At 32.4% G+C, this 144,179-nt stretch overlaps 7 protein-coding genes across 11 annotated transcripts; 5 read left to right on the forward strand and 2 right to left on the reverse strand.

Moving 5' to 3' along the window:
• Positions 1-5,227: 5,227 nt before the first annotated feature.
• On the forward strand, positions 5,228-21,094 carry LOC148627510 (uncharacterized). Of its 2 annotated transcripts, XM_088574170.1 has the most exons (9): positions 5,228-5,680; positions 7,375-7,475; positions 11,258-11,321; positions 14,856-14,989; positions 15,772-15,953; positions 17,798-19,252; positions 19,671-19,696; positions 20,197-20,291; positions 20,553-21,094. In XM_088574170.1, exons 1-9 carry the CDS (start codon positions 5,258-5,260, stop codon positions 20,773-20,775), a joined length of 2,703 nt encoding a protein of 900 aa, XP_088430296.1. In that variant the 5' UTR covers positions 5,228-5,257; the 3' UTR covers positions 20,776-21,094. The 2 variants fall into 2 exon arrangements, with proteins under 2 accessions (XP_088430296.1, XP_088430298.1); XM_088574172.1 differs by lacking the exon at positions 20,197-20,291 and having other exon boundaries at positions 20,553-20,716.
• Positions 21,095-21,798: 704 nt separating this feature from the next.
• Positions 21,799-53,275, reverse strand: LOC148627511 (protein tyrosine phosphatase domain-containing protein 1-like). 4 transcript variants are annotated; one of them, XM_088574186.1, is made up of 15 exons: positions 53,192-53,263; positions 49,647-49,969; positions 45,196-45,325; positions 43,374-43,539; positions 41,598-41,678; positions 40,439-40,554; positions 38,915-38,936; positions 37,580-37,686; positions 37,117-37,204; positions 33,502-33,591; positions 32,975-33,074; positions 31,770-32,222; positions 31,282-31,383; positions 29,742-29,822; positions 21,799-28,089 (listed from the first exon to the last, which is right to left on the reverse strand). In XM_088574186.1, exons 3-15 carry the CDS (start codon positions 45,272-45,274, stop codon positions 27,760-27,762), a joined length of 1,815 nt encoding a protein of 604 aa, XP_088430312.1. In that variant the 5' UTR covers positions 45,275-45,325; positions 49,647-49,969; positions 53,192-53,263; the 3' UTR covers positions 21,799-27,759. The 4 variants fall into 4 exon arrangements, with proteins under 4 accessions (XP_088430312.1, XP_088430305.1, XP_088430321.1 ...); XM_088574179.1 differs by lacking the exon at positions 49,647-49,969 and having other exon boundaries at positions 53,192-53,275; XM_088574195.1 differs by lacking the exons at positions 49,647-49,969; positions 53,192-53,263 and adding an exon at positions 52,983-53,170.
• Positions 53,276-53,535: 260 nt separating this feature from the next.
• On the forward strand, positions 53,536-67,524 carry LOC148627512 (uncharacterized). Its single transcript, XM_088574217.1, has 8 exons — positions 53,536-53,633; positions 54,731-55,459; positions 56,615-57,045; positions 57,522-58,259; positions 58,978-59,215; positions 61,483-61,735; positions 63,087-63,227; positions 64,711-67,524. Exons 2-8 carry the CDS (start codon positions 54,751-54,753, stop codon positions 64,793-64,795), a joined length of 2,595 nt encoding a protein of 864 aa, XP_088430343.1. The 5' UTR covers positions 53,536-53,633; positions 54,731-54,750; the 3' UTR covers positions 64,796-67,524.
• Positions 67,525-69,890: 2,366 nt separating this feature from the next.
• LOC148627513 (uncharacterized) lies at positions 69,891-79,979 on the forward strand. The gene is made up of 3 exons (XM_088574229.1): positions 69,891-70,268; positions 73,533-75,877; positions 77,791-79,979. The coding sequence occupies exons 2-3, from the start codon at positions 73,661-73,663 to the stop codon at positions 79,405-79,407; spliced, it is 3,834 nt and encodes a 1,277-aa protein (XP_088430355.1). The 5' UTR covers positions 69,891-70,268; positions 73,533-73,660; the 3' UTR covers positions 79,408-79,979.
• An 8,888-nt stretch (positions 79,980-88,867) lies between these two features.
• Positions 88,868-91,602, forward strand: LOC148627514 (uncharacterized). The gene is made up of 3 exons (XM_088574244.1): positions 88,868-89,018; positions 90,341-90,361; positions 90,782-91,602. The coding sequence occupies exons 1-3, from the start codon at positions 88,943-88,945 to the stop codon at positions 91,507-91,509; spliced, it is 825 nt and encodes a 274-aa protein (XP_088430370.1). The 5' UTR covers positions 88,868-88,942; the 3' UTR covers positions 91,510-91,602.
• A 6,884-nt stretch (positions 91,603-98,486) lies between these two features.
• LOC148627515 (tryptophan 2,3-dioxygenase B-like) lies at positions 98,487-117,823 on the reverse strand. The gene is made up of 13 exons (XM_088574269.1): positions 117,667-117,823; positions 109,431-109,512; positions 109,017-109,107; positions 108,075-108,154; positions 107,287-107,349; positions 106,979-107,040; positions 104,336-104,411; positions 101,925-102,038; positions 101,649-101,738; positions 100,797-100,833; positions 100,270-100,422; positions 99,553-99,643; positions 98,487-98,733 (listed from the first exon to the last, which is right to left on the reverse strand). The coding sequence occupies exons 2-13, from the start codon at positions 109,491-109,493 to the stop codon at positions 98,652-98,654; spliced, it is 1,002 nt and encodes a 333-aa protein (XP_088430395.1). The 5' UTR covers positions 109,494-109,512; positions 117,667-117,823; the 3' UTR covers positions 98,487-98,651.
• Positions 117,824-117,875: 52 nt separating this feature from the next.
• LOC148627516 (tryptophan--tRNA ligase, cytoplasmic-like) lies at positions 117,876-130,127 on the forward strand. Its single transcript, XM_088574257.1, has 9 exons — positions 117,876-117,985; positions 123,806-123,949; positions 125,144-125,252; positions 126,095-126,214; positions 126,388-126,573; positions 127,243-127,456; positions 127,822-127,995; positions 128,329-128,469; positions 129,645-130,127. Exons 2-9 carry the CDS (start codon positions 123,829-123,831, stop codon positions 129,801-129,803), a joined length of 1,224 nt encoding a protein of 407 aa, XP_088430383.1. The 5' UTR covers positions 117,876-117,985; positions 123,806-123,828; the 3' UTR covers positions 129,804-130,127.
• Positions 130,128-144,179: the final 14,052 nt, after the last annotated feature.

The following is a 144,179-nucleotide window of genomic DNA, read 5'->3' on the forward strand; positions in this document are numbered from 1 at the left end:
GCGTAACAAATTCTGAAAGTACTCAAAACAATGGGTAGGGCTTTACCAGTCATGCCTGTTTACACATAAAAAGTGGGAGGGATCCGATCTTCGGGCGCAGATATTTACACATAGAAGGGGGAAGGTTTACTTCGACACGTACTACGCCTTCCCATGTCTGGACAGTTTTGCACCCCAGAAAAATGGTGGATGTCGTTTAATTCATCAAAATAATGAAATCACAATACTCGTGTAATACATGTACACATAATCCGGGCAGTACATCGATTGAGCATGCGCGAACGGGTATTATAACACACGGACCAATGACGGTCTTCGAATTTGGACATTTTCCCGAAAATTCGCGTTTTCCGTAGAAAAAAGATTGTTTCAAAGACAAATTTAGGAAGTACACAACACTACATTTATACCCCATATTACAAATATATTGGACCTTTTATCGTTTAAGAGGAGTTGCGGCTCGAAGAAATCGGTCTTTTCCTTTAGTAGTATAGATAAATTTTATCTTTTCATTTCATCGCCTGTAAAAACGGTTTTTTAACGAGGCATTTCAGCCACCAATGGTGTAATATTGTTTTACTATGACTTTTTTATTTGTTGACATCCTTCAGGTAAGTAATGTGATTTTTGAATATCGACTGCTGTATTATCAAAACGAGAGAGCCTTATACAAAGATGCCAGTAACTCAATTCGCTGCTGCAACCAACCCCAAAGAAACACAAACTGCCAAGGAGCTTGTATTCCAAATATCGAGATAATCATGTAAGACCATGTGTTCGAAGTATAAATTGTTATACTTTAGAATGTACTCAAATCAATTTTAAAAATAACTTTACAAATATATTAATAAATTAATACTGCATATCTTGACCATTAGCCTCTAAATGTTGATATTATGACTATGAAAGAAATACAAAATTTTACAAGGAATTAAACGTAAATCAAGGAAAACCCAGTGATCTTCAAAGCTTTGATATATAACGTCGGAGACCTGCGAGGTGAAATGTCAAAATAGAATATCTAATAGGAACTCAGTAACTAACTATTACCACAACAAAAATAGGGATAAAATATATGGTAACCGATATATTCTTTACTAAAAAATCGTTTCAAGTTACTTAAATCCGGTCAGAGGTAATAGAGAGGAAATACACTATTACGAATGAAATGAATAACTATATCTTTGTATAGATTACCAAGCTAATTCAAACAACAACCATTTTAAATTTCAGAAGCACAAAAAATGGTGTGTATTACAACGGAACATACGATCGTATCTCCAACCAGAAATGGTTGACATTCCGATTAAATCCTCAACATGGCATTGCTCACGAAATTGCTGGTTGGAATGTAAGTGTTGTCAAATGGTCATTTTACTTATTAAATCAAAGAAAAAAAACATGGTTAAAACACAATGACCTCCATATACGAAGAATGGCAATAGCAAAATTACACAACCAGTAGTCAAAAGGAGAGTCCATACAACAAATGGCAAAATTTCAAATTCAATCGACATGTGGCGTCAATTTTTTTATATAGATTTGACCCCGGGCTGTTATGGATGCTTGTTTATCTATAACATGTATGTAGAAAATCTATTTTTGTTACTGAACATATTGTACTTTAGAGCTAAAAAGTTCAAGCATCGATATTGCCATAGAATCTGGCTGATTTTGTGAAAAAAAACTACGAAACAGAGGTAATACAAAAATTTACCAAACACAAAATCATAAATCGAAGGGAAATATCAAACGAAATACGAATTTGCAAAGTAGGGAATAAATCAGGAAATTGAAATTAGCCATTATGTTCCTGACTCGGTTCAGACATTTCAAAGTGAAATGGTATGTTAAACCAGGTTTTATGACTGTCCAAACCTCCCGTTTCCATAGTGGTCATAAGAGTTCCGGTGTAGGTTTGTGATCTGAACACACAAGTCAAAATTGGTAACGAAGTAGTAAACTCAGTGTTAAACATAAAGACTGCTATAGTGAAATTACCATCTGCAACTATTTGTTACGTCGTTACGGAATAATCTGCGATAATATAAGATCTTGAAATCTTCAACTAATATTTTTAAGAGATTGGACAAGGCGCATGTTCCTGTATCTCTAATAACAAGTCGAATAAAAAGATCAATATCGGATTTCTGAAAATTAACATAATTAGTGCATGCTCTAGTATATCTTATCAATTCTAATGTGTAAACCCTGTACACAGGAAGAGCTGGTAAACTGCTGTACATATGACAGTTAATTTGGAAATCAAAATCGTCTTTTTTATCATTAAGTCTTGTACTGAGATCACTAGTGGTGTCAAATTCAAGAAGTATGTGTAAAAATGAGGCGGAGAAAGATGTGCCCGTTGTCTCTTTAATTTCCAGCTCTGGGTGATATATTAACGGGATCCAGTCATCAAATTAGGATTACTGGTGGATTAAACATCTTCAATATATATATGTATGTGAAATTGAAAAACCTAGCTTCACAGTACTTTTTGTCTTTCGAACAACTCTGAAGGAACTCTAACTTGTAAGAGTACAAGAATAAATCAACTAGGGAGGACACAAAATTGATGCCCATTGGAATGCCAACAACATATTGGAAAAGTTTACCTCCAAACGATAAAAAAAATATTATCGATGAGTAACTCAGGGATACTGATTACCTCTTCCTTGGTGTCGCACGTTTTATCTTAAGTTCTATTATTGGAAAAAATATTCATGATTGCATCGAAGCGATTAAAGTTGCTTTTAATGTAATTACAGATTTTATGGATTTCAGGCGAATGTTCAATTTGTCATGTTGCAAAGTAGTGTATACATTAGAACAACCAAAGGGTTTGATGGACGTTACTTCAGATTTGATATTTTTAGAATTCATTCATACTTTAATTCCACTGTGCTAGTGAAAAAGGTTTCACAATATGTCTGTTGTTCCTCTTTTCTGCTGCTAGAATTTTGTCAAATGAAGTGACGATCTTTTTTTGTCGAACATGTTGATGATCCAGCAATGTTCCTCTGTTTGTATAGAGTTTTATGAAATTTAGGTATCCAATACAAATAAGGTAAGTCTTCTGACTAAGCATCCATTGGTATGTTTAACGTAGACAAAAAGGGCTTGCGGTGTGTTAGGATGTCATTGTGGTGAATGTAGTGCGTTTTTAAGTAGGATTATTGAACTCTTCATCACATAAAGCTCATTATTGTTGCTAGATTATTACCGAATTGTTCTCACTTGCAATATAACTTGTGCCACTGGCGGAGCAGAATATTCCTATCCTTCCGGAACTCACGGGTTTTTTCATGGGAGTTCACATTGCTTGCGCTTTAGATGTGTTATCTATTTTATGGTTCGCTACATTGTATAAGTAGATCGTCTTCGCTTCGCGTGTTCACGTTTAGGCCATGTTATTGATTTTAACTGCTGTCGCCTCTTAATTTTTTCCAAAATAGTTATGCCTAGTTCCTAAAAAAGATACTTATATGACTTGCACCCTTACACAATGTCGTTCGAAGTTTTGTCTACGTGAATGCCAAGAATGTAAAGAAGTAAGAAGAGCCGATGTTTTCTTTCTTGGTCTTCGAATACAGATTTAGATCGAATATTACCTTTAGTGGAATACTTTAATCTGCAAAGTCGACATTGTACCAAACACCGAAAGATCAATTAGTTTGACAAGGAGTCCAGATAAGGTGTTTGGTCCTATTCCCGTTTAATCCATGTTTAAGCATACTCCTCTAATGTTTCTGAGTTATGATTCCTTAAGATCTATTGTGGCTTTATTGATTTAGAGCAAGGAGGTATTAATTACTCCAAGAAATAACTCATGGTTAATAATATTTGAATCACCAGGGATTGCATGGCCCAAGGAACCATACTTGAAGGGAATGTGAAACAACAGATTACATATTATTTTAGTATGCAATCCTCAACATCTAGGTTCTGCAATTGATTGAAGTGAAATATTATATCGGCAATAGTGATGGTGTAACTTCAAGAAGCAGTGGGGACGGATTGGTTTTTGAAATGTACTGGTATTTCTGAATTTACTTATTACGATTCAGGATGTAATAAAATCAATTTTTTGATAGCAAATACAATAAACCTTCTATTATAAGCATTAGGAGGTGCTGATATTACAGGCCTATACAGACAAAAGAAAGCCACATCGCAAATGAAACTTGAGTACCCGTCTGTGGAGAAAAAAAATATCTGTACCCCTATTTTTCAAATCCAAAATGTCGAAATTCTATCAGCAATTCAAGGTGACAGGCAGTCAGATGTAGTAAGATGCTTATATGATATTGATATACATTTTTGTAGCCAACTCCATACATGTAAAACGTGTAAACTGTTCAAAAAAAATTCTAAGGATTACTAAAATCACTTCTGTTCAATTTGTATGTATTTGTTAATAATTAAAAACCCATCCTGAATGGTGTTGTTCAAGCGTCCCGAAAGCTTTAGTTCAGAAAATAAGATAATAAATATGTGGAAAAAGTAAAGCTTTTTAAAATACAATTTTCAAATTGTGATATGGTTTAAGAATGCTTTTTATTTGCATGTCATGTTTCCAAGAAAGATTTCATAATTAATATCAATATCAACAACTAAGGGAGGACTAAACTTTTGTTTATTATCTTACTTTTATTTTATTTTTTCGTGTTATGCTGTTGTTATCTTTAGAAATTAAAATCGTGTTTTAAAATATTTAATATTCTTAGTTGTAAGAAGTTATACAATCTTAGATTAATTCAGTGTAAATATTACTGTTTTTGACACCATCATTTTTAAAGCATTAAATACATCTGCACAAACTGTTTAATTGTAATATGAATTTTAGAAAAAATTCTCAAAAATTACTGTACGATTATATCAATGGAATAACAGAAGTAACATCTTACTGGAACATACCACCGCTAGGGATGTGGAACCGAGTAGTCCAGAGAATGGAATTATTACTCATACAGAAAATATTGACGACAAGGATACATCTGCAAAGTATGTATAGTGTAAATGCTTAATTGTTTATCTGTTAAATAATTAATTGGCATAAAAAGAAGAGAGAACGCAGAAGCTTACATCAAAAGGTCGAAAGGACATGTCAACTCCATGATGTTATTGGCATTTCTATAGTCTTAACAACTTAAGAATGTCGTTATCTGACACTATAAAATAATCTAATTATGTATGTTGTACTAAATTTAAACATTTATATTTTAGATTAATATTTTCCTGGATACTTTACAATAGTATGAGCGGAATACCGACTTGCAAGAACACTCCTAATGGCATTTGTAATTCGAATGGGTATTTGATCTGCAATGAAAATTACTATGGTCAAAATTGCAGTAAGTTTTGTAAAATTCTTGGTCACGGCAAATGTGATTACAAAGGATCTGTTCATTGTAAAGAAGGTTTTTACGGAATAAACTGTCTTAAGTATTGTGAAAATGTACCTCACGGTAGTTGCTCAGTTGCTGGTAAACTTCAGTGTCGTGATAGTTACTATGGTCCGGGATGCTCTTTGATGTGTAAAAATGGAACTGAAAAACACGGAATATATAACAATAGTGGTCTACACTGTAACAAACAATATTTTGGATTAGATTGTTCTGTTCTTTGCATTACTTTGAATGGAAGTAAAACGGGATGCTTTATTGAAGATCCAAATCACGTAAGTATCACATAAACTAATACAATAATTTGATGCAAAATCATTTTTATCGACCAAGATAAACGCCATTGTCTCAAAAATTGCAAAAACATATGTTAGAATACATAACCTTCCTTTTTTTTTTTTTTTTTTAAATTATCATAAATAATAACCCGAGAGTGTTTATCTGTATTTGAACATTTCATTCGACATGTGAAAGGATACCTTAGTATTTTTAGTCGGTATACCTATTTTACATATATGCAGTTGTTTGAGTTGAGTTTATCAAAATTATGTTTGCATCCAATTAAAATATCATTTTGGTATGAGACGTTTTGTGCATTAGGCATAACTTTCGATATTCGTTTGAAAACATATTCCAGATTGTATTAAATCCAGAACTCATAAGTCATATCAGAGTCAGCGGTAATTACGTGGATTTTTGTACCGCGCTAGACTTCTTAAAATTAAGCGTATGGACCAGAATTATGTTGTTACAAAATTAAAGACATCCCTACATAAGTTTTATGGTCGTCATCATGAACTCATGGATCATTATGGTGTATCCATCTGCACAGTAAGAAACGATTTGTTCGCCGTGTCATACTACTGTTTTCTGTTTCTTCTACCCCCACCCCCGGACATTTTATGGGTAACTCGACGGGTGTTTCTAAAAAAGCAGAAGACACTTACTCTATCGGTGAACCTGGTCCATGCTCCCAAGTTTTTAGTGGAGTCCGGTTGCTGGTGTATTTTTGTTTCTTTGTACGTGTTTTTTGTTACATGTGTCTATTTTGCACTGTCTTATCATCATCATTATTGAATACCGTTCGAATCCTAGTTCGCTATGTTAATGTTAATGTTAATGTTAATTTGTTTCCTGTAAACAGTAATAATATAATTAGGTGATTTATTTTCATAAAATTTAAACATATATTTGTCATCATGAACTCATTGATCATTATGGATGTATAATTTTAGTTACTTTATGTTCTTTGCCGTGTATGTATGTTTTCCATGTCTAGTTTTTGTCCCTGGATTACATTCGTTTGATTACCGCTATAACCTTGGTTCCCTTGATTATTCTTTCTCCCTTAACAACTTTACTTCCACATTTCGTCCACATGATAATAATGCATGGTTTTATTTACATATTTTCTTTGCTATACTAAACTGTTTTCTTTTAATAAGATTAGGCCACCCAAATAAAAAAAATCGTTTAATTTTCTCCCTATGGCTTAACATTTCCATTTTCCAGATCTAGATATCGTTTTCTCCGATTATTAATTCTTGTGAGGTTTATTTATCAAATAGTTGTTATAACAATTGTTATAGTTCTTTACTGGTGCCTGTCTACATTAACATTTGCAAATATATAAATATTAAAGGACAAGTGACAAGAAAATTTATAGCTCCCTCAACTCCAAAAGTTAAAACTAATATTTCTGATTATTCAGCTTATTAAAATAAATCTATTCATTTTTATATGAGATAACTGGTATACTATTTTGTTGTTATTCAAAAAATAACTGTTTCATCGCGAGTTGAAGACATTTTTGGACTACAAACTGTGTAATCCGAGTATGATTTCTTTCGAGAAAACTTTTTTTTCAAGACGTTTTACAATTACAAGAATAGCTACACATATGTAATTAATCTGATATTTGAAAAGACAATGTCAAATTATTGCTGATATTTTTCAATTTTATTTTCAGTCCGTTATTACAAACCAGTTTGTTACTATATTAGTTACTGCGGATAAGACGCTGTCACGACTACCTCAAGGATCACGGGATTTTTTCTTAATTAGAAATGCGTAGGTAGATTGCTAAAAATAGGACAGACTACTGGCCTCAGTCTTGATTTGTTAATGTTACAGTAGATTTGTCTTATTAGTGATTCTATATAATCTATGAATGACTACTTTCTTACTGACTGACAAGTTTTTATATAATACGAATATATATGATTTCTTTGTAATTCCTGAAACAAAAAGAAAATTCCTTTACCTTATCAACGACGAAAACAAAAGGACAAATATATGTTTACAATAAATGAAAATAAATCACCTAATTTTATTATTACTGTATACAGGAAACAAATTAACATAAACACTTGTGAAAGAGTAATCAAGGGAACCAAGGTTATAGCGGTAATCAAAAGAATGTAATCCAGGGACAAAGACCAGACATGGAAAACAGACATATACAACAAAGAACATAAAGTAACTAAAATCATACATACAAAGTAACAAAAGTAAATGAGCAACTGGGACTCAACTAAAAACTGGGAGCATGGACCAGGTGCACCGGTAGGGTAAGCGTCCTCTGCTTTTCTAGAAACACCCGCCGAGTTGCTCATAAAAAGTCAAGTCCGGGGTAGACAAACGAGGAAAGGAAAACTATGACCCGTTGAATAAATCAGTTTTCATGGTGCTGATGGATAAACCATAACGATTCACGAGACATGGAAAACAGACATACACAACAAAGAACATAAAGTAACTAAAATAATACATACAAAGTAACAAAAGTAAACGAGCAACTCCGACTCCACTAAAAATTGGGAGTATGGACCAGGTGTAACTGTCGGGTAGCTTCCTCTGTTTTCTAGAAACACCCGCCGAGTTGCTCATAAAAAGTCCGGGGTAGACAAAAGAGGAAAGGAAAACTATGACACTTTGAACAAATATGATTTCATCCAGTGAACCTGTGTTAAGATTGAATGCTTACCTACGCTAGAGAATTTCTGAACTATAAGAAGTCTTATTCCAGTTGAAATAGGATGTTTTATCGATTTTCGAAATCACAATGTGTCAAGTGGTTAAAATGCTAAAAAGTAATTTATTTAAAATATAAATTAAAATTTGTCGTTGTCGCAGGTGCTAATTATATGGTTGTAAGTATTTGCAAGGTGTAAACACATTTAAGTATGTTTAACGATTGTTGCTCTAAACATGGGAAGAATACTTTTGCGCTAATCACTTATGTTAGAGGTATCTCTTGCGCTACGTTCATTTTCTTCATTGTTTTAAATGCACCAGAATGGGAAACGCATACAAACCATTACAAACAACGCTACATTGCTGGATCTGTAACATGTACGACCAAACCGCTCTCAAAACCTTTAACTTCTATACTCACAGCTGTCAAAGATGATCTCTAGTCCTACCACGACACTTGTTACTCCCGTAGTGGTATTAATTCAATATGAATCCTGCAAAATTCGAAATATCTTCTGGAAACCCTAAATGCAAGATTACAATCAGAATACAATAGCATTAAAACCTATGATTTTTTTTTCAATTCTTTATACTTCTAAAAGAAGTAATAACGTTTAGCTAGATCATTTAGTCTCAGTTTCTGCTATGTAGATGACGTATTATCGTTAAACAATCCTAGCTTCGGGGATTTAAATGGGAAACGCATACAAACCATTACAAACAACGCTACATTGCTGGATCTGTAACATGTACGACCAAACCGCTCTCAAAACCTTTAACTTCTATACTCACAGCTGTCAAAGATGATCTCTAGTCCTACCACGACACTTGTTACTCCCGTAGTGGTATTAATTCAATATGAATCCTGCAAAATTCGAAATATCTTCTGGAAACCCTAAATGCAAGATTACAATCAGAATACAATAGCATTAAAACCTATGATTTTTTTTTTCAATTCTTTATACTTCTAAAAGAAGTAATAACGTTTAGCTAGATCATTTAGTCTCAGTTTCTGCTATGTAGATGACGTATTATCGTTAAACAATCCTAGCTTCGGGGATTTAAACATCAAATCTACCCTAAAAACTTAAGTCAAAAATTATTAAAGACACTGTGATGTCAGACTCATATCTTGACCTACACTTAGAGATCAATGGTATAGGAAAACTAATGACCAAACTTTATGACAAACGCGATGACTTTTCATTCCGTTTTGTCAACTTTCCTTTCATCTCTGGCAATATTCCTTCAGCACCTGCATATGGAGTTTTCATATTACAACTCATGCATTATGCCAGAGCATGCCGTACTTACGCACTTACTGACGTTTTGTGCCGCGCTAGGAGTCTAACAATTAGGCTTCTGGAATAGGGTTATGTTGCTACAAGATTGAAGTCATCACTACAGACGTTTTATGGTCGTCATCATGAAGTCGTGGATCGTTACAGTGTATCCATCTGCGCCAGGAAAACCGATTTGTTCAACGTGTCGTAGTTTTCCTTTCCTCTTTTGTCTATTCCGGACTTGACTTTTCATGAACAACCCGGCGGGTGTTTCTAGAAATGCAGAGGACGCTTACCCTACCGGAGCACCTGGTCCATTCTCCCAGTTTTTAATGGAGTCCGAGTTACTTTTGTTAATTTGTATGTATTAGTTTGGTTATTTTATGTTCTTTGTTGTATATTTCTGTTTTCTATGTCTGGACTTTGTCCCTGGATTTCATTAACCTTTTGATTTTTGCTATAATCTAGGTTCCCTTGACTGTTCTTTCTATAATTACTAGAGGTTCGACTAATTAACCTCTGCTCATACGATAGCCGATGTCATGTTCCGCTATTTTATTTTTGCATTTGGCGGGCAACAATGTGCAATATGAAAAAAACTTTCCCGGAATATGTAGAAAGTGAGAAATGGAGTGAAATATCGGCGTTTATTGCACATATTATTTCAATTGAATTGAATAGGCATACATTTATAAGTATGTAAAAACATAAGTTTATTATTACTAAATAATGGGAGTCGGGGGTAACAACAAATCGTCCCGCTACAGCACACACTGGTGAACGTTGTGTAACGCCTAACGGTACTAATATGATCTCAAGCACATTAGTCTAACGTACGGGAAAAAATGCGCAAAATCCTTAGAGTAGCATGTAAAAATTATTAGATTATTAGAGATCATTTGTTCTGGGTAATGCTGTTCAAATGGGCAAAAAGCGTAATTGTAGTTCTTCGTTGTTCAAAGATTTGTCATATTTTATTTCATGTTCACAAGTTTCTATTACTTTTCATTTCTTTTTATCGAAATAGCTCATTCGAATATTATTTATTATTTGAAAAAACGTGACCCAAACGTAAAACTGGCACAAAGAAGTTGTGGCGAAAAAAGGACGCAAAATTTGCGCAAATGGTTATCATCCTTAATATTGTCTAAACATGACTTATTGATAAATGTTATTCCACCAATAGCAAATCGGCCAACATGGATTCATTTAAGTGGTAATTAAATTATATGTAAATCAGCGATTAACAGAATATGGTTTTAAAATAATAAAAAAAAAATGATACATGTATTTTTAACTCTGACATTGCAAGTTTAATTGACTTCAAGTTATCTACATAGTAAAAAGTTCTTCAATATGTGAAATGCTTTTGTGCTTGTTCTTTCATTTGTATGCAAGGATATATATATATTAACTAAGTCTTTAAAATTAAAAAATCTAATATATAATCAAATTTTAAATCTTCCACAAAAACTATTCATTTTTTTTTATTTTACTGGTATGTCCTATTAGTTCATAGAATTTCATGAGGATCATACTTAATTATTCATGATAAATAGTTCTAAATGTTTGATTATTATTTTTCATTTACAGTAAAGGCCTCAATTCTAACAATGTCAGAAATGACACAAAAGTTGTCTACTTACAGAAATGGTCAGTAAGTATGTTTGTGTCACAAATCCGCTGAAATATGTTTACTCAAACATTGATGTATACTGCCTGTGGGATATAAATCGATACATTTTGCACAGGGTAACAACTGTAAATAATTGTAAAACAAATGTGTATCATACTTTTTTTTAATATTCCCTAAAATATGAGTGACGCCGACCATCAGCTGACTGTTCCTACACTTCGTTTAATTTTCGTTTTCGTGCTAACATATATACTCAATACTGTTAGACCCGGTTTAAACTCATATGTGCTATTTGTAATATATGACGGGCAGAGGGGTTTCTTAACGCCCTTGGCTGTGATTTGGGATCTCTCACACACGGTGTAAAGCATTGAAGCGTTTACACAGTCCCCGGGCATGTTCATACCCATGAATGTGGGTCATGGTGTATTCGGGGAAACTAGTTATCATGTGACCACGTTCATTCATTAAATGCATTATCATGTGTTTAAATATCAATCCGTGACCCAGTGATCCAATTCTTTGACCCAGCAACTTTTTGGGATAAAATCAACACTTCCAAGTGCATGTAAGACAGAAAGGTTGGTCAAGTTAATGGTACACGCCAGTCAATTGATGAGAAATCTTCAAGGCCGAAAAATAATGTTATGTTTCCGATCACTGTTCTAAAATTTTGTCGGGTCGGTAGATAAGGATTTATTTTTATTAAAATTTTTACAATGGAATAAGTCATAGTGACGCCAAATTTTGAATGCAACGAACCAAATATGCAAAAACTATTAGACTTAGTCCACAACCTAATCCGTTTTGGGATTCGGTGCTTGAGATATTTTTTGTTTTGACGGTGGTGGTCAAAACAACTAATATAAAATTCAAGTGCCGAATCCCAAAAGGTATTATCCACTACCAAGAGCACACTCACAGCATGTGTGTTAACAATCGAATCTAAATATAAAAAACCAATATTTCTCTTTGTTTTTCCATCTAGGACAGAAAAAAAACACTTATGGCTTTATTTTTTCCTTTTTTTTTTCTGAAAGACGATCGGCAAAATAACAAATAAACACTTTTGGATAAGGGGTATGAAGAAGGGTCAATAGGGTGACCGGAAACATAACATATTTTTAGGCTTAACAGGGTGGCCTATTTATTACTCCAGCGGTGCTAGAGATTATCTGGCAAGCTATTTTGTGGCAAAACACATGGCATTGAGGAATCTGTTGAGTTTAATTAGCTGCCCATTACTGTAACATGAAGTTTCGGGGGCTCTACATTATATATATATATATATATATATATATATATATTATGTACACGTAAAAGTACAGTGTACATGTAAGTACAATCCCGAGGAGCTCCAACGATTTTTTTAGTTTTGCTATATACTGACAACTCTTAGTATGATTTTTATTTAAACCAATTTTTGTTTATGACGTCATGTCAATAAAGTAAAGTTTGTACATGTACATAAAAATATAATTTTTGTCACATTCATACCTAAACATTTGTTAAAAGGGTGCGGATTTTTTATTAAGTATCAAGACATTAATACTACACACGTAAAAATAACTAATTTCTGTTTAATTGTGAAGATTTATATGATTAAATTAAATAATGAAAAAAAATAATGACAGTGTAGTGAAGTACTGAATGTACATTCACGTTCTGAAACAAGGAAACATTTTTCAAGTTATTTAGAAGTTGGTAAAATTGTCTGATACAAGATTTAGTTGAAATATTGCTTTTGAAGTGTTAACTGTGAGCCAGTATCGATGGATTTAGCCTTAAAGTCCTTCATATACAGGTACTGTAATTTATATTCAGAATTTTGAATGTTTTCTGTTGAGTACATGACTATTAGTGGGAATTAAACTTTACAGGTTTGCAATTTTATTCTCTTTTGATAGAGAACTGTTTAACTAGGGCTAATGTAAAAACAAAGACCTAGTATATGTAAAGAAAATTCGGTCGTACATTGGTATGGTGCTGACAGCGGTGTCATCGCCGGCGGCGTCGTCCATATTCCATATAAGCAGTCAAACAATTTCTATGTCATAGATGCTTCCAGATAGATTAAATAGCTTTTCAGAAAAAATATTTACTAGATGTTTTGTATATATTTGAGGCAAGATATACTGAACATAGAGAAATGATGTGCCACCCATTGCCTGATTCAAACACAGAACGATACTTAAAACAAAACTAAAAATCCCGTGATGTCTTTGTTAACGTCCTTTGGTATCACTTTAGGTTGTGAACGTAGGGCTCTTCTTTCGTATCATTGGAAACCGAAACTTCACAAATGTCTTTAAAAAAACAGAAGTGTATTGCTGGGTCTGCAGAGTGAACAAATAAATCCCTTCCATTCTAAACTACTTACTAATTAACTCACACAAGTGAAGAGTGGTTGGAAAGCATCCATATTTTTAATATGTTGTTTAAAATGCTTAAGTAAACAGAAAATAACGTGCAGATTTTCATAAGCCCTTGTTCATGATAGATATAAATTACACAGAACGCACTGTAGAATTAAAAATTATGGAAGATAACTCTGAAAATGACTATAAAATACAGTAGAAACCTTTGGATTTTCAATTTGAATTATCTTCTAAGAGCAGACAGATTGGAATGCACAATTATACAGTTCATCATATAGACCTATAAATCAACTTAATAACAAAAAAAAATGTGTAGTCTTTTTGGGGTGTATCACATATTACAGAATTTGCATATTCTTACATAGACTGATACTTGAAAACCTACCTGTTTGTCTCTCTTCTGGTAACCTTACCTTTTATAATAGTCGATACGCATAAACCCAAACTACCCCAGTTTTGATTACAAAAATAGATAATTTTTATATAGTTTAATGCAATAGTGCAGATATTTGTAATAGTTCTTCTGGAGCTTCAAAGGTTGCCTTTTAGTACTTTTCTTCAAAATAAATTATTTGCTGGTTTCCTGTAAAGAACTGTAAAAAAACCAACTATTCCAACAATGCAACCTCTTTCCATAATATCAAGAGATTGAAATATTTGAAGTTACTAATCGTTATGAAAATCAAATACCTCTTGATGTTGAAATTAAGGAACTTGAAGTTCTTGTAGATAAGCTTTTAAAACTCAACAAGTTACAATTTTTAAAAACTGTATGGGAAAAACATATCATGTCACCTTATATCGTTTAAAAACTCTTTCGAATATAAAGGAAAAATCATCCATAAGCACAGTTTCGTTTGTGAATAAAATTCTAAGTTGAATGTAGTTAGTTGAAAAAATTCAGATACATGTGTATTTATAGTGTTAAATATCAATAAAAATTGAGCTTTACGAAATGTGAAAAATGTTACTTTAAAATATTTACATAAAACTACATGAATGTTTTACAATGGACGATATGTGTTGATGTTTTTTTATTAACTTTTAGTATTTGTATAAGTTTATTTTATGTTATGAAAAAAATTATGAAACGTTGTACTCATTCATATAGTTACGTCACATATGTTATTCGATGATAAATATATCTGTATTTTCACATGTCATTGTTTTTGTTCAGGATCGTGATGCCTTAAATATTGTTGTCAGTTTCCAAAATAAGAGCACAAGATTAAACATTATACCTGACCATACAATCCCCGACGAAGACATGAGTACAGCGTTACCCTATATTAACGTTATGCCGTCATCGACGTAAGTACCTATGATAAGATATAACATTGATCATAACTTTTATGGTCGTTTAATTCTCCATGACGAATTATTTTTTAGGAACTAATTATAGATTATAGAGTATTGGGTGACAATGAACGTGTAGTGTCGGCATCCAGGCTTATTTTGTCCGAAATAAAATAAAAACATGTATTTAAATGTACAACAATTTAATGTGTCGCGTTTTATTTTCCAAAATATTGAACTACTCTATTCTTATTCTACAGAATTCAAACATCATTGCCAACTGCATGAAATGAAAAAAAATTGTTTGTAATATGTATGTTTCAATTGATGACCAATCATGTTAAAAAAATAATTGACAGAACAATGTGCGAATCTAAGAATTTAAGTTAGGTAGAACATAAATTATTGCTGATATACGGTAATCAGGTTTTCGTGACTTTTTAAAAACAAACTTTACGATTTTATTGAAATACCAGACCAAACATATAATTTTGGAGATTGTGTTTAAAAATCAAAATTCCATGCAAGGTAACCCCATGATTTTGCATTTAAAATAATAAATTTCACTTGTAAAAGTACTCCGTCTTTAAAAGAATCGTCCCTCTTAGTAATTGTTCGTAACGAATACACCAAAATATGTGACCTCTTTGAACACTTATACACTGAGCATAAAACACAAAATGAACCTTAACGATAAACCAACTATTACTTAATGATATGCCTGGGTCAGGTGTATTCCTATTCCTAACTAGTTTAGCAATTATGTTGTCTTTTTAAAACGTAGAATATGTATATAGATTGTTGTTCAAAGCCTGGATATACTATACACAAGTGGGAAATCATACATATGACACGATAAATGGAAAAAGAATATGTGATGACACCTACTATGGACAAAATTGTTCACTTAAATGTCCACCTTCTAGGGAGCAGCTTCACGGAAGATGCTTATCAACCATAGGATGGAGTTGTGATTTGGGTAAGTTAAGTCCATTCAATTCTACATCTGGATCAGATTTTTTTTATTAAGATGCAGTATATAACCCAAAATAGTTGGAATCAAATGTGTTTCCTAAAAGATGGTTATGTAGTTGACAGAAATGGATAGAATGGTTTAATACAAACTTGTGAGTAAGAAGATCTAGACAGAATCTGGGACATTTTCACTCGGATACTGACCATTGTAATCAAACCTGTAAATTGTTTAAGCTCTAAACTGAACATCTGTACTTGAAATGTTTATAGAGGCACCGCAGTGTATCGGTTTTCATAACCTGTTATTCAAGAAAAAAATAATCAACTTTGTGAATGCTTCGATACAAATGTTTAGTAAAAATGTTGCTTCAGCCACTAAAGAATCAGCAGCAGCAAGACTTTTCCCAATAACATTGTTATATACTTAGTCTAGTAGGCGGGATCGGTCTTGACAATACACGATTTTGTTTCGTTTTTTTTTTTTGTTATTCAATTTCTATGAAAGAATTTCAAGTTAAATTACAAGATATGGGAAATTATTAATAGGGAGATTATAGAAAAAAGTTTTGCTTAATATTAAAGGTTTTGTCGATTTTTGTATTACAATTGCACTTATTTTCACGAATTTCGCGGTCATGGAGCACTATTCGCCAATTTAAAAACACACGAGAGAGAAGTTCTACCATTATCCTTTACGCAAAAAAACTACGATTTCCGAGAAAATAAGTACCTGCGAATATATTCATAGACCAATACTGCAAGAATGAGTACAATTACAGTATTCATTTTTGATGTAGTCATTTACGAAAAAATAATGGACATGGAATACTGTCGTAAAATGCGCGTAGGGATATTTTCGGTTCATTAAAGTTGTAGCGTGAAGCCCATGTATGATAACGTTCTTCGTGGTCCTTCCGGTCTTGCATTACGGGAGATTTAAACATCATAGAAAACGAATCTCTCCGTATGTTGCTACAAGATTGAAGTCTTCACTACAAAAGTTTTATGGTCGTCATCATGAACTCGTGGATCGTTACAAACTAAGGTTTGACTTTTTTCAACAAAAACCGCAAATATCTTTTCGGCAGTATTACATTTCCCCTGAAATGTCTTCCGAAAGCAGAATTGTACCATTCCATATAAAACTGTGTGGTACATGAACAGAAGGTTTATTCCCTGATTTTGAGTAATTTTGTTTCCTTTCAGAATTTTGAGAGTTTTCTGATATTAGTACTTTTCCATCCGAGATATTTTTTAAAAATAATAATGCACTATGAATAGGGGAGATTTAAGCTATCGCCCGGGGTAAAATAATGTGGCATAAATGGTCAGCCCGTGGTAAAACATTGATAAGAATGAGGCTTCCTTGATTTATTTCTATTTTAATAGGACAAGAACGGTATTTTGTTTTACATTTTCGTGACCTTTTACGGTAACCGTAGGCCGGTCATATTTGTCCATATTTGGCTGTACACTTCACGCTAGCAATGTCATTTGAAATGGTCGCTGGTGAAACTTTGCTTTGTATTTTTTTATAATGAAGAAAAAGGTGAATTAAGTAGACATATGGCAATATGCAATATAATGCTTTATAAGGTCACGGTGTTCACACAAGGACAGGTGCAATGTTTTATTCATTGACGATTATTATTGTTTGGTTTTATACATGATGGCGCACGTGGCACGTGGCGATGAATAAACTGGTGAAAACATGGTTTGATTTTTTCTTACTTAAATGATAAGAACAAAGTAATGAAAATGTTAAAAATGCTTTAAACAGCATATGTAAGAACCGAAGATCATATGAGCAAAAAAAGGTTTCTATTAATTTTCATTATAATATTATAGGATGGACTGGTGAAAATTGTTACGAAAATGTAAATGAATGTAAGAACCAAACTTTAAGTTGTAAGAACGGCGACTGTGAAGACATATATGGTAGCTATTATTGCCGTTGTTTCACTGGTTGGTATGGTCGATATTGTGATTTGAATGTAAATGAATGTGAAAAAACAAATATTTGCAAGCATGGAAATTGCTCTGACACTATAGGTTCGTACACCTGCAACTGCGAAAAAGGGTGGAGTGGTAAAAACTGCGATCAAGCGGTTGATGTGAACGAATGTAATATCGTTAAAAATATTTGCGGACAGCATGGCACATGCAAAAACACAAATGGTTCGTTCGTGTGCTCGTGTCATCAAGGTTGGAATGGAAAGTATTGCAATGCCGATGTGAACAATTGCAAAATGAATCCTTGTATACATGGAAACTGTGTGAATACAAACGGTAGTTACTATTGTTCATGCTTTAATGGATGGATGGGCGAATATTGCGATCACGATGTTGATGAATGTTTAAATAAAACGTTGTGTGGAAATGGAATATGTTATAATAATAATGGTACTTATTCGTGTTCGTGTAACAAAGGATGGAAAGGAACAGACTGTTCAATGGACATTGACGAATGCAAAAATAGTACTTTTTGCGTTAATGGAATTTGTTCCAACAGTCAAGGTGGGTTTAATTGCACTTGTAACAGTGGGTGGAGGGGTACAAACTGTGAAATTGATGTTAACGAATGTTCGGCAATTCCATGCATTAACGGGAAATGTATTAACACAAATGGAAGTTTTCAATGTGCCTATTCATCGCCGTCAGTCATCACTTCTGGTTGTACCAAAAGCTCAGTTCAAATTAGTGTTGCAGGTGCTCACTTTCCAATAAGTGAAATTAGCACAATTATACAAAGTTCTGTTATTGAAATTTCTTCCAGTTCATTTACGGAGACTAACAGATTATCAGAACTTTCTTCAAGCTCATACACTGAGACTAACAGATTATCAGAATTTGCTTACAGCTCATATACGACGACTAGCAGATTATCAGCAAGTATAGCAAAACCAAACTCAGAAACATATGTTAAATTCACTGATTCTTTGCCATTATCAGTGAGTGAGATTATCACTTCATCATTGTCGATTGATATGCCATCAGTTACATCTTCGAACTTGAAACCCAGTAATGCTTCGACTATATCTGTAAAACATTTTGAAATTTATAATGTGTCACTCTCAAGCGACCGTACAAGTCATTCAATCAATGTTGTAACAGCTTCACAAACTTTCAAACCAACAGAACCATCGACAGAACATAAGTTATTCCATTCAACAAGAACGACAACTCCAACTTTGCCGAATGCTCATTTGTTACCTTCATCAGTAGATACCATCAAGATACCAGACACTACTTCCTCTAAAGTCAAACTTCTCCCCATGACGACTCCAACCGTCTTAATAAAGGGTATGGAAAACATATTGATATAGATCTAATCGTATTAAGAGTCGCCAATCATTCACCCTATAATCACTATCAAAATACTCTTATACATATTAAAGACATATAGAAACAAAAACATAACAAAAACAACCATTTAAAAAAAAAACAAAAAAAAAGATTATTTTTTATTTTAGAATACTACATAATGCTTTTACTTAAACGGTGGAGCAGGTCTTATTTTAACACCAAATCAAGCAAATCATCAGTATGACTATCCTAAGTTATTCAATAGTTGTTTGGCCTTTGTTATTCTTAAATTGGCTTTCTGTACTTGAACAATGCAACCGCTGTTCTGTACCAACTCTAAAAATACATTTAGGTGGAAAAGTCAAAGGTATTTGAAAAGTTGTATTAATACAGGATTTGGTTGGTTCTTTTTCAGTCAAGAGCGGAGAATCTGCATTTCAGGTAAATATTTAACGAACTTACATCAAATTTAATATCAAGTGCCGGTTAAGTTTATCTATAATATTTGGTCGGTGAAATTTGTTTGCTACAGTGACTATCAATCATGGAACAACTTGACGTGTTTCTAGAAAAGAAGAGGACGGTTACCCTACCGGTGCATCTGGTCCATGCTCCTAGTTTTTTGTAGAGTCCGGGTTTCTCATTTACTTTTGTTTCTTTGAACGAGTTGTTTTGGTCATTTCATATTCTTTGTCAGGTGTGTCTATTTTTTTCCTGTCCAGTCTTTATCCTTGGAATATATCATTATGATTTCCACATCATGGTTTCCTTGATTGCTCTTTGAAATAAATCCAAATCAGAATGCATATTGTAAGTTTCCAAATATACGTTGAAAATATGCAGCAAACCTACAACAGCTACTCATCTGATATTTACAGTCATATCTTCTTTAAAGACTTTCGATATGTTGATTTTGATATGCCGATATAAATAAATTGCAGTCCTGGATTAAAGAGAATATGATCTTGGTACTGGGTATATTTATTGGAGTAGCAGTGGTACTGGTTATTGTTGTACTTGTTCTTCTTTCTAGAAGGTAAGATATTCAATCCACTATTCTTACCTATTCCAAATGCTAAATATAGTTAGGCGTTGAAAAACATTTTGAAGTAAATGAGGTGCGTGACTCAATCATACAAACCTCGGATTTAATTTAGTTTGTGAATTAGTTGATTTAAGTTGGTCGGAAGAAGCAGTAAGAAGAAAAAAAAACCAATTTTACTTGGTATCCCTAATTGTTTACTTGGATATAAAAATTAATTTCCGATTTTTTATGTACATTTCGGATCATTTCTAGACGAAAGGCAAGGACAAAACCTAGTGTTGATCCTAACTATCACGACATACTTCAAGACAAGAGGAGACTGACTCTGATACTTAATTCCAATGATGAACTAATACCGATGGAAGAGGCTGGCATTCCTAAGAACAATCCACTGTATACAGAACAACAACCAAACAAATGCCACAACAACCTATTATATGGTGATTTTGTTGACACAGATTCACATGCCTGTTGAAATGTTCATCTTATTTTATCAATGTTAAATGTATTGAGGTACAAAAAAAAAGTCTTCCACTGAGTGCTAAAAAAAACTACTTCAATTTGAGAGGTCATTGACAGAAATTAATTTCAATTAATTCGAAACACTCATCTTACCCTTATTTATCACATTTACGATCTTTTTTCTTAATCTTTAAATTTGAAATTGTTTGACCTCAAAGAAAAAAACAAAATATAATAAAGAACACTTGAGCAGATACTAATAACACAAGTGATTTATTTTTCATTTTTGTATTAGTGTCGTTTTTTATTATTTAAAGACAATTACACATTGATTTTCATTTATACATAGGTATAAACTCATGTAACCTTTTTGTGAAAAGAAAAACAACAACAAAAACAGTACTTTCTCAAACATATGTACATATAAGATTAGTCCTATCCTCTCTGGGGAACTGTCTGAAGAGCCGGCCCTAGGACAGCTCTAACTATTCAGGGTGCTGTCAGAAGACCCGGCTCTAAAAGTGTCATCGAACAGTTCCAGAGCCAGCTCTTCAGACAGTTCTAGCAGTGGCAGCTCTACGAGAACAGTTCTACTAGTGGACCCGGCTCTACTCCTAGAAATTTAAGAACTTGCTACTAAATCTGTCATAGAGCTGTTCCTCTGGCAGTTCTAGGACAGTTTTGTGAGAGGTGAGAATTCACCTCATCTGTCATTTTGTCAGGTAAAGCAAAAAATCATAGCCATTTTGACAGTACGAATTAAAATCTATCAATTTCTTCCTAAAATCTGCACCTAACATGAAAGTTTTTTTTCTATTAAAAAAATAAATTGTTGTCCCAATTTTTACCTTAATATGGTGAGTGAAATACAGTTAAAGTTATATCTTTACACTTGTAATTCTCGAGACCTGCGCCAAACAGAATAAAAACTATTAATTTTGTGTAAGAAAAATAACTGATACTTGAAAATAGATTTGTCACGTTCTACATGCCTACAAGATGGGGTAACACTAACAATAATAATTCAAAAAGTCTGTTCTTACAATCACAGTTTATTTCTTCAATAATAAACAATAATACAATAAATTTCAGCAATCATTTTAGTACTGATTGTGTAAAAATACTTTGGACGGAAATTATTTCAATAGAAAAAAAAAACATTTGTCATGATGGTGTTTGGTAGTTAAAAAAATGATGACATATCTGGTGGAGACATTCCATAATTATATCAATATAATCGCAGGCACTTGATTCATAGTAAAGTTGCAAATCTTACTTTATGGAAACTATAGGATTTTCATTGTTAAGAGATATATTTCCTACCTTAATATATATCAAACAACACAATTTACAAAAATCAGTACCTGATGAGCAAATTATTATTTCACACTATATTGACTAATGCCTCTTTTTTTTACTGATACTGATAATTCTGTTAAAATTGAAAAGCATCAATTATCAATTGTATTGATTTTCATCAACAAATGTACAAGGATACATTTTTGTAGAATTATGAGCATGTGTAAAATTCTGCGATACCATAAGAAATTGTATAAATAAAATTTTGCATCCTTGATCTTTTGCCACTTTCTAATTTTACATCTTGAATGTGTTTGAATTGAAGAAGTCTACTACTGTACAATAAAGTGCACTATTAAAAACATAAACACAACTTTTTTCCTGCACAAATGAATTGCCAGCTACTGCAACCTCAGAAATGTGGTATTTATTTTAGCAAATAACACAATTAATGTAATTAGGCATTGAAGCAATAGCTAAATCATGTTTCTAAATAATATTACCAAAACAAATGTTTGAATTTCTCATTATAACAAACATGTAAAGCAAAATTTTGCAGAAATCTTTTAATCCACTTCAAATAATTCAAGTCTTTATTTGCCTTCAAAAACATAGGTCATCCCAACAGGGGTATTACTCCAATATAATTCAGTAAATCATTAATTCCTTCACAACTACATATCATGCCTTAACTACCTACAAAGTTTCGTGAAATTTGGAGCATTATTTTGCTAGAGAGTTACACTTACAAAGGTGTGATAGACATACAAGGAAAAACAATATGTCTCCCCACCAAAGAGGTGGAGGGACATAATTCCAGAACTAATAGTGAACATGCTACCCATTCAATACTTATAAAATAGTTTACAGTAACCGATAATTAACAACTTATTACTAAATTGAAACAAAGGCTGAGTTTGTACACTCATCTATTTAATGCAACAGAAATTCATTACTCTTGTCTTATATATACCTTTGAATGAATCTGATCATAAATCATCATGGCTGCAAAACAATAAAGTTTAACAGACCAATCTTTAAAATTTAAATACATGTAAATTAAAAAAAAAATCTTATTCTTTAATTTATGATAGCATTTAAATTGTGTCATATAGGTGAATTGAACTTTGATTTTGTAATAATGCTGATTAAACAGACTTTCACAAAATGTTATCATTGATGAAAAACTAAGTTTTAATACTAAGATGGCTATCCTATTTTTTCGAACATTTCATAGGTAACTTATTGCAAAATGTGAAAATAAAAGAGTGATAATAATCTACTGCATCATTTTCTTCATGAAAGCATGTACATGTATGTTAAAATCCAATGTATGGAATGAAACTGTACATACCAAAATTTATACAAATAAAAAAAAATGCTGCAAAGAAATGACAATTGAAAAAAAAAAACAAAAACAAAAACACACAACCAAACTTACTAAACATATCTATGTAACAAATCAAACGAATAGAAGACGACTGTATGTGATTCATGTTAATGGTATAAGGAGTAACTGAATCTCATTCTTGTGGTCGGAGTTTAAAAAACAAACTTATTTTTTTTTAAATTTTGGTATACACAGGAGTTATTTGCTTTTTACAAATAAAAAGTACGTCTTGAATCTGGAACCATAAAAACGTTACTTGGACTGATTTCCAAAAATCTCTGTAACATAAGCAAATCTAAGGCATATCAAGTGAAGATTGTTTAGTTTAAATTAAAGATTAAGTAAGTGCATAAACAGTTCAAGAAGGAAAAAAAAAAGAAACTATAGCTATTTTTTTTCTATAAGACTCTTTACATGTCTCTCATAACTAATATTTCTTACTTAGAAATAATCTTCAATTTCTATCAATGAAGGTTTTCAATTTTTTGGGCTTTTCAGTGTTGTAAAATTTTGATTTTATACGACATCAGCAACATGCATTAATATATTCACTTTAAGGAGATAGACCTAGGGTAAGGGATATAACTCTTGCAATTAGTGATATATTTGTATCATATTCAATTTCACCAAAGCCTTTCAAGTTTTCATTTGATACAGAATGAAATCAGTCCAAGTTTGTTTGATGCCTCCATGAAATTGATGTAAAATGGAGAATACAAACGTTCCAATGACTTGTAAGAGTTGTGTCCCTTACCCTGGGATATTACCTTAAAAAAGAAAAACATAATAAGCGAATTTTATTCTTTAAGAAACAAAACAGCACTTAAACAAAAGCTTGTATCTTATTACTATTTCCAGCAAATAGATTGAAAATGCACAGCCATGTAATGATGTAAACAAATTCTACTACGTGAAGCAAATTCTATTCTTTGATAAACAAAACATCACTTTAACAAAAGCTTGTATATTGTTACTATTTCCACCAAATAGATTGAAAATGCACAGCCATATAATGATGTACATAAATTGCCTGTAAAACCAAACCCTCTTTGGATTGTAGAAATTGTTTGCTTAAGACAATTTTTCTGTTTACCCAGGTGCAAAATACATTAAAACTGATATAATTCTAAAATTTTCTGATTAATACAGGTTTTACTGTAGTTAAAAATTTGCTAAATGATAATGCTAACTTATACTATGGTACAACTGATATCTTCTCATTCTTAAATTTATTGTATTTACAACAGTTTTCTTAAATCAAACTCGATGATTTAACTCCACAGAATCAATAGTTATTGTTCGATAGTAGCCATTTCTTGAAGTTCAGAATTCTAGTCCTACTACATTGCATATTCTAATGGTATCTGGATATGCATATACATATTAAATGTTGTTGGAACATTAAATGAATAATTAGATATCATTTTTAATAAAACCATATAGACGGTATTTTTCTTGACTGAAAGAGCTAATGTGAATTTACCATATATGTATATGATTCAAGAACAAAACGAAACTACATATCAAATGAAATAATGTCATATTTTCAAATGTAATGGAGTTATATGGCTGTACAGTGGATAATTCAATGGTGAAAGAATTTCTTAAATTTGGTACAACATAAATGACTTCCAAAAATTTGGACAGCTTTAACAAAGTTACCTTTGGTATGAAACAATAAAATTTGATTCTAAATGATGATTTGTGATCACTTCAATCTCAAATTTGTATGAAATCTCGTTTTTCTGTTAAAAAAATATTCTTAAGGCAAAGATATGTACAAGTGTAAACAAATTCTTCTAATTATAATCTACAACAAAATAATGAACATAAACAAAATAAAAAGAAAATGTATGTTGTTAAATTTGAGAAACAAAGGTCAAGAAGTAAATCCTAGAGGAATATATTTACATTGTGTAGTTGTAAATTACAATTGCTACATATGTAAACCTCTGCATGCAGGTGAATTTCCATATATAATGGCATAGCACTCCATACACAAGGTAACAGGAGTTTGATCCTTATCTTTTAAAGTGTATGTTTACAAAGATTTCTATGTGAGTTATGGCACAGTCAACTGCCCCTTCAGAAACCAAATCTGAACAACCTTATTGTCAAAGTTCTTGGTCTACATTGTGTGCATACACAGTTCTGTGAGAAAGAGATTCATTTGTGAATATATAAAACACATAAAAGTCAACATTGTGAAAGTACCATTGTTGGTGGGGTATCAATTTTCATGGTTCATGAACTTTGATTTCCAACGAAAAGGGAGATTTCCATTCATATGTATACTAAAAACCTCGAAACCAAGAATTAAAGAATTAACAAACTTGTGTTTCTTCCCCACTCCAGGAAAATTGGTATCCATGTATTAAATTAACTTCACAGAATGTGATACAATGTACAGTAAGGTAAGTGTCTAGGTAATTTCCCTTTGTGTATACTGAATATTAGTCTAAACCAAAGAAATCCTTACTTGCTTAAGCTGCTTATATCATACAGTTTGAACTGCATACAAATAGCATTCATGATAACAACTAAGTAAAAATTTAAATTAAAAACATAAACAACTATTAGCACTTACAGTTATAAAGGACATATATAAATGGCACTTAAAACATATCCAGTATATTTTAAATGGTAGAACCTATGAACAACACTACAACTGACTAGGGTGCAAGGTACATTTCTGGAAACCAAAATGAGTTGACATTCAAATAACATTATTGAATACATGTAAAAAAAGATAGCAAGTCATATATTCACAACCGCTAGAAAAAATGTACTCTTATTCACAGCAAACAAAGCAGTACATGTTTTGGTTTTAACCTTCATCAGTTACTTTAGAATACTAACATTTTGAGATTCATAAGAGACTATTTAGAACTAAATATTCAAGATACAATTTGTAGGTACTTAAAAATGAAATTATATTTGTGGACAAACTTCTGATTAGGCATTCGAAAAACATCTGCATGGAAAAGCCAGTTTTAAGCTATTCACACATAAGTAAAAGAAAAGTGTCCACAGACAGTCTCCAAAAACTTAAACCTGAAAGCATCTGAAACAGTTTACCATATTCTGCTCTCATTTACAAAGTATGATGTCCCAGAAAACAAAAAAAAAACATATGAACAAAAATTTAATTCAAATGTGTATCAAATCCAATATGTGTCCTCCTAAAAATGGTTCATGAGGATTGACTTTTATTGAACTTTTAAACACTTTTATTTTGGCTCAACAAAAAATAATTTAGCCCTTCTATTTGACTCAAACAATTAACTTAATTCTTTCCAATAAAGACAAACCAAAATTTATAATGAAATTAAATGAAATGTGATGTTCACTGAAAAGAGTTTGTTTCATCAATTTATACTTAGATGAACTTGAATAATGAAGATTTGAGAAAAATTACAAGGTATATCTCATTTATCAAAATGAACAAATAATTGTACATCATGTGAAAACGGATGGAGATGAAAATCTGAATGGAAGTCAAATTGTGTGAAAATAATTATCAATTGGAGCTCAGTTTAACGAGTTCTTTTGTTTTGTAAAATGAAAAATAACCTTTTTAAATGATATTTACTAAAGCCAGGTTCACACATATAGATATTATGCACTAAAACATTTCCAAAATGCTTGAACTTAAAAAAGGTTGGTGATGTGTTTTGAAAATTTGTCAGCTAAAACTAACTATTGGAAACAAATTTGATACAAGCTTGCTGAAAAGTTGAATGCTGGACAGAATTTTAGAAACCAGTTTTTATATAACAAAAAAACAGAATGAATGTAATAATGTGTTTCAAATGTATTAAATACTTTCATTTTGGTTCTTACATTTTCCAAAAACTTTCAAACTTAAACTTTGACCTAAAATGTATCAAAAAACTTAATAAGTGTGAACTTGGCCTAAATAGTTTTAACTCCACTTTAAAAACTTATATACTTCCTTTTGAAAGTTGCTTAATGAAAATAAAAACCAACTAAAAGAAGGAAAATAAAGTAAAAGCACAAGGATTGTTAAATTTTCTAAATTATGTGTACCTTAGCATAGAAAACTGCAGATATCTTCTACAAGTACAATAAAGTAGAAGATAACTGCAATGTCACAGCATGGCAAAAAAAGGAGGCCCATATCAAACCACTTAAATAGTCAAAGAGCCATTGTTAATCTCTCATATCATCAGAACAATAATCACTTTTCCAACATTAATGCTACGTGATTTTATAAAGACATCAAGACTAGAACTCCATCTTAAGAACATATAGGTGTGAACATTACCAGCTAAAAAAATATTTTCATCAATTCTCAGAATCTGTCTTCTTTTCAGCTAGGGCTGCTAGTTTTTTATCAATATTTTCTTGAAGCTGAATAAAGAAAGTGTGTAAAGAGAAAGCATGTGACTTCTTCATTTCACTCCAATGTTCTCTTGTCTCTGTTTCCACCATGCTATCTCTTGTCGACATTGACCAGCTTGATAATGACTGGTCCCCATTTAAGGGATCCAGTACAACCCACTGATGAGTAAGATATGACAGGAGTTTCTCGTAAATATTAGTCAAGGTTTCATCACTGAGAGGCTTCAATTTATAAATAATTTTCAGGAAGTACTCTACTGTATGTCTTGTTCCCTATAAAAGAAATACAAAAACAAAATGTAAAAATAAGCCGAAGTTAATTATACTGAGGTTCATATGGCAGCATATGGAATGGTATGTTATCCCATAGAAAAATAAATGGACTCAAGTGTAGCTGAGGTCTATATATTGTGAAAGTACTACTGTTCGTGGGTACCAATTTTCATGGTTTTCGTGAGTAGGTCAAACCACAAAATTTGGTTCCAAACCATAGGAGATTTCCATTGATGTGTATACTGAAAACCCCAAAACCAAGAATTCAAGATCCAATGAACGTGCGTTTCTTCCCCAATCTACGAAAATTGGTATCCACAAATTAAAGTACTTTCTCAGTCCATATACAACCACTTGACCTGAAGTACAATTTAATCTTTGCTATATCATACCTTTCAAAATGAAGCTATACATGATGCAACCAGCCTCCGAGACAACATGACCAAAATTAATGGTGCCACAATCTCCAAACTAAAATTTGGAACAAGGCTGGGCCATATAGCATTTCATGGAAAGGTATAACTTTAATACAAACATTGGAAATTAAATTCTTAAAAGTTCAATAAATATATCTAAATACCGTTATGCCTAAGAAACAAGCAAGATAGGGAAATAGTGATACACTTGAGAATATAAAATCCTTCCACATTTGGTGATACTTTAGCATTTGATGTATAATGAAAGTGTTTAAAAGGAAATATGTGTATGTTGTGTTATTTTCATTTTTTAAAAATGTGAAACTTTATGAAATCCTTTTCACATCATTGTTTTTCTTCACAAAGTCGCTTTTTTTTAAGGCACTTCTTTCACAGGATCACAGGTATTTTAATATTTTAGTGTGCTAGACATAGAATTTTATCATTTGTCTACCAAATATTAAAAAAAAGTTTGTAGCATTTTCAATCTAATCAGGGCTTCATATAGAGGGAGAAATAAGCAAAAACTTCTCCTTGTTTATGCTCACTTCTCCCATTTGTCTTTGACAGGGAGAAGTTTTTGTAATAGATAACATAGGCAAAAATTCAATACTTCATTTATTTTGAGGCTTTTACAGCCTGCTTTATGGTTTGGATTTTGTCCATCATTGAAGTCTGTGTGGTGTCCTGTAGAAATTTAATTGTTCTTTGCTATGCTTTTGGTGGTTCACTGTCTCATTGGCAATCATACCATGTCTCATGTATTTTATAATATTTTCATTTTTCAAACAGAACTTATTAAAACTTCTCCTTGTATTCATTATCTAGATTAGGCAATAAATTTTTCAAAAGTCAGTAAAATAATTTGAACTACACGTAAATCAAAATCTACATCTTTTCAATAGTGTTTAAGTCACAAATCATGTCAAGCTATGATGTCATTATCATTGTTTGAGGAAACCAAAAAACTTTCTCCAAAATTGCTTTTTTTCATGATAAAGTAAAAAAATCACAAAAAAGTAGTTTTGTCCCTTTGTAAAATAAATTATCTATGATTTTGTGACTTCACTGAAACATCAATTATATACATCAGCCTAAAAAACACAAGGATTACAACTTTTTTTTTTGTGGGGGGGGGGATAAACTAATCTGATGCAACATGAAAATACTATTGAAAGTTCATGAAGGCTAAAATGTCAAGCAACTTTTAATCAAGATTAACAAAAAGTGTTTTACCCTCTCTAATTTCTGAAGAACAGCATCAACATCTCTTGTTTTTATAATGACACTCAAATCCTGCGCTTTTAAAACAGGTTCCTGAAAGGGAAAAAAACATAAAATGTACTTGATAATATTCAAAGTTAACCATGATGAACTCTATATGCCAACACACATGGATGGAAAAAATATACATAATTATTTTATACAATTCTATAATGGTAGACAATAGACAACTACATGTTTGTTAATTATAAAGACAGACACAGTGACATCCTAGATATGTAAGGGGTCTGAAACATAAGTGGATCAAAATTCTGTTCAAAATGACATAATCTGGTCCCTGCTCCCAGTTTTTAGTGGAGTCCCAGTTGCTCATTTGCTTTTGTTATTTTGTATATATGATTTTAGTTACTCTATGCTCTTTGTTGTGTATGTCTGTTTTCCATGTCTGGTCTTTGTCCCTGGATTACATTCCTTTAATCTATAACCTTGGTTCCCTTGATTACTCTTGAACATGATTGTTTCCCCTTTTAACACAGGTGCAAAGCAACAAGGCAGCACATCTTCAACAAAGATGTTATTGAGTCACAAAATAATGCATAACCTTGTTTAAACAAGTTCAGGTGGCATGAATTATTTCGTAACTACAAATGGTGAACGAAATGTGTTTTAATTTACACACATAAGAATTTCAACTACCATACTCTTGAATGTTTGTACTTTTATTATGTGTATTACATGAGATTCACACAAAACAATCTGTCACTCATATATGAAGCCTAAAATCATATCACATCATGCCATTCAAATTCAAAATAATTGCATCAGTTGTTTTTTTTTTTATTTTCTCACTAAAAAAGAAAACAAAAAGCAACTTAATTAAAAATAATCAATACAGATTATAGGCAATTGTATTTTTATACCGGCTTTTTCATGGGATATCTAAGGTGAGCCATATCTTAGTAATTTATAAACTGTAACATGTCATTTTATCTTGTGTATGTAAAAAAAATTTTTTTTAAATTCAAAATTCTATCTTTTAAAAAGGAATATTTTTAAAGGGCCTATTTGCAGGATTTATCCAATAGCATTGTAGTACGGTTCATATGCTCCCAAAGTCATTCAACTTCACTATAAAGTACCAAATTTTCATAAGATGTTTAAGGAGCAGGTTCCCTATCATTTTTTTTTACGCATGTCTTGTAAACTGACCTGTTATTTATGATATCAGGGCCAGTCTGCTGTGACAGGCATTACCGATCTATTTACGTTATTTATACAAATGCTGCAAATTACAAATAATACAAAATATCCCAAAACTTTCAATATTTGTTTAAGTTATTTCTTATTTATATCAAATGAACTTGGAAACAAGCACTTTTAAGACCTTAGAAACTGGTTTAAATTGCAAATGTACTTTTTGCTACACTCTCATCTATCGAAGTTTGACATCTTTCTTAAAACAATTCTTTATAACTACACAAAATCCAAACAAAGATGAAGAGATATGTGTGAGAAGAGATATAATCCAATTCATTCCATAATATACTAGTACCTTCAAATGGTCTAACCAACTCCACATAATCTCAGCCAAGACATGGGGATTCTGCTCCATGGCTAACTCTTTCCATGCTGAATCTCTCTCATTCAGTTTTTGCTGATTAAAAATGTAATGTGATACAGACATGATAGTTGACAGTTCAGTTCAAAGGAGTGACAATGTTGTTGTATAGAAATAGGATGATTCATTGAAAAAAAAAACAAACATCACAGCTAACAAGCTTAAAAAACATGTTCTGAAGAGAACTTTGTTATACTCAGTTTTTTCCCTGAAATTTATACATTTTCAAATTTAAACTTTACAATAATTTAAAGCAGTTTAATTTTAAGTTTTGTCCTGTTTTTCATAAGTTCCACAATTTTGTTTTTCTACGACACTTTTTTTTATTTCATAAATTCAAGAACTTTTGTTATAGTCTAGCATTAAAGCTTTGTATAAATTTTTAATGAAGATGGATTTGATAACCATTGATAATTTTTTACTTGATATCTGTCTGCCTGTTCATAAACACTCTCCTCTATATATGTAGATCCAAGAGCTTCTGCTACATCATTGGTAGACAAATTTCCTAACTCACTAGAAACTGGATCGACCTCATCACTTTTCTGTGACAATAGATCTGTTGACGAATTAGTATCTGGATCAGACTTGGCACTTGAACAACTTTCTTGATGGTCTAGTTTCAACAGTTTATCATTTGGTAAATCTTCCATGCAAACACTTTGTTTCCTTTCTAATCTTTTGTTTTGACTTGTTTTAGGGGCTTCTAATGATATTTGAGAAGTAACTCTAGTTAAACCATTTTCTTGGGGAACATCCCCATTTTCACTTAGTTTTCTGTCCAATGTGACACCACTAGGAGTTTTTCTTATTTGAGACAGGGCTTGTCCTTTCTTAGCTAATTCTAATAATCTCTCACAAACTACATATATAATCTGAAGAAAAAAAAATATATGTGATTTTGAACCACGAAGTTTGACTGGATTAGTAAGCAACCCATTTACCATAATATAACTAAAGTAATTAAATGTATGTTATAAAAAATATGACATTTTTCATACTTAGTCTCAATGAGTTTCCAACATCCAAATTTTTGATAATTCAGTTCATATTTTCCGTATTCTTGCTTAAACCATTATTTTTCTGAAGCCATGTGAAACTGTCTGTTTACCTTCTTATCAAAACTTTTACTTGCATTTCAACCCGATCTTAATAAAACGTGTCAAAGACTGAAAGGCCAGGTTGCCGTAAACAGGAAACAGAAGTGTGACAGACCTGAAATGCCATCTCACAATATGGGACCCTGAAATTGTGTACCAAATATCTAGTCATTGTGAATTATTGCTACTGTGAAAAATGTTAAGAATAATATTTTCCCTGCCTGCCCCACAGACATTCACCATTCTATAAGCTGATTTGCACGAGTGCAACTAGGCCAAAAGGTCTGTCTTATCCCCATGTATGCTTTGAAATCCAAAGTAAATAAACAAATGCCAAATTAAAACAAAATCTTTAGGCCTAAGGAGGCTTTGTTCTTACAGGCTAATGTAATAGAGAAAATTGAATAGTTTCACCACCTATTTGAGTCTCCAGATTTCTGCAACAAGCTAAGTTGGTAGCTCATTGTATTAGAAACATGCCTAAGTGTACAATGTATTGTAACAAAAAATATATCCCAGCAAATTACCTTTGGCACATATTTAAGTCTCCTAGCTTCATATCCATGGAGAATGTGTTTCTGTCTGTTGAGAAACTGTTGTAGGCTAAACTCATGGCTATTGGTACCTCTGTGAAAAATTTTATTAGTCATAATTCTTAACAAAAGATGGTATAGATACACACTTTTATTATTTTACAACCCCAAAGAAGCCATTTTTAAGAGTAATTTAACAAATTATGTGTCTACCCTCTTATTGCATGCATTTCAACCTAATCTACATAAAATCAAACTTTCAATGTGGCCTCTTCTCATAATATAATGCCAAACTATTTATCAAAATAAAATGTGTTGACATTGAACGCATAAGTCAAATCAGCAATATCCTTTGGCAATTGATGTCAGTCATTAATTGTCTTATGCATGGTTCGAGAAGAATAATTATTAGCCTGGTGAAAATTTGGAAGGTTAGTGAGAATATACAATCAAAATAAATAATGTGATCTCTTCAAACAAGTTTAAACATGTGATATATTAAAGGTAATGGTTTGACATACTCAGTGGCAAATATAATTCTGAATGGCTTAAGATAGAGCTCAAATTCTCTGATGACCTCCATCTGACCTCTAGTCTGTATTGCACCATGTCTGAAAAGAAAGTAGAATATTTAAAAATAGTAATAAAACAATAAAAGACAAAAGAACTAGAATAAATTGTATACATGTTATTGTATAAATTGTATATTGTACATATTAGTGAGAATAGATTCTGATTATTTATCAGATAAGTTTACCTTCAATGTTGAAGTGAGGCAAGGAGACAACCTAAGCCCCACATTAATTAAATTTTTTATTAACAATTCAGTAAAGGTCTTCAATGAATCATGTAGCCCTGTTTGTCTTGAGAACTTAAAATTAAATTGCTTGATGTATGCTGATAACTTAGTATTTATGTCAGAGACATCTTATGGTCTTCAAAACAGACTAGATATTTTACATTAATATTGTGAGTGGGGCTTAAATATATGTATCATCATTCAGAAAACAAAGTCTCTAGTATTTAATAAAACATGAAGATTAGACAAGGACATTTTAAAATGAATAATATTCCTATAGAGAGAACCATGATTTATAAATACTTCAGAATGTTATTTCACATAAAGGGCAATTTTACAGATGCCAGCACTAATTTACATAACAAAGCTCTGAAGGCATACTTCCAACTGAATTAAAACTAAATGTGAAAACTATCTAAAATATATTTGATCATACTGTTTTACCAATTTTATTATATGGATGTGAATTTTGCCAAGGATTAAAAAAAAATAAAACAAATTCAATATTTTACAGAATGTAAATACCTAAAGCAAAACACCTAAATGTCAAATTCTGCAAATTAGCTTTGAGATGAGGTAAACGCTCTACCCATGTAGCTGTACAAGCTGAATTGGGAGAATATCCATTGCTAATGGGTATATAATTTACAGTTATAAAATACTTAAGTAGACTTGTAAATACAGATAACAGCTTAATATTAGAACCTTTTTCAGTGTCACAATCACTAAGCTCTAAAAAAAAAAAACCAGTTAGTATCATAACGTTACTAAGCTACTGAAATTTCTTGATATTGATCCAAAGGTAATAGAAAAATTTAAATCATGACTAAAAAGTATTGTGCTTGGAAAAGTTAAATGTAAGTATAATATATCATGACCTGAACTAAATGATAAAAGAGAGAATAAACAATATGGTAAGCTGAGAACATGTTGTAGTTTCAAAAAACAATATAATGCTTAAAAAATAATTATTGTTATTGAATTTAGAATTAGTCCACATAGATTGGAAATAGAGTAAGGGAGATATACAGGGAAAAGGGTTGAAGAACAAATGTGTAATCTATGTGAGAAGAATGTAGAAGATGAAATACTCCTTTTACTCCAGTGTACATTTCTGCAATAGAGAGACTGGAAATTCTCAATATTAATGAAATCAATAAGAACTTTAAAAAGTCCAAATGATAAATCTAAGCTTATAGGGGCTCATGTCATCTGAAAATAATGTTATTGTAAAGAAAACAAGCCCTCTGTTATTAGATTTGCATACTGAGAGAAATATATTATTGAAACAATTGTTATCACAGGTGGTATTATTATCATCATCATATACATATAGAAATATTTTGTATTAAACCAAAACCACAAAGCTTTTGTAAAACCATTCATTTGGAAGGGGTCAATCTAATTAAAAGCCAATCTCACAGCTCACACGTGACATAAAAGAAAACTGGGAGCTGCAAGATCGGCTTTTAATTAGATTGGGAAGGGGTGGTTTTTTATTTTAATCATTGTTATCATTACATTTGATGTGCTCATTTATATATATGTTAAATGTTCATTGAAATTATACTGTTCAACAATGATTATATTCTGATTAACATATAGAAGTATTCGAATTTGAATTTGGATATATACCCGAGTTGGATATTCTTCCAGGAATCCCAAAAAGAGAAGATTAAAACTATTGAGAATTCTTGATTTTTAAATGCCAAACTGGGTAATATGAGACAGGTGAAATCTGAACTACTTCCAACAACACATTAATCAATAATATCTACAGTTAGTTTCTGAGCTACATGGTCCAACTTTTCACACAATACATTGAGGTGTCATGATATTGCAGGAGTTGAATACATTTCATGTGGCCGAAAACACTTTTCAACAATCTTGCAGAATTTAATGTTGTCTATAGAATATCATATCCTTAATTTTGATTTTATCACTTTTGGACTTCACTACCACTCAGCTCCTTTTGGAAGCATTTAAATGATGAAAATGATGGTTTATTAAATTAACAAATACTTCAACAACATGCCTCTTGATGTACCTAAGTCACTCAATTCATAATTTGTATGATTTAAACTGGACAGGAAATTTAACATATTTTTGAAAAATGCATTTTTGTTAAGATATTAAGAACCTAACACCTGTATGAGTGCAAGATATGAAAATCTCAGACATCCGCAGGTAAGATTTAATCATTCTCTAACAAGGCTCCTCTGAGATAGAGAACTATTACATCTTACCCAAGGGTGTCTGAGATTTCCCAATCTAGCATGAGAAAAGTGGGTGTTTGATTCTTTTCCTTACTTCGTGTTAGTTTTCCAATAAAATGTTTTTAATAGAATAGGCCTGCATTTAACAGACAATCCCGACGTATTAGGCCAGGAGTAAAATTTAGGTCACTTAAAAACAGTAAAAACAAACTACAAATGATTAATCACCGGTTACTCTCAATAAAATTATTATTTTAAAAGAATTTTCCAACACATATGCCTTGTTGGTTGGATATGATCCGTCATTAATTTTGGCAATTTTATTTAAGGGAAAGTGCATGTGTTCTGTCTCAACCCTTGGGTGAGATGAGAAAATCTTGTACAGCTAAAGATAGGAATTATCTTGTCTCTTTAGTGAGAAAAACAATTTTTGTACCTGGCTTGATTTTTATATGCCTTATCTGTATAATAAAGACTAATGGCTGACTAATCACAAAACCAACATAGAAATGAAATTATCCATTAGCTACCATAATCAATATAGCAGAATAGAGACAGATGATTCTTAGGTGAAGCTCAAATTGTTTTTTATAATGGTCATCTCCACATCAGTTGCATTTGACAAATAAACTAAAATAATCTACATGATGACATTAGCATTATTAGCTAATTACAATAAAAATGACCATAACTTGGCAATAGATTGACAGGGTTCTATAATCAAGTGCTTGAATAATGAGGAACTGTGTGAATACAATACTGAAGACATAACCATGAATACATCATCAGAACAATATAATAGTCCATACTCTTAAATTTCTCAATGACAAGTACATGTATCAAATTTCATAATGTCTGACCTAACATTTATAGGAAAAAGTCTTCAACACAAAGCTCAGAAGTATGACTAATTAAAACCAAAACAGACAACCAAAAATATACTTCTAAAGTTCTAAGATGTAACTAGAAGTTGGGTGTTTATTTCTACTAATGAACTTGCTTTAGAAATCATGATACCAGTGTATATTTTTTCTCCTTCAACATTCAATGCATCACTTAACATACTGGAAAGCACATTTAACAAAATGAATTAGTTTGAAATGACTAGAAGAGCAACACACCTTTTTGACCTCACAAACTGTATTGCGTCATCTGCAGGTATTCTGTTAGTGAATACTAAGTAAGTCGCTATAATAACACCAGTTCTGCCTAGAATGAAATAAGAAGAAAATGTCTCTTCATGGATGACAAACATTGTTGAGAGTCCAGTCACACAATTTTCTATTCTTGTTTTGGTGGAATTATTATTAACAAAATCTTTATGGAATATTCTTTTTGAGTCTGCTAACAAACACAATTGTAAGTAAAGAAGAAATACCATTATTGGCAATTTGCATATGTTTCTGAGCATTATCCTTATTTTGATTGCTACCCAGTCTGAACATCAGCAATAATATCAGAATTTGTAGTTACATCCACAGCCTCATATTTTCCCATAGTCATAAACCTTATCTGTAATTCAGTTTTATGTCAAGTGAATGTACTATTATTGTCTACACAGTACCATCATTATTTCATACATACCAAGACCAGCATGGCAGTGGATTGCCACTTTCCCCTGTGATACACCAAACTGTATAACTTTAACCATATCTAGTATAGTACTCAATGAAGCTACACCGTAGTCATCCCTGTAATATAAACAATTGTCTTCACTGCCACATATAAATATTCAACAACAATTTAATTACATTTTAATTAGTCTTACTGACTAATATTCTATAGCAGATTACTGCTGTAAAAGAAAAAATTATCTGCAACCTCCATTGACAATTTTATAAATGATAAAACAACAGCAGTATTAAACATCTCATCTCACCTTCTTCTCTTACTATGATACTTCCTGTCTTATAATCAAGACAAGACAAGACTAGACAAGACAAATACTATATTTAGAACTGCTGTTTTCCTATATGTATAACTAGTAGTCTGTCAGAACTTATGTAGTACTCCATATGAGAATCATGCAAAATGTGGTTCATGGTTTCAAAGCATATATATTTTTTATTTTTGATAATTTGTTTAAAATGTTATAGTAAACAGAAATTAACATGTGGCTTTTCATATAACCCTTGTTCTTAGGACAAAAAAACTGTATAAAATGTACTGTAGAATTCCAAATTAAGGGACAACTCTGTAAATGACACTTAAATACAGTAGAAACTATTCAGTTTTCAATGTATATTATCTCCTAAGAGCAGACTGATTGTAATGAATAAATATAAATTTCATCATATAGACCTATAAAGCAACTTAACAAAAAAAAAAAGGAAAATGTGTAGCCTTTTTTAGAGTGTACAACATATTACAGAATTTGCATGATTCTTACAAAGACTACTTCTTATAAAAGAAAAAAGGACAAAACACCTACAAAATTGTCTGCTTAGCTACATATGACATGTACATGAATACTTACCAGTGTATAAAATCAGTAAATGTAACAGGAATGATTTTACGAGGTCATCAAACAAAGCGGAAATTGGTAAAATCGGAAATAAATATACAGTAAAAAAAAAAAGAATGGTAATGGTAAAATCTGAATTTCAATTAGCGGAATTCTGCTAAAAAGTGGAAAAAAATCATCCTTGATATTCATGTTTTGTGTTTGAGTTCACATAAGGTTTCAAATAAAACACTATTAAACACAAACATATTATAGGAATTTATTACAGAATCTACCACAAATGAAATTATGTTATTTACAAGGTATTTAAACACTTCAAAATTTACACCTATTCACTATAATTCAATAAAGGTGGTTTTATTTCTAAGTATGACATAAAATGGCTAAGAAATTTTCAGTTAAAAGCTGACCACTGATGAACCAAATTAAAGGCATCTTTCAAAACTATCACTTACCATCCAAAGTTGTAGAAGAATACTGAAAAATAAAATTATAGAATAGTCATTATACGGGCAACTAGAAGGATAAAACAATGAAAATTTTTACTATTTTAAAAGTGTCAGCTTCTCTAAGAATCATGCGTGGGTGAAACATGGTATGAAAAAAAAACCATCATTTTAATAGTGAAATTTGACTATTTGCACCATCAGAAACAAGGAAAACAGACAAGATTTTCCAGATCATGCTGGACCATTAAGATACAATTTTATTGAAGTGCAGTAAAAATGAACATTTCAAGGGCAGTTAACTCTATCAAAAACCTCATTTTTCTAAGATTCTATTGAAAAATTTTCTGAACAAATCCAGTGATGCAGAGACAAAATAATGGTCTTTTCAAATAGAGAATGCATCCTTAAGTGATATTTTATGCCAGATTGGTGGGGTTTTGACATGAATGTTTCCGATTTTTCCCATTTTGTCTGATTCTTACAAACACTTACACTCAATTCTAGTTTCATTAAATGTATATGTAATCAGATTTGTACTGTACATCAAGAAAACAGCACACATCACAAGGTCATTAACATTCACTTCTTGATTCCCAGGAGATTTTTCATGCAAAGCAAGGAGAGAGGGGACACTTTCCTTTTACCTTTTAATCCTCCCCTCAAATAAGTAATGAGGGTACTTTTTAATAGATATCAATAAAAATGGGGGTGTGTGTGAGAGCAAATACATCATTCTTAGTTGGCCTAAACTATTACACATGTAGGTTATCATAAAGTTTAGTGTACAATACAGGAAATATTGAAGAGTTCTATATTTTACTTAAAGCTTATATTTCTAAGTAGCAGTCTTCGTAAAAATTACACGAATTCTGTAAAATGTGATACACCATGAAAAAGGCTACACAGTTTTATTTTTGTTATTATGTTGCTTTGTAGGTCTATATGATGAAATGTGTAATTATTCAATCCAATCTGTCTGCTATTCCACATTGAAAATCTAATAGTTTCTACTGTATTTTAGTGTCATTTACAGAGTTATCTCCCTTAATTTAAATTCTACAGTGCATTCTATAAAAATTTTTATCTCTTAAGAACAAGGATTCTATGAAGAGCCATAATGTAATTTTTTGTTTACATAAGAATTCAAAATAAAATATCAAAAATATAAATATGTAGGCTTTCCAAACATGCATTACTTTTTGAATTAATCTTAGAGTGCCACTTCAAGTGCCAAATATATTGAATCCAATACAGGTACCTAAAATGGGCTTTCAGTGATGGACATGTACTATAATTCCTATTGTGTTAGGTAAAATGTACCGTATATAAAAATTTTCCATACAACTACAACAAACAACTAACAATTTGTATGGACTAAAAATTTTGTCAAATGAAACATGAACTCTGTATTTCCATATTTCAAATAAATTCCCAAATGACAAAACTACAAACAATAAACGTGCATTTGCACAATACACCTGTAAATGTGAAACAAAAACCAAAAATGTATAAGCCTAAACTATGACATACTTCCATTGTCCATAAACTGCTGAGGATCGTAAGTAAACCCACTTTTCTCCAGACCAAATCCACAGTCGGCATGTTCTTTAGGCTTCTGTACATTGATAACTGTTGTAATACCCTGTCTACAAAGACAGAAAGGAAGTTGTTACCAAAGTTACTAAATCTCAAATATACTGAGCAGAATGTTGTTATAGGGCTTATAAGTCTCATTCTTGGTTTATTTTATATCCCAAAATTCTAGTTTTGAAAGAATTTTGATTTCAGAGACAGATTTGTATTAAGTTTGCTACTTTTGAGTACATCTTGTGATAAAAAGTTATGAATTTTTTCTATTTTGTGTTATTACCAAACTTAACAAAGTGTAGAAATAGTAAGTGTCATGTTTTTATCTTCGTACATTTATTGAGGTTTTCATTGATAAAAATCATATTTCTATACTTATATTTATTCTTATAAGAAGTTTTTGTTGATAGGATTGAAGCTTTTTCTCTATAAACAACCACTTTCTATCATGTAGCTTTTAAATGGGAGTTTGGGATGAAAATTGATCAACACAGAAGCACCAATGACAATGTCTATTTTTACAAAATCTGTTTAGAATCAAACACATTCAAAGTCGTCAGCATGGATTTACACAGGGAAAATCCATATTTCGTCAACAGGACATGTACTTCTTGATCATGAAGCAGGGTTTATTTGAAATGAAAGAAACTGGTAATGATAATTCAAATATGCCTTACTAAGTAACCGTAAAAGTAATTATTTGGCAACAAAATGTCATAGAGTTGCATGATCACCTAAAATTTACTATTGGCTCAATATTATAGGTCAATAGGTCAATAGACTCAAAAAGAATATATACATATTACAGGCAAATCTAATTAGAGTCAAAGTACATGTAAATCAAAATTCTACATACCCATAAGTACTAAATGTATCTAAATTACATATTAATTTCTTAGTTATAACTCAACTCTTTTGCTATGAACTGTTATACATGTACTAATGTATTTGGTAGTTCCAAAATGCAAAAGCAAATGTTTCCTCTATAAATATCTGTTTCAATTCATATGAAACTTGTTCAAACCATGCACCTGTCTAAACCAAATCAACGTTCAGTCTCTAAGCAGTTCTGTTAGGTTTCCCTGTACAATATTTTACTTACTCTTTAAACTGGTCAAGAATTTTGAACTTCTGTATAGCAGTAGTAGATGGTCTAGCCATTGCCAATATATTATCTGTAACCCTGTAAAAAACAAGTATTCTGAATTGCATAGCAATAAAAAGTCTCCTCCCTTGACAAATCTGTCAATGACAACAGAATGCAAAGTGAGATTTTTTGCATCTATTTTCAAAGTCCAAGGGCAATGGCAATAACTCAGCAAGAAAATAACTTAACAGAAACAAATGTTTTGATCTGTAACATATCATGGCTAAGCAATGTACCAAATATCAAATAAATATATACAAGCATGACTAAACAAGAAGCTCCCAGGAGCCTGAATGGCTCACCTGGTTAAATATTTGCCTTTCAATGGCAATAACTTTAACAAGAAGTTGTCAGATGATTTTGACTCCATGAAGACTTTGGTAGGACTTATCATGAGGATCATTTCACCAATCAAAAGTTTCATTCTATCTATTATAGTTTTCAAGATATTGACTGAAAACTGTAAAAAAAATAATTTTTTGCCTTTCAAGGGCAATAACCCTTACAAGGAGTCTTCTGACAACTGTGATCCCTGAAGACTTTTGTAGGCCTTATAATAAGGATATTTCAACAATTGAAAGATATTGGCCAAATCTAACAGTTTTGGAGATATATGCAAAAAACTATGACCCCTAAATGTATGTTCCATTTTTAGTAAAGGCAGCAATGTTTTTTAACCGATCAAAAATCCAAACAGGCATTTTGTTAAGGATACCCTAAAAAACAAAAATACCAACTTTCATTGAATTTTGTATAGTAGTTTCTGAGGAGAAGATTTTTGAAAGTAATAACATCAAAAGCCGCAAAAAATGCCACAAAAAGGACAATAACACCAACATGGGTCAACAGATTTTCACCAAATTTGACCACAGATAGATCTCATCATGCTGAATACTTTAACCCTGTCAGAATTTGGCAAAAACTAACGATTTTGGAGATATATGCACAAATCTGCTGTCTGACCCATATGTTTTTTAAGTTTTTTATTTTAAGTAACGGTGGCCAAGTTTTTTTAACTGATCAAAAATCCAAATGGTCATTTTGTGCAGAATACTCTTCAGAGCAGTCATTTTAAGTTTCATGCAAATCTATTCAGTAATTTCAGAGGAGAAGATGTTTGAAGAAATTGTGAATGACGACAACATGGATGGACGACAAGTGATGGCAATAGCTCATATGGCCTACGGCCAGGTGAGCTATAAATGGGGAAAAATTGTTTGCCTGACTGATATACACACAGGCAGAGTCCAGATGTAAAGTCTCTTTTGGTGAAAGTTGTAGGTAGGGGACAAATAAACAAGTTACTACCCCAATCAATTCTAAGGCTAGATCAATTATTAATGAGCCTGGTCAGTGTTTTAATCCAGTAACTCCTACACAGACAAAAATTACAAGTATTTCCTTATAATGCTAAAAAACTGACAGTTCTTCAATAAGTTTAGTTCTTTAAATTTTGCATTTAGGTTTGCCATGATATGTTTTACCAAAGGTTTCCAATAAAACACCAATAAACACAAACATGTTATAGAATCTACTACAGAAGCTATAACAGATGAGATTATGTAATTGTTTAAGTATATGCATTTTCAGAGCTTGAATGAAAGAAACCCACCTACAAAAGCAATATTGATGTGCTGTCCAGGGGGGTCTATGTATTGATGGAACAGTTTCAAATTTGTATTGATTCTGAATCAGTAGACATTCAATAATCCTGATTGGATAAATACAAACCAGTTAGAATACAGTCCATCAATTTCCATTTTGTCCTTTTCCCAGTTCTCCCATGTACAATATTTACATTTTTTTCCTCCACAGAATAATGCACAGGCCTTCTCGTGTGAAATCATTGATCGAGCATGCTCAGAAAATTTATTGTACTTTCCCTTTGGTTTGGTTCCTACAAAATATTATAGAAGTTCAATGTATAAAAAACTTACTGTAATATTTACACACATTAATCTTTGCAGTCAAAAATTATTGCAGAAATGTCAAATGAAACTATTTGCAATTATTAATAATATACATGTGTTTGTGAGATTATTTAATTCACAACCTACTTTTACCCATACAAACGCATTGTTCAAGACTTATAACAACAAACACTCCATGGTTTCATGAAAAAAAAATAAGATGGTTCAGAAACACTTACTGTGGACACTTTTAGTTTTGGTTTTTTGTAGGCCTGAAAAAAAATGGACCTTAACAAATGACTTAAAGAGAAAAGTGTTAAAATAAGACAGATAGAAAAGATATAAGAAGCTAGAAAAACTGTGAGCAATGCTCACTTACTTGATACTCCCAACTCCCCCATTTGAGCAATGCTCACTTACTTGATACCCCCACTAACCCTTTTGAACAATGCTCACTTACTTGATATTCCCAAATCCCCCATTTGAGCAATGCTCACTTATCTGATACCCCCACTCCCCCATTTGAGCAATGCTCACTTACTTGATACTCCCAACTCCCCCATTTGAGCAATGCTCACTTACTTGATACCCCGAATCCCCCATTTGAGCAATGCTCACTTACTTGATACCCCGAATCCCCCATTTGAGCAATGCTCACTTACTTGATACCCCACTCCCCCATTTGAGCAATGCTCACTTACTTGATACTCCCAACTCCCCCATTTGAGCAATGCTCACTTACTTGATACCCCACTCCCCCATTTGAGCAATGCTCACTTACTTGATACCCCACTCCCCCATTTGAGCAATGCTCACTTACTTGATATCCCATTTCCCCATTTGAGCAATGCTCACTTACTTGATACTCCCAAATCCCCCATTTGAGCAATGCTCACTTACTTGATACCCCACTCCCCCATTTGAGCAATGCTCACTTACTTGATACCCAACTCCCCCATTTGAGCAATGCTCACTTATTTGATACCCCGAATCCCCATTTGAGCAATGCTCACTTACTTGATACCCCACTCCCCCATTTGAGCAATGCTCACTTACTTGATACCCCGACTCCCCCATTTGAGCAATGCTCACTTACTTGATACCCCACTCCCCCATTTGAGCAATGCTCACTTACTTGATACTCCCAACTCCCCCATTTGAGCAATGCTCACTTACTTGATACCCCACTCCCCCATTTGAGCAATGCTCACTTACTTGATACCCCACTCCCCCATTTGAGCAATGCTCACTTACTTGATACCCTTACTCCCCCATTTCATAACATGCACCTTTTGATTGATCTGGATCAAAGTCTATAAAATAGGAGCTGCATAATGGGGATATGTAATAAAGATTCTGTAAAAGTTACATTTAATTCCATTCAGTGTTTTAGTAGGAGTCACAGGTAAAAGATGGGTACCCCTCTTTGTAACAGAAGGAAGGAAGGAAGAACAGACAAAATGAAGGATGGACACCACTATCATTACATAATCTCAATTTTGAGGGGGAATAATAATGGAAGCCAGGGGCTTCTGGAGGTTAAATTACTGTATTACATCAAGTACACACCAATTTTGTTTGTAACCCCAAGTTAGAAAATGATCATCTTTATCTATCATGGTAGACCTACATAATGTATTCACCTTTCAGATCCTCAAATTCCCCAGGCCAGTTTAAGAATTCATCTCCAGGGTGGAAATGTTCGTCAGGGTGAGGTTCCATCTCTGGAAGACTATTGATTCTTTACCAATCTGTTATCAAGTTACTAAACACCTGAAATATCACAATCAAATCAATAATGAAGCTCAGACAGGTTGAAGGATGTTTTTTTTTTTACTTTCCTTCCAAGTTAATGGTTTTTTGCAAGCAATGTATTTCCCTAAGGATATAATTGGTGTTATATGATGGAATTACATGTACACAACTAGAAACTGGTGTTGATGGATTTATGTTTCATACTACCAAGCATTTAAGATTACCATATACATGTACATGTATATCTATAATTACATTAACTTTTGCCCAAGAAAAATACATTTACAGGAATAACACATGATTTTCTCTCTATAGTCAAGCACAAAATTCATGTGAAGTAAGTGTTTATCCATCCTTCACACCAATTACCACTTTATATTTATATGACAATTGACAAATTGTGAATATGTAAATATCTGATAGATGAAATTCAAGTTAAATGAAAAATAATAATTTCATATAAAGTCTGACTCTAATATCATGAATATATATTTTTGTTATTACATGTATATATCAATAAGAGTTTGGCCAGAGGTGGATGCAGAGATTCTCAAAACAGGGGGGGGGGGGTTGTCATGGTTCAGTAATTTCCTATTTAATCAACTTAATTTTTCCGACCTAAAATACAATTTTATGTCTTTTGCATATATAGTGTTTGGGTAAAAAAGCAGTCAGGCAAGTATATTTATGAGTGAAATGGGTCCTAAGACCTGAAGCAGAATATGAAAGTAGCTACTATACACACCATGTTTTGTCTTTATTTTATGGTTTGTTCTCTAAGGAATTTAGAAGTCATAATATGATATTTGGTAAATATCAACTAACCAAGAAAGGATAAATCTGTGACTTAGAGTGAGAGTTTGAGATGATTAAAAACCATCATCAGATAGACCTGGAATCCACCTTACTGTCACTGGCTGAGGGTGTTGTATGTCGGGTATTAAAAAGTGTCCAAGGTCTTTGACTTATCTTGTTGGAGAGAGAGTGAGATTCCTGACATTATCATCAACTACCATATAATTCATTATGTTTTGTAAAGGACTTAGAACAAATAACTGGCAATGGACACTTCATCTGATGAAGCCAATACTTGATACCCTGATTAATGCACAATACAACTATTACTACGACAAAGGCATTACAATCATTTCTATATAGCCTGTAATTATAACCATTATAACTTTCTTACCATTTAGGAGATAGAATAAAACACACAGCTAATACATGTACACTAGGTTTTACATTATCTTTTCCAATACAAAGATCAATAATCACAATAGATCATGAATGAATTATTGATAAATAAATCAAATGCTAGCAAATGTTAATCAAGTTAATCCAAGTAATTAATTGACAGATTATTTTATGTACAACATTATAAATCACAATGTCATTATCAGAAATTCTAATCAAAATCTTTATTGATCCCTAAATATACTTTATTAAACATACATGTAGATGATATTAAAATATTTTCTTAAGACATTACATTATGAAATCTTTTCAAATCATCAAATAATTTTCTGGCTAAAATTGTGTTTAAATGTACAGGGGTTTCTTTAAAAAAAAAATATACGTTTTCTATCATTCCCTAGTTTTACAGAGTCTTTGTTAATACGATAAATTAGTATCCACTGAACATTGGAAAATCAGCATAAACAACAAGAATAATGGTATGTACCCTAGTAACAAAGTAAAGTTTCACAGCTTATTCAATAAATGCAATTCAATTTGGAGGAGCTAGTGCACTTCTGTGTGAACTTAACTTTTGTTTCTCCAAAAGTATTGATAGATCGTGATTTCTTGAACATTAATTTTAGGGGATCATGAAATTTACGAAACAAGAGGCTTCCAGGAGCCTGATTCGCTCACCTTGTTGAATTTTGCATTTCAAAGGCAATAAATTAAACATGAAGTTGTCCAACAATTTTGACTCAAGAAGTCTTTGGTAGGACTTATCACAAGATCTTTTCAACAATTGAAAGTTTCTTTGAATCTATCATAGTTTTCAAGATATTGACTGAAAAATATTTAAAAAAAAAAGAAGTCAAGGGCAATAACTCTTACAAGGAGTCTGAAGACTTTTGTAGTCCTAATAATATGGATAATTTAAGCTATTGAAAGAATTTGGATAAACCTAACAGTTTAGGAGATATATGTGAAAAACTACTGTCTGACCCCTATGTTCTATTTTTAGTAATGGCGGCCATGTTTTTTGACGAATCAAAAGTCCCTAAATAGTTTTTGCAGGATACCCCAAGGAACATTCATACCAAGTTTGGTTTCAATTGGTCAAGTAGTGTCAGAGGAGAAGATTTTTGAAAGAAATAACATTAAAAATAGCAAAAATTGTTGAAAAAGGGCAATATCTCCAACATGGCTTAACGGATTAGAACCAAAATTTGACCAGTGATAGATCTCATCATGCTGAACACTTTCACCAGAATTCAGAATTCAGTCAAACCTAACGGTTTAGGAAATATATGTGAAAAACTACTGCCTGACCCCTATGTTCCATTTTTAGTCATGGCAGCCATGTTTTTTGACAAATCAAAAATCCCCACATCAGTTCTATGCAGGATACCCCAAGGAACATTCATATTAAGTTTGGTTCTAATTAGTCAAGTAGTTTCAGAGGAGAAGAGTTTTGTATAATTGTTAATGACGACGATGATGGAAGACGACGATTACGGACGCCAAGATTGAAGTGATGGCAATATCTCACTTGGCCTTCGGCCAGGTGAGCTAAAAAAAAATAAAATTGAATTTAGATTCTTGTAATAAGGCTTTTTTTAGGTACTTAAAACAATAGAGAGAAATATATTTCTCCTGCATAATCAAGGTGTTTGGGATCAATACACCTCTCATCTAAACAGACATAGAAAATCAATAATTATTTCACATGTAGTACTTTGGTCACAAAAACTTAGCTAAGAACAACATACATGTATTTTGATTTATGTCTCATCTACATTTTTTTATTCAAATGTACAAAATCTGATGTACATGTAGTTTAATTACACTGAATTAAAGAAAAACAGAATTTACATTGTAATGCATGCTATGCTTAACTTAGCATCATTTTGGAGGTGATTACATTTTAAGTATATTTCAATTTTGATTAGCATTTTACTATACCAGTATACTAGGTATATATTTATTAAGACTAAACACACTCTTTTTAACACAGTAGCTACAATTTAATTTTGATAGACTTGGGCTTTTTAACCTGTCTACATCTGCTTACATGTATTTAAGTGGACGATTATACATCATATGTCAGCACTTTATACACTGATTACACCTGATTAGAGAAAAAATATGTCTGTTTCCTGCTACCCTAGTTTTTTGTGCATACCCTAAACATTTTATGGCCATTTCGGCTAAAGCACTGTAAAAGTCTAGATTTTTTTCCCTTATGTTTTTGGAAAATAGAATAATGTCCCTATATACCTACCCTATATCTTTTCATGCTGGTAGCAAGAAACAAGAAATTATTTTTTTTTTGGCCTTCCTTTCAACAATTTTACAATGCATGAAACACAGAATGTACCAGATTACCTTTACATGTATCAATAATAGGTGTGTGGTACACAGATAACAGCTACAGAATTATTTGTACCAATAATTAGACACCTTTTCACCTACTAAATATTGGACAGTGTCACACAGATTACACCAGATTACCTGTAATATTAATTAGTGGCACACAACCAGAAGAGACCTGTTCCAATAATAATTCAGATTTAAAAAAAATATATGTATTACTGATTGATCTCATGTAACACATTTATGTATGTGTATGAGCGTATTTAATAAAATCTGAGGTATTATATAAGTCATGCTTAATAAAAACATTGTGCATCTAGTTTATATACATGTACATTTCTCAATAAATATTTCATGTGTAAGTAGAAATAAGTAAAACAGACGATCTGAAACATGACTTGTAACAGCTATTGGACACACATTTTATGTACATTGACTTAGGAAAGACAGTCTAAACAACAACAATACTTTTTATCCTGAAACTACTGAATTTTTAGCACCTAACAAGTAACTTAAAATGCTCACTCAAAAATCACATAACACTATTGTCAACATGAGTATTCATTTCTCCACTACATGGTAGGGACGGCGATGAATAGAGTATCTCTCCAGTGTTCTCCCTCAGGAAAAAATTGGAGAGGGTACTCATGTTCACGCTCCTCTATCCAACTATCTTAAATCAAAATTCAAAATTACCTAACAATGCTGATAGAAAACTGAAAATTGAACAAACTGTATAATTGGTATGACAACAAGAGAAAAATAACTATCAGGTTCTGTTGTATCTTACATTGAAACTGATCAGGAACTGGATAAGGTATAAAGGTGGCTAAAAAGAGCAAATCAACAAGTTGTTCTGTGAAGTAAAACAGACTGTTCTCTGTTAAAGACCTGCTTACTACCCCTGGAAGAAATAATTCACACAAGTGAAAAGGCTATGTTGATCTGTTCTGCATGTAAGTCAGTGTTCCCTGTACAGGTTGTACTGAATACTGTGTCACTGTGACTGTTCAGTTCAAAATTTGCAAAATATAGGATGGGTATTTTTAGTATTCGGTAGGACAGCAAACCTGGGTTGTAGTCAGTCATGTTGTAATTGTTAGTTGTAATCAGCTGTAATAGATTACATTTGTATATAATAATCAGTAATTATTAGAAATACATGTATGATTACTTGTAATTTAATTTAATTAATGGACAGTAACTGTGATTACTTTCTGTTTACTTTTGATTACTTTTATTTGATTACATTCTGAATACTATTTTGGCATCTGATCTAGTATTTCTCTGCTTATTCTATTAAACAAAGGATGCCATTTGGACCCTTTCCCTTTTTTTAATATGATTTAGTAAAGTTCCATCCTGAAGTTAATTCTTAATGTGTTAAAAATCCTTTATTGCAACCTTTATTTGATAATATATGCTGGCTGCATATAAATTAAATTATAATAAAATGTCATTTTCTTTACACTGTCAATCAAGTATTGAAAATAGGTGTAAAATTAAAACCATTTCAATTACATGTATTAAACATGGTAAAGTTAATATCTTAGCTCCATTCTCTTTTTATAAACAAATACAATCAAATGTTGTCACTGTTGATCAAGTTGAAATTAATCAAGTGAAAAGTAAGTGAGTTCTTGTCCAAACACACATGTAAACTTTATAAATGCTTGTCATTCTGTCATCAGATCATGGAAAAGACACCTCTTAGGTTTTTAAATTCCAGCTGGAATTGAAGGTCCAGTCAAAGCAAAATGCAAAATATGCACGACAATACATAAACCACAACCAAACATTGTTTTGTTGTACTTGTACTTACATGTACATGTATATTTTGAAAATGTGCTGATTTATTATCTCCCTCGAAAGTGCTCATATTTGTATAGAATGTTTCAATAATTATATTCAATTAAAGTTTGAATTTGTGGTATTAGTTACTATCTTTGAGAAAAAGGATAAAGTAATCCAAATTAATCTTAATTACAAACCATGTCTGGTTGTAGTAGGTAGTAGATTTAGATAGCCAGTTATTTGCCTCTGTTAAAGGATAATGTTTAAGCTGAAATGGTTTCTGACTGGCCTGTAACAGAGTGGTCTCTGGTTTGATCCTGGTGGTGATGGAATAATTATATTAAATTATGTTCTCCCATTACATTTTGTGACTAACAAAAAAACCCATGGAATTTGACAGCCATTCAGCTGGTAGTACTAAGAGTTGTTCATTGTATGAAGACACTTGTGGTGAAAAAAAATGTTGAGGCAGCCTATCCTGCCTTGTAGTACATGTACAAAAAATGTAGGTAGTGAGATATAAATAGCCAGGGGTATACAGTATTTTGTGAGATAAATCACTCACTCCAGTAACAACATCAAGGACAAACTGTCCGTTTCATAATTGTTGTTTGAAATACGGTAAAATTGTTTTGTTTTCCAAGGAGCCATAAAGATATTTTACTTCCCCTTCGTGTTGCTTTCTACATTTGCACATTGTATCATACATGTGCATATTACATAAACATGTACCTGTGTTAACAATAAGTTGTATTTACTTACTGTCTTCGTTTGATATATGAGTAGGCACTGAGAATATGCCAACACACTACTGCCAGTACTGGTAATACATGCAAGTAAAGGCAAATTTGATATAACTTCAGCGAAGACACATGCGTGTACAAGTCAACAATTAATGCAAGTTTTGTAGAGCTTTTTAACTGCCAGCGAGATTTACTACTGTTTGTTATATGAGCTTCTCACATGGTCGCTGACCTTATGGGGAGGCAAGCCTAGCACATGATAATCCAGGCTGGAAAATAAGTGAAACACTGTCTAGGGTAGGTGCCTGGAAACCTGGACACATAAAGGTTTCAAACCCACAGCAGTTTCATATTATGAAACATTCTTCCAAACCATTTCAGGACAGAAAATAGTCTTCCCATATTAAAAGCCTAGTTTGTTCCTGGAATGGCACTGTTTTGTATGCAAAAAAGCTTCTATCATGTTTGTCGCCAAATCTGTTTTTTAGCTCCTCACTAGTGCTAATTTTGCATGAATTTTGATATTTTACTCAGTCTTTTTATGCCTATACTTGGCGTCACATAAATAAGATACTGTTATAATATGAATGAATGTATTTTCTAAGACTTTATTGACACCTACCATCGTTTAATTTGTCTTAAATGACTTGTTCATTCATTTAGCCAAACGGCTTCTCCCTAAACATTGAATTTTTAAATTCCAGTGAGATTTTAATTCTCGGTCCCAATATTACATTGTCAAAAGTCAGCCATGCTTACAGTGATTGGGTTGCTAGGAGATGTTGTTTACGTTTAAATGGTTTGTTCAAAAACCGAAGAACCCAGAACGTGTTTTGGCGTTAGTTCGGATATCTCAGATTTATTCTACGTGAACAATGTACAATACTGAGAAGTTGATCAAGCAGACGATTGTCACAAGAGTTCAACAGGAACTCAAGACCTTCGTTTGTAAACAAATCGTCCCATAAAAGGTCTGAAAAATTCCCAACGATATTAGAACTGTCAAATTTGCGATGCAAATTTTTGGTTGTTCCCTCCGCGGGACTTGAACTTGTACCGCTGTGACATCTATGGCAACACCACCTGCACAGCACCCTAGACCACTCGGCCAGCTAGGCTATAAAATATAATAGCTTTCGCTGGCCAAGAACCTTATCATTTGCTTATGTGTGCCTTGGATAAATGTACAATCATCCACAGCATATGTGATTCAGCTTCTGAATCTGTGTTGATCTTGAACTTCGTGAGTTTTATGCTGAAGAAGAATATCAGTTATCCAAAATAATCAATGTAAATTTTACCATCTTTTGGTGATGTTAAACATATTTAGATGTTTATTTAATTTATTATGTTTCGCATCGTTTTTTTTTTTAAATCTAAATAAAGCTTTTGTATTTGTAGTATCAACTTCTTGACTTAATTACAAGTCAAGCGCCTTAACAACACAGCCACCCAGCCCTAGATTACTGCTGTCTCAAACTTTTTAAGATAGGATATTGTTCTGACCACACAATTAATTACCAATTGAAAATGGGGGCATGGAAGGTTACAAGTTCAAAGGAAATTTACTCGGTCAACATTTTACATACTTAGTTTCAGTTTCTCCGTTTCAGAAGAAGTATCGTCTGAATATAGCTGAAATATTGCTGCTCGGACGTTAAACCCCAACAATCAATTAACCGTTTCAGAAGACAAGGCTCAACACACAGAGAAAATTCAACTACGTTCTTCGGATAACCTTAAGTTTTCAGCATGCTATCCAATGTGAAAAAAGCACTGTGTCACATTATTAACTTACGGCTTACGGCAACAACTTGAATCTAGATGATGTACAGCTGGTATCGCCATGTTGTCGTCAATAAATAATTACAGTCGAAGGACCTCGAAACATTTCAACAAAATTAGTGGTAAAAATCCGAAGGCCGAATTTAACCGAAAGTGAGTCGCGTTCGACTAACATAAAAATGAAATTGGGAAAATATTTAAAAAAAATATTCATGTAATTATTTTTTTTTACTAAGATATATAAATTTCACTCCTTAATGACTTCATTCCATCTTACAGTTTGCAATGATCCATTTCCGAATGCTTGGAGATTTTGACAATTTTTTATGCACATTTCAAACGCGCCTTTCCTTGCTCGAGTTATTACCCCTGTTTCTAAAATGCAAGTCGGAAAATTTTGCTTGACATAAAGCTATGCTTAGTAGTTAAAATCTGCATCTAATTTGTTAAACCAGGTACATATATGTTGTATGATAGAATTTGTTTGTAGAATTTAAAAAAAAATACTTATATATGTTATGTTCTTAATTGTAATTGTTGTCCACTGTCCATGTAGTCCGAATTTCCTCTGACCCTGCAACCCTCCTCTTTTTTATTTGGATATTGATATGTCGGATCCAAATAAAAAAGAGGAGGGTTGCAGGTTCAGAGGAAATTCGGACGACTGTCCGTGCAACCCTCCAAATTTATTTTGATATATTGATGTAATGATGAGTAAGATTTAAGTAAAGCGTTTGTGAGCCAAAATAAGATACATTGTGCAAGGACACTTCAATTTCTAATGTTTTGTTCCTTTGGGGAGGTTGGTTGAGTCGTTCTGTGATGACTGACACCACTGTTGGGTCATGTGTCAAGGTTTCCAAGCACCTACCAAGACATACATGTATAATACACAGAGATAAGAAACTTGTTAATTAGCCTGTTTATTAATAAAATTATCATGTGGCCACATGAGATTCCCTGTCGCTTCCACTTATTTATTAAACTACTTTTTCCCCTCTCGATTAAATGATCTGAAATAATTGAAGTAGACACCCAGAAGACATAAAAATGAGAAATTGGAGATTTTATCTAATTATCTTTTGAAAAAAAAAGTTGTGATGGGTTAAAATGAAAATTTAATTTTTAATTATTTTCATTTTTCGTAAAAAATGGGGGTAGGTAACTTGTTTACAATTTTTCTTTTTTGTTTCTTTTGCCTTTTAGTGGAAAGAAAAAAATGTGTTAATTGATTAACATGAAGCTAAGATATTGTAGAATGGGAAACTGAAGATTTAATGTCAATATTGTCTCCAACACAAATCAGTCAAGAACTTCAAAAAAAAATTGCCAACCTACCGACCCTACTGTTCAAGAGTATGTTTTGTCTTGACCTCATGTTATTTGTGTGTTACTCTCCCCTATGAAATATATAAAAATCCTTGTCTAACTCCATATATATAATTTTACAAACTGATAATCTGGAAAAAATCAAAGGAAGCTGTGCATCATACCCCCTCCCCTAAAAGACATGCACAATTACAGAAATTGTATAATTTTTGTTTCATTTTAGGGGGCTAAAATTTTTCAACAATGAATCAAAAGGAGCTGGATGAAATTGCTGAGAAACTTGATGTTCAATACAGTGTCCTAGATAACCTAAAGGATGGGAAATTGACATACTCTGCAAAGATTGTTCTGACCAATAACAGCTCAATAACTTTGGATTATGAGAAAAAATGGGCTATTTATTTTTGTCATATACGTATGATTGAGCCTTCCATTCTTCCAGATGATGGGGAAGCACTTATGGTTGATGCAGGTGTTAAATTCAGACATATAAATGGATGCTTGTTTACTCTTGAGCCAATGAAGTCTTTCAAACCATTAGGTAAAAATGACTCTTTGGATATTTTGTTTAAAGCTCAGTATTATTCAATTGCTAGATCAGATTTAATGCCAAATTGGTACTTAACTTGTAATGACCTCAAACCAAAAATAATCAAGTCTACTAGTCATGAAGATTTAGAATATGTTCTACCATTTGATGAGGCAGAGAAATGGAAGAGGTTCTCATACAGACTAGAAAGTGGGACTTTGAGGCAGGATAGGTATGATCCATGGACACCCCAGGAAAGGTTTGCTAGAAATAAAGTTGAAGATCTTAGAAAGCCAGGAAAGGAATTTATTCCTACACCTTTGGAGATGGAATCGACCAAAGATAAATTCATTGACCTTTCTTCTTTGAAGTGGTCTATATTGGCTGACAAGGTTGTTTTGAAAGAAGCGAACATCTTAAAAGGTACATATATATATATTTTTTTGTAATTTTATACTTATTACATGTATACTGTACATATACATGTAAATCTCTATTTCTATATACTGTTATTCTAAACTGAAAAATACTGCCACTGAGACTTTAATATACATGTAACTACATTTGTACAACATTATTTAAAAAAAAAACAACACTGGTTAAAGTCAATGAGGTCAACTATTTTTACTATTCTTCTCTGTAAAAACGTCATAGTATGTATAAACTGTGTAACTAATAATTTCTTCATAGTACTGTGATATTGAGGGTTATAATTTCATATATACATGTATGTGAAATTACTTTTCTTTCTTGGACTTCGTCTAAATACTTTATTATCATGATTATAGCATGTGACATATATGTACAATGTACATGTACATGTACACCATTTACATGTATATTGTATTTGTCAAATGTCATGGATGTAGTTAGATTGGAATATCCATGCCGCATTTCAAACAAATGAGATATTTTCTTACAGTAGTAATAACACATTTAGAAACTCTACACTATAGTAATACATGTATAATTAACAGAATAATCAGTTTGAATTGGTGAATAATCTTTTTTTTTTCAAGCATTTATTGTATGATCACATATATGTGTGCCAAGAAGGCTAGTACATGTACACATGTAGGTTTAACTTTTTCATTTAATTGTTTTAGACCTGCATTAAAGTAATATGTTCTTGAGCACTAGAGATCATAATTTTTATACATTTCTTTCTAGATTGGATATATTGTGGTTTACTGTTGTCTGTCCCTTCATTCATCATTCACACTTTCCATAATAACTTGAAAATGCTTCCACCTGTCTCCATGCAACTTTTGATGAAATTCTTTTTATTGATTTGAGCTTCCTTGCAATTTTTATGAAATTCTGATTTTACGTTTTTGATTTATGAGACTTTTTTTTTTATCTTTTTCTATTTATAATCACTTTTTTACAAACTGGTAAACCAATACAAAACTTGGGATATTTTTTTTTTTAAATTTGAATATACATATATGATATCAGATGATACAATGTATAATATTTACAACCTGGTTTGCGATGTTTTAATATAGGTTCATTTGAATTGTACTTTAAATCCTTTGATCTTTAACTAATATTAATAATAAATTGTTCTGTCAACAGAAAGCTTATGTATAGAAGTTAGTGTGGAAGATTCAAACTTGAACGAAAGTGCAAAATGTGAAAATACAATACAGTTGAAAATTGGAAAAGTTTTTGATGGCAAGAATCCAGAGGCATATTCGGTGACAATCAATGATGATGTTCCATCAATAGAGATAATTGGCAATAAACCCTGTGGTGTGTTCTATGGTGTTCAGACTCTTCTAGCATTATTAAAAGACAATATAATTCCAGTGATGACTGTTCGTGATTCTCCTAGATATCCATACAGAGGCATGCAATTAGATGTTTCGAGGAACTTCCACAGTAAAGCCCAGGTGTTGAAGTTACTCGATGTTATGGCAATGTATAAGATGAACATGTTCCATTTCCATTTGACAGATGATGAGGGATGGAGATTAGAAATCCCTGGTCTTGAGGAACTAACAATGGTAAATTTAGTTATCTAAAAGATACATATTTAGCTACTTTTTTCTCTTAGATGTTTCTTTATTGATCTAAGTTTGGCTTTTGAGAATGTAAGAGCACTGTTTGTACTACAGAATACCCTACACTAGTTATTTTCACTTGACTCATTGTGTAGTCTAGATTTTGATTTTTTACAAACCACAAACTTTTTTTTATATATTTTAAGTACATGAGTACAATGTTCTAGACTGCTGAGTTACAAGTGAACTGTTGATTAAGTAGAATAAACTTTACATGCATACATGTATGTGCAACAAAAGGCTCATTTATAGTGAATGATCATTTCATAGCCATGTGCAGTACATTTACAAAATTTTTTTTTTCTTTCATAATTTTATTCCTCATGGAAGTGATATTTTAAACAAAAATAATAAATATAATCGAATAGAAGAAATAAACTGCATTTGCAATGTATTTTGATATTTTATATGTTAAAAAGGTTGGTGGAAGAAGAGGACATGATTTAACAGAAAGATCTTGCATTTTACCAATGTTGGGTTCAGGGCCAGATTTTGACACTTCAGGTTCTGGGTATTATTCTGTAAAAGAATATCAAGAAATATTACAGTATGCCAAAGACAGGTATATTGATGTTATTCCTGAGATTGATATGCCTGGACACAGCCATGCTGCTATCAAAGCTATGAGAGCAAGGTATCTTAAATATAAGGATGAGGGTAATATAAAAAAGGCCGAAGAATATGTTCTGACTGATTTGGGCAATGGCAAGAATGCCTTGTCCTGTCAGTTGTATGCTGAAAATTCTTTAAATCCTGGATTAGATTCTACTTATAGATTCATTGAAAAAGTTGTTGTAGAAGTGAAGAAAATCCATGAAGAAGTCAGTCCATTAAAAATGTTCCATTTTGGTGGAGATGAGGTGCCATATGAAGCTTGGTTAGATTCACCTGCTTGCAAGAAATTAGTTGCTAAGAAGGAAGTCAAGGACTTTAATGAAATAATGGAATACTTTAACAAAAAAGTGGCAAAGATTGTTGCCCAGCATGACTTGAATCTTGGTGCTTGGCAGGATGGGGTGATTCATGATGAATATTTCTTAGAACCAATGAGGAGAGAGTGTTTTCCAAATAAAGATGTGTATGCTTATGCTTGGCAAAATGTCTGGGAATCTGGTTTGTCTGGATGTGCTTATAAACTGGCTAATGAAGGTTATAAGGTAACACATTATGTTTATGAAATGAGAAAATATACATGTACATGTATGTCGGTTATTTGGCAGATTAAAAATGGTATACTGCTGTTCAGCTGATACATGTACATGTAATATGTCATATGCAAAAGTATTATTAGGGATTTTGATAATTTTTTGATATAATGTTTATTTTCATTGAAAGAAGCCACCTTTTTTCATTATTTTCTTGTGTTTCATTTCTGTGTTTTCACCATATAAACACTTGAAAAGGGTTATACATGTAGGTGCTTGAACCATTTTTCCTTTTGGTTTTAAGATTTTCACTACCACTGAAGTTTTAATGTTTTGACTTACATGATGTACTTGTATGTCTTTAAGAATGTTTTTTAATGTTAATTACTTTAACATGAAAAAGTGTGTACACAAAACATTTTTGTCATTCAGATTCTATAAGGGAAGAATTAGAGGAATTTTGTTACAAGCATTATTTATCATACAAAATAGCCACGATGTTATTTGAATGATGCACTTGACATATGCATGAACACATGAATGGTAGGTTCATGAAGTTGTATAAATGTAATATTACCTACATTGCTTTTTATTTAGATCTTCAGTAGCATGAAAAATATCACACAAAATGTCACTGCTGAATTGAACCTTTTTAAATCAACTACAGTATTAGTTCATGCATTGATCATGTCTGTCTGTTCTAAACATCATTAATTTTATTTTCCTATAGGTAATAATGGCTCAGGGAACCCACCTTTATTTCGATCATCCTCAAGAGCCTGACCCAGAAGAAAGAGGACTCTATTGGGCCACAAGATATACTGACACAAGGAAAACTTTCAGTTTTATGCCTGACAATATTTATGGAAATGCTGATTACAAACTAACAGGGGACCCCATCACAAAGAAGGATCTTGATATTCATGCATTGGACCATGTGCCACTAAAAAAAGCTGAAAATGTAATTGGTAAGAATGATGTCCTGTAAACTGTCTAAGGTGATAATTAATAGTTTTCTTCTATATTGAACCCTGTGCAGGTCCAGGTGTTAAAAGAATAGGCCTGCAGCAGCGCTAAGCTTGTCGTATAATGCGACTAAATAGTGCTCAGAAACCTAGTCGGGGGCTAGGCGCTCTGCCCACAAAGCAACTGGGATGTGTGCCCCAGGCGGTGGAATGGGGTACCCCTGGTGTGTTACATGCTGGGGTTGTCAGGCTGTAATACGGAAAACCTGACCGCAAACCATAGTGGTGCACCGTGTTGGGAAAGATGCCACGTTCCTCGCACGTTAAAGAACCCTGCTGTGGTATTCAGTAGGAGTAGGAACCTTTGCGCTCCGCCACAGGAGGCTAAATTGCCCGACCTTACCCATCCCCCCTTTTTCCAGTGGCAATCAAAATTTGTTGATCCTCTTATCCTTGTGTCCCATCCTTTTTTTTTTATTTCATGTTCATTTTATCATCCATTTCATGCTCATGGTCTGAATATAGGTGAAATATTGCTGCTCGGACTTTAAACCCCAACAAACAAACAAACAATCTTCTATATTGGGCATCTTACAAATGTTTTTTTTTTTCAGAGCTTTGCAGTTCTCTTTTTGAAGGTACAGTTTATTTACTGGTAATTTCAATGTTTTTACTCATGAGTGTTTAAATAAACATCATTTAGCTGCATAAGTGCCAACTTACACATTTTTAGCATGTTTTCACAATTTTGACCATTTGTCCTGCTAACACAATTTTTCAGGTCAAATTTGTCCTGAAACTGATTTTGTCAAAAATACCAAGAAAACTTTGGATTCAAACCCTAAATTCATGTTTCAATCTCATTTGTTTGATTAGAAAAGCCATAAATCTGATCAAAGGTTTTAATTGCTGTCTAAATATGTGTAATGACCGGTAAATAATCTCGGAGGTCCAAGGAGCAATCAGCTGATTGAATCCCAATTGGATCTGCCACTATTTCATGAACAGCCAAGCGTTTCCCAAAGATTAATATCTACTGCATAATTAATTCGACAAATATTGTCAATTTAACAGATCTAAAATTTGCAGAACCACGTATGTAAACAAATTATAAAATTACTATTATTTATAGGAAAAAGTTACCCCCTATAATCTTTAATTCTTTTTTTACATTTTCTGCAAGTTCAACAGTGCAGTATATTTCCAAATAGTTTTGTAGGCAAAAGTTGAAAGAAATACTATTCATTTAAAATAGTGATGATTTATTAAATTTGGTAGCAAAATTATTGAATATTTATAACATTTCCTCATATACTGAATCTTATGGTATGCATTTAATGAAAAAAAAAGAGATGCCCAAGTTTTAATGCCAAATAAACTAAATATCACAGTGATAAACCCATATGTTGATGGGTTAATTTATGATCAAACAATTGAAATCTGATGCACTTAGATTGTAATATGAAGGGCAGATGTGCAAAAGGTATTTCATAAATGTAGAATTGTTCAATGTATTTTAATTAAATTTAAACTTCAGAATTTCAATTAGGTTTGGAGAAATCCACCACAAAAAGGGCTTGCAAACATCAATTAATTACATGCACATTGCATGCACATGTTGTTCAGCTGAAAAAGGTCCTTTACTACTGGTGTGGTTGTCTCATTTATACATTACAACAGTAAAACCCATACAGTTTGTCAAATATGTCAAGAAAATGTACTTTCACAAGTCTTAAAAAACCATGGGGATTTTCAAAAGTTGGCAGGTACGTAACTTTTAAGATTAAAGAAATCTGATAATCCAGAAGAGAGGTGGGTATGGTCCCGCAATTTAGCCTCCTGTGCAGAGTACAAAGATTCCTACTCTTTATGAATACCAAAGCCGGGATCTTTAATGTGCAAGGAACGTGGCATCTTTCCCAACATGTTGAACCACTATTGTTTGCAGTTAGGTTTTCCGTATTATGGCCTGACATCCCCAGCATGTAGCATGCCAGAATAACTCCATTCAACCACCTGAGGCACACAACCCAGTTGCTCTGTGGGCAGAGCGCCCTGGCCCCTGGTCAGGGTTCTGAGCACTAATTAGTCGCCTTTTACGACATGCTTAGTGCTACTGCAGGCCTGTTCATTTGACACCCAGGCCCTTACTGGGCTTTTTACGTAATATATTAAAATATACACTTAATATTAAATCTATAATTCTATATTACAGTAATTGAAAGACTCTTTGACAATGAATACAATGTACATAAATTTTCTATTTGAAGGAATGCAGGGTCAGTTGTGGTCAGAACTAGTTAGGAAACCAGATCAGATGGATTGTATGATCTACCCAAGACTTCTCCCATTGGCTGAAAGAGCATGGCACAAAGCATCATGGGAAAGTGAAGAAAAAGAAGACAGTAAAAAGAAACAAGAAACATCTGACTGGACATTGTTTGCTAATAGTTTAGGGTATAGAGAGTTGGAGAAGCTGGATCGGATGGGTGTGGCTTATCACATTCCTCCCCCTGGAGCAAGGTATGATTTGTCATTAAAGTATTATGAAACCTAACCAAAATACTGTTGTGGTGTTCAGTTTATCTTATTGTTTAATTAAGGGTCTCCTAGGTCAAGGTCTATGGTACACGCATATACATATGAAATTGTTATTATTTTCATTATTTTAATGAAAAGTGAACAGAAACTTTCTTGAATGCTTGTATACAATACATACTCCTCAATATTTTTCTTTTTTTTCACCCAAAATATTTGAAAAGATGGTTTTTGGGTGCATTTGGGATTTAAAAAATGTACAGACAAGACAAATGCATATTTTATGGCAAAAAAAGAGTAAATTTCTCCCTAGATGTTGTGTTTAGGTCCTCCCAATGTTAGGATTAAAATATTGCATAAATAGAAGATATTTTAGTTTTTCTATGTATTTCTGTGTCGAGGATATGTAATTCCTGCACGAAAACTTATTAATTGCACTTTAAATGTATTCCACTTATAAAACCAAGATTGGATGGACCTTGACCAGTTAACAAATATCTTCGAATGAAGTACTGTACCCATTTCCCTTGTATTTAAAAATGATTCTAGAATTAACAAAAGATGTTTGTGCATGAAGAATCTCATTTTTACACATTTTTTTTAGAAAGTAAAGAAATGTGTAATGAAATATACAAAGTTTTCTGCAAAGTATGAAAACTTTGTTGAACATAACAGTTTATATTGTTTTGAAACGATCAGTATACTGACATTCTTATGTGTGTATATTCGAATCATAGATCTTGACTTGGGAAGAATCTTAAAATATGTTCAAGAAATAGCACTGACCATTGTATTTTTCAAGAAGCCTATAATTATTTGGAAGAGGCAAGATAGAAGAGGTAAAGGGTTGTCCATTTAAAAAAATAATTAAGGATCAAGATACTGTAAATAATTTTTTTCTTTGTTTATGAACTGCATATTTTAATTTTAGAATGCCATGATGGGTATTATTCAGGACATATTTTTTGCCATATCGCATATTCAGTTAATAATATATAATAAAAATAGGAAAATCTATCCTGTATAGACAGAAAAAATTCATATGATCTACCATAATGCTTCACAGACAGTTATGCAAATTATATGCACATGTCCACTGTTCTTTTTAAAATCATTTGGAATTATATATATAGTTTGTATTTTTCTGTATTACTTTGGTTCAAACTTATTTTGTGAAATTGATAAGCAGTGCACACTATGGAATGTAATTAAATAATAAGTTTCTAACTACATATAAGGATTACTGTTCAGTCAGCATGGTTGGTTGTCCAATTTGACTGGGTTTTTTAACTTTTTATTGAATTATTGAAAAATCTAGAAATGATATTCTCTACAGAATAACAGATGGTAAAATGGAGATGAATGTAGCTTACCCTGGTCTGTGCATAGAGTACAGTGTAGATGCTGGTGCTTCATGGATACAGTATACTGATCCTGTGGAAGTTAAGGAGGAAAAGGATATTCTACTGCAAACTAAGTATGGACTGAATTATAGCCTCTTCAACATCAGTAATCTAATATTCATTGTACAAAGATGGGTTTCTATTTTTACTTATGATTATGAGATGTAATAGAAGTAACATATAAAAACTGAGAGAAAAAACAAATTAGAAAATAGATTTATGCAAAAGTTGCTGTTCACTTTACTTATCACGTTCGATAAAAGCATATTTGGGGTATGCAATATCTCAATAAAGTGTAATAATAAAATAGCAGCAAACATGGGGGTCTGAGTCCTCATACTTATTTCATTATAAATATTTAAATAAAAATAATTACACTTCAACAGAAAATGCAAGATTAGAAAATTTCAGACACATTCAGGTCAGATTTCAGTGTTTCAACTTAGCTGAGCTTGATCTTACCCTACAGTATCTGAAATTTTTTTTAATCTTTCCCAATAAAGGAAGGTTTTCATATTTCCTTAAACCTCACCCTATTGAACTGGCAATTTTTTGAATTTGATTTAAAAAAGTTTACTTATGAGCATTTCTAGTGCTCTTAATTATAAAATCTAACAATGGGAGTTTCCAGTAGGTGAGAATTGTACATTACACAAGTGGGATGTATGAGTAAATGTGTGAAACCAAATACTGTACATGTAAATACATGCATGTTAGACCTTTAAGCTGAATTTATCTTATCAGAATGTATTGAATACTTTAATTTGGGATATTATGTTTTTTTTTTTAATTTTTGGATTGTTCTTGCAATTATAAACTCACAATATTGAATTTTCAGTGTTATTGATAAAAGATTTTTCTTGATATCATATATACAAGACTGATATTTTGCCCAAAATGATAATGGTACTAAAACACACAATAATTGTTGAATATACAGGATCTGCTCTTGTTTTTTTTAGTGTTTCTAGACATTTCCTGTTTCCAGCATGTTTGGAGATATTTATAATGAAAATTCTGATTTATTCAGCTATGATGTTCCTAGTTACCCATGATTCACTAATTACATTAACAATTTGAATTTTGAACTTTATTTAATAAATAGAGGAACCTATCTAAAATTTAGTCTTCAATTTTTGAAAATCTGCGAAGTACAAAGTTTTGCACCCTCACACAAAATGTATCATTTTATATATGATAAATGATATTTATAGTCATCATTACTTTTAAAAACATGACGTTAACTATAATATGATGTCTCTTCCTATGACATCACATCAATGTTATGTATGAAGGACTATTTGTTTGTAAATAGTTTCACTTTGGTATGAATCATGATATGGTAGGCTTTGCAATTTTGTGAATAATGAGTTTTAGATATTTTATTAAACATAGTAAAATTTTGTTTACATCAGTATCACATGTTGAACTTACAGATTTCACAGTGATACGGTTGTACACATCTGTTTTGATGTGATGCAAAACACAGTACATATGTCACTGTCATTCATATTTTGAGATCTTAAATGGTTTCATAAATCTTTATGTATATTTTAGGTCCAAAGATGGAAAAAGGTGTAGCAGAAAAGTGAAACTCAAAATGACAAAGGATGAGAAAAACAAGAATGGTAACAGAAATTGACCAGCAAAGAACTTGTTGCTACCTGTAAAATGTTGTATACTTACAAGTAACTGTAACTTATTTTTTATTTATTGCATGAAATTTTTTCCTGAAATAGCAATGAAGCTAATACAATGCTCTTGATTTATTGTTATTAGATGCACAAACCTGTCTTCTCTGGTAGATGGGGTGCAAATTGTATGAGTTCTCATAAACATTTAAAAACAGTCAAACAATTTATTAAGATGTCCTGGTTCTTTTGTAATAATATTTAACCTTATTGTAAAGGTCTCTTGTACTTGTATGTCAATTTTACCCAAGGATATCCTTAATTGCGTGTTTGACTGTTTTTTTGTTTGTTTTTATTTTCATTACTAAATTGTTTATGTTTCAATTTTAAGTTTTCACAGGTATTTATTTTTCGCTTGATTTATTTACTATACAACAGTGTTTAAAAAAAAGTTCTGACAGATTTATAATGATAAATTCATGGATAGTACTACTGACAGTAAAGAATGAAACATCTGTGGTTGTTAATTTGCTACCACTTATAGAAAAAAATATTTGACATGCTATTTGAAAACATGGATATAACTCATAATTCTGCACACTCTGGTATTAGCATATTAGCAAGAGCATATTAAGTTAGAAAATTAATTACTTTGTCCCTGCTCAAAATAGCAATTTACAATATCTATAGTACTAGGAAAAATGATTTACCTTCAAGAATCTATTTTTTGTTATTTTTTTCACTGCAAAATCTATCTTGCATGATTATATTAAACTAAAAATGCAAAATTTAATATGGAGCAAGTATCAAACAGATTATTCTAAAATGGTAAATGAACTGCAAATTTATATATTTTTGTGAAAATGAAACTATGGTAATATTGGATTAATTGTTTAAGTATTTTTCTTAACAGTAATAGTTATGTATTTTTGATATGATGGAAGTAAAAAGCTGAATTTGCTCATAGTCAATAATGCTTAAGAATATTTGGCTACATTTTCACTGACAAAAAAAAATAATTTTTTTTAAGTTGGACTTGCAAGTTAAATATTTAAACAGACTCCTCTTTATGGTATTCTTTATTAAAACAAACTATACTCAAAGGAGCAAATCCATACAGAAGAAAATTTGAATTTTCACATCAATTTATGTTAAAAGACCACAGTATGAGTTATTTTGCCTTCTTTTGGTAGGGCTATGTTAAGACGTTGTCAAAAAACTTTTACCTAACATTTTTAGCATATTCAACATAGTGTGAAACATAATATATTACTTAATTCCAATTAAACTTATGATCATAATAGTCTGGTTATTGTTATACAGAAGTTTTTGATGCACAGTATTGTTACAGTGTTATTAAGAGGGCACCCACTTAAAAACGAGGCAGTAGGTGGCACATGATGAAGTTTGTTTTCAAAAAATTATCATCCATTCATATTGCAAATGCATCCTTTTCTCAAAGTTGAATGAAGGTTTGTGATTAACTGCAAGGTTAAAGAGAAGTAAATTACATAGAAAGCATTGAATTTTATTGAAAAAGGGAGATTACTCTTTCATTTTGTCCAAAATTTGGTTGTTTTCTTAGGGAACTGTAAAATCATTTTCTTAGCCGTCCATTGTCGATTAAAAACAATCTTTGTACTGTTGGACATACATATAAATATAACATTGGCTTAAAAATTCTGTTGGATAATAATTAACATTTGCCATCCATATCATAAGAACTGCCTAGTTCTTAAATGGACAGTCTCTTAAAAATGTTGTAAATCATGAGCCAGCAATATTTAAACTTTTTTTTATATATTTCATTGATTGCATTGATAGTACGAAAAGATGTTAAATCTGGTTTATCAACAATTTTTATTTTTATTTCCTTTTCTCCTACTGCCTAATTATTGATATTTTCTATCTCAGGCTAAAGCTGTGATTCTGAAAATATCAGCAATTTCTAATGACAGCATTACATCAGATAGACTATGATGTGGCTGATAAACAGTAAAACACCAATAAGGAAAGTCTTAACAGAACACTACATCTTACCCTATCAACCTCACTATAAAAAATTTTGTCACAACATCAAAATGGACTTTATTCTGTATTAATTTCTACTTACACTTATAGTAATCTGTAAATTGTGTATTTCTCCCAACAATGTAATAGTGTATTACTGGTCATTGGTCAATTATATATCTATTTGCATGAGAAATAAGAAGTTATTATGCTGTAAAAATTAATTGATGACTATTCCAATTTCATTGTTCCATTCCTAGTTTGTTTTGATTGTATCTGTACTATCTTAACTCAAGTCATGACTTAATCATAGAATCATAGTTCTAAATTAATATACGTGTACTTATAGTATGTATGATCTGTGTGTTATAATAAGACATGGAAATTATCTTTGTTAATGTTTATTATTGTTCTTTATTTGGTTGTACTGTTTGTTGAAGTCTGTTATTGTTGTTTTTTTTTTAAGTTGAAACATGTGTTTTATTTGGAATTGAATGTTTTTTGCATTGATTTTTGGAAAGTAAAAAAAAATTAATTCTCCAAATACATCTTCCCTATCCTTAATTGGTGACAGTAACAGAAAAGCCTACAAATGTAGAAAAAAAGAAAAAAAAGAGCAAAAATGTTTTCTTGGTGAATTTTGAGGCTGAGTTTCATTGTTGTATTAATGGCAATGTTTTAGTGTCTTTAATTTTGTACTAATTGCTGAAAAATAAACATATATAATGAATATTTGCAGATATTTTTATGATATAGTATATAGAATAAAAACTTAAAAAAAACAACAAACATACAGAAACATAACAAATGAACTTTAATAAACATGCTAAAAAATCACCACATTAATGTTTATATTTGAAAAGTGATTGGATTGCTTTAGTAATGTTGTCATATTATGATTTAAATTTGGGTTCTATAAGGATTCAAATTTAGATATAGTGTAAGAGCGCATTTCATGGTCATATGAGTGTCTTTTGTATTGACATTATTACAATGTATTTATATCATTTCTCACAATGTGATAGCAATGAAAACTCTTGCTTGATCTAATTGTTACTTCTGCAGCAACTACGTACTGTTAACATTGTTAAAAATAACTCCTGGTCCACTGTGTATAATACTTATAAGAATTTATAATTTAAAATCAAAATTTTAGTTAGATGTATATCAGTTAAAATATATTTGCTTACAAAAACAATGTACGAAATGAATACACCACCAGTTTAAACGGAAACTATAATTTTATTTGATTATATTTAAAAATAAATTTGCAATGGTAATACTTTAAAATTATTTCCTAAAAATTATCTGAAAACAATGCAGACGAATTTCAAATATAATACAAAAATTAAACACATACTAGAGACCAAATGTTCATTAAAATGATAAATTGATAACGACACGACAGGGAAGAAGACGCACAGTAAAAACATGAAATAACCATAATATCATGTCATGTATAAAGAAATAGAAGTAAATGAGTAACCAAGACTCCGTATTGTCAACTTTCCTTTCATTTGTTGTGACATCTATTCAGCACCTGCATATGGATAATTCATATAACAACGTGCATGTTATGCCAGAGCTTGCCGAAACTAAGCAGACTTCTTGAACCGTGCTAGACTGTTTACAACCATGCTTTTGGAGCAGGGTTTTGTTGCTACAAGATTAAAGTCGTCAATACAGAATTTCTGTGGTCGTAATTATGAACTCGTAAATCGTTATGGTGTATCCATCATGAAAACAAATATGTTCACCGTGTAATAGTTTTCCTTTTCTCTTTTGTCTACCTGTACGTAGAATTTTATTAGCAACTTGGCGCGAATTCCTAGAAAAGCAGAGGACGCTTACCCTACCGGTGTATCAAGTTGCTCCATAGTAAAATCGACAGGATTTGATAAAATGCGTCTTGCAAACGAAACAATTTTGTTTTGCTACATTGGGATCTTTGAAAATTGATGTAGCATTGACACTTATTGACCTACCTGAAACTCTCATGAATACGTTTCAAGATTGAAGATCTTACAGCTTTCACACGTTCTGAAAATGAGTCGATATGTATTTGTTCATGGTTCTTTATCGCTGTTATAAAAAATTATAAATTACAAAACTAGTATGGCTAACTATTTACCACATGATGCATCAAAAGCAATACTTTTAACATTGTTTTTTTTTAAAGAAAATCACAAGATGGTATCGAAATACAATCGATAAGCATGCATTTAGAATAAAAAATCTAATCGACATTTTTGAAGAACGACACAAATGTTTCGAACAAGAACGTACATTTAAATACTCAATGACTGCAAACAAGTAAAAGTGAAATTACGTCATGTGAAACAATTGCATAATGAATATTTACATGGTAAAAGCGGGAGCAATATCAGCATAATTGTAAGAAAGAAAATATATTTTTTTTTTATCATGAAACGTCTAATACATTTAAGTCTAAAATAATACAGTATTTCTAAATTAAGGTTTAGTCTATAAAGCCGGCATTTCAGTTAATTGCCACAAGTCCTTAGTTCGTGTAATTCATGATCAGTTTCTTTATTTATGTTTTAACAAAGGACTCAGACCTTTTTGGGCTGATATTTTGGTATGTTTAGTTGTGTATTATTTTTTCAAAGGTGCCAAATTTAAAAGGAGGGAGGTTGGTGATAACGCCAAGTCCTTAAACCACGCCGCATGTTTTGCGCTTATCCCAATAATTTATTCAGGAATTTTTGGCCTCTGTATGTATTGTTTTGTTTTCACTTTCAGTTTTCTTTTATGTTGCTGTAGTATATACGTGCAGTTATTTCGCTGTACATGTGTTTAATGTTTTGGGACCAACTACAACCTGCCCTGTGGTGCGAGGATTTCCTCGTCGTTTATTGATAGTCTTGAGCTGATGTTTTTCATCCCCGTGGGGTTGTTGTCTCTTTGACATATTCACCATATCCATTCTCGTAATATGTTATCAGTTGAAAAGTTTTCCAATTTAATTAATGACTTTTATAATCAAAACTAAATTGGTTTTACATTTTCGCGGACGGTTTAACCAATCATTTACGAGTTTACAGACATACATGATCAATGGACAACTGTCACTAGCATGATCACGTTGATATTTTTCAATTTATATCTAATAATTGTTCATTTTAGAACTTTTGAAGGTAATGTATTGTGCCGGTTAGAAAATATATAGTGCGCACAAATTTTCTATCACAAACGGATTGTTTTTAAAATCCAAGAGATGTGGTAATTGCGCAAGTTATTTGGAACACGGAAGCATATAAAACGGAAAATACTTTTCTGTTTCCTTTAAACATTTGTGCACTTCTGAAAGGTAAGATGTACTAGCACGGCTGATTAAATACAGTGTCCTGGAAGTTTGAGCCGTGTCATGTTTTCATTTTTCATTAAAATTAAAACAAAAACAACTTGCGTTTCAACTGACGGTTGATGGTCATAGATCGTACAAGAAATAAAGTAAAGTAATTTATGTTTCATATATTTATTTTTATATACAGGAACTTCGGGAACGCATTATTGATTTGATAGCTTAATCAAAAATTGAATGCAATGAAAATCACCTTAGTTTACCAATGTAAATAACTACATAAAAGATAAGAGACAAGATAATTTTTATTCCTTTCTTACAAATGCTTTAGATAAAATATTTGTAACAGTTTCCCAGTATTTTGTTTTCTAAACATTTTGAATTTTGGACTTATTACCCCTTACTATGCCAAGTTCTTGTTCAGATTGTTTGTTTGTTTGTTTGTTTGTTGGGGTTTAACGTCCGAGCAGCAATATTTCAGCTATATTCAGACGATGAACATGAAATTGATGATAAAATGAACGTGAAATGATGATGAAATAAAAAAGGGGATGGGACACAAGGACAATGGGGTCAACAAATTTTGATTGCCACTAGAAAAAGGGAGGGATGGGTAAGGTCGGGCAATTTAGCCTCCTGTGGCGGAGCGCAAAGGTTCCTACTCCTATCGAATACCACAGCAGGGTTCTTTAACGTGCGAGGAACGTGGCATCTTTCCCAACACGGTGCACCACTATGGTTTGCGGTCAGGTTTTCCGTATTACAGCATGTAACACGCCAGGGGTACCCCATTCCACCACCTGGGGCACACATCCCAGTTGTTCTGTAGGCAGAGCGCCCTAGCCCCCGGCTAGGGTTCTGAGCACTATTTGGTCCTCTTTTACGACAAGCTTAGCGCTGCTGCAGGCCTATTCTTCGAACTCCCGGACCTGCACGGGATTTGTTCAGATTGTATGTTCGCTGTATTTTAGTAGTATTCTTTGTTATTTTGTTAAGTACAGAAAAAGAAAAAAAAATCGTCATCTCACTACTTTGAAAAAGAATACTCGCCCAGATTACGACTAAATGAGAAAAAATAAAACTAACTGGTAAATAGATTGTTTACTTGTTGACTGAATCATCAAACCTTATATAACAGGGCTTCTAACAAGTAAGTATTCTACCTCATTTGCCCTTTATTTGGCGATGTTTATTTTTTTTCTATATCCGTTTATTTTTATTTTTTCCATATCCGTTTATTTTTATTTTTTCCATATCCGTTTATTTTTTTTTTCATATCCCTTTATTTGGCAATGTTTTTTTTTAAATCCCTTTATTTGACGATGTTTATTATTCTTTTTAGATATAGATCTCTCACATATTTTTTTTAAATGAAAATGTTATTAAACTTGTTCACTGTCATTCCGCACTTCCAGTTATTGAGTAAATATTTTGTTTTTAATCCGAATGATTTCCATTTCAATACTCACGTGTGTTAAATGATTAAGAGGATAATGTAGTAAATTGCGTTGATGATGAAAAAATTCGACACTAACTACCAAAGACCTGCTGGTTACTTTACACCTTGCCGAAACTACGCAGACTTTTTGTATCGTGCTAGAATTCTAACAAATAGGCTTCTGGAACAGGGTTATGTTGCTACAAGATTGAAGTCATCACTACAGAAGTTTTATGGTCGTCATCATAAACTCGTGGATCGCTACGATGTATCCTTCTGCGCCATGAAAACTGATTTGTTCAACGTGTCATGGTTTTCCTTTCCTCTTTCGTCTACCCCGGACTTGACTTTTTATGAGCAACTCGGCGGACGTTTCTAGAAAGTAGAGGACGCTTACCCTACCGGTGCACCTGGTCCATGCTCCCAGTTTTTAGTGGATTCCGAGTTGCTCATTTGCTTTTGTTACTCTGTATGTATGATTTTAGTTACTTTATGTTCTTTGTTGTGTACGTCTGTTTTCCATGTCTGGTCTTTGTCCCTGGATTACTTTCCTTTGATTACCGCTATTACCTTGGTTCCCTTGATTACTCTTACAGTTGTTGTGGAATACGTTTACCATTTAAGAATATATAGGTTAAACGCTCGGGAGATTTCATATGAAATACTGAGTGTGAATAATGCATATACGTAAAGCCACTAAATATATTGGTTTTTTTTTAATGTTTAAAGTTATATTTAAGGTAGATCATACCTTATATTTCTAGTAGTTAAATTTTCATATTTTTTTTCTGGAATATTACATTAAATGAACGCACTTTAGAATACTTAATGTAAAAAAGTCTTAAGTCACCGAACATGATTTCGAGACAATTGAGCCGTAATAAAGGCAATTCTAATATGGATTCTGTGTGGAATCTTAATATTTCGTCAACTATAAAAAAAAAAGTGGATAGAATTTCTTCTAAATGTATATCAAAACACATACCTGACATACTTATATGTTTCAAAAAGAAAATTGGGATTCATCGAACGTTATTCTTGTAAAATGAAAAAAACCCTAATAGAAAATTTTCCCACAAATTATCTCCCTTTAAAGAGCCTTTATAAGTTAATATTTGTAGTTTTACCACACAATTTTTATGTCAAAAATTTTGGCATAATAAATTTAATTTAAAATACTGTTTCTACATCTTTCTGAACATCATTAGTTTATTGAAAATGCATATGTCTGTGTGATACTGTAAGAAGTCAATAAAGAATGCTCTGTGTAGTAGGTATGATCTACCTTCACATTGAAATCGCATGAAACTTTCAACAATGAACATTCTAGGTAAGATCTTTATATTCATTTCTCAGTTTTATTTCAATCATACAAAACTTAACATACCTGATTTTATAATTAAAACCTTATCGCAACCGCGCACGTAGTATTCGGTTTTCACTCTTATACCAGGAAATATAGGCAACTATTTCGCTGTACCTGTGTATAATGTTGTTTTAGGACCAGCTGCAGCCTGCCCAATGGTGTGAGGGTTTCCTTGTCATTCACTGAAGACCCATACCCATTCTCCTTACATTGTTCCATATACCGTTTTTTTTTTTGGTGACCTCCTGAGAAATTTTCTGTCTTTTTTTAAATACGCTGGTGCATTTTGTAACGTTTTACCGTATCCGTTTAGCTGGAAATTATCAGACATAATTACAGGTTGGTTGAGTTTATTGATAGTGTAAGGTTTTATTTTGATCATTAGTTAAGAGACAAATTTGTTTAAAAAAACTTAATTGATTTTGTCTTGATTAAACGGTTATAGATGCTTCGTATGAGATGCCTTAAACACCAGTACACATGTTGCTAATTGTACAAAAAAATCAAAACTACATCTAAGTTAACTAAAAAATAAACATTTAATTTGTGTTGTCAAGTAGCTATACTGTTGTACATAATATATCATATTATTCACAATTCTATCTATAGTTCGTGTAAAACGATAGCAGTTACCATAGAGAAATAAAACAATTGACATTGCTAATGTCTTGGGAGTTCATCAAACTTTTAGACTTATTGACCAATGAGACACTTAGATTTGATTAAATATCAGGAAGATGTGGCTAATAATATTGATATCTCTTTCATTAATGGCTGTTGAATCAATGAATGTAACAGAAGTTCTTCAGCAATATATCCTTTTTTGCGGACATGACTATATTTGTGATAAATCAATTTTTGATAACGTCTACCAAACAACAACCACATACCAAGGAGTCAATTTGTGTCCTCAGTGTTCGTGTGATGAAAATTGTCTTTCTCAAGGAACTTGTTGTCTGGATAAATACTTACAATTTCCTACCTTTTCATGTTATGATAGTGTAATGTTAGACGCTACTAAATACAATTCATCAGTTTTCTACCCAATGATTCTTGATTGTTCCGCTAAAACGAAGAAGCGAGACACTGATCAATGCATGACGACAAGAACAATATCAGAGAAATTTAATCTCCCCCCAGTTACAGATCCAAAAACAAACTTTACCTTCAAAAATAAACATTGTGCAAAATGCCATGGAGTAAATGAATATATTGAATGGGAACTCTCCATCTCTTGCTATTTATTTTCTGACTTCAATTTCTTTTCGTCGTACGACGAAGTTATAGAACATGGTATGAACAGGAGTTGTATCATGAAACATATTCCCCCTGAAAATGTTTATATTCAAAACTGTTCTTTAGGAAACAACATCAAATATGAAACATGTAACTTAACAAAAGCGTGGCGAGACTTTGACTCTAATCTAGTAAAGATGTGCGAATCACCGTACAGATTGAATTACCATATATTCAAAAACATATTTTGCTATATGTGCAATCCAGTAATAAGGCATTCAAATGATATCGTGAATTATTGTAACTACACTGGGGTTTGGGAGCCCAGAGATAATACCTTAGAAAGAGCATGTTTAATGAACGGACAATCAAAGAGGATGTTACCATACAAAAATGTCTTTTGCTTCCTTTGTAACAGGAATAATACAAAATCTCAACTCCTACAAGATGTGCACAGTGGGATATTGCACATCGAAAATACAAATGCATTGAATATTTATCAGTTTGAAATATTATCATTTCAAACGGCATTTTATGACACTGTCTTGAAGTGGACTTTAAGCTATTATGACCGACCTAATATGACAGCTAATTTTACAAACCTCTTACTAAAGGCTTATTCATTAGACAATACCATGAAAGGCTTATGTAACACAAGCCTTCTGCCAAATAACATATACAGCATTATAAATTCGACGGTAGATGTTTGCAGTTGCGAACCCAGCTTACTTTTTGTCGGCTATGTACCTTGTCTTGATGTTCAGCTAACATATCCGTTAGGTTACATTCGGAATGTAATATACCGTGGTAAGTGGAAAACACCCGAAGAGGCTTATCTTGTAACTAATGGTTGTTGGAAAGATAAAAGAGGAATATTTCAGGACAGATGCAATGGATACGCATCGGACACGTTCTCATTTCTACCAGTATATGACAACAAGACGAAAATTCTTTACAAAAATTTGGATTGCTTTATCTGTAACTCAGGGTTAAAAGGTGCACAAGATTTACTAAGAAAACAAAGTGACCTATCAGTACCTTTTTTCATAAAAATAATTTGTAATGACATGATGTACATCGATTATTACAGAATGCTGACATTTTACGACATTATAAAGAGTTCCAAAACTAATAATTGTAGGATAAGCTTACGTAAAAACGAAGATGTAAAAGGACACCCGGTAATCGAAAATGTAAACTGGTTAATTCAAAAGTGCAACATTACAGGGCAATGGAAATCATATGATCGAAATGTTGAATATGCATGCGAAAACCTTTATACCTTCAATGTTTACTCTGATTTCCGATCTGGGAAAGAGTTTAAAAACATTTTTTGTGCTATGTGCAACTTCCCAAATGATGACGATGCTATAATTGACACTTGTAATGACACCAGTGCCTATTTTAATGATTTGCGGAAAGATGGTTGCAAGTTGTTTCCATCTTCTTATAAATATTTACCTTACAAAAACATTTTCTGCTACAAATGCAATAAAAGATATAGGCCTTTAGACACTGACGTCACGATTCCACATGAAATCGCTCAATGTAAACTCGAGCCAACAGACTGTTTTTGCTCTGGTCCCGAATGTGTCCTTCCAATTGATATACCAGGAGCTAAGTTCAGAAATTTGTTTACTGTGGATGATAATGAAGGGGGTTACACAAAAGATACAGGTTTGAAATGCAATGGAGATCAAATATTTGATAACATAAAGGTAAGCATGATTAATCTAATAAGTTCAATAAATTATCTAAGATAGGTAAATTAAGAAACGGAGATACTTTTAGGCATCATACACAAAGAGCAATAAAATATCTCAGACAAAAAAATCGCCTTTATTGGTTGTTGGCTTTTGGGGCACTAGAGGCAATAATTAAACTATATCCAGGCGATGAATGTTGAGTGGATGATAAACTGAAAATGAAATGATGATAACAGTGAAAAATAGGATGGGAGATAAAAAATAATGGGGTCGCCAAATTTTGATTGCCACTGAAAAAAGGGAGAAGTGGGTAGGGTCGGGCAATTTAGCCTCCTGTGGCGGAGCCCTATGGTTCCTACTCCGATAGAATACCAGAGAATGGTTCTTTAACGTACGATGAACGAGGCATCTTTTCCAACACGTTGCACCACTATAGTTTGCGGTCAGGTTTTCCGTATTATGGCATGACTACCACAGCATGTAACATGCCAGGGATACCCCGTTCCACCACCTGGGGCACACAACCCAGTTGCTCTGTGGGCAGAGCGCCCTTGCCCCCGTCCAGGTTTCTGAGCGCTATTTAGTCGACTTTTACGATAAGCTTAGCGCTGCTCCGGGCCTATTTTTTTGACATCCGGACCCACACGAGGTACCTTTATCGGTAATTTGTGACATTTTCCTTTGATGTACACAGTCAATAATGAGTGTCACTGCTTACTGGCCTAGATACAAAAAATAACAGGTTAATTTAAAACCAGGCATGCGTGAAAAATCGAAACGTCACATTGGAGTTGAATAAAGTTGTCTCATTTTGTACTTTTTTAACATACGAAAATAAAATGTTACCTTTAAATAACCGACAAAAAGAATATTAGGCAATTTGGTTTTTAATACTGGCTTTCTCACGGGAATCTCAGACACACCCTAACGGACTCGACCTGAGATATACGAGATTATTAGATTATTTAATATTTTTTCAACGGGATGAACATGAGAAACTCCCGCCGCGAGTTGAAAAAAAAATGATAATCTGTTTTGCTGAAGTGTAAGGCATTAGTTTTCTTTCATTTTTATTTTCCTTACCTAAATATTTAAGGTATATAAGCGCTACAAAATTTCCTTTCGGGACGTCACGTATGTTGTGCAGCTGTGACACACATCATTTGAAAAAAAATCGTTTAACTATGACGCTCGCGTTTAAAATTTGTGGAATAATTTAGGGATTTATTCATTCTTATCGGGTCAGTTACTGTATTCAATTATTTTCCATTATAGACTAGAAAATAATGCCACAAATTAGCCATTTTCTCATACACAGTAAACAAACAGACGGTTATTTAGGTCAAATATTCCACGACGTAAATAATCTTTTTCACTTCATCATCATTTCATGTTCATTTTGTCACCCATTTCATGTTCATCGTCTGAATATAGCTGAAACACTGCTGCTCGAACGTTAAACCCCAATCAATCAATCAATCAATCAATCAATCAATCAATAAAGCAATCCAAGGAATGAAGCCTCAGTGTTTTACGTATTTTTGAATTTGGAATACTGCAAAATTTATAAATAGGGTAGATAAAATATGATTTAATTCGGGGTCAGACAAGTCTGACTACTGGATTGGTGAATACCCTCGAGGACCTCAGGCCGACCATCAGCGGTATCGACCCAGTAGTTCTAAAATACAAAAAAATATTAACTGATAGAGAAAGAAGTGTTGGTTACTGGAAGGGTTTATTTCTTAATAAGTAGAAGTGTTGCCCTTAAAGAAACAAAGTAAGATTATTTTGATAGCCGAAAATAAGTGAACAAAATAAAAACATATTCCAAGTGAAATATGCAATACACAAAAGTAAGACCATAATTATTAGGAACAGCTTATGTCACGATTCCGTTGCTAAACCACTTTTTTTATTTGTAGAATGTTTGTCGAAATATCACCTGCTACAAAGGAAAATACCTTTTAAAAAATATTTGTAGACCTTTGTTTATCAACACAAAGAACTTGAGGTATAAATTCAAGACTGTTATCAAATTAAAAGTAATGGATTCCATTGGTTTAGGATCTGCCTTAAATTTAACTATTCAAAGAGTTTCGGATTGGTGGATACGTATCTTGAGAACAAGACTTAATTTGTCAGTAGATATTAAAGTTTTATCGATTGATATATCTTCCAATGTGGAATGTAAAACGCGGTTAGTCAATGGAAATATGATGGCAGTAGACATGTTAATTGACTTCATCATTGCTTCCATTGTAAATAGACGGAACATTGAAAATGGACTGTTGCATCTGCGGAACAACCATGATGTATTCACTATTAGCTTAAATGACTCAGTTGAATATTACAATATTAACATAAGTACGTACATGAAGACGCCAACTACAAATCAGTCAAACTGTAGAATTCTTTATCATATTGATGACAGTAATGAAGAACTTTTATATGAAGCAACACCTGTTTCTGAACAGATGATATGCAGATATGTTGAGTTTTCTGTAGAGGAGTATCGACATAACAACTTGACACATCAGATTACTTTTCCTGACTATAATCTAATATTGGCTCCTTCCAACTACCAACTAGAAAACAGTGTAGTAAGAGTGTGTGTTGAAATATTAAAACCACACCTTGATGAGACCCCGTTTCAGAAATCTACCCTTGAGATGGTCATTGATGTTTTAAACATTGTTTGTACATGTATATCTTTACTTTGTTTGCTTTTAACCTTTCTTACATATTGTGTTTTACGACCTCTGCAAACACTACCTGGAAAAAATAATATGTGTTTAATTTTTTCACTATTTGTTGCTCAGTTCTGTCTGCAGTTTGGAACTATTTGGAGAGCAAACGTTATAATTTGTAAGTGTTTGAGCATAGTACTTCATTTATGTTGGTTGTCAACATTTGCATGGATGAATATTTGTTCCTTTCACATGTATAAAGTTTTTTCAGGTATAATGATATCTGATGAAAGTAGTGACCGGACAAGATTTTACAAATATTTCTCTTACTCTTTCGGAATACCTTTTTTGTTGGTAGTGACAAACATTGGTGTCGGTTTGGCTGGAACTGGAGATATTGGATATGGAGGAAATGTATGTTTCATTTCGAATTCGATATCTAAAATTATTTTGTTCATTTGTCCAGTGGCTTTGATTTGTCTCATTAACATAGGTCTATTTTCTTATACGGCTTACAAAATTCATAACCGTCCAGATGTACGGAGTACTAGAGATTCTAGGCTTGATTTCTTGATATATGTGAAAATGTTTGCTCTAACTGGCATTACATGGATTGGCCAAATCGTTGATGCTCTCCTTCCTTTATCTGTACTAACTGTTATTGTAACAATATTATCCGGTCTGCAGGGACTATTTATATTCCTCAGTTATGTCTGTAACAAGAGAATATTAGCAATGTACTCGACTAAACTGAAGACGAAGGAGACGAAAATGACCAACTCCACTTTTGCAAGTTCTGTTCGATCTACAAGGGATGTTCAACTATCCGAATTGAGTTCTGTTACAAATTAAATGACAAGATATGTCCCAAGCAGATTTAAATAATATTAATGTTATGTTCTTTTTTCAAAAGGTAATCAAGGGAAACAATGTTCTCGCGTTATTAAATGAACGATGAATGGTTTAGCCTTTAAATGATACGGAAATGTTCAATACAAGAATACTTCCTTTTATCGAACCGAATTTAAATAAATATATCTATATAGATGACGTATTATCTTTAAACAATCCTAATTTCGGGGATTTGATACATCGCATCTTCCCCAAAGAGCTTGAGATTAAGGATACTACAGACTTTGTGAGGTCAGCTTCATATCATGACCTACACTTAGAAATCAATTGTAAAGGAAAACTATTGACCAAACTTTACGACAAAAGTAATGACTTCATTCAGAATTAATAAGTCATCCAATCCATGATACTTTCTTACTTGTATAACTTTTGCGTAAAAATACTGCACATACATTGTTCAAAGATTTTTTTATGAGGATTAAAGTCGTTATTTTATCCATGTAATTTTTTATGTCTGTAATTTTAGATTTATCTACTGCTAAAATAAAACGCATATAATTAATATTTGTAGTTTGTATGTTCTAAAAATGACGAAAGTAACATATGGTAAAGGTCCATATTATCCATCATTCACATCGTTTAATGCCAAAGTTATTTCTCACGGTGAGCAATACTAGATTTACTTTCCATTCAGCGTTTTTGAGGAGCTGTGGATTAGAAGATGTTCCACTTGAGCGGCCAATAATATCATGGGCATATTCCTTGTTTTACATCAGGAAACCCAAAATGTCATTCAAACGGAAAAATGTAACAAAGTATATGTGAACGTTTCATCTAATTCAGTTCAATGGTTATAAAGGTATTGCGGATAAGAAAATGGTCCCCTTTGTTTAACCAACGATAAAGTTAATGGTTTGCATCAGGGAACCAAAAGGTCATATGCAGTCAGTTTATAAAAAAAAACAAAAACAAATTAAAAACAAAAAAACAAATTAAAAACAAAAAAAGAAAAACCAATAAAAAAGAAAGCAAAACAAAACAAAGCAGAATAAGAGACGCACAATGGCATCAGGGCAAAGAAAGGCAGCCAATCATTGATGCACCAAAACAAAAGTTTATTACCACAACTATGAGGTACAGTACTCAATAATTTGAACCGGTCGAAACTTTTCGAAAACTATCAATTACGTAGTATCCACGTGCATAATCCAGGACCAAAAAACTATTAACTTTTTCCACACAAATTAATAAATCTTTTTAGCATCATAAAACTAAACAATTTAAAACAAAACACAATAAAAAAAATAAACAAAACAAACAAACCAAACAAACAAACAAACAAAAACGAACAAACAAAACAAAAAGTAGGCAAAACTAAAACATTACTATCAAAACGCATATCTTCTTGTCTATATTCAATATTAATATTAGCAGGAAACCAAACAAAAAATTATCAAGGATAGAATGATGTATTTAAACGAACAAATATTTCATTTTCATAAGATAATGTCGCCATAATGACGTTTTGTGAATTGGTTTTATGTAACCGTCTTGTTGACGAAGTATTACACATTCCATTTCGCGATTCACACGTCGATCCATCCACATGTCGAAGGTAATTCAAATTCCTCGAAGGGAGCATGACATTTGTTCAAACCAATTCGTGTCGCTATAAAAAGCTCTGTTATTTGTTTTATTTACTTCATGATTTCTTTTTAAATATATATGTTTGTATGTAATAGGTTTTTGTACAATACATGAAATGTGTGGATGGGGTATGTTGCTATAATACATCACATGCATTTTAATCAACAAGATTGGTAATGTTATGATACCAATACATCTTTTTTACTTATGAAGTTTTCTGTTTTTCGTTTATTATAGTTAAAATTAGATATAAACAGGAGGGTTGTGAGATTGCATTAAAACTATATGAAAATAATTTTCATCTTTTCTATCGGCTTGTCCTAAATATCGTGCGCTCACAAACTTTGAAAACCCTGTTTTTATACATTAAAAAAATGAAGCAGATTTATACTTTATTTTCATCGATTTCTTGACCTCCTCAGGTTCTTTCAATTGATCTCTGAGAGTAGACCACGAAATGAGGTTGATTTCATGATGTTTGTTGTGTCGTTTATCTCCAATTTTTGTTGGTAGATGCCATGTATAAAAACACGACTCTAGGATTGTTTAAAGACAATACATCATCTATATAGATCAACTGAGAAACTGAGATCAAGGGATCTGGATTTTCGTTTTTTTATAGGATCAGCTAAAAAAGTATGAATAATCTCTGCCAATTAATACGTATCTATTCTTTTCCAGGAAAACAAAATTGTATAATGATTTGTTAATCACAATTTCAATATGGGGAATCGCAGTATAAATTTTGAGTTGATTATATTATTTTCCTACAATAATTTTGCATTGAAAGTTTCCAAACTTTGCTGGATCAACATTGAATTGATACCATATGTAACATTTTACATATTTTATTAAGGAAACTATAAGTACATGTGTAGTCCCGTAAAATCAAGTTCGATTCTTAATTACAAATGACGTTTAAATTTATATCTAACCTGATAATTTCCTGTACACAAATCTCGGACAGAGGCTACACGTCAAAATAAGTTTGGGTTCAATCAGTTCAGGTCAGGTCAGATAACACATTGTACTTAACACATTTATTGGTTATAAATTTTCAATGACAACAACTCAAATGAAAGAGCAATCAAGGGAACCAAGATTTCAGCGGAAACAAAAAACGCAATCCAGGGACAAAGACCAAATTAAGGATATCTCAGCATCAAAGTTAAATAAATTATTTGCAACTAATCGAAAACCGACATGTACTTTCAAAACTACTAACCTATATGGAACTCATGTTTAGCATGATAACTTCCCATCTGTACCTGTGTACGGAGTGTTCATATAACAACTCATACTTTATGCCAGAGCTTGCCGAAACTACGCAGACTTTTTGTATCGCGCTAGAATTATAACAAATAGGCTTCTGAAACAGGGCTACGTTCATAAAAGATTCAGGTCATCACTACAGAAGTTTTATGGTCGCCATCATGAACTCGTGGATCGTTATGGTGTATCCATCTGCGCCATGAAAACTGATTTGTTCAGCGTGTCATAGTTTTCCTTTCATCGTTTGTCTATCCAAGACTTGACTTATTATGAGCAACTCGGCGGGTGTTTGTAGAAAAGCAGAGGACGCTTAACCTACTGGTACACATGGTTCATGCTCCCAGTTTTTAGTAGAGTCCGAGTTGCTCATTTGCTTTTGTTACTTTGTATGTATGATTTTAGTTACTTTACGTTCTTTGTTGTGTATGTCTGTTTTCCTTGTCTGGTCTTTGTCCCTGGATTAATTCTTTTGATTACCGCTATAACCTTGATTATTCTTTAAATAAAAAAAATTGAACAACTCATTTTATTTGAAATAATTCCTACAAAATAAGTATTAGTCTATATAGTTTTGATATAGGCTCAAAACTGGAGCGCAATTGGCTCGTTTTGTACAGAGAATGAAGTAAAGTGAGGAACATGCAGATGAAGTCCAAGAGGTTATTGTATGAGAGGACGAAGACCATCTATCGAAACATCATATATCATAGGTAATGTTAACTGGTTACTGCCATGACCCCTTCATAAGAAGCCAAGTCTAGAGTAGAGGAAAGAGGAAAGAAAAACTATGACACGTTTTCATCTGGTGCAGATGGATACACCGTAACGATCCAGGGGTTCATAATGACGACCATAAATCAAATCTTCTGTTGTGATGACTCTAATCTTGTAGCAGCCAGGTTTTGGGTTATTGAAATTGGTAATTGCAATCAATTACAATTAAATACATTTTGGAAAGTAATTACAAAGTATTTGTAATTGAAGGTAGCTTCAATTACATGTATTTGAAATATTTATATACTTTCTGAACAAAATAGATTTTTTTCTAAAATACTTCTCAAATACATTTCAAATACATTGCAATTCAATGATAAATTGATAATTCTAATTATGTTTTCGCCCCGTGCAAGTCCGGGTGTTAAAAGAATAGGCCTGCAGCAGCGCTAAGCTTGTCGTAAAAGGCGACTAAATAGTGCTCAGAACCCTAGCCGGGAGCTAGGGCGCTTTGCCCACAGAGCAACTGGGATGTGTGCCCCAGGTGGTTGAATGGGGTACCCCTGGCGTGTTACATGCTGGGGTTGTCAGGCTATAATACGGAAGACCTGACCGCAAACCATAGTGGTGCACCGTGTTGGGAAAGATGCCACGTTCCTCGCACGTTAAAGAACCCTACTGTGGTATTCTTCCGGAGTAGGAACCATAGGGCTCCGCCACAGGAGGCTAAATTGCCCGACCCTACCCACCTCTCCCTATTTCCAGTGGCAATCAAAATTTGTCGACCCCATTGTCTTTGTGTCCCATCCCTTTTTCATTTCATCATCATTTCATGTTCATTTTATCATCAATTTCATGTTCATCGTCTGAATATAGCTGAAATATTGCTGCTCGGGCGTTAAACCCCAACAAACAAACAAAGATTCTGTTTTCTGGAGGTAGTTGACAATATTTTTCCACTTATTATTGTTCATGGCCAAATTTTAACAAATTGTATACTAGTAGTCTACTGAAAACAAAAATCTAGAAAAACAATATATATCATTGTGTGCTTCTTAAGAGAAAGTTGGGATATTAGGTCTCATATACATTAATTTCTATTTACAATATACCCGAATAACACGTTAGTGCTCTCTACAGTTATCTTCCCACCCTGTATATATGATTATGAATAACATTTCTTAAACGTCTTTTTTATGTCATGTGATGTTGATTACCATTGATATGTTTGGTAGATGATATAGCTGTTTATGCTGATGCAATTAAATTTCTTTCTCCTTAATAAACCAGTCTCGATATATTTATTATATATATATTTTTTTCTATATTTTCAATTATGTATTTGAAAAGAGGATATTGACAAACATAACAAAAGTTTTATCACACCTTTAACACTTTTGAACATTTGTTACATGATAATTAACCTTGTTCAATCTCATAATCTACCTTGAACTCGTGTCACCCTCAGTGCTTTCATTTTTGGATCTTGAACTTCCAAAGTATTTAGTTGCTGATGAGAGGCTGTTCCCTGAAACACGTGCACAGCATACTGCAGTGTGTATATGATTGTTTCCGTTTGATTGTGTGTTACAATTTTTATTGAATTGAGTATAAATTTTGTAAATCAAACTTTTGCTGTCATATGCCCTCTTTCTGTTATAAGTAATTTACAAACTGTTTAAAATAAATATCTAATATTTCTGTTAACAAGTACTGCATGTTCTATGTTCAGATGCGGCTTGACAGGGAGATTTGCTTCATTTTTGTCTTATTTTATACATACAAAAATTTAGACTGTTTTCTTTGTCATACAAATAATTACGGCTATGAAAATACTCATCAATTTTCATTTTTATACGTTTTTGCATTTTAGAATGTCTTGGTTTTTAAAGGGTATACCTTTATTTAGTAATTTAATTTAAAACCGAAAAAAGACTGTTTTACGAAAAATATTATGCCATGATACAGATTGTATGAAATCAAACAAAATATTTGTTTTCAATTATGATATATGTAATAAACCTGTTTTAAATTATTAACATATCTTTAAGGTATTATAAATAAATATCACTACTTGTAATTTCCTTTGAGAATTTGCAATTTTAACTCATTTCATTCTAAATTATTAAAATACTTCTAGGTTCGAAACTTACAATATTGAAGCGTTTTATTCACATAAATAACGGATAATCAAAAGTTTTTAAACAAATAAAAATTATTTCTAGGTTTCTAGGATATTTGCAAATATAAAATCAACTCGAAAATGTGCTATGTATTACTGTTGTATATAGATAAAATGAATATTGATATCAACCAATGCATTTGACATCAATTTAACAATCATTATAATCACACTTTAACCTGGGGCTGTAACTTAATACACGATGTATGGTAGTACGGGACAGTTCATTTAGATGCTGTTATGTAGGATAGAGGATCAAATTAATGATGCATGTCACAACAAATCAATATTATACAAACGTCTCAGAATGTGACGACTCTATTCACTACACTGCTCCATCGGATCAAATTGATACAGAGAAGATATGTAAACGTATAGAAAGGCCTGAAAAATTCTCAACGATATAAGAACTGTCAAATTTGCGATGCAAATTTTGCGATTAATTTGATCCTCTATCTTACATAATAACATCTAAATGAACTGTCCCGTACTACCATACATCGTGTACTAAGTTACAGCCCTAGATTAATCCTACGAGGAGGAATGACCCGGTCAGCGAAAGCTATATTTTTATATAGCCTAGCTGGCCGAGTGGTCTAGGGCACTGGACTTAGTGCAGGCGGTGTCGCCATAGATGTCACAGCGGTACGAGTTCGAGTCCCGCGGAGGGAACGACCAAAAATTTGCATCGCAAATTTGACAGTTCTAACATCTTTGGGAATTTTTCAGACCTTTATGTATATATATATATATATTAATGGTATCTTTTATCAGATCTTTTTAAGAGTCATGGCCATTGCCACTATACGTCACCTAAGTTACATGATGTCTCCATGGATGGTCTCCTTCCTTTCATACAAAAACCTCTTGGACTTTATCACATTAGAACCAAACTCTACTCTATACCTCTCAGTCTACTACACTCCCTTTACAAAACAAGTCTTGACACTCCTGTTTCTGACCCCACCTCATCATTATACAGACTTGTTGCCATCATTTTAGATATTGGTTTCCACAGACTCTTTAAACCAGTTTGTGTGAAAAGTCAAGATGAAGAAAAAACGATCATTTCTTCCACTACCGTTTGTCAACAAAGGTATATATGCAATTAATTTGGCTAACATCCTCCATCATCAAAAAGTTACCAACAAAATTCCCCCATATTTCAAAGAAAAATCCATACCAATTATTTCATATTCCTATTCATCACCGAATGCATCCAAAATTTTCAATTATGAAAGGCTATTGCAGAACCTCGAGATTGAGGACTTCAAAGCTAAACCACCTGACTGTTCTTGCAAAAACTCTCCATTCAAATATGGTCCTTCCGGTCACGTCGTTACGGGAGATTTGTCCATCATCAAAAACGAATCTCTGCGTAATATCCTTTCAAAAAGTCCCAAGTACCGTGAACCACGCTCCATAAATTAAAGTTTTTAAGGATGTCGTATAGGTTTACGCAAGAAAATGGATAAAACGAGAACATGAAGACATTGATTCTCTCTGTCAGAATGGTTAAAGGCGGTGAGGTCTTTAATATTGAAACGAATGAAAGTTTTAAGTAGGCCAATGAGTGCCAATGCTACATCAGTTTTCATAGACCTCGACGTAGCAAATACAAAACATACTAGTTTCATATATTGTAAATTTCGATATGCTGTACACGTGTTTCAAGGAGTAACCTCTCATCAGCAGCATTAAAATCAAATATGTAGGAAGATCATAATCAAAATATTAGTTGTAGACAAGAAGTACTCATAACAAAATCTATCGAAAGAGGAAAACAAAAACATTGTCTACTAAACATGAAAAATATATTGTCGTACCTGCAGACAAAGCCCAAAACAACATTGTTTTTTGTATGCAAAACGTTTTACATATACTGTTTATTATCGGAGGAAGATGTAGAAAATAATAGCAGTGACTACAAAATCTCCAAAGAAGAGATTGTGGAAAACCATAAATTTGTGCTATCCTCTTTTGGTCTATACCAAGGACGATGATTGTGATTTACCGTCTATGTACTGGATTCCTAAACATAGCTGGATATGCAAAATGTACCGCCAAACCTCTTTCAAAACGTTTAACTTCTATACTCGTAGCTGTCAAAGAGGGTCTTCCGTCCTACCACAACACTTGTTACTCCTGTACTGGTAATAATTCAATGTGGATCCTAAAATATTCGAAAGATCTTTTGAAGACAATCAGTTCAAGACTATTATCAGAATATAATAGCATTAAAATCTATGATTTTTCAACACTGTATACTTCTATTCCCCATACTCAGTTAAAATCCCGACTTGAAATATTATACATCGTTGTTTTTCCAAAAAGAATGGTACACCTAGATACAAATATATAGTTCTTGGTAGAGATTCCTATACTTTGTAAGAAATAATTCCAAATCATCTTCCAAATATACAGAAGAAGACGTTTACAAGATGCTGGAATGTTTAATCGACAAAATATTTGTTCAGTGTGGGGGACGCGTTTTTCAACAAACGGTCGGCATTCCAATGGGAACAAATTGTGCTCCTCTACTTGTTGACCTATTCCTTCACTCTTATAAGGCTGACTTCATAGCTGATCTGATCCGAAAGAAAGAATATCGTTTAGCTAGATCCTTTAATCTCAGTTTCCGCTACATAGATGACGTATTATTATTTAACAATCCCAATATAGGGGATTTGATACACCGCATCTGCCCCAAAGAACTTGAGATAAAGGGTACTACAGACACTGTGAAGTCAGTCTTATATCTTGATCTACACTTAGAAATCGATGGTAAAGGAAAACTATTGACCAAACCTTACGACAAATGTGATGACTTTTCATTCAGAATTTTCAACTTTCCTTTCATCTGTGGCAACATCCCTTCAGAACCTGCCTATGGACTGTTCATATCACAACTCATACGTTATGCCAGAGCTTGCCGAGAATACGCAGACTTTTTGTATCGCGCTAGAATTCTAACAAATAGGCTTCTGGAACAGGGTCATGTTGCTACAAGATTGAAGTCATCACTACAGAAGTTTTACGGTCGTCATCATGAACTCGTGGATCGTTAAGGTGTATCTATCTGCGCTATGAAAACTGATTTGTTCAACGTGTCATAGTTTTCCTTTCCTCTTTCGTCTACCACAGACTTGACTTTTTATGAGCAACTCGGCGGGTGTTTCTAGAAAAGCAGAGTGCACCTAGTCCATGCTCCCAGTTTTTAGTGGAGTCCGAGTTACTCATTTGCTTAAGTTACTTTGTATGTGTGATTTTAGTTATTTAATGTTGTGTATTTATGTTTTCCATGTCTGGTCTTTGTACCTGGATTACATTCTTTTCAGTGTATAATATTCTTCCAACAATTTGTTTTAATGCATCCCATCACCGAAAGTTCATTAGACTTCATTTGGACTAAACATTATCGACATTTGATATTTCTGCTTCCATCTCTTTAAATGAATATGGAAAGTTGTAATGCATACATAAACAATCAGTTATAATAATAATAAAAAAAACATTTTTGTTGCCCCAAAACCATGCAATATTTCTGAAACAAATGCTTACATTGACTACCTATAAGCAACTTTAGTTCGAATTCCATCTTTGACCTTGCACGAAAGTGCGTAATCTCACACTCCCCCAATTTATCAGTAATCAAATGAATGGTTAAGAGATAATGTCACAAGATAAGAACTGTCTGAACAACATACAAGCCTGCTGGATATGGGGACTTTGATTCTTTTTTGTGTGCTATTGGCTTTAGATTTTGGTTTTTGTGTTCCAGTATCAGACACAAACGGTAATTGACAATTTTCAGTTTTTTCCTTGATATACCTGTAGTCGTTGATTTGGACCATATTTTTTTTATGATATGTCGAATGTTCGCAGACGTTCATAGCTATAAAAAAGTTTTTAGAAATAATGAAAAAATATCTGTAAGGAATGCCCCCCGATATTTGTTTTTTTTGGGGGGAGGATGGGTCTTTTCGCGTTTTAAGGTCTCTGCGTGCAACGTTATCTGTTGATATCATAACATAAAAGATCATTGACTTTTGTAACAGAATACGGCTTAAAATGGTACATTAATTTCAATTCACAAATACAGAATATCATTTACTTAGACATTCTCCTGATGTACAGATTTAAACAACAAAAGCAATTCTTGTATAAACGATAAGCTAAGTAATTTACAAGTACTTCTTAAGTCTAAACAATCAAATATGTAGGTAAAGATAAAGCAGGCGAGAAAATATGCAGAAATGACCATTCAAGTATAATATTAGTTTTTTGTTTCTACATGTAATAATCCTGATTTCAAATTATGCAGCTTGCATTATGATAAAATTTACGGCTTTTTTGTGTGATAATCCAAAACGATATAATTATAGCACACCAGATTTATATTTCGTATATTAACTGCTTTAATTCATGAAAAGACAAAGAACACGCCCAGATTGTTCACACATTAAAAGATTACTTACACTTTACGACATAATGTAGTACTATCATGATCTTTATTAAAACTATGAATTGATTTCTTTTATCTTTGAACAATTGTATGCAATAATGACCCCATTGCTCAAGATAAACAGTTGATTTACTGGAAACAAAACTTAAACATTGTATTTTCGAATCAGGAGGTGAGACACAAGCAAATATATATCCCACCACTTTGTTTATTGAGTGTCTACATTCAAAGTAAATACTGTATTAAAGATGTCGTATCTACAAAATGAGCGGTAAAACTTATTATTAACCGCGATAATATTACCCAAGGGATCAAGTAACATTCTTCAAAACACACCAATACATACACATTTACGGTAAAAAAACCAAACAAACAAAAACAAAAACAAAAACAAAAACAAAAAATCAACAACAACAAAAATCTTTGTTTTGCAATAGGATGGGCACTCTTTACTTCCATTTGCTGTGCTTATATGAAAAACAATAACTATTCAAGGTAAAGAACTTCAAAACCATATTTTACGTCTTATAACAAAACTATGTAACATGGAACGTCTGAAGATATAAATTACTATATATGAGTGTCTAATGCCAGTATTGAATTGAAATTATTTCACATGCATTATATTGAACAATACTTTTGGTTTTTTACAGAGAAACGAGCAAATTGCGTTGGTATGTACAATTTGAAAGAATCTAAATTTGTTTTGATGAAAAATCTTAACCAATGTTTTCCTATGTACATGTACTTTACCTCTGGAAATCGCTACTATTATTACTATGAAACCAATAAAAGGATGAAGAGTATCTATAATTGATTCAAAAAGAATTCTTTAGTTTTGAGTCATATAAATCAATATGTTAACATGTGCTAAAAGTTTATTTTAGAAAGTGCACAATATCAAGCGTGCCTCGGTAAACAAGAAATATTATGCAAAGATGGAAACAAATACTAGTAGAAAGTTGGCAAACGCATTTTGTGTGTAAAGGAACCATACTTTAAATTATGTTAATGAAAATGTCGTCTCAGATCGAGTTGTTTTTAGGAAGAATCGATGTTTGTTACAACATTATTTTGTTTCGTTTTTTTTTCAGATCCGTGGACAAATATTCCAAATCCATGTTTAAACAATCCTAGTAAAAAGATTTACTTTCCGCATCCATCCGATATTAAGAAATTTATTCAATGCGATTTACTAAGCAGAATGTATATTGTTCAATGCCCAACTGGAGAAACCTATGACTTTACCACGTCATCGTGCTCAAATGGAAATAGTCAGCCACCTATATCAACAACCCCAACACCTTTGCCAACAACTACACAAGCACCAAATCCCTGTACTAGTGCAAACATTGCACAAGGCAACATTTACTTTCCTTTCCCTACCGATCCTACCAAATTTATTCAGTGTGCCCCGAATGGACTTCCTCAATTGGGTTCATGCAATCCAGGAATGATATGGAACCAGCAAAGATTAGCCTGCGTATTTAATACACAACCAACAGGATCGAAGACAACGACTCCAAAGGTCATCATAATTACTCCTCCTGTTAATCCATTTGTTAAGCCAAGCACACCGAGAGTGAGTGTATCATCAACAACTACTCCAAGTGGAACAACAGTCAACATATGCAAACACAAAGTAACCAATTTGGACGAACTTTTTCATCCTCATCCTGACCCACACAAGTTTATACAATGTGATCTTTGGGGAGAGATGTATGTGAGTGATTGTCCGCCAAATGAAGTTTGGAACGACTTTTCGAAGACCTGTTCTTCCCCGTACATGCAACTGACAACTGCTGCTCCGATATTTGGATAGAAGTTTGAAGTTTGAATAAAAGTCATATCCCTTTACAAAGAAATTTCCTGGATATTGTTACAACCTATGGCGTAGTAAATAACTTTAAACCAATTCCTTATACGTTTCTTTGATTGAAAAGGGGAATTCACAATAACGATCATACCCCCTTAAGCCGTCGTTTTTTTTTTTTGTTTTTTTTTGTTTTACTAAACACTGATATTCATATACATCTCGTTGAAAGCGGGTAGTATGTAGTGATCTTGGTGTCCGTTTGTCCGTCCAGATTCTTTTGTTACAGATTTCTGTGCAACTACTTATCACAGTCATTTATATTGTGATGGCTGTTTTACATGTTCTAGGTAAGTCATATCATGGGGTTCTATTTTAGACTTAAACTTTGTAATTGGAAATTAATTCATACATTGGATATAATATATATATATATATTTATATTTTTGCTATAAGGTTTTTGAATCTGGGAGCAGGGATAACCATGTGTGCGATTTGCCAAGAATATTTTGATTCTACTAATGCGCTAAAATTTGATTTTGCTTTCTAAATAACCATGCATACATTTTCTTAAATTTCAAAAGACACAATACATGACCTTCTCGATTCTCTTAACAATAATGGAAATGAACACCTTAATTTTGATAAAATCAATACCTTTTTATCACTAATTCAACGTACACAATATCTTAAAGTAGATGAAATATTTAAAGGTACGTACATAACTGTAATGTTATTATAATTGTTCTTCAATTCCTTGTTTAGATACAGCGGTTTGCCATACTTATCGTATGTTATCGGATTTGTTATGACAATTAACAAAATCCGCAATAAAGATCAACTTATATAAACACAAGTCTGTAAAATGATGTGTACCCACTTCATGTGTGTCCTCTTGGCTCAGATGTATAATTATGTCATTAGATAAATAATGTCTAGACAACTTTTTAACCACCTAGATATAAAATTAATAGTTCCCATTTACGAGGTTAAGATTTCGAATTTGGGTCTGTCTTGTAATCAACGATCAGGAACATACTGTGAAGTAAAAATCGTATAATAAATTTCATTGATGCAAATGTTTTGCCGATTTTAGACAATGGCTAACATGATTCATGCGAGACCAAGTGTAGACAAAATTTCAATGTTTTTCTGTGTTAAAGCACGTGTTGTATTTGGTACAACTGGGTACAGTTTCAAAAAGGAATTATGCAGAAGCTGAAAAGTTCCTATTAAGGTACCCTTCAAGAGTGTAAATGAAATAAATAGTATATCTGAATTATTTTGATTACATGATTACTTTTCTAATTTCAGATACAACTTCATTTATTTATTTATTTATTTTTATTATAAAATGACTTTTTGAAAGATTTAAGGTTGTTGGGAATGCTGATTCTTGTGTAAATCTGCACTTGCAGGTAATATTATACTGCCTTATGTTTTATATATTTAATCATATACACGAGTAAGTGATTATATCTACAGACTTACTTTTTTTTTACATTATTTGGTAAAAAAAAATATGAAATCGTAAGCAAAAAGCAATGGCGATTGAAGTACCATTTTAGAAATGCTTAGAAGCCTTTTTGGTGTGGATATTTTCCTATGTGCTTATTTCTACTCAAACAAAATTAAAAGGGCAATTCTGTTGATTGAACATTAAGAAATTCATTTTGCTTGAATCTATTTGTGATAAAAATGTAACAATGAAATACATTCGAAATTGGTGTTGGAAAATTGGTAAGCACAAAGTGAAAACTGATCTCGTTTCTAATGATGCTAAATCGTCCTAGATACTCCATAATATATGTGGCCAAAATCTAAGAGAGATGAAATAAAGATGAACCGCGACAAAGAGGCCTCATAAAAAGGTTGTGTGTAAGAAAGTCATATTACAAAATTTACATCGTTCACTTTATCAAATATTCAACAAAATTCAATAAACAATTCATAGGATGTTGTTAAATAAAACAAAAACAAAACAAAAACAACAAAAAACAACAAAAAAAAAAAATAATAAAAAAAAAACCTAATAACACTGATGCATAGGTAATTAAAGAATTCTACTTTTTTAGAATCAATGTAATTTGACAAAACTATGTACACCGACATCAAAAATACTACTAACGAGTTCATCGTGGGAAAACTCACTTAACTTGCCTGAATTTTCAAAAGGTAATGCCTCAAGTCCTTTACTTCCCTCAAGTCAGCATACCGAAATTTACAATATATATGATTGGTATAAAATCTGAAATTGATTTAAAATGGACAACGGTAATATTGGCCATTGTAGAATGGCAGCATTTAAAAAAAATCCCCCTGAAAAGTTGAATAAAAAACCTGTAAGAGTAACTCCGGATGACCGATTTCCAAGGCAAGCTTATGTATTATATGAAGATAATGCACAAGAGGTAAAATATAGCAGCAAGTTTACGCGGGAGAAATTAAGAGTGAATTCGTATCAAAATTACGCATCGGATTAAGCGTTTGAAGTTTTCTACTAACATGCATCGTACACTTTTTATCTTATGAAAATCACAAAAAATATATCATACTGCTGTGAGCAAATAAGAAGAAATAAGAAGCTTACTCAAAGTAATCCCACAGATTACCAATAAATGTAAAGTGGAACACAATACAACTATGTACTGAAGTAAAGATGGTATCTGGTTATTTTTTTTTATATATATTACAATGATCCATCAAGATCGTATTGGAGATGGAAACGCTAGATTTCAATTTCCCATAGTTCCTCTTTTGCGTAATTTACAACCTGAAACAAATTGAAGGAACTATACAGTGCTACGATAAAAGGACAGTTAAGGAAGTTTAGTATGTGCATAGTGCACTGTAATACGATATTACGTAATGAAGAACAAATAAGAAAAACAGATTTTAAACGACATTTCCCTATCAGTGAATCACACAACAGAAGGCTTTTCAACGTCAGAACGGTAACACTGTAAGTTAAGAACAAGTACAACTTAAAAAATTATAAAGGCAAAAAAGTACATATCAACCAAAACAAAAGAAGTAATGATTTGAATTTGAATGAAAACTTGCGAAGTGCAATATTTACAGCTTCTTTTTATTTGTTAGGATTTCAGACCATTAGGATCAATAGTATAACTTGCATAGAGCTAGTTTGCAAATTTAAGTTTGTTTTAAAACATTTGATAGTGTGGTTAAAGCCCAAAGGGAGTTAAGTTAGTACTGATAAACACAAGACTTGTATCACTGGTGTCTATTTGTCAGCACGTAGGTGTCTACAACAAGCAGGTATAAACACTAAGCGGGTTAAAACAAATTACAGTGTAGGTTACATATTATCATACGTAATGTCCTGCAGCATAAATGGCTTAGTTCAACATGCCGAAAATGTGGGAACAAATTATCAAACTTCTCGATGATAAGAGGTGCAAATCTCCAATATAGATTTAATCAGCGTGCAAAGTTTAAATAATATTGCTTTAATACTTTTAGAGTTACATATTACACAAAATAAGTATTGTTTACAGCATAAAATGTCAAATCACGGCTTAATTAGACATGCTCAAAGGGCAAACAATAAGTAATCAGAGCTCTCCACAAAAGAAGGTACACATTTTCAAAATAAAAGGTCTTCAGTAAGTGTAAAAACACCTTCAAATAATCATTGGAAGGCCCGACAACAACGTAATAACATTCACGGTAACTGCATTATGATAATTTTCGAAATCAAATTAAAAATGAAATAATGTGACAAAGACACATTAATGGCCAATATCTCCTGCATGTGGACAGGCGCATGAAATCTGCAATGGGGTTAACTTGAGAAGGCCTTAACCACCCTCTCTTTTAATGTAAAATCAAAAATTAACTGATACAACAAACAAACACACCATAAAATTCATTCAATAATATGGCATACTCAACAAAGACAAATAAGATATCCACTTACGAAAGTTACTGAAACTAGGTCAGAACATATACAAGAATGACAATACTGTCAAAACTACCAGCATTTAAATAATTGCAATAAAAGAATTCCAGTGGGTTGGATTTGGAGTATAAACGTCATGTACTAAATATGCCAGTTTCGATGTAATGCAATACTGATACATGACATACTTTTTACGTAAGGGTGCTATAAGGGGTCAAATATCTCTATTTGTGAAAATAATATTAAAAGAATAATGAAATAATTTGAAAATCGTATTCTTTACCAATAAATCTATTAAGGACAATTAATATGTCTGTCGGATTTTGTTTCAATGAATATGCTTTATAAACTATATTTTCGTAAAAAACAGGGTGGGCAACAGCATTTTAATTGAGAAGCTGTAAGTGCTGTTTTTTATCAAAATTTTGCAAAGGTGAACAAACCTAACAAATGTTTTAAGAAGATGTAATATCGACACCCTTGGTACAAAAGGTTTTATGTAAGGAATTAGGAATTTATTGCGTACATTAAAATCTGACACTTTATTACAAAAACAAGCAAAACGCACCAGTTGTAAAATATAAATACCATAAAAGGGTGCTTCAGGAATATCACCATCTAGAAATCGGAAATTAACTGTAGAAAAATCAACTATCTCTTTTGTCATAAATTTTAGTTTGAATGTTTCCATTCTTAGTGTAATATCTAAATCAAAAATAGTGTACAAGTACTATCATTGTTAGATTGAGTTTACTTAATCTTAAGTTCCTTAACTTCTTTTTGGGTAGACATCTTGGACATAATTTTCGAAGTTGGGATTTTTCATGGACAAAATATCATAAATATATCCAAAAGTATTATTGAAAGAGTAATCAAGGGAACCGAGGTCATAGCGACAATCAAAAGAATGTAATCCAGGGGGAAAGACCAGACATGGAAAACAGGCCTACACAAAAAAGAACATAAAGTAACTAAACTCATACATATAAAGTAACAAAAGCAAATGAGCAACTCGGACTCAACTAAAAACTGGGAGCATGGACAAGGTGCACCGGTAGGGTAAGCGTCCTCTGTGTTTTTCTAGAAACACCCGCCAAGTTGCTCATTAAAAGTCAAGTCCGGAGTAGACAAACGAGGAAAGAAAAACTGTGACCCTTTGAATAAATCAGTTTTCATGGCGTAGATGGATACATCATAACGGTCCACGAATTCTTAATGACGACAATAAAACTTCTGTAATGATGACTTCAATCTTGTAGCAACATAACCCTATTCCAGAAGCCTATTTGCTGGAGTTCTAGCACAACACAAAAAGTCTGCGTATTTTCGGCAAGCTCTGGCATGACGTATGAATTGTGATATGAACACTCAATACGCAGGTGCTGAAAGGATGTTGCAACAGATGAAGGAAACTTGAAAATTTTGAATAAAGAGTCATCACGTTTGTCGTAATGTTCAGTCAATAGTTTTCCTTTACCATTGATCTGTAAACGTAGATCAAGATATGATGAGGATAATGAGTCATCTATATGTCGGAAACTGAGATTAAAAGATCTAGCTAAACGATATTCTTTCTTTCGGATCAGATCAGCTATAAAGTCAGCCTCAAAAGAATTGGTCAGCAAGTAGAGGAGCACAATTTGTTCCCATTGGAATGCCGACCGTTTGTTGAAAAACGCGTCCCCCACACTGCACAAATGTGTTGTCGATAAAAAATTCCAGCATTTTGAAAACAGTTTCTTCTGTTTATTTGGAAGATGATTTGGAATTATTTCTTACAAAGTATGAGGAATCTATACCAAGAACTATATATTTGTAGCTAGGTGTATTATCTTTTTTGAAGAAACAACGATGTATGTAATCCCAAGCGTTACGGACAGCCTACTAGAAATAAGTTAAAATAAGTTAAACATTTTAAACAATGAAGCTTGGATATCCTCGCCTCAACTTTGAAGTTAATTCATGAATTGAGTGAAGATCAGATGATAATCCATTCCTCTGCTGGAAATGAGTGTACATGAATCTGCACTTTTCGACAACACTTTCATACAGTGATAACAAACAGTCACTTATTGTTTTAATGAAACGATATTATTGGTTATATTTGTATTTTCAAATAACTATTGGAACGATGCCACTGTTAGAGGACCAAATCCCGGAGGGTATTCAACAACACAGTAGTCACATTTGTCTGACCCCGATTACAGATTTTTTTTAATGATTTTTATCAACATATGAACTTTTAGAAATTTCAAAATACCTTAAACATAAAGGTTCAGTCATTGTATAGCACATGATAAAACCTATTGGTAATGGATTTGGTTTTCTATTTCGATAGTTTTGGTTGTATGTACTTCTTATATACATTTAATATTTGGATTAAGATATTCTTACATATTTGATTCTAATGCTGCTGCTGATATGTTATTCCCTGAAACATATATATTACATATCGAAATGAGCAACAAATAAGATTATAAGTTTTGTTTTTATTCGACCGCTTAAAAGGTTTCCATTGGTGACCACTCTGCTTCCTAGTACAATATTTTGTCACAACAATGCAACGTTAACCGACCACAGCTACACAATAATGTATGTGTTGGCTAATTGGATTGAATGATCTCATATCATAATAAAACTTTTTTTGTACTCGCAGAGTCCATTAATAACACACAAATAACAGTTTCCAAGAAAATCACAAAAATGGAACACCTGAAAGTGTTTCCACACCAACCACATTACAACTATCGGATTTTATTCACTCGAAATATAAAGGGTTCCGCCCATCATACTTACCCTTTCAGATCTCTTGCCGGTTAAAGAGTAATCAAGGGAACCAAGGTTATAGCGGTAATCAAAAGAATGCAATCCAGGGACAAAGACCAGACATGGAAAACAGACATACACAACAAAGAACATAAAGATCACGAGAGTTCATACTGCAAGTGCTTTTTTTTTTCTTACTTTTAGTTTTTATATGTAACCGCATTCTGTTCTGTAAGCAGCATTATGTATGTATGTTGTAGATCGTCTTTTTTCCTGATATAAGGACACTAAACGCATGTTTGTTTCCAATCTTTAATATAAAATACAAATGTGATAATTCAAAAATGTTTTATATATTTTTTTTATTATTCCTTAAAAACTAGAATTGAAAATACAATATAATATAATATAATCAGCACATTAAACGTTACTATAGGCAACATTGTTACACTAAACACAGTCATCACTTCTTTTCTAGCAATTTGTTTCTTGTAATGAAGTATGTTGCAAGATTCGAGAAGTCAACAAACACACGATATTCCTCCCTGAAAGTATGGAAAACATAAATCAGATATATAAGTTACCAATAGATATTTCTTTATTTTAAAGATGATTTCTTTTTTTCCTTTGTTCATTTTTTTCATTTTTTAAACAAAATAAAATGAGAAATAGTGATACAAATAGTACTTATAACTATGTACTAATGCGTATGTATGAACTACATAAACAACATATACAAGCGACAAAAAAAACAACAACAAAAACAAAAAACAGAAACAAAAACAAACAAATATGCTGTGCACGTGTTTCAAGGAGTAACCTGACATCAGCAAAATTGGAATCAAATATATTGGAAGATCTTAATCCACAAAAACATTGTATACAAGAAGTAATAAATCCAGAATAATCGGAATATGAAGCCAAATCCATCCCTTGGAGGTTCTACTGTGTGCATTACAAGAAATTACAGTGATTAAGGTATTTTGAAATACGTAATACTGCAAATTTTGATAAATATGATGAATAAAAATCGGACGTAATTTGGGGGTCAGACAAGACTAGGTTGGTGAATACACTTGGCGACCTTGGGTTTATCAGCAGTGGTAATAAAATACAAAAATACTAATCATAATACTGCAAATTTCGATATGCTGTACGTGTTTAAAGATAAATTGCCAAGATTAGACACTTACTGTGTAAGATAAAGCAGAATGCAAGGATGCTCGATAAAAAAAATCATTTGATTATTTTATGTTAAATGTATTATAATTTGAATAATCTAGCATTATACTATATTTGAAGTAAATATTCAAAGGAGATGCTTTCATGTTCAGAGCGGACCTCTCTCGTAAAACCTTACATACCTGACTGTTGATTTAAGATAACCGTATCCAGATGATCCACCTGTTCCACCCTTACTTCCAATCATCCGGTGAACCATTTGTACATGTCGATCTATTTAAAATGCAAGTATTCATGAGATAAACACATTATATAAAAACACTTCGGTTGCTTTATGACTGCGTTCGGCTTAGGTGTTGGTATTTGTAATTTTGAAAGAAAATAAATAAATTGAGCTGTACCGGTGCATTTAAAGCAGGACGTTAATGTTTTTTCCTGACATGTGATGTTAACACCAAATGAATAAATGCTGAAGTGTCCTAAATATAATTGTGGCTAGTTTAAACAATGGGTTCAAAAATCCCATCATTAAAAGATTTGTTTACGTACATTAACATGGACTTTCTATTTACGGGATATAAATACAAACATATTTTGAATACTGCAATATGCGTTAAGTTACATATGAAAAAAAAAAAAAAAAAAAAAAAAAAAAAAAAAAAAAAAGATTTAGTAGTGTGCTAAATATATTGGACATCATAAAGATTTATTATAGAAGATAGTTAAAATCAAATCAAACATTCAACTGAATAGGAATAATTTGTATATTTTTGCATCGCGATGCTGTCTTGCATTTATAATGCACCTTGTAGAAGGTGCCAATGTTAAAGTACTAGTTTTGTGTGTAACTCACAAAAACGAAATAAAGGAATGTTTATTAGTTTTGTCAGCATACTTACGCCTCCATTCCATAATTAGGTTATCTATTTCTGTGAGAAGTGATATGATTTGACATGGTAAACTGAATCCAGGTTTATCCCTGTTTAGTGATGTCATCAAGGCACCGATGAATGCCCAGTAACTCAGTCGTCTTTTATTATTGTTCAGATGTTCTGGAATGATAGTAAACATTACATAAGTAGCGTTGCCATACAGGTTTTTGAAAACCTTCACCATTCACTAAAGTTTTTTTCTTTAATAAAGATATTAAATGACAAGGGTAAACGTTTATGTTTATATCAAATTCCTTATTTATTTTAAGATTTGTTTTTTTTTTTTTTTGTTATGTTTCATAACAATGTACATAGATTTTGTTTTATTTTTTTCTGTTTTGCAAAGTTGGTAATTAGTAATACTGATTATTTTGGTTCTTATGAATAAATTTGGAATAGTTTTGTTGTAATAAAGATTTTTTTGTTTTTGTCTTGCTGAAAAAAAAATCAATATTTTCATCATTTGATATTGACACTAAACAGGAAACGCCTACCATTATATATTGTTTCATCAAGGATGTCTTTAAAAACCTAAAATATAACATAATACAGTATATTTCGTTGTCGAAGCGATGATACTTTAACGATGCACATTTCGCACAATTGTAAATATTTAAACGCTTGTTATACTTCAAATACTGACATGATATGTCTCAGCGGTAGAATTACGATGCATCTTTTTTGTTTGTTTTATACTTCATAGGTTTTTACCCCGATACGAACATAATATGTTTACTGTCCACAAAGTATTAAATATTAGCGAAGAAGGAATGCTGTTATAAGAAAACAGTTTTTACGTAATGTTGGTGAATCGTTTTTTTCCCCTTTTGCTAAAAAATCCCTTATCTTGATAAACACTAGAACAAAGGAGAACTTAAAACTTGTCAGTGTGAAAACCCTAAATTGCATCTGTTTGCAGGATTATACATGTAACACAAACCCTTATATCAGCACGAAACTATTTAATTCAATATCTTCTTTAACTCAGAGCAAATTGACTTTTGTCCTATTATAAACATTTTCCCAAGATTTTAGTGCATGTTTTGATCTGTTAATTCTAACATGAAAAAAATATGTCAGATTTTCTTGACAATTGAATTAATGAAAAAGGCATATATAGGTGCTTTCTATACACATTGCACCTCTGAAAGCCATCTATGAAAGAGACCTAGTGTCGTTTATGTTCAAACCTTTTAATATTTTACAACTTCGAAAAACAACTAGTCAACAAGAAAGGGACTTATACTTAACGATCTAGAAAATGAATATTAAAAACAAACTCCCAGGTTCCGAATTTAAGCATTTCAAACTTGTTTTCAAGCTCAAAATTTAATGAGTTACTGAACCTGTTGATCTTCTTCTTTCATTTCCTTAACTGCAGTTTTGTAGGCCTGCCATGTTTCTTTATTGTTATCAGCGATGCTCATCAACCATTTCTATGAGGGTAAAATTATGAAACAAATAACATTTCAACGAACATATCTTTTGCTGGTAAAGATGTGAAATTAGTACAATGTCAGCCTAGCTTAACAATTGCATAACTTGCTCGTAAAATATACATATATGCATACGCATGTGTAAGTTTCCGAACCAATGAAATGCTAGATTTAGAATAGTTATACCTCAACACATTTCAGCAATGTCATTTGTTCAGTTGCAGTCTTTAAGCGTTGAATAGTGTCATCCGATTTCATGCACTCTAAGTATCTCTGGTTACCGTATTCAACTCTTAGTTCCTACAAAAACACTTTTTCTTATTTAACTAATTTCTAATGAAAATAAAAGAAAAAAAGTAAAATGAATACTACAATACAATCACTTTATCTTGTCTTAAAGCAGTCAGATATTTACGTTAGTATGATCAATACACATAACATTTTTTATCATTTTTTCATCGTTTTAATTAAACATTATACTCCTTGTAGTAATAACTGGTACCATTCTTTGATAAGTGCACTTCTTCCAAACAACTTTAAAATGTGTTATATTAGTATCAAATCATTTTAAGCAACCCTGTCAAGTAGTGAAATGTCCGTTAAAATAAAAGAACAATCAAAGTGTCAAATTCAATGATAAAAATAGAATTAGATTTATATACACATCAAGTACAAGGGAAAACATATATTAAGTATTTTTACTTGAGTATATAGAGGCAATTCTTTCGCTGTTTCTGTGTATAATGTTGTTTTGGTGACAACATTTTTTGGCTGACATTTTCAACCAGGTGTGTTTTTTGTTTCTTTGATATATACACCATACATATTCTCGTTATAATATTTACTTAACGCCACTTCTAAGCAGATCTAATATTTTGTCTCTGTAATGGGTGTACACCACACATATTCTCTTCATAATATTTACTTAACGCCAGTTCTAAGTAGATCTAATATTTGGTCTCTGTAATGGGCGACACCATACATATTGAGTTATACTCTGGCTAACCCGACATTCTTATCCATGAATATCTCCTTGTTTGTACTTAAAGTGATACTTCTTCACCTTCCCCTTTATAAGTTCTCGTATTGTACAAGTACAAATTTAGGAAGCGTACTCCTCCCTTTATCACCACAGTATTTAGTAACTATGTAAGCATCTCTTTTTAGGTTACACCGTTATTAATTATTAAGTGACTCGTATGCTATAGTGCAAGATTAAGATAAATAAACAAAATAAAATGAAATAAAAGTATTAAGAATCTCGGTTGTAATATACAGAATCAAATGAAGTTAAAGATAGAAAAGAAGGACCATTTGATCAATATATATCTGCAATAACACATGCCTATTGTTATTGCTAATATATCAATTTTTATGTTTAAAATATAGCAAAATAATAAAAGTTTTATTGCAATTTTCTACTCAACGACTTTTACCTTCTATCAATAAAAATTGAAACTTTGTCATTTTCGATTGCTATTTTTGGTGGAGTCCGAGTAACTCATTTGCTTTTTGCTTTTGTTACTTTGTATCTATGATTTATGATACTTTATGTTCTTTGTTGTGTATGTCTGTTTTCCATGTCTGGTCTTTGTCACTGGATTGCATTCTTTTGATTACCGCTATAACCTCGGTTCCCTTGATTACTCTTCCAAACTTATATATTATATTCAAAAATGGATTCAACTTTTTGTGAAATAATGTTAAACAATATAATGTTGCAACAAGGAATTGAAAATAGATTTTTTGAATGTGAATGCATTGCGTCTTTCATAAGATTAAGTTATGAGTCTTCTTCCTTCGTCCAATTCAGACAGTAGGTAAAGATATGAGATACATCTAGGACGTATCAGTGTCTCTATATCAATGCCGTTGATCTCTATTTCTTTATGATATATATATGAATAAATATTCACTGATTTAAATCACTGAATGTTGGGTAATTTAAATTGAACGTCTCGCATGTAGAGTATACATATGTTCAATATTGTGACCAGATCTGCATGAAAAACAAAACATGCTAACCAGACAGGACAAATATATTTGATAATAATTTTCATCATTAAGAAATGGTTAAGACTCATTACTATCAAAGGAAGACATATTCCCTACAATGTTCTAGGGTTATCAAAAGAATGTAATCCACGGACAAAGACCAGACATGGAAAACAGACATACACAACAAAGAGCACAAAGTAACTAAAATAATATATGCAAAGTAACAAAAGCAAATGAGCAACTTGGACTCCACTAAAAACTAGGATTATGTACCAGGTGCACCGGTAAGGTAAAGTGTAAAAACAACAAAAAGTCACGAGTATCTGGTTAAAACATAGAGTATATTTATTCTTATCAGTTCAGATGTAATCCATCCATTTACACACTAATTAACTATTTAATTTTATGTGAAAAGAAGTTTAATAGCTGAAAAAATTTAGATATTCCAAAAGGAATTGAGATCGATTTGGACAACAGGGAATGGGGAATGGTATGTGTTTTAAATGGGAAGTAAATACAACTAAAGATATGTTTATGGGTTTACAATAAATAAAAATAAAACTTGGAATTGATAAAAATATTCAAGTTTACACACATACGTCTGCCAATCCAAATTTGATTTCTATCATCCTGAATTGTTCACTTTGAAAACCAGAAGCATTTCCCAAATGGCATCTGAAAAAAAAGACAAACTCACATATCTCCTAAGACAAATTGACATATCTCCAAAGACAAACTGGCATATCTCCAAAGACAAACTCACATATTTCCCAACCAACATTATTGTCACTTGAAGAGTAATCAAGGGAACCAAGGTTATAGCGGTAATCAAAAGAATGTAATCCAGACATGGAAAAGACACATACACAACAAAGAACATAAAGTAACTAAAATCATACATACAAAGTAACAAAAGTAAATGAGCAACTCGGACTCCATTAAAAACTGGGAGCATGGACCAGGTGCACCAGTAGGGTAATATGATAAAGTAAGCAAAATGTACTTTATCTATACTTGACGTCACATACAGCACATTTTCGAATTGAAGCTCTACTTTTTAAACCGTCGGGACTGACCGCTAGAATTGTCTCTCTTTTATTTAATCTGAAGATAGTTCGCATATATGCATGACGTGTTAGTACCAACGAGTCGCTTATTGGCTTAAATCATGCGTAACAAATCCTTACGGGAAAATCTCATACTAATATCCGCCATGTTGGTTTCTACGGGACGATTTGTTTTCAAACGAAGTCTGTAAGTTCCCGTCGAACTCCGGTGACAATCGTCTGCTTGATCAACTTCTCGGTATTGTATGTTGTTCGCGTAAAACAAATCCGAGATATCCGAACTACGCCGAAATGCATTCTGGGTTCTCCGGTTTTTAAACAAGCCATTTAAACGTGAACAACATCTCCTAGCAACCCGATCACTGTAAACATGGCCGACTTTTGACTATGTAAATATTGGCACCGAGAATTAAAATCTCACCGGAATTTAACGATTCAATGTTCAGGGAGAAGCCGTTTGGCTAAACGAATGAGCAAGTCATTTAAGACAATTTAAACGAAGGTAGGTGTCAATAAAGTCGTAGAAAATATTTTTATTCAAATTTTAACAGTATCTTATTTATGTGACGCCGAGTATACATCATGTGATATTTTTTTACATTTAAACCTTAAATGATCAAATAAACTAAATTGATAAAACTTTAAAAGATGGTCGGACGTTTTAATCAATATTTCACTATTGCTACCCGACATGAAGCATTTACGTTTCACATTCTCTCTATTCACGTTTAAGTCGATGATAAACGTTTTGTTTGTAAGCTTTTAACAATTGCAAACAGATTTCCGAAAGTATGCTTTAATGAAAGACTATTTGATATGTGTGGATTGATCATTTCATTGTGCTAGGGTCTGGTGAAAATAATATTTGTTTCATAGTATGTCATATTAATTTTGAAATGAACAAAACATATGAACTTAAAGTATTAAATGCTGTGTAATATAAAATGGCTTAAAGTGTGTTTTTGTAAGAATCAAGCAAATTGTGGAAAATCAGAACCATGTACATATATATATGTATTTGAAAATAACACAAATATGACCATTATTTGATCACTGCATCACTGGATTTGTTCAGAATTTTTTCAATAGAATGTTAGTAAAATGCGACTTTTGACAGAGGTATTCGCCTTTGAAAAGGTCAATTAATTTCAGTTCTTTTCAATGAAATTATAACTCTGATTATCAAAGTAATTTGGAGAATCATATCTTTTTACCTTGATTGAGAAAGAAGGATAAGAATAAAATGTTTTAAAAATATCCCCGATTATTCTATTGGTTTTGCTATAATTCATTATGACAAAAGAACTATTGTGAAGAGCTGTGTAAATAAAATAAGGAGCAGTTAAAAAAAACCTTGAGGAAAAAACACATATTGTCAAAACTTAAAACGCACATAAAATAAAAATTAATTATGACAAAAAAAACTATTGTGAAGAGCTGTGTAAATAACCAAAAAAAATCATTGCAGCCTTTTTATATATTTAGATGTTCCATATTGTAATAGAACGGCTATTCAAATGTTATATAAAAACAACATAAGGAGCAGTTAAAAAAAACCTTGAGGAAAAAACACATATTGTCAAAACTTAAAACGCACATAAAATAAAAATTATTGTATCTTTACAGTCGAAAAGGAAATATTTAAAGAGGTTTAGTGTAATTGTCTCTTAATACTTTACTTATGTGACTCTTTGTCACCGTTTTCTTCTCTTCTAGCGATATATCATTGTTTTACTCAAATTATTTGAGCAATTAGGAAACACAATTTTCGTTTTTAATTTCTAAACTAAACACCTAGCTGAAGCAAAAACGATTCCTTATTAACTCTGGGTTACCCGAATAAAAGATTAATGTATACGTAACACGTCTAAAAATCAATCAAGGATGCGAATTCCGATGATTTCACGTGATGTCTTTAAAATGAGAATTTGAAAAATGCGTTGGTATCCTTCTGAATTAAATCAAATAGGAAATCATTGCGTAATTTTCAGATAATATATCTCGAACTGGATCCACTTAATTTTAAAAAGACTTGGGTTACTACAGACTTATTAAAATAATACAAAGATATTTTTGTTTACTCTCAGTAAATTTTGTTTTGTCTTTGCATATTACTTTAAAAGCCATAATCTGTTTAACTGATTTTCTACAGGACCGAAGCTTACTAAAACTTACCTAAACTCAAGGAAAAGCAACGGCGTCATCGTTTCCATAATTTCAAAATGTTGTACCACAAGCTGCAAATTTAAGCAAATGCACGATACTTAGAACAAGAACTTAATTGCGGGTCAAACACTGAAATGAAGTTGTAGATTGATTTCAAATTGTCCATCATCAGGTCTTACCTTTATATAATCTTTGTATTCTTGCATTTTCTTTTCTCGATTAGTTGAAATTTGATTTTGTTTTCTATAATAATTTATTTCCCAATTTTTCTCAAAACATATTTCCTGCTTTGCACATTCAAAAGAATAGTTGTATACCTTAAAAATAAGTTTGATTCTCTGTAATCTGCTTACAATGGTATTAAGGTCCTTCTCAACTCCCTGAAACATTAGTTACAATCTGGAGATAAAGTTTTTTCGGAAGGGTTAAAGTTTTATTATTTAAAACTTTTACGTGAATATTTATGTGGTGTTCTGGGTCCTGTTTCATAAAACATCTCAACTTGAGATTTTCCTCAAATTCTTCCTCAATGCAGATTTCGATTAATCAGATCACTTGAAATTAAAGATTTGAGGAAAAAGCACAGGACTTGTGTAAATTCTTCACTAAATTTTGATTAGTTTTGTTTACCAAATTCATATAGAATAAATTTATCACATGTAAGAAGTTTTCATCGAATTTCAATTTTAGAAAGTTTTTTAATAAAGCAGATGCTACTCTCGAGTAAAATTCTAGATATACAATGTACTTTTTGTATGTTTTTAGGATGGACCTCCACGATGACGTATTGTGTAATTTAAAACCGATGATTAACGGATACTTTTTTGTCTTTTCGATAATTGCTTAACCTTAATTAACAAGAAAATGTTACTTAAAGACTCGTCAGTTTTACAACTCCAAAGAACAATTTGAAGTAAAATATTGTAAATATCTGTGTCACATAAGTATTTTATAATCATTTGCTTAGCAGTTCAAGATAATCTTTTTTTAGACTTTATTTTTATTTTGCAACACGCCGGCATTTAAAGATATCTATGCATGTTGCACGTTAATTTAAAGAAAATACGATTATTGCTATTTATTTAAGTTAGGTGTAATAACTTACCAGTCCAAGGGGTTGCTTGCTTAACACATCCATGATTGACTCCATATCAAACAAAACTTGTTTGAACCAAATCTCAAACGCTTTACAATAATGAAAAGGGTTTAAAAAAAACAAAAGAAATTAAAAAAAATATGTAATGCTGAATATTTATCTGTCATTCGAGACACACTAGTGTTAGATTTGAGCCTAAAACACCTAAATGTTACATCTCTAGCAAGAAAAAAAAAACAATGATTTTGAGTTTACACAAATGAGATATATATATTTTACTTGTTATTCATATCCAGGATAGGTTTATTAAGCGAACAGGAATAAGGAGAAGCAGATGTAAAATTGAAAATGCAATCTTTGAAGCAGATTAAAATGTTATATATTTCGTTGTGAGCATGGGCAGTGTTCATAGAATACCAAAAATTAACTATGAACCATTAAAATGGCACAGATATACATTTCAAACTTTTACATCCTCCCTTATGAGTCAGAAATATGCTTCTACCTTCTACATTAGATGTACAAAAGTATTTGTAGCTCTACTTAAAACCTTTAAAACTACATAGAAATGTATTTCAGATGTGTTTGAAACACAAACCTGTCTGTCTCTAAATGAATAGAACTTGCATAATATTACTCTTCATTTTTAATACAGTCGTTTTAATGCCGTGAAAATGGTCTTTATCGCAAATTTAATTCTTCTAACAATGTTAATACCAATTTATTTATGTTAACATTATGTATTAAATGAACAACAACGTGGTGCGCGAGACAAGGCAGGAACTGTTCAATTTGTCAGAGCAACTGGGTTCTCCAAGGTTTGTAGTAGAGTTCGTGATGTTCGTTTAACTGTGTTTTCTTTTTAGTAATTTGAATTTATACGATTTTTTATCTTCGATGGTCAGTACTTTTAAACATTATTCAACTAGACAGACAAAAGAATAAGACTACCTTGGTGGACAATGATGAACAAATGCTCTTCGTGTGCAGGGTCGCCATTAACTTCGCTTAGTCTTCGTACTCCGGTCAGGATTTTGTCCAACTTAAAAATTGCAGCGTTTTTATTATTTTGCAAAGACACACAACCCTACTTCATTGTACGGTTTTCTCTTTGAACTTATCACTGTATAAGTCTGTTCATCCCATTCAGTACTAGTGCCTATTCTTTAAAATATTACCTTTATTTTCTAATGACAAACAAGTAATGAAGAGCCGTAGTTTATTCACACAAGCATTTTCAAACATTACGCCTGCTGATTTAATTTATATCGAAATATAAATCATGTTGACCCCGTTCTTATAGGGAATACAGTCAAAATACTGAGTTTTAGGGACAGTGAGAGTACTATTGTTTTGGCTAATTACCTGCAAGTAAGTCTCATAGGTATCTGCCTTTTCTTGGGGGTCACCCTCTTGTTGGTCTGCCATATCTTTGTCAAAAATACAGCTGTACAAAACAGAAGACAGTCACAGTTTTAAAACACAGAACGCTGCCTAGAATATTGTTCACTCTATTATATATAATATTATTGGATAACAATGCATACATTGTGGTTAGTGTAGTAATAGTTTAGGTGTTTTTTTTTAAATATTTAATATTTTTCTGTTATTTTATTTATAGTGCTAGATTGCTTTACCATTTTTGACAATTTTTTTGTCTTCAAAGAGACTTATTCTTACTGATAACAAAGTGTGATTGAAATTAAGAAGAAAATGAAGTGAACTTTGAAATATAAGATTGTCATTTCATCTGGTCTATAATGCGATTTGTCCTTCTTTATAGCACTTTTCGAGTTTGATAAAATGGATGAAGAATCTGATCACCTCTACTGCATATTTGAGTAAAGTTTGCTTACGAACTGATACATTGTAGCGTCAGAACTGCTTTAATACCAGTTGATTCTATTACTTTAAATATTACAATACCAAACATTAAGTCTTTGATTGTTACAATGGAACCAAGAAAAGCTGTGTTCTTGTTTATATGTCTAGTCATGATAATAAAGTGGAATGTACAAAAAAGAGATTTCTTATTTTTATATATCGTTTTAAATATCAGTAGAAGTCATTGTGTTTACATATAAAAACAAAAAGAGAACTTGCGGACGCGTGTACTTACTTCTTTTTTACCATTGGTTTAATAGAGTAACCAAGGGAACCAAGACTCCAGCGGAAATCAAAAGAATGTAATCCAGGGACAAAGACCAGACATGGATAACAGACAAACACAACCAAGAAAATAAAGTAACTTAAATAATATATACAAAGTAACAAAAAGTAAAGGAGCAACTCGGACTCCACTAAAACCTAGGAGCATGGACAAGATGCACCGGTAGAATTAGCGTCTTCTGCTTTTCTTGAAACACCCACCGAATTGCTCATAAAAAGTCAGGTCCCGGATAGACAAAAGAAGACAGGAAAACTATGACACGTTAAACAAATCAGTTTTCATGGTACAGATGGATACACCGTAGCGATTCCCGAGTCCATGATGACGATGTAGCAAATCACCGAAACTAGTATTGTTTAACGATAATAAGTCATTTATATAAAGGAAACTGAGATTAAAGGATCTAGCTAGACGATATCCTTTCTTTTGGATCAGATCAGCTATGAAGTCAGCCTCATAAGAGAGGAGTAATAGATCAGCAAGTACAGGAGAACAATTTGTTCCCATTGGAATGCCGACCGCTTGTTGAAAAACGCGTCCACGATACTGGACAAATATTTTGTCGATAAAAAAATTCCAGCATTTCGAAAAAATCTTCTGTATATTTGGAAGATGTTTTGGAATTATTTTTACAAAGTATGCGGAATCTCTACCAAGAACTACAAATTTGTATCTGGGCGTACCATTTTCTTGAAGAAACAATGATGAATAATGTTTTCAAGTCGGGATTTTAAGTGAGTATGGGGAATAGAAGTATACATTGTTTAAAAATCATAGGTTTTAATGCTATTATATTCTGATAATAATTTTGAATTGAGGGTCTCCAGAAGATTTTCGAATTTTTCAGGATTCACATTGAATTAATACCACTACGATAGTAAAAAGCGTTGTAGTAGGACTGGAAACTCTCTTTGACAGCTGTGAGTATAGAATTAAAAAGTTTTGAAAGAGGTATGGTGGTACATTTTGCAGATCCAGCTATGTAACGTTGTTTGTATGGATTCTTGTGGAGTTTAGGAATCCAGTACATAGACGGTAAATCCCAATCACCATCTTTGGTAGAGAAACAAGAGAATAGCACAGATTTATGGCTTTCCACTATCACTTCTTTGGAGAGTGTAGTGGCAATATAGATCTTATCACTGCTTTTATTTAATGTTACTGTTTCAAGATCAGTAAATGCTTTTCAATGCTGTAACGATAGTGTTTGAAATGGACTTATATAGTAGTTTGGTCATTGTAATTTCATTTTGGGGAGGGATAATAGTATCGTGTTGGGCTATGAATGACAGTAATCCTTAAACGGACATAATACACGAAAATTAGCGAAAAGTGGTCTGAGTAGTTGAGTAATTCGTTTAATTCACTTCTTTAATACTGCAGATTTAAAGGGGAAAAACAACAAATCGCAATAGTGTCATATTTTAAAATGAAAATATCTGGAGTTTTCTGTATTTGGTAGTTGAAAACATATCAGGTAATTCTTTAGAAAAAAGGGGAACAAATGGAACATTAACAATTATACAGTGGATTCACAAAAAAGCCAATGGGCTTTATATGAATTCAATATTGTGTGAATGGAGTTATTTAAAACAAACTACATATACTGAACCGAAGCAGAAACGTCGCTTTTTTCAAATCTTATATTCTTTTATCCTTTGAGTAAAATTCACCTCTTATATGTAAATCGACATGCAATTTTTTTATACTATTTATGCTAGACTGAACATTGATAATTACCAGCTTGGCTTTAACCCTGAACCAGTCTATATAATTCAAGTATGAAGGACAGGTTAAAAACTGAACGCATGTGGCAATAATCCGTGCCGAAGGTACCTATTGGACCTCTGATTTACGTGAATATCCATATCGTTCAAACTGGGTAACACCAATAACAATGGTGGAAAAATCTTTGCTAATACTTAAATTTTAAGATATTGACCTCCTTCTCCTCTTGAATTAACCTGCATGCATAAATTCCATTTTCAGTGTTACAGTTGGGGACATGCGGAAAAGCCCAATTTAATGATTGACCTTGTCGATTTATTCGTATCAGGATAAATTTTCGAATTTATTATCTTCCCTGGTATTCATAATTAAAGACCAAAAAACATTCAATTGCATTTAAGGGAAACGAGTTTTGTAAACTGGAATATTTACTGTAACAGCTTAAAATTTAGATATGTTTATATTTTCATTTTATATGACGTTTCTTTCCCTGTTCATTTTTTAATTGAAATGCAATGAATGTGTAATCAATATCTAAGCGCATTGGGGAACAATTAATGCACTTTACAAGCAGTTTAATTGAATAAGTTAAATTCGACAAAATTTGCTTTGAATAATAGAGCCGAAAAATTGTATATTGTGATAAAATTAAGGTGCAAAGGGCCATTTGTAAGAATCATAAAAAGACTGTAATATATGATACACCCCAAAAAGGCTGCACATTTTTATTTTTGTTATAAAGTTGCTTAATGGGTCTATATGATGAAATGTATTATTATTCATTCCAATCTGTCTATTCTTAGAAGATAATCCTTATTGAGTATCCAACAGTTTCTACTGTTTTAGTGTCATTTACAGTGTTATCTCCCTTAATTTTGAATTCTACAGTACATTCTATATATTGTTATCCCTTAAGTACAAGGACTATATGAAAAGCCACATGTTAATTTATGTTTACAATAAAAGCTAAAACAAAGTGTCAAAAATGAGAGTATGTAGGCTTTCCAACAATGAATAACATTTTGCATGATTCATATCTGGAGTACTATTTTAAATGTAAAAATTTCTATTCCGTTACATTGTAACAAGTCGAATGGTTTTGCACCTTTGAAATGTTTAACAAATGACAGTAAAAAGGCAAGTTACAAAACTTGTTCTTGTCTTTACTATACATGTACAAATTATCTCTATTAGGATTTTAAAAATATACAGGAGGACATACTCTACGAAAGAATGCTAAATCATTGGATACGCATGACCGGCTGAGGACAAAACTTAAATTACAGGAGAATATCTTTCTTAATAGATCGGATATCTTAGCCGACTCAGATTCAGTTTTCAAAAAACAACCACTGGTGTGAGCATTGATGTACGCTTTTTCACAGTATGGTATCGGCAACAAAACTGGCCGTTACCATAATTATTAAATATAACATACATTTCAAACCGTGTTATAGGAAAAAATAAACGTTAGTGTCTGTTTTACCTGTATAACTCCACTTTCCCTATTTAACGCTTATTGCTCAATATTCAATGACACATACCCCTCCATCAATAATGGTTAATTTTCTACTACGAGGTATAAAGAATATGGTACAAATTTCGGCGTTATGGTCTTCGTTATGGGCAACAAAATAGAGACAATCGTATGATGCTTCATACTTTTATGAACTTCCTTTGGTCGGCAATTGTCAGTCTTCTTTTCAATACCTTTTGCACCTTACGATGTTTGAAAGACAGAAAATTTGGGTCCATATTCATATTTTTTATATATTTATGCCTTATTTGTATTTTATTTGTATGTTGTTCCTTTTTATCTTTTTAACGTTGCTTTATTCACTTATTCATTATTCTTATTTACGTTTAACTGAGCCACCTAACAACATACATTATTTTCATTTTCTGTTAAGCGGTGCTCATTGCTCAATTACTCACCGCTCATCGCTCTAATCTTATCACTCAATAAACTCCTCTAAATAATTCATATACTCATTTATAAACCGGTACAGCATATCGAAGTCCGAATAACGGTGAACCTTTGACCCTTGAAGCAATGAGAGTCTGATTTCAGTCTCATAAAAAGTTTGCCTGTTATACGTATACAGAATAAGGACCATCGCTGTAGTTTCGTCTCTTTAAGAAAAAAATGTTTACCTGTTTATATCTGTCATATTGTTCTGTTAGATTATAAAAAAAATAAGCTAAGTTGATGTAAAGCTGTAAACGGCATTATTATTATTATTTTGAATATCAACATATTCAGCTTCGTACAAGTTACACCTACCGCATACATGTAGTAAGATTTGGATCAGTACATAAAAGATCGTACCACAAATAATAAAGCATTATGTGGATAACATGTAAAATCATTTACAGTCTGAGGTGAAGAAACGTTAATCAAAAGAACTTCCAGATGCTTAAATTTTTTTTGTGTGTGTCTGCTTTCCCAGTCTGGTCTTTGTCCCTCGATCGCATTTTTTCGGTTTCCGCTAGAATTTTATTTTGGTTCCCTTGATAACTCTTATCACAAAGATTAAATTAATTAAGGATATTTTATACATTCAATAAATGCAAACACTTTTCATTTTCCTAAATTGTTTGAAACTGTGGCCGATATAAAGGGAAATAATTTTAAGCTACACTTGAGACCGTGACGTGTATTCCAAGTCTGAGCGCGAACTCAACTTCCATGATCCTTAGCAAATATCTTCTTTAAATGGTGATGAATTTTTGCCAGAAATGTCACTGAATAAGTGTAAAAGTTATGAATTTATGACTAATTAAAATATTCATATATTTTTTTAGCCAAATGATTTACGATGATATATTTTCACACAATATATCGGTGCTGAGTGAGTACGAAAATTTTCATTTACCAAATGGTAAGAAAATATTCTATAAAATGTTAAAAATGTAAATATTACTATCATGCTGGTGACTCTGAAGCATGTATTTCAGTTTCATATGACATTTTTAATGTCCATAGTAGTCCGTAATTATCGTATTGTTTTAAACATAGATTTAAAAAATAAACTTGCATGCAGAAAAATTGAACTAACACAGGAACAGAATGTTAACATTTTTTAGAAAAGTATTTGAATTTTCCCAAGAGATCTAAAAGAAACACAATAACTTAATCACACATAGTTTGAAAGATATTACAAGCACTTAAGAATTTTATTCTTCTTTTTGCATTACTATATTTACATGCTACATATATTGGATTTTTCTAGTTTTTGTACTTCTTGTAACTTGTGATTTATCATGTTCTGATATATATACAAATACATTCTGAATGTGACGACTCTACTTGCTACACTGATCCATTGGATCAAATTGACACAGGAAGATAATGTAAACTTATAAAATTGTCTGACAAATTCCCAACGATGTTAGAACTGTCAAATTTGCGGGACTCAAAATTGTACCGCTGTGACTTATATGGCAACACCGCCTGGACTGCACAAAATCCAGCGCCCTAGACCACTCGACCAGTTAGCCTATATAAAAATATAGCGTTCCCTCGCATATATATATAGTGGAGGGGACTTTCATAAGTTGCATAAGTAGGATTTTGCTCGTGTGGAATCAATTTTGTCATACAACAAATAAAAAATGCTTCGACTAAAGATCTAAAAATATTGTATAAAATGTGAAAACGGGCAATATTGCTATCCTATGGATGACTATGAAACATATATATAATTAAAAAAGTCTAAAAATGACATAATTTTTCAAAACATTTAGTGTGGACACTTTGATTGTTCGTGGTTAATTGTCTAAATCTATTGTAATATATATCAAAAAATTTATATACTACAATTTGGGTGAAGATTAACATAATTATCTCAGTTCAAAGTCTAAAAAATACATGTTTTAGCAAAATATACAGTATGAGTGAAAACACATTCAATAATCATTAGGGTCTGAATCATTGAATTCAATATTTAAATTGTCAATATTCATTGTATTGTTAACTGCAACAAAATATATATTTCTATTCAAATAGAAAAAAATAACATTCTTGCAAAATATATTGGTACAAACACTGTTGATTTCCATAATGGTTTGAAATTGTTGAATCATAAACCTGGTTGATTTGTTATGTATTTGCAGATGCGTTAGCTGACCTCAAATATTCTGAAGATTAATAGCAAAAGACAACAACCACACTTGATCGATCCTCTTAATTACATATTTCAGTATCAGAAACAACACACTAAGATAGATACGACATATTACAATCCTGAAAATTTATAAAATTTATAAAAGTTTTTTTCCTCAAAACTTACCACTCATTATGTTTGTTCTCGTCTTTGTCCCTTGATTACATTCTTTTGATTTCCACTAGAATCTTGGTTCCCTTGATTACCATTACAATCACCCATTATATATAACACATCACTAATCTCTCAATCACACATGATCAAATTTGGAAAGTTTAACTCTACAAGGACTGTAAACCATCAGACAACGTAATAAACGTCTATAGTTTTTTTTTTTTTGCTTGAATCCTAGAAATTCAAACTATCCTACAAATCATGACCTTATTATATCCAAGAACTTTAAAACACTGTACGCCCTGACTTTAGGTTAATTGTTAACTATGTAAAAGGAAACCTATATCATAAGCCGTATTTATGTGCGTTATGTGTGCGGGCGCATTTATTATTTTTTCTCTATAGAATATCTTGCCCCGTGCAGGTCCGGGTGTCAAAAGAATAGGCCTGCAGCAGCGCTAAGCTTGTCGTAAAAGGCGATTAAATAGTGCTCAGAAACCTAGCCGGGGGCTAGGCGCTCTGCTCACAGAGCAACTGGGATGTGTGCCCCAGGTGGTGGAATGGGGTTCCCCTGGTATGTTACATGCTGGGGTTGTCAGGCTATAATACGGAAAACCTGACCGCAAACCATAATGGTGCACCGTGTTGGGAAAGATGCCACGTTCCTCGCACGTTAAAGAACCCTGCTGTGGTATTCGATAGGAGTAGGAACCTTTGCGCTCCGCCACAGGAGGCTAAATTGCCCGACCTTACCCATCCCTCCCTTTTTCTAGTGGCAATCAGAATTTGTCGACCCTACTGTCCTTGTGTCCCATCCCGTTTTTCATTTCATCATCATTTCATGTTCATTTTATCATCCGTTTCATGTTCATTTTATCATCCGTTTCATGTTCATCGTCTGAATATAGCTGAAATATTGCTGCTCGGACGTTAAACCCCAACAATTAATTATTAATCTATAGAATATCTGCTTAATCTAATTACTTTTTCAAATAAATTGCTTTCCATCATAACAATATAGTTATCATTTAGTTCAATTTCTTGAAATATGAAAAAGTCCGCACAATTAAGCTGAAATGTGTTTTTTAATTTCGATTTGGGTTTATTCTGTTCGTCCCATAGCTCATTACATTACCAAATAAATACTTTTTTTATTTCAATCTCATTTCATAAATCTTAAAATTAAGGTTCAATTTATACATTTTAACGTGTTTTGGAAGAGTAGTTTTCAGACACAAGATTAAAAATAAGTTTTTCATAGGAAATTTAGGACAGTCAGCGACTCGTATGTTTTTAGGTCTCATTTTTTTTCTAAAGTACAATTTTAAGGAACAACATAAAAACAGTGTTAATACGGGAAGAATGTCCTTCATTTATTGTAATAAAAAAATCATCAAATTTATAAAAGAAAAGCTTTCATTACCTTTTGAGCAGGTCCAAAAATGTATCTAACGTATCCTCAGCATAAATGTTAAGATTTAAGTGTTTGCGTTTTAAAATATAAAATTAAGTCCTTGAATGAGACAGAATTATTTATATCTATACTGACTTCTACAAGTCTATGTATTATTCTAATCAATGTCAAATTCCTTTGCAACGATTGGACGGTATTTAGAGATTATATCATTCTTTTTAAAGCAGATATCCAGAAAGTGGACGGGTCTATGAAGAGTTTTCTGGTAAAGAAAATATAGGCCTTTCCTTCCAACTTGGCTGGTCAGTAGAAGATTGGCTTCACAACTGTAAGTACACATGAGTAACAAAACGTAACAATATTAATTTAAACTTCTTTATTATACTCCGAACAGTTTTGTAGTGATATCTGATGTATTTTATTTCCTTTTTCTACATGAAGTGTGTTGTTAGTTTAAAAGAAATTATATTTGAAATGTTATGTACATATTTTATGATGACACAATTTTGCGCTTTATGTCATACAATGTAGTTTTTACTCTCATCGCAATAGAGTTATTATTCCTCAGTATATAGGTCTTCATGTAACTCTTTTTGTATAGAAATGTTTCGTTCTTATTATCTGCATATGTTGCATTAAGTTTGGGGTGGGCATTGGTAAAGCATGTTCCTTTTAATGTGCTTATTTTTAAACTATAAATTTCAAATATAGTTTGAATACGTTTCAAATGATTAATACGCTGTTGGTAAAGGTAGGTTGGGAGAAAAAACGAACGAATGATTAAATATTGTACAATGTATGAGTTGTGAATGAGTAGCCACTGATTATACATCTACCTTTATGTTATTATTCTTTGTAGAACATACATATTCAAACTTCCAAATAATATTAGTTCTTAAGTTTGCCTCGAATGTTCGAGGTCATTGGTTCGATCCCCGGGAGAGTCTCATCAACGACTTTGACAGGCTGATTCTCCAACGAGCACGGAGCATATGGGCGGCGTGTGTCACCTAGTAAAATACACTCTACAATTTGTTACTTCTGTGAGCTAGCCAAATTAATATTCAGCTCAGCGTGTCTGACTAGCACAAAACAGATTCCTATTGATTTGTCAAACTTACTGGTCCTAAAATAATATCTCAATATGGCAAAGTACTTACATCGATAATTATACTAAAGTTCTAATATTGCCTCATTGTAAAATGTTTTGCCAATAAGTGACAATTTTATTCTGATGGCATATAGCATATTTATAAACGATGTACAATGATTTATGCTACATTTGAATGTTATGAAGCCGAAAATTCAGTTTTCTTTAATAAAATGTTTAATTTAAATAGTATCCTTAAATTTGTCTTGTAAGGTTAAGTATTTTGAAAATTGTTGTTTTTTTTTTTAATTTGCAGTTGTTAAAATCATTAGCATTAGTACTTAAAACATTGAATTGAATTTATGATTACTCATCATATCTATTTATATTACATTTTTAAATAACTGCCATTATAGTGGAATTGAGCTAAAATATATTTGTGTCATTTCGGATATTTCTGAACTTTTATGTTCGATCATTCTTCATATGAAATATTTTGCTACCATAATTCAGTTATTAGGTTAATATTATCACGGTAATATCTCCGAGTGTGACCTTAATTGTTTGTACTTTTGGCATTTTCTTAAGAATTTGACTCATAACCGATTGCAATTACCAAATACATTAAATGAATTGTTCTTTGTTACTGTTAAAAGATATACATATCCTTTTCGTGCATTTAAATGTCTTAAATTTGAGACATTATTGGGAAATAGCATTCCTTCTTGTCTTATTCGATATTTAATTACAACGAAATGAGGGTAACAACAACATTACCAAACACCAATCCTATCCATAATCAAGTCAAATCCAAAATAAATCAAAAGCTAATACATTTCAGAAGAAAATTGCACTTTTTCACCGGTACCTAGCATCGCATGTGAGGATAACGAGAGAAGTTATCAGACAGGCCCGCAGAAATGGGTCGGGAAGTGAATTCAAAGTGAAAGTATCCTCTAAATTGGTTTCAAAATTTAAATATGCAATTGAAAAAAGAAGAAAACATTACAAAATATATTTAAAGCATCTAGATACGGAACGCTGAACTATTTTTTTTTTCAAAAATGTACAACAGTTAACTATCCCATCTCGCCCCTTTCAGCTATTGTCCTTTTTTTCGGTGATTTCACAAACGTAAGAAAACTGTAGAAGATTTATGCTCGTTTGAAGCTTTGCATCACTGACATTATCTTAATTTGTACATTTTCTTTATGTTTTATTATATTTTTGTTTCTCCTTTGAAGATTCTTTATTGTCCGTTTTCCCGAAAATGTTACAAGGAAGAATAAAGTACAAACTTTAATGTTTATGCATGTATTATTGACTTTAACTAACGGTGTCCTTCGTTGTATCCTTTCTTCTCATCTCATAAGAAATGACGTAAGCAACTAAAATGTGACTGCATGCTGATTAACACTTTACACAGGGTTTCTATAAAAATCCGACGTCTCATCTTAAGGAAAAACAACATCCTTGTAATGAATGCTTAAAAGTGTCTACAAACCTAAGTATTTTTGAAAATTGATGTTGCGTTTGTATTCGTTTACCAACCGATAAAGGGTGTCAATATTCTTTTTTTTTCTTGTTTGTCAGTTTCCTAGCTTCCATTAAATCAATTCAAATTTTAAATTTAAAGTAATTCGAATCATGGCCACATAAGGAACATAGTCATTGCATGCTGTGGTGGTATTCAAATCAAATTAATGTCAGTATTTACTTAACCTGACGTAAACTCTTTCTTGGGTCTAGGTTTAGTTCGTGGAATTAATCCCATTTATCCATTGAATAAAGAAGACAAATATTTTTTATGATATTTATATCAACTGTTACTACTGTAACATTGTGACAGGAGCAATCAGAATGATTTGTATGTGTATCAAACATTTTTGAAAAGACTGATATATGTGATAAAAGAGATATTCTTGTGACCACCACTTATAATAAGTGTCAGAACACAAAAAAATTTTGAAATGTATTACCATACCCAGAACCATCCTCTGGAAATTTAAGGTTTTTACAGAGAATAGTTCTTAAAAGAAAGAAGTTTAGTCTTATCCTTGAGACATGGTTGAAAGTCCTTTTGTAATTTTGGTTAGGGATATTGTTAATATCATTTCATCAAGGCATTTTATTTAAGGCTTACCATTTATGAGGTTTTTCTCAAGCTTGGACTTTTGATCATTTATATTGTACTTTTAAAATGCAACTTTCGAATATATAACAGTAATTCGAGTAATGTTGCTACAAAATTGAAGTCATCACTACAGAAGTTTTATGGTCGTCATCATGAACTCGAGGATAGAACTGATTTACTTTTCAATGGGTCATGGTCTTCCTTTCTCTTTCAACTTCCCTGAAATTGACTTTTTATGAGCAAATCGGCGAATGTTTCCAGAAAGGCAGAGGACGCTCGCTTATCCTACCGGTGCACGTGGTCCATGCTCCCAGTTTTTAATGGAGTTGCGAATTTACTCTTGATACTATGTATGTATTATTTTGGTTACTTTATGTTCTTTGTTGTGTATGTCCGTTTTCCGTGTCTGGGCTTTATCCATAGATTACATTCTTTTGATTTCCGCTAGAATCTTGGTTCCCTTGATTACTCCTTACTTTGTAGATATATATTACATGTATAGATCTTTAATTTTTCTCTGTCCCCATTTCTCAAAGAGAATTGACTATTCCCTATTCCCAATGGAATCTCCACGGCACTTTTCTTTATTATAATAATATATTTATCAACTTATATTTTATATTTTAAGAGTCTTCAACTTTTGATTAAATTCAGAATGCTTAATATGTATTTTTGTTTTTCCCATTCAGAATTCACCGTACGAAATTCCATTTCTTATTTCAATTTCCTACCCTACATTCCCAATACCCCATAATCTATTTACCAAATAATGGGAAGTTGACCGCCATAAGTGTTACTCTACTACGTTTGCTAATTGGTCAGCCGACTAAGTCTTTAAACAGAATAATTGTAATTTTAAACACGAATAAAATAGATTTTATTTCGATGTCTAGTTATTATTTGTATTTAGTTTATTCATTCTTTCTGTTTCTACGCGTAATGGTCTACATTATGGTCATTTAGTTCAATGACATAAATAATATGCATAACTTTATGCGCAGACATTATACTTCAAATTTACTTCTTTTGATTAAATCGGTCAAATGTTCAATTAAATATTGTATTGAATAACAAAGCATTTGGATCATTTCCAAAATGTTAACTTAGTTTCACAAAATAAACTGGATATGAAACACAAATATGTTATTGTTATATTTTTCTAAGTTGTTCGCAAAACGTTTTGTTTAAAAAAATAGTTTCCCGAAGTGGACTAAAGCGGGATATATTCCAAACTCTTCCATAAAGTTTTAGGTATTTGCGAACAATAACAAGAATCAGACTGCGAATATGTAATCTATCAAATTAAGTATTGATACATTTGTTCTTATAATGTCTTCAATATACCATGTATGATACGTGTGTTATTTTAAAACTCAAACCCGGAGCTACACTTAGGTTAAAATTATACAATCGCATCCTATTTAGAAGGTCAGCAAACTGGCTCAAATATAGTGTTCCCTCCCTTAAAGGAAAACCATATAAACCTAAGCCAGTGACATATTGTATTTAAACTGTTCATAACATGACTAGACAATAAATTAAGTGAAACATTAACTAGAGAGCATAACCTATAACATTAACTTTATTTTCTTTATGCCAATATAACAACATCTCCAGTCTTTGCAGTCTCTAAGGAGACAAAATCTATCACATGGTCATCTTTTGTCTTCAATAGAAGAAGACAAATATCGAATCATTAATAGCATTTGTATTTCAAATAAGACTAATGTCTCTATATACTTTACGCTTTCTGTATGTAAAATCGCTCCCTTGCGTTTAATTGCGCCTGATTTTTCTCTCTTTTAATAAACATTAAACAAACTAGCTTATCTTCACCATGTCAAGATATGAAATGCTTCTAAACAAATGTAATTTTTATCCACATTTTAGTATCAAATAATATTTATTATTGTTATACAAGTGTTGTACATAGTGTAAGTAATGATTCAGCTCTACTTAATCCTTAGTTAAGTCCGGGTCAGATCAATTAAAAAAAAAAGACAATTACCTCTAAGATACATCGATGAGTATTTATAACATCGACCTTTGAAGTTGTACAGCCGTGCATAGCTCTTATTGGTCTGAAATGACGGACTTTTTTTTATCGGAAGTCCTGTTTCAGCATTATTTACTAAAAAGAACTTGAGTTATGATTATGTGGATAAACGTTTTTGTCAGACTTTTCAATGTTGTTAAATTGTTATTTGATGTTTGTTTGTTTGTTGGGGTTTAATGTCCGAGCAGCAATATTTCAGCTATATTCTGACGATGAACATGAAATTGATGATAGATGAACATGAAATGATGATGAAATGAAAAAGGGATGGGACACAAGGACAATGGGGTCGACAAATTTTGATTGCCACTGGAAATAGGGAGGGATAGGTAGGATCGGGTAATTTAGCCTCCTGTGGCGGAGCCCTATGGTTCCTACTCCGGGAGAATGCCACAGTAGGGTTCTTTAACGTGCGAGGAACGTGGCATCTTTCCCAACACGGTGCACCACTATGGTTTGCGGTCAGGTTTTCCGTATTATAGCCTGACAACCCCAGCATGTAACATGCCAGGGGTACCCCATTCCACCACCTGGGGCACACAACCCAATTGCTCTGTGAGCAGAGCGCCCTAGCCCCCGGCTAAGGTTCTGAGCACTATTTAGTCGCCTTTTACGGCAAGCTTAGCGCTGCTGCATGCCTATTCTTTAAATACTCGTACCTGCACGGGGCAATTGTTATTTGAAGATGTTTACTTAATTTTTCAAGTATAGGTTATCTTCTAAATCTGCACACCGGTGTGACATGTACACAAATAGCAATTTGGTAAACACAAAAAAACATAAATAAACAGGTAATTTGAATCAGTCGGCAGGTAATTTTACAGCGTATTCATGTGTATTGTTTAAGTGCAACCCAAATTGATTTCAGACTAAGTGGTCCAACATCAGAAAATGTCTTCTGATCCGGAAAAAACAAAGGAAGAAGAAGTAGGTGATGATGACGATGATGTCGTTAATCCATGGGATGTTGCCAGTAAATCGCAGAAAGGGGTGGATTACAGCAAACTCATCAGTAAGTATAAAAAAAGGAATATTGAGTACCACATGATAAACAGCCTTAGTTTCATGCTACAAACCTTGTGAAATCACGACAAAATAATATGATTGCATTGTGTAAATTTTACTTTCAAATATACATGTCACTAATGATTTGAATATCATTTAGAAACACACATTAAAAAACACACATACGCATTTGCTTTTTTGTTAATTATTAATAAAATGTATTAAATATCGCAATTTTAAAGTTCTGATATAAAAAAAAAACCCTGAGCCTAAACCTGGCACGATATAGTACTTCATAACATAATTCCGTATTCGCCTTGAGTCAAATAGAATTATATGCAGCATACTGCCAGTTTATTTTGTTACTCCAAGGATAATTTTAATTTCTTTTCATACATGTATATTGTATGTTATGCCGAGTTTTCGCCCCCCCCCCTTTATTGAACATTGTATAAATCATTGTTTCTTTTTGCAAACCTAGTGCATTGCCGATTTTTTACTTATTAATACGTTATGCTTTACATTACAATCATATTTCTTTTTCTCCTGAAAGAAGGAGACTTTTAAATGACATATAGTTCTCCATTAGTTGAGTGCAAGTGGTTATACTGCGGGGTTACGAATGATTTAGTGGTGATTAGCGCCTTTGATAAATCTTTTTTTATTACGTAACGTCGGCCTCTATCTCGTTTTTATTCTTCTTCTAAAGCGTCGAAGGCTATAAAACAGTTTATAACAATGTTATCAAGAATATTTTGTTGATAAAAAAATTGACCAAATTCTTCATGAATTCAAAATAATTAAGTGTCACTCCTTGTGAGAATCATGCAAAATGTGATTCATGGTTCAACTTGGAAAGCTTTTATTTTTGATATTTTGTTTACAATATAATGATAAACAAGAAGTAACATGTGGCTTTTCATATAACCCTTGTTCTTCGGAAATAAAAATTATATAGAACGTGTTGTATAAGCTAACAATGAAATACAATAGAAACTATTGGCTTTTCAATATGAATTTTCTCGTAAGAGCACATAGATTGCAATGAATAATTATACAGTTCATCATATAGACCTATTAAGCAACTTAATTACAAAAAATTATGGTGTATTACTTATTACAGAATGTGCATGATTCATAGTTGGAGTGCTACTTAAGTTTAAGGCTTGGGCAATTAAAAAGGTTCTTTGAAATTTTTAAGAAAAATTTGGAAGTTCCAAAATAGATGAAGAATTAATAAAAAGGATTGAAAAGGTGACTGGGAAGGAACCTCACCATTTTCTACGAAGAGACATATTTTTCTCACACAGGTATAAACATAATACTAAAATATTGCTGGATACATGTTATGTGTGTGATTATAGTATGAATTGATACATGTTATGTGTGTGATTATAGTATGAATTGATACATGTTATGTGTGTGATTACAGTATGAATTAGTACATGTTATGTGTGTGATTATAGTATGAATTGATACATGTTATGTGTGTGATTATAGTATGAATTGATACATGTTATGTGTGTGATTATAGTATGAATTGATACATGTTATGTGTGTGATTATAGTATGAATTGATACATGTTATGTGTGTGATTACAGTATGAATTAGTACATGTTATGTGTGTGATTATAGTATGAATTGATAAAGCTAATAAATTAATTTAAAAGAAACCTGTATTATTTTGTTTTCATGAGCATGATCGTGACGGTATGCCTACCATATGCGTACTTATTTGTTCTTGGAACAATAACAAAATACGACTTGTTCGTGCATATTGTAGTGCTTAACTGGTTTTTGTTGAGAAGGAATTTAAAAAGTAATTCACAAGAATACATTTTGTAAGCATAATTTACAAAATCATAAATTGATTATACTTGTTTTCCGTTTTATTGAAGCGTATTACTAGTAGGAGAAATGAGCTATTCCGCTGCATAATCCATGTTTGTTAAATATATTTTCTATTGGCTCAGTTATGAAAAGCTTATAAACTGCATGGCAAGTTTTTAACATAATTAGCACATGAGTTTAATTACACGTTGCGTTTACCTTTAAAAATGAAGAATGCGTTTGTTGCCTTGTAACATTTTCCTTAGAATTTATTATGTTTCAAGCAAGATATAATTTGATTTTCTTGACCATTTGAAACAGGGACATGCACCACATCCTTGACCTGGTGGAACAGAAGAAGTCATTTTACTTGTATACTGGTCGAGGGCCATCTTCCGAAGCTATGCATCTTGGTCATCTCATTCCATTCATCTTTACCAAGTAAGTGAAGGATTAAATGAAACTATGTATGATTTCTAATCGTTCATTTGACCCTTATTTCTTGATGATATTTGTTCTATAAGGTACTGGTGATCAGCAAACTGAAATATGTGTATTCTATTTTTTAATCTCCAGTTTAAATTTACCACCAACATTATTTGTTTTGTACACAGATGGCTACAAGATGCTTTTGACGTACCTTTGGTGATTCAGATGACTGACGATGAAAAGTTTCTATGGAAAAACGAACTGACAATTGAGGAGACGAACAAACTCGCCCATGAAAATGCCAAAGATATAATCGCATGCGGATTTGACATGGATAAGACGTTCATTTTTAGCGATGTAGAATACATCTCGTATGTATTTTTCCATTTCGTAATATAATTACAATAACTCAAAAATATGTATACTTTCCCATTAGAATCTGTAGATATTAATTTAAAACTGCAAAATCATGTCAATCAAAATGACAAGTGTTGGTAACATAAACGATAGGAAGCCTGAATTATTAGAATATCTTTATGTAGATGTTAGAAACACTTACGTGTCAGTCCCTGTGAGAATAAGGCAGTACGTGAAACAAGGTATGAAAAAACCATCATTTTGGTAGAGTGTAATTTGACTATTTACATCTTCATGATAAAAAAAGACAAAATTTTATATAAATTGCTGGACCATTGAGTTGCAAATAATTGAAATGCACTGAAAATTAACATTTCAAGGGCAGATAACTCTGTCTAAAAACTCATTTTTTTCTAAAATTCCATTGAAAAATTTCTGAACAAAGCCAGTGATGCAGAGATCAAACAATGGTCTTTTCAAATAAACAAAGTATCTTTGAGTGATATAACGTTGTCAGATCGGTGGGGTTTAGATATGCATGTTTCAGATTTTTCCCCATAGACTTAAATCGAACTACTGCGCTATTTATATTACTTCAAATGTAAATTTCAGTATTTTATTCGTCCATTTTTGATGGACGAGTTTGTAATGTCTTATAATGTTTTTAATGTCGTGGATTTTAGGGAAAGTAAGGAGTTTTACAAAATGATGTGTAAAATTCAAAAACTTGTGACCTTCAATCAAGTGAAAGGAATATTTGGTTTCAACGAAAGCAACAGTATTGGCCAAATAAGCTTTCCATCCATCCAAGCCACGCCTAGCTTTAGTTCTGCATTCCCGCAAATATTTAATGGTAAAGATGACATTCCTTGCCTCATTCCTTGCGCAATAGATCAGGTTAGTGTAACTGTGTAACAAAAAAAACAACATGTTTTCTTATGAGGCAATAACTTTATACAATGGTTTGTAAATAAAAATGTTATTTGGTTTTGTTCCAATATTCCGATTTTGTGGAAAACAATTATGCATTTAGAATCTTTAATCTCTATCTTTCCGTATTTGCTGATCTGTGAAAACCAAAGGAACGCACAATAAAGTAAATTCATAACTGATTTTTAACTAACATGTGGTTTAAATATTACGACTTATATGGTATATTGTTACGAATGAATACAGTTTCCATTAACAACCTTATATTTCTAATGTTTCTATTAGTTAATATGTTCACACTATAAGATGCCATAAAAAGTATAGTATTTCAGGATCCATACTTCCGGATGACCCGAGATGTTGCCCCAAAGCTTGGTCTACGGAAGCCTGCATTGCTTCACTCTACTTTCTTTCCGGCATTACAAGGTGCCCAAAGTAAGATGAGTGCCAGTGATCCTAATTCATCCATATTTCTGACGGACACAGATGAACAGATAAAGTCGAAGGTAATTTGATATATCATTTCTTTTTATTTTTCTCAGTGGTTTCGTAATTATATCAGTTTATATGTATACTCTTATGAACCAATCAAAGACCCCATCTAATATTTACGAATTTAAATTAGCATAAAATTATAAATTTATAATCACAAAACTTTGAAATATGTTTCCTATTTCAATCCTCATTTACTATACAATGGAAGTAACATGCATTTCAAAAATAAAACGCCCTTATTGGTTTAACATTTTGAATATATTTGATAGTGTGGTAAGACCATCATATAATATGTAGTTAGCATTAATCATATAAAACAAGTTTAATTCTTCCTGTTTATCTAGATCAACAAGTACGCCTTCTCTGGAGGTCAAGCTACAGAGGAAGAACACAGAAAAATCGGTGGTAACTGTGACATTGATGTATCTTATCAATATCTCACATTCTTTCACGAAGACGATGATAAAGTTGACGATATCAGAAAGGTAATCGTCGTACTATTCTCTGATATATGCGGCAATGCTATCTTCCATTTCCGTCATAGTTAATGTCTGCATTCCTCGTTTTGACACAGGCGTATTGTATTTATTTTCTATTATCTATTGGTCCAATAAGTCGTAGGTGTTAATTAAACCTTAATTATGAGTTTATTTTTGGTTAAATTAGCTGTAAATATTTCTAGATTGTTTGCCCTATCAGTGCACTATTTGGCTATATAATTTAACCTTTGATTTTCGAGAGCTGAATATCATTTGTGCCATGGTTTTCCCAGACCAATTCTACCATTCAAAAGTGTCTTTGTTTACTTACATTTTGAAATATAAACCTCCTTTAAATGTCGACATGCGCTGTACATGTATTGCTTCATATAACACGTTATAGGCAAATGTATTCTATATAACGAGAATGGGTATGGTGTAGATGTCAAAGAGACAATAATTGGAACGGGATGAAAATATCAGCCCAAGGCCACCCATTGGTCTTCAAAGAACGACGAGGAAACCCCTATACTACACGACAGGATGCAACAGGCCAAAACATCATTATATACAGGTACAGCGAAAGAGTCGCCTCTATATACTCAAGTAACATTAAAATAAACCGAAAGTGAAAACGATACAAGACATACAGAGGTAAGAAATTCATGACTTGTGACAGGCGAAAAAATGCGGAGGGGTTAAAGTACTTGATGTGATCACAACCCCCTTTTAAAATCTGGTGACAGTGGAAAAACCATTTGAATAATGTCCTGTTGGCTATAGTTATATTTCACTGGAGTATTTACAGAACTTAACCAGATTGCTAACAATACACTGCAAATTGCAAAAAAAGTTGACATTGTATCGTATGTTTCTGAAGAGGGTCATGGGCAACAACATTTCCGTATAAGTTGGGATTGTTATCTTAATTTCTAAAAAAACGATAAATGATATGTCGCAATCGGGTTTATCTTCACAGCAACGACAGATAAGCAAACGATAAACTGTTAAACAGTACCAAAATAAATACATATAAGGAAGATATATATGATATACAACCATCACGCATTCTAATGATAAATACCATCTTCCCTTATTAAATTCAAGTGTATATAACTATGTAGTTTAATTTTCTATTACCTATTTTTTGTCAAATATATATATACATACTTTTGTTTTAGAAATACACAAGCGGTGAAATGCTAACTGGTGAACTGAAACAAGAGCTGATCAAGGTTCTCCAGAAGCTTGTGGGAGAACACAGAGAAAGGAGGACTAAAGTAACAGATGACATTGTTAATCAATTCATGAAATCTAGGAAACTCAAATTCGAGTTTTAATTATATCATTATGTTGTGTAATCCAATGGAGTACCGGTAATTGATGTAACCTACCCCGTTTGACATATTTTTATCATTGTCGTTTGTTTGTGGTTGAAAATTTTAAGATATGATTTTGTATCTGTTTTAGAAAAGCCATAGATCGGTATATATGTTTAAATCAGTTCTAGAGTAATTACTATCGCATAGACCTACTCCATTACTTAGTATGTGTGTTTGTGTCTTTAAGAACGCTGCTTTAATTTGATATTGTATCAATTTGCTTGATTTTTTATGTCACCCAATACATACTTTTGTCTGGAATAAAAGCATTTTCCTTCTCCATTTAGTTGTTATACGTACATACTTTTGCGAGGAAAAAAGTACGGATTTCAAAGTTTATATATAAGTAAATTATTTTTTTGTAGGCCGACAAATTAAATTAAGATACAAGCTTAACCTTAAATAAGCTGAAATTACATGATATGAATAGATATCGCTCGGGGTAAAATATTGCGGCACGAATAGTCTGGCCTTGGTAAAACAATGATAAACTGGGGTTTCCGTGATTTATTTCTTAAATAGAAAAAAAACAGTGCAGGGACATAAATATAAATACAACACAAATTATAAGATTTTATGAAATCATTGATTCTCTTCGTGTCCATGTTATCACGAAACAAAGAATGATTGTTGAGAGATTGGGGAAATCAACGATACTTGTAACTTGTATTAGATGTGACTCAAGATTAAATTTAGGATGTTTTAAATTACAATGGTTTCGAACAAAATGTAATATTCAAGCTATTGGCAAAAATGGTCATATTTTGGTAATTTACGACTTCTACGTCGATTGTTTGAACCACACTAGTGATCAATAGATTATCAGAGGATGATTAAATTTAAAATCAAAAATAAAAATGTCAATGTTTATTGTTAGCGTGAAAATCTTGCCAAAATGAATATTATAGCTTAAAACACAAAAATACATGTGTTTTGATTTGTTAAGAGATGAAACGACTATGTCATAAAATAAAATATTGTTGTTCCCAGATAATAAGTTCCATGCTGAAGTTTATGTAGTAGCCAGAATTGTTCTTATTTGATACAGTCTTAACTTTTGTTTTAAAGTACATACGTCAGACGGCTGACCATTCTTATTTCTATAACCTTGAAACGTGCATTTTGATATTCAGGCGCATTACAAAATTGACATCTTATAATTTGGTATTTTACAAAAGCACAAATCATGTTAAAAAGTTCAAAATATACTAAAACAGTTTTAACGCATTGCGAACAGATGCTACTGCCTTCTGGAAAACATTATTCGTAATATCAAGTATGTTTGATTCTTCATACAACAAGGTTTGTTAAGTAAAATGATAGTCACGATGTTCAACCAGATATTTGCATTCCAATGAGAATAAAATATGACCCGTTCCTTAAAAGCTTTATAGGTAACCTTCTAATAAAGGATTAACTTGAAGCAAGATCATCTTGTATATGTATTTTACATATATCCTCTCTTATATGTGTATCTCTACCAAAGACAATGAATGTGATCTATGTACTGGCTTCCTAAATTCCACAACAATCCATACAAACAGCGCAACATAGCTGGGTTTCCAAATGTACCACCAAATCTCTTTCAAAACTTCTAACTTCTTTACTAACAGGTATCAAAGAGGGCCTAAAGTCCTACACTTGTTAGTGGTATTAATTCAATGTGGATCCTGAAAAATTCGAAATGTCTTCTGGAAACCCTCGATTCAAGATCATTATCATAATACAGTAGCATTAAAACCTATGATTGTTCTATTTATACTTCTATTCCACAAACTCAGTTAAAATCTCGACTCAAAAACATTAAACATCGTTGTTACTCAAAAAAAGAAGGTAAATTAAATTAAATTAAATATGTAGTTCTAGGTAGAGATTCCTTATACTTTGTATAAATTTATTCAAAATATACGGAAGATGTTTTCAAAATGCTCGCATTTTTGATCGACAACATATTTGTCCAGTGTGGTGGGCACGTTTTTCATGAAACGGTCGGCATTCCAATGGGAACAAATTCTGCTCCTCTACATTACTGACCTATTTCATCACTGTGAGGTGACTTTATAGCTGATCTTTAATCTCAGTGGCCGTTATAAAGATGACGTATTATCGTTTAAGCAATCCTAGTTTCGGGGATTTGATACATGGCATCTACCCCAAAGAACTTGAGATAAAGGATACTACAATATGAAGCCAGTCTCATATCTTGACCTACACTTTAAGATCTATGGTAAAAGAAAACTATTGAACTATACGACAAACATGATTGAATTTTTATTCCATATTGTCAACTTTCCTTTCATCTGTGGCAACATCCCTTCAGCACCTGCGTATGGAATTTTCATATCCCAACCCGTACGTTATGCCAGAGCTTGCCGTAACTACGCAGACTTTTCGTATCGTGCTAGACTACTTATAATTAGTCTCCTGAAACAGGGTAATGTTACAAGTTTTATGGTCGTCATCATGAACTCGTGGATCGTTACGGTGTATCCATCTGCACCATGAAAAACGATTTGTTCAACGTGTCATAGTTTTCCATTCCTCTTTCGTCTATCCCGGACTTGCCTTGTCATCAGCAACTCGGCGGGTGTTTCAAGTAAAGCAGAGGACGCTTACGCTACCGGTGCACCTGGTTCATGCTCTAAGTTTTTAATGGAGTTTGAGTTGCTCATTTACTTTTGTTACTTTGTATGTATTATTTTAGTTACGATTTTGGAATCTTGGTTCCTTTGATTACTCTTTGTATCTTTATTACTACTGATTACTACTGATTTTACCAACTTTGCCTGGTGTCAATTCCGTGGTGCCTGTTTGTATTGCAATATATAGGAAACAATTAATCGCAATGAAAGCGGGAGGTTAAGCGGCAATAAAACCTGGTTTTAAAAATCATTACCGTCAGAAATGCTTGTACCAAGTCAAGAACTGTTGCAGCTGTTTCCATCCTTTCGAATTAACCATTAATAATTTATTATTTTTGACTATTTATATGTACTTTGACTATTGCTTAGAGTTGATCAGTTTGTAAATTTTGTTATTACCCTTTATCAATTCACATGTTCTTTTGTAGATAACATTTCTGTAAGTAATTCTTGGAAGATGACTCTCACACTATGCCGAATATCCTTGCGAACGAAAAACAATGGCGTTCACAGAAAATTCGTCAGAAATAATAAGATTGGGTTATTAAAATATTGAAAATCACCAAGGCTTAAGACCGTTTACAACTGTCTTACGAATCTTTACGAGTATTTTGCGAGTTTAACAAAGTCCAAATGAACCTTATGATTTTTTGCAATAATATACAAGAATTTCTTACAATTAACTTCTGAATGATACAAATGCCTTTAGGACCCTTACGAATACTTGCGATAATCGTTGCAAGTCTAACGAATTCTTGCGATTGTCAATTAGAATAAAACGAATAAAAAAGCATGCGATATTTTAACGATTTGAATACCTTCGTTTTGAATTTAGTTTTTGAACTAACAAGTCATGTCGAGAGGTGGAAAAAAGCTGGAAGGGGTCGAGGCAGAGGACAATCGGACAGAATTAAATGTAGTCCTACCAAAGATGACCAAAATGAAAAAAAAAACATGAATTGAAAAGCAATAAAACCCAAGCGGAAATAATAAATTCCGATGATTCCGGTGATAGATCTGACAATTTTATCACACCAATTGCTATACCAGCACGTTCTCCAACATCATCTCCGACTAAAACACCGACAAACAAGAAGAAGACAGAGAGGCGACATGCAAAGTTGACAGAGGCTCAGCAGGACACCATGTTTGAGTGGCTAGGACAAACCCCTGCAATTTATGACACCAACTACGAGGATTGTAAGAGGCGCATACAGCTCTTTGGTAAACAGGCAGTAACAATGGGCAAGGGCATAGATTGCGAAACCCTTTTATTATGGTTTAAGTCATGCACAACTATTATAAGTAAATGTAAGACAAAAACAATAAAATCTGGTTCAAATTGGAAGCCCACCGTTCATGTAACCCCAAATGAGAAGAGATTGTGGGAAACGATGTGCTGGCTCGTACCTTTTATTCGCCCTCCACGACGCCACAGCCTAAAGTCGGTAGGTAAGTGATATAAAAATTGGGATTTTATGATACTAATATGTATCTTAAAATGCAATTTAAGAGCTGTTTTCGCATGTGATGATCTTTTGTGCTTGGTGCTGGAACAACGTCATCTAAATACTCGTCAATTCTAGCTTTACACACTTCAGGGACAAACATACTGATGCTATTATCTGCAACACGTAAACTTTACGACAGATTAAAAATATGAATTCTCAGTTCCTAAATGACGATGGGTCACTGCTAACTTTAATCCAGGCTATGCAGTTTCTCTGTATCTCGTGTTCTGTTTTGTGATTCTATGTCTAATACGCCCAACAGCTCATCAAACAATTCCGGTTGTATTGTAAAGTTTTTGAAACTACCAGAGTCGTTGTGACGAAGGCTCTCCATTTAATTGTAGTAATGTGAATATTGTCCTCTGGACAGCCAGTTACTCACCCAGCATGTCCTCACCTTTCTTTGTCCGCGTCTTCTTCGCCCTCTAATTTGCTCTTGTTGTAAAGCAATAACTGCACGATGAGTAATATCTGCCTGCTGTGAAACTAGAACTGCTAAATTTGCAACTTGTTGCATAGACTAAGCCTTTATCAACTGACCTTGAAATATCTTTTTAGAGAGGAAAAAGTGTAGTTCAATTTTCAAAACATGGTTCCATTCGGACAACTCGTACTGATTCATACTGATATCGCAAGATGTTTGTAATATTATATTAATGTTTGCATTTAATTTGCGTGCATTTGTAACAACTCGCTACCTACCGTTGGCAAGCCATTCGTAGGTATTTGTAAGACATTCTCTAGAATATCGTTTAAAGGTTGTAAGCTGTTCGCTTCATTCTTAAATGACTCGTAAGCATTGGTAACAATATCGTATCAGTCTTAAATGGAAAATGAAAACAACCTTGCAAAAATATAAGGAATGTATTATGGTCAATGCAAATGGCTTGCCATCAATACGATTGGCTTAAGAATGCCTATGAATTATTTACGATTGGAAAGAAAATTTCAATTCCTTGCGAATGTTAGGAGCATGCTTCTAATATTCGTTAAAACTCACGAACGACCACGATTACTTAAAGAGTGAGTACACTATCGTGTAGCGATAGCTATACGATCATTGCGAGTGAGTGGCGAATAACATTCTTATGTCAATCGCAAGGATATTTGGCATAGTGTGAGAGCGGTATAATAGTGAGTTCGACTTTGTAGCCATAACTATATGATCGTTGCGAGTGAGCGGCGAATGTCATTCTTATGTAAATTGCAAGGATATGCGGCATAGTGTGAGAGCAGCATAAGTCAAATTGATGGTTCAATTTAAGAAAAAATATGCAAATACAGTCGCATGGGGTAATATAAATTCAAAAGACATTTGCTTTTCTGAGTGTGAAATGCAAATATAATTAGATCGTTAAAGATTTAGTCTTTTATTCCTTGTATTTAAAGGGAAAGGGAAACCATGTTGTTGTGAACGTTATAAATATCGAAAGTAATCTGTTAAATATTCATAAAAATTAAATTAAAACAAATTATTTCCTTTTCTTAATTAATAAATCGTGATTTATAATTAGGAAATTTGAATTTCCCGAGGCTAAGGGCGCCACCATGACCGGTTGAACTGTGACGTCACGAAATCTGTTTGTAAAGTGAAAGTAAATAGGTAATTGATTACGATGTTCGAAGAAATCGCATTTTGGGACTCCCCCTATAATTTTAACCCAAAATAAATAGGAGAGATTGAGGCTTAACATGTATAAGCAAATGTCAGACATCATCGATCATCAACGGGATTTGCAGCAAAATGACTAGTTTCTTTAAGGAAAATCGTATGGCTACTTCCGAAGAATGTTCATGTTGCTGGTAAAAAAAAAACTTCTAGAACATTTCTCTTTTATCATTCGTGCAATTGTAAGCTTGACAAGTCATCGTGTGTTGGTGATTAGATTAACATGATCGTAGAAACATTTACGGAATATTCTTTGTTTACATATTATTTGCAGTACTTGTATCAGTACCAAACCGACTTGGTGACGTCACAAGCCAATCGGAAGCTATCGGTAAAAATCAATAAAATCTGGCTATGATCTTCCTTCAGATAGGAGAGTTCTGCAAGATGGCTATGCCCTTATATTTTAAGGATTTCGAACTTTGTATAGCCTTGAGCATTTTATAAAAGCGCATTTTGCACTAAAGGATATTTATTTTTGTTTACGTGGGTATGATTTATCATAAGAGCCCAACTTAATGCAAAGGTGGTCTTTCCCTTTAAAGTACAAACGGAAACATCAAAGAACGAACTATTTAAATTAAAATGACATAATAGACGTCTTTATTTCATATAGTGTTCAAGTGTATAAATGTCAAAAATTACGTGTATAACTGTCATTATAGCTACATATTATTGCAATTAAGGACACCAGAGCCTCCATAAATTTTACGTAATCATGATTTGGGATTTATTTGGAACTGTGGGCACAAAATCTGTAGAACACACAAGGGTGTATTTGGATGAAAACTGCATTAACGAAAATTCTATAAATAAGAAAACTCAATTGCGATAAGGTTGTAAACATTCATTCAGGAATTCAGTAGGAAATATATTCAACACAAATTCCAGACGTTGGAAGAGAGAGAGGAGAAAGATATTTAATATAATCACAAGAAATCAAGAGAGGCACCAATTCAACACTTACTCAAGAAGTCAGAGAAATATGTTCAATATAAACTTTTTAAAAATGTTTGATTATTGTTACCTAACAAAGTTAAGTTCAATGATACAAATATGGTTGATTTCCAACCCAATAACTGTAACATGTGGATTGCTTTTGCTTTTGGATGATATTTAATTTAAAATACCTGGTTTTTTTTTTCATTATTTTACCTTTTTACTATAGTTTAAAACAACACTGAAGTGATTTCTTTCGCAAAAGTCGTTTTATGTGTTTAGATATGGTCTCTAACCACTGCTCTTTTTTGTGTCTGAGAGCATGGACATACGCCAACAGAGATGGGGTAAAAATCGAACTTGGTCGAATGTTTAAATGGATGTCTTGAATAGTTGCGTGTCAAATTCATAATAGAAATAAACCAAAACATAAGAGTCTTTGCTTATTTCAAAGTTATAACAATCGCTAAGTACCCAAGTATGATAGTTATTACAATCTTGTTAGACATGTTTTTACACAGAAAGTCGGCATACTTTTAAAAACTATTTGTGTCCATCGTCTTACCTATCGGTTTATACAGCCTTTAGCCCCAAGATTTCATAGCATATCTGGCTCAAAAATCAAGTATGGTATTTAGCTTGGTCGTTCAACTTTAGTTTCAGCTACAAAACTGACAGTTTTTCTTTGGATAAATCTAGGTTATTCGGCTGTTTCAAAGAATAAAGTATACAACACTAAGAGGTCAGCCTCTGTCTTAACCTTCTATAAGAAATCATCGAGGGAGAAAAAAATCATTACTTAACTATTCGAGAAACGCAATGCCTTCTTGTTTAAAATCGTCAGTTTTCGAACGGTCTACATCATGATATCAGTGGCTATGGTCGCCATGAGAACAGAATGGTTCAAAATGTCGTTGTTCCATCTTTCGTTTTAACCCGGTTTTTTACACAATTGTAGCCAACTGACTCACCCTACCGGCGCATTTCAAAGTCAATCCTCCCATTAAAGAGGATCCGGAGTCCTTTGTTATTAACATGATTTCCTTGCTTTTACTTTAAGAAAATAAACTGAACGAAAATCATTCGAAATAGTAATAAGGCTAAGAATGATTATATGTACCCAAGAGTGTCCGAGATTTCCCTATCTTGTATGAAAAAAGCTGGTGTTTGATTCCTTTTCTCACTTTGAATTTACCAATTATGTTTTTTAATTGAAATGACCTGCACTTAACAGCTGATCATGACTTATCAAGTAGCCAATGGTACGTCACGACCAGGTGTAAAATATTGGTTACTACAAAATATAATCAATCAACGGTTATTCTCAATATTCGAGAGATCTCCTTCTACTCGATGACCATTTTCTTTATTCTTTCGAGTCTGATAGAAGAATAACATGAAACAACGAGGTCCTTATATAAATAAAACCTCTGTCAAACTTTTCAAGAAAAAAAAATTGATAAGAAGTACCAAAGCCTAATTTATATCGAACCACTTAAAAATAAATAACAAAAATAAATTTCTGAACAAATTCCTTCTGAGTTACATGTTTTACAAGAACTCGATATAAAAAAACTTTTGTATCAACATTATGTGACCATCTCAAGCACGTGAAGTGATTGATTTCCTTTATAAATCAAGACAGGCTCTTTTGGTCTCTCTACCAAAGATGTTGATTGTGATCTACCGTCTATGTCCTAAACTCCACAAGAATCCATACAAACAACGCCGCATAGCGAGATCTGCAAAATGTACAACCAAATCTCTTTCAAAACTTCTAACTTCTATACTCACGGCTGTCAAAGGGGTCTCCAATTCTACAACAACACTTGAAGTGGAATTAATTCAATGTGAATCCTGAAAAATTCGAAAGATCTGGAAACCCACAATTCAAGATTATTATCAGAATACAATAGTATTAAAACCTATGATTTTTCAACTCTTTATACATCTATTCCCCATACTTAGTTAAAATCCTGACTCAAAACAAATACATACATCATTATTACTAAAAAAGACGGTACATTTAGAAACAAATATGAAGTTCTTGATAGAGATTTCTTATACTTTGTGAAAATTTATTTCAAATCATCTTCCAAATATATAGAAGAAGATGTTTTCAAAATGCTCGAATTTTTTTATCAACAGCATATTTGTCCAGTGTGGTGGGCAGGTTTTTCAACAAGCGGTCGGGATAATGGGAACAAATTCTGCTCCTCTACTTGCTGACCTATTCCTTCACTCTTATGAGGTGACTGTATACCTGATCTGATCTAGAAGAAGGAAAATTGTTTAGCTAGGTCCTTTAATCTCAGTTTCCGCTATATAGATGACGTATTATCGTTAAACAATCCTAGTTTCGGGAATTTGATACATGGCATCTACCTCAAAGAACTTGAGATGAAGGATAATACAGACACTGTGATGTCAGCCTCATATCTTGACCTACACTTAGAGATTGATAGTGAAAGAAAATTACTGATCAAACTATACAACAAACGCGATGACTTTTCATTCCGTATTGTCAACTTTCCTTTCATCTGTGGCAACATCCCTTCAACACCTGCATATGGAATTTTCATATCCCAAATCATTCGTTATACCAGAGCTTGCCGTAACTACGCAGACTTTCTGTATCGCGCTAGACTTCTTAAAATGAGGCTTCTGAAAAAAGGTAATGTTGCTACAAGAATAAAGTCATCACTACAGATGTTTTTGTGGTCGTCATCATGAACTCGTGGATCGTTAAGGTGTATCTATCTGCACCATGAAAATTGATTTGTTCAAGGTGTAATAGTTTTCTTTTCCTCTTTCGTCCATCCCTGAAACTTAAACTGGAAGTTTTTTCTGGTTGGTATAGCTTGCATAAATCTGATCAAACTAGTGAGATTAGAAATATGATTCGGGAGGAAATCAGGAGTGCTGTCAATGGTGTTAAAAGTTCATATATCTTAGATAAGTAAGAAGTTCTTCATATTTCATCTCATATTAATATTTACCCTTTAGGCACTTCATGAAGCTGCACTTTAATGATGATAAAACCTGGCCCATTAGCAGAGATTTGTTTTTTTTCTGGTCTGATTTTGAATTTTCGAAATGATTGGTATCCATCTGCACCATGAAAACTGATTTGTTCAACGTGTCATAGTTTTCCTTTTTTCTTTCGTCTACCCTGGACTTTACTTTTTATGAGCAACTCGGCGGATGTTTCTAGAAAAGCAGAGGACGCTTACGCTACCGCTGCACCTGGTATATGCTCCCTGTTTTTTTAATGGAGTCCGAGTTGCTCATTTACTTTTGTTACTTTGTATGTATTATTTTCGTTATTTTATGTTCTGTGTTGTGTTTGTCTGTTTCCCATGTCTGGTCTTTGTCATTGGCTTACATTCCTTTGATTTCCGCTAGAATTCTGGTTCGCTTGATTACTCTTTCTGTCAACAAAAAAGTATTATATTGTGTAAGCCTACAACGGGACGACAAATTGTGAACTTGCCTGTTGAATTTTTGCTTCCGCAATACCAGTTTGAATTTAATGTAAATTTAGTCGTAAAACTTAAATGAATGAATTTCATAGAGAAAATGAAACAAATGTCGAATTTTCGACTCACTTTTAGGCGGTGCTTAATATCTGTAAAGTGATATGGCCATGTTAAATTATTGATCAAAATGGAACAGGTGATAATGATTTCACAATTTTGCAATGTTGCATCATTCATTCTTTTAAGAACAGATTTCAAAAAGATAATTGGGTCTGTGAAATATTCCTCTGTCATGATAATATACAGTTTTTTTTCATATTATATACACCTCAGAATGTGACGACTCTATTCACTACACTGCTCCATCGGATCAAATTGATACAGGGAAGATGAAGTAAACGTATAGAAAGGTCTGAAAAATTCCCAACGATGATAGATCGGTCAAATTTGTGATGCAAATTTTTGATTGTTTCCTCCGCGGGACTCGAACTTGTACCGCTGTGACATCTATGGCAACACCGTCTGCACAAAGTCCAGCGCCCTAGACCACTCGGATCATTCCTCCTCGTAGGATTTATCTATATTAATTATAAATTGTATTTCGTATTTGTGGTTTTACATAATATTGATCTCTACTAAATCTTAAGAAATTCATTTGCATGTGTTATAATAATGTATCTGTCTTCCTCTCCGTCATCACATTTCATTCGTTTTAAGTGCCATGTAATATATTGGGGTTGGATTTTTAAAAAACTATTCAACTGAGTTAGCAATTGTTTGTTTGTTTGTTGGGGTTTAACGTCCGATCAGCAATATTTCAGCTATATTCAGACAATGAACATGAAATGGATGATAAAATGAACATGAAATGAAAAAAAAGGATGGGTCACAAGGATAATAGGGTCGACAAATTTTGATTGCCACTGGAAAAAGGGGGGATGGGTAAGGTCGGGCAATTTAGCCTCCTGTGGCGGAGCGCAAAGGTTCCTACTCCTATCGAATACCACAGCAGGGTTCTTTAACGTGCGAAGAACGTGGCATCTTTCCCAACACGGTGCACCACTATGGTTTGCGGTCAGGTTTTCCGTATTATAGCCTGACAACTCCAGCATGCAACACGCCAGGGGTACCCCATTCCACCACCTGGGGCACACATCCCAGTTGCTCTGTTCTGAGCACTATTTAGTCGCCTTTTACGACAAGCTTAGCGCTGCTGCAGGCATATTCTTTTAACACCCGGACCTGCACGGGGCGAGTTAGCAATTAAATACGTCCAAGTTTGTGTGATTGTTAAAGTTTTCTATTAATACATAAGTTAAATAAATAGCCATGTATAACTGGGAAACTAGTTTTGTAGCATTATACTTAAATTATCAGGAAATTTAGATTGTTTTAAGAATTTAGCACATGAAAGAGTAGAGGTACAACAAAATGCATGTATATTTTTCTAGTGTGTTCAGTTACTTTAGTAGATATGCGCCTGCTAAACTTGCCCACTCTTCTATTTTAGTAAAATTTACAACGAACGGAATGAAACCTTTAGTAAATACTGCACATGGTATCAGAAAAATAAATATCCGTTTTCAAATTAAATATGCGTAAAGTGTGAAACTGTAAACGAAAACATACAAAACTGTATTGTATGAGTAAAGACATATAATTGCACAGAACTTCGCTTTCTTTTCATTTTCAAAACTTAATTATGTTTCGTTGCACGATATTGGATCGTTTTCCTTTTCTCCAATAAGTCTTCCACGTGAGAGAGTACTCAAGGGAACCAAGGTTATAACAGTAATCAAACGAATGTTATCCAGAGATAAAGGCATGACATGGAAAACATACACAACAAAGAAATAAAGTAACTAAAATAATACATACAAAGTAACAAAAGCAAATGAGCAACTCGGATTCCACCAAAAACTGGGAGCATGGACCAGGTGCATCGGTAGGGTAAGCGTCCTCTGCTTTTCTAAAAACACCCGCCGAGTTAGGAAAAGAGGGCAAAGGCCATGCATTTTTCTAGTGGCAATAAACAAAAAACATTTTTGAAGAAAAACACCATTGATTTAACAAATGCACAATAATTTGCATTGAAAGCAAACTACTAACAAAATCCTTCACCAAAGGGCTTTATAGAAGTTGTTGTATGAACTTTGAAAATATCTTATTCTGACAAAATAAAGCAGACTAAACTTAGAACGCAATTCCTAGCCGTGGAAAATGTACAGATTATATAAAAATGATCTATACAGTTCGTGTATTTATACAAAAAAAAATTATATCATCAGCAATAAATATAAGAAACTTACTGTGGCATTTCTCTCTGGAAATCATATTCATTATTTGTCTTCTGTGAAAAGAAAGGGATTCAATTTTATTTTTTTATACTTTTATTAAGTACAACATATAAAACACTATCACCCAGTTAATCTCTAATATGTAATATAAACCAACAAGACAAGTTAGTTCACCGGGTTTCATAGACCATTTACGGTGACTGAATCTTATGAATGATAGGGACTTGTTCTTGCTTTATTGCGGATAAGGTTTAGAAAAAACTTTTCCGTTTGGCAGCACTTAAACGCATTAAAATGGAAAAACAACTAAATAATTTGAATTTATCTCTTAACGTATTGGAAATGGAAAGTGAGACAAGAGCAGACAACCAGTAATTGTTTCTGTTTCAATTTCTGTATCAGAATATAAAAGGCATTTTTTTATATTTTCAATAAAAATAACTATAATGGCATATTTTTACTCTTAAACTTACTACATAAAACGATAGAACATGTTCAGAATTGTTCATGAATGAATATTTTCCAATCATATATGAAATAAATTCGCATGTATTGATTTCATAATTCTTAATTATAGATGGTGTTTCGGAAATTATAAATTTTTGTATATTCCATATCACATGAGGTAATATAAATGCAAAGGCTTTTTTCTGTGTAAAAGAATATGTCGTAATTGACATAGTCTGGTTATTTAACTTTTATTGCAAACTAAGACATGAAAGAAAAATACATTTAAATTAAAATGACATAATAGACGTCGCTATTGCATATATTATACAAATCCTTCGTGTAACAGTTTACGAATTATATGTAAAACTGTTATTATTACCTCAATTTTCTTATTTAATTTGAGATCATCAAAGCATAGAGTGGTTATTTAGGGCTTTTTTTAAATGTAGGTACAATAATTATTGGTGTAGAACACGCAGAGGTGTACATGAATGAAAACTCGTCCTATAGAACACGCAGAGGTGTACATGGATGAAAACTCGCCCTATAGAACACGCAGAGGTGTACAATTCGCCCTATCGCATAATCGAAAAGTACACAAATAAGAAATACAAACAGTAGGATTTCAACATTAACGAAGTCAGAAAGAATAATATTCAACATAACTTTTGGCGTTAGGAGAAAGAGGGGTAATATATTCAACATATTCCTTCTAGTTTGTGTAAGCATGAGCATGCGCCAACAGAGATGATATGGTAAAAATCGATCCGGTCATTGTTCTACTTTTATTTGATAACTTATTTTTTAATTACTTAACAAATTTATATTTACAAAAATAAGCCAAAACACATGAGGTTTTTTTGCATATTTCAAAGTTGCAAAAAATAATCGTTAAAAATGTCAGAGTATGGTTGTTATCACAATCTTGTTTCATATATTTACAGACAGTCAGTATACCAATCGAAATAATTATGTGTCCATCGGCTTAAAGGCTTAGCGACAGGTTTCATTGCGAATCTGGCTTAAAAAAGAACGGTATATAGCTCGATACTTTAACAACAGTTTTTGCTATTTAATCTTCTATCTTTAGGTCCTTTGATTTTTAAAAAGCGTCTATTTCAAAGAACTTGAAATAAAGGATACATCAGACACAAAGAGGTCAGCCTCATTTCTCCCATTCTAAGCCGGTGATTACAAATCCACGTGACGTTTTAACCATGCACCGGGTGGTGATTACATTTCAGAGAGAGTTTTCCTGCTATTTTACATTTCCGGTTTTTCTACAGATTTCATGGAGAAACAGATTTTCCCCCCAATAATTTGGGAGATTACACGAATTTTCCACTT

The sequence above is a fragment of the Perna viridis genome, chromosome 1, assembly GCF_037379345.1.
Source record: "Perna viridis isolate PV_CMFRI_1.1 ecotype Kerala chromosome 1, ASM3737934v1, whole genome shotgun sequence".
NCBI lineage: Eukaryota > Metazoa > Mollusca > Bivalvia > Mytilida > Mytilidae > Perna > Perna viridis.

Coding starts and splice junctions, on each gene's coding strand:
- LOC148627510 (XM_088574170.1), top strand. CDS start 5,258: ATGAGCGGAATACCGACTTGCAAGAACACTCCTAATGGCATTTGTAAT. Junction 7,476..11,257: donor TTTTTCTTAATTAGAAATGC/GTAGGTAGATTG, acceptor TTTCATTTACAG/TAAAGGCCTCAATTCTAACA. Junction 14,990..15,771: donor AACGTTATGCCGTCATCGAC/GTAAGTACCTAT, acceptor ATATGTATATAG/ATTGTTGTTCAAAGCCTGGA.
- LOC148627511 (XM_088574179.1), bottom strand. CDS start 45,274: ATGGAACCTCACCCTGACGAACATTTCCACCCTGGAGATGAATTCTTA. Junction 33,592..37,116: donor CAGTTTGTGAGGTCAAAAAG/GTGTGTTGCTCT, acceptor CTTTCTTTTCAG/ACATGGTGCAATACAGACTA. Junction 31,384..31,769: donor AACAGGCAGACAGATATCAA/GTAAAAAATTAT, acceptor ATTTTTAATCAG/CAAAAACTGAATGAGAGAGA.
- LOC148627512 (XM_088574217.1), top strand. CDS start 54,751: ATGAATCAAAAGGAGCTGGATGAAATTGCTGAGAAACTTGATGTTCAA. Junction 58,260..58,977: donor TGGCTAATGAAGGTTATAAG/GTAACACATTAT, acceptor ATTTTCCTATAG/GTAATAATGGCTCAGGGAAC. Junction 61,736..63,086: donor ATTCCTCCCCCTGGAGCAAG/GTATGATTTGTC, acceptor TATTCTCTACAG/AATAACAGATGGTAAAATGG.
- LOC148627513 (XM_088574229.1), top strand. CDS start 73,661: ATGTGGCTAATAATATTGATATCTCTTTCATTAATGGCTGTTGAATCA. Junction 75,878..77,790: donor AAATATTTGATAACATAAAG/GTAAGCATGATT, acceptor TTTTATTTGTAG/AATGTTTGTCGAAATATCAC.
- LOC148627514 (XM_088574244.1), top strand. CDS start 88,943: ATGGGGACTTTGATTCTTTTTTGTGTGCTATTGGCTTTAGATTTTGGT. Junction 89,019..90,340: donor TCCAGTATCAGACACAAACG/GTAATTGACAAT, acceptor GGTTTTTTACAG/AGAAACGAGCAAATTGCGTT. Junction 90,362..90,781: donor GAAACGAGCAAATTGCGTTG/GTATGTACAATT, acceptor TTTTTTTTTCAG/ATCCGTGGACAAATATTCCA.
- LOC148627515 (XM_088574269.1), bottom strand. CDS start 109,493: ATGGCAGACCAACAAGAGGGTGACCCCCAAGAAAAGGCAGATACCTAT. Junction 108,155..109,016: donor GTTCATCATTGTCCACCAAG/GTAGTCTTATTC, acceptor ATTATTGTAAAG/CGTTTGAGATTTGGTTCAAA. Junction 107,041..107,286: donor GAATCAAACTTATTTTTAAG/GTATACAACTAT, acceptor TTAAATTTGCAG/CTTGTGGTACAACATTTTGA.
- LOC148627516 (XM_088574257.1), top strand. CDS start 123,829: ATGTCTTCTGATCCGGAAAAAACAAAGGAAGAAGAAGTAGGTGATGAT. Junction 123,950..125,143: donor GGATTACAGCAAACTCATCA/GTAAGTATAAAA, acceptor GAAATTTTTAAG/AAAAATTTGGAAGTTCCAAA. Junction 127,996..128,328: donor ATGAACAGATAAAGTCGAAG/GTAATTTGATAT, acceptor CTGTTTATCTAG/ATCAACAAGTACGCCTTCTC.